The sequence below is a fragment of the Salmo salar genome, chromosome 24 (genome assembly GCF_965601325.2).
Source record: "Salmo salar chromosome 24, fSalSal1, whole genome shotgun sequence".
Classification (NCBI taxonomy): Eukaryota; Metazoa; Chordata; class Actinopteri; order Salmoniformes; family Salmonidae; genus Salmo; species Salmo salar.
In genome coordinates, this window is record NC_138314.1 from 42,489,557 (window position 1) to 42,633,735 (window position 144,179).

At 45.1% G+C, this 144,179-nt stretch overlaps 5 protein-coding genes across 9 annotated transcripts; 3 read left to right on the top strand and 2 right to left on the bottom strand.

The window, feature by feature from the left end:
* Positions 1–27,956: 27,956 nt before the first annotated feature.
* Positions 27,957–64,438, bottom strand: hira (histone cell cycle regulator a). The gene is made up of 25 exons (XM_014172642.3): positions 64,006–64,438; positions 63,385–63,447; positions 63,061–63,171; positions 62,466–62,556; positions 62,085–62,179; positions 61,890–61,985; positions 61,648–61,808; positions 61,041–61,208; positions 60,262–60,375; positions 59,454–59,524; positions 58,987–59,092; positions 58,439–58,648; positions 56,798–56,883; positions 53,787–53,945; positions 53,484–53,663; positions 52,555–52,858; positions 41,638–41,739; positions 41,364–41,512; positions 40,063–40,224; positions 38,740–38,798; positions 32,215–32,320; positions 31,310–31,432; positions 29,975–30,138; positions 29,506–29,594; positions 27,957–28,886 (listed from the first exon to the last, which is right to left on the bottom strand). The coding sequence occupies exons 1-25, from the start codon at positions 64,040–64,042 to the stop codon at positions 28,770–28,772; spliced, it is 3,123 nt and encodes a 1,040-aa protein (XP_014028117.1). The 5' UTR covers positions 64,043–64,438; the 3' UTR covers positions 27,957–28,769.
* A 1,666-nt stretch (positions 64,439–66,104) lies between these two features.
* Positions 66,105–110,354, bottom strand: gak (cyclin G associated kinase). Of its 2 annotated transcripts, XM_014172640.3 has the most exons (29): positions 109,983–110,354; positions 104,316–104,377; positions 103,381–103,440; positions 102,704–102,818; positions 101,970–102,112; positions 100,431–100,556; positions 99,690–99,779; positions 99,288–99,423; positions 98,172–98,284; positions 90,202–90,277; positions 85,740–85,860; positions 81,258–81,275; positions 80,482–80,531; positions 79,973–80,121; positions 79,625–79,747; positions 79,306–79,439; positions 74,977–75,171; positions 74,705–74,822; positions 74,163–74,242; positions 73,532–73,725; positions 73,245–73,409; positions 71,042–71,488; positions 70,775–70,912; positions 70,565–70,693; positions 70,381–70,467; positions 70,015–70,275; positions 69,735–69,886; positions 69,149–69,325; positions 66,105–68,930 (listed from the first exon to the last, which is right to left on the bottom strand). In XM_014172640.3, the coding sequence occupies exons 1-29, from the start codon at positions 110,122–110,124 to the stop codon at positions 68,829–68,831; spliced, it is 3,903 nt and encodes a 1,300-aa protein (XP_014028115.1). In that variant the 5' UTR covers positions 110,125–110,354; the 3' UTR covers positions 66,105–68,828. The 2 variants fall into 2 exon arrangements, with proteins under 2 accessions (XP_014028115.1, XP_014028116.1); XM_014172641.3 differs by lacking the exon at positions 81,258–81,275.
* Positions 110,355–118,710: 8,356 nt separating this feature from the next.
* Positions 118,711–126,161, top strand: wdr31 (WD repeat domain 31). 4 transcript variants are annotated; one of them, XM_014172636.3, is made up of 10 exons: positions 118,711–119,019; positions 119,388–119,548; positions 119,732–119,861; positions 119,953–120,027; positions 120,314–120,458; positions 120,669–120,769; positions 121,409–121,476; positions 121,925–122,066; positions 122,348–122,510; positions 122,636–126,161. In XM_014172636.3, the coding sequence occupies exons 2-10, from the start codon at positions 119,499–119,501 to the stop codon at positions 122,791–122,793; spliced, it is 1,032 nt and encodes a 343-aa protein (XP_014028111.1). In that variant the 5' UTR covers positions 118,711–119,019; positions 119,388–119,498; the 3' UTR covers positions 122,794–126,161. The 4 variants fall into 4 exon arrangements, with proteins under 4 accessions (XP_014028111.1, XP_014028113.1, XP_014028114.1 ...); XM_014172638.3 differs by having other exon boundaries at positions 119,391–119,548; XM_014172639.3 differs by having other exon boundaries at positions 119,460–119,548.
* A 760-nt stretch (positions 126,162–126,921) lies between these two features.
* On the top strand, positions 126,922–130,311 carry LOC106585890 (RING finger protein 223). The gene is made up of 2 exons (XM_014172609.3): positions 126,922–127,136; positions 129,071–130,311. Exon 2 carries the CDS (start codon positions 129,170–129,172, stop codon positions 129,761–129,763), a length of 594 nt encoding a protein of 197 aa, XP_014028084.1. The 5' UTR covers positions 126,922–127,136; positions 129,071–129,169; the 3' UTR covers positions 129,764–130,311.
* A 5,242-nt stretch (positions 130,312–135,553) lies between these two features.
* On the top strand, positions 135,554–140,583 carry tor4ab (torsin family 4, member Ab). Its single transcript, XM_014172608.3, has 3 exons — positions 135,554–135,885; positions 137,142–137,579; positions 138,009–140,583. The coding sequence occupies exons 1-3, from the start codon at positions 135,673–135,675 to the stop codon at positions 138,828–138,830; spliced, it is 1,473 nt and encodes a 490-aa protein (XP_014028083.2). The 5' UTR covers positions 135,554–135,672; the 3' UTR covers positions 138,831–140,583.
* Positions 140,584–144,179: the final 3,596 nt, after the last annotated feature.

Here is a 144,179-nt window from a genome sequence, read left to right on the forward strand (position 1 = left end):
ATGGGAGCAGTAAGGACATCTGGGGAGAAGAGATGTATGGGAGCAGTAAGGACATCTGGGGAGGAGAGAGATGTATGGGAGCAGTAAGGACATCTGGGGAGGAGAGAGATGTATGGGAGCAGTAAGGACATCTGGGGAGGAGAGAGATGTATGGGAGCAGTAAGGACATCTGGGGAGGAGAGAGATGTATGGGAGCAGTAAGGACATCTGGGGAGAAGAGAGATGTATGGGAGCAGTAAGGACATCTGGGGAGAAGAGAGATGTATGGGAGCAGTAAGGACATCTGGGGAGAAGAGATGTATGGGAGCAGTAAGGACATCTGGGGAGGAGAGAGATGTATGGGAGTATTAAGGACATCTGGGGAGGAGAGAGATGTATGGGAGCAGTAAGGACATCTGGGGAGGAGAGAGATGTATGGGAGCAGTAAGGACATCTGGGGAGGAGAGAGATGTATGGGAGCAGTAAGGACATCTGGGGAGAAGAGAGATGTATGGGAGCAGTAAGGACATCTGGGGAGAAGAGAGATGTATGGGAGCAGTAAGGACATCTGGGGAGGAGAGAAATGTATGGGAGCAGTAAGGACATCTGGGGAGGAGAGAAATGTATGGGAGCAGTAAGGACATCTGGGGAGGAGAGAAATGTATGGGAGCAGTAAGGACATCTGGGGAGAAGAGATGTATGGGAGTATTAAGGACATCTGGGGAGGAGAGAGATGTATGGGAGCAGTAAGGACATCTGGGGAGCAGAGAGATGTATGGGAGCAGTAAGGACATCTGGGGAGGAGAGACATGTATGGGAGCAGTAAGGACATCTGGGGAGAAGAGAGATGTATGGGAGCAGTAAGGACATCTGGGGAGAAGAGATGTATGGGAGCAGTAAGGACATCTGGGGAGGAGAGAGATGTATGGGAGCAGTAAGGACATCTGGGGAGAAGAGAGATGTATGGGAGTATTAAGGACATCTGGGGAGAAGAGAGATGTATGGGAGCAGTAAGGACATCTGGGGAGGAGAGAAATGTATGGGAGCAGTAAGGACATCTGGGGAGGAGAGAAATGTATGGGAGCAGTAAGGACATCTGGGGAGGAGAGAAATGTATGGGAGCAGTGCAGGGAGATGGTGGAACAGAGGAGAGAAGCTGCTTGCTTGGCTCTGAAGGATTCAGTGGCTCCGCCCAGACCTTCTGTTGCCGTCACACAAGGCCACGGTTCAGGGAGTCACATCTGGGACCTGGGGAAGAGCTGTGATATGCTTCCTGTCTCTGTGGTTTAGATAAAGGCCATGTTTATCCTGGCACGGTGTGAGCAAAACTTGTCAAATGCAAACCTGGTTTTCTGTGGCCTCTTGTTTTCAACACAGGCAAACCATCCACTGGCCACAGACGTCAATTCAAAGTCTATTCCACCTTGGTTTAACGAAATTTCATTGAAATGACATTGATTCAACCAGTGTGTGCCCAGTGGGCAGTTACTTTAGACATCGCACACTTTGCTTGTAATATTGGAAAAGTTTGACTTTATATGAGGTGTTGCTATATTCTGAAGTAAGCACTCTGAATTGCATGTACAGTAGTAGTAGTATTAACATTTCCATCAGTGATGATGAAAGAAGCAGGGCCAACGTCTGGTTTCTAGTAGCCTGGCTGACATGAACACTTCAACAGCTGCTGTCGGCCATCCAGACTAGACTTCTAGCCCTTTGGTTATAAAAAAGCATTTTGTGTAATGCAGAGAGGGTGAGTTTTTGTCCAATGAAGGATGTTGTGTTTTGTCATAAATATAGAAGCTTTGCATTTTGAAAATAGTATCCGCTGAGTCGATATTCATGATAAAAATAAGGAATTCCCATCGACCACACCCACAAATTGAGGAAAACAAACGTTATTTCCCATTGACCCCCATTGTAAAAGATCTGACTTTGTCATCGATTCTTTTGTTATACGAAATAACAAAACATACCGAAAAGCTGCTGTGTTTTCAATGTACATGTAACCAGGTAAAAAAAAGACCTATGGTTCACAATGCTCCCACATAGGGAAATAGAAGCTGTGAGAAGAGCGCTGTGGCTTCAGGCTTTTAGGCTTTGGAAATGTGGGGACCTGGTGTCCAAGTGTGTGGAAAACACTTCATCACAGTTAAGACATTTAACTTGTTTAGTATAGTCCGTTTGTAACTCCACTCACTACTTGGAGCTGTTTGTTTGTGCTGTTGGTCTTGACTAGCTTAATGTTCCGGTCAGTAGCTAGCTAGCACTTACTAACTCACGTGGCTGCTAGCAACATCATGACATTTTCCTAAGTAGTGAGAACGCTCTGGAGAAGGCAATGTTGAAAAGTAATTTTAGACATGTTGTACTTTTCTTAAATGTCGTTCTGTAACTGACTAAAACAAGCAGACAACAAGAAAATTGCATTTGAAAAAGGTCAGTTTGTGCTGTGAGCTAATAGAGTAACCTAGGTAACCACAGGTTGTTTTCCCCACAGCCAGGCAGGGTATCAATGTTCTATCTAATACCGACTGGGACTATAACAGCGAAATCCCTTTATTCTGTTAAAATTGTTCGGATCATGGGGATTTTGTGATCTCTGATATGGTAATGTCACGGTTTTACCCCTAGATAATAATAATAATCCCTCATAATAACAGTATACCACCGTGTAGAAAAATGCAACAGCTCTCTACCGCCCTCTAGTGTTTATACAATATCAAAGCTCATCACAACTGTTCTGTTGTCTCTTACATAACCATTCGCTGTTGTTTGGAGGAAAGTGTGGACAGGTTGGGTGGGGTTGTTCTCTCATGCAGAAAGGCTCTCTTAATACAGAGGTGTGCTTTTGTTCATGGTGGCTCCTATTTGACTAAGAGATTAGCGAGAGAGCCTCATGCAACCAGACCCCCCCCCCCCAAAAAAAAAAAGCTTTGGATTGTAGCACTGTGACGAGCCAGTGAGCTGGAACTGATTTCACACCTCTCTCCTGTTGTTTACTCTCTCCATGACCTTTCTACCTCTGTCATACAGAAAAATAAAAGCAAGAAGTGCTCCTGTTGAGGATTTGCATGTAAGAGTTAATTAGGATGAAATAATAAAGAAAACAAAGGGTGTCTGAGAATAAAGTGGGTAGATTAGAATATGAAATACACAATTAACTAATCCAACCTGATGACACCCAGCCCGAAACTGATGGCACCATTGGGAAGCCACTTCCTATGCAGTAGTGGTGGATGGGTAAAATCACTGGCCACAAGACAGAAAAAAAGCCATACTACAACTTATGTGTTGTGATAGAGTGACAAAAAAAATTCAACAACACCTTTGTTTCATCACAAAACCAGAGAACAACATCTGTCCAGTGAAGTCCACAAAGCATATTGCATGTATCGAACAGTTACATGACCTACAGCATGGTCAAGCAAGTTCATGTTCCCTACATTTTCAGACTACTAAACAACGATTTATTTAGAATCACAGAGAGTTACCGCAAGTCACACAGAAAACAGGAGCTGCCTCCATCACCATTTCAACTTCAACATCATCTAATCACCTATGCTCAGTCTAATACAGTGACAACTAAAACATACCAAAACAACTTAGTCCAATCAACGTAAGCTAAATATGATTTGGCTGTCCATGGTTCTAATTTCTGTGTGTGTGTATGTGTGTATGTGTGTGTGCATGCAAGTAGAAAAACATTTTGACTCACTCTACTTGTAGAGAAACGGCAATGCCATCCTCCTCTCTTTCATGTTGCCTAAACGGTCTATCACTCTGTCATACAGTACACTTTTAGTTTTTGTTGTCATACGCTATCTGGCTAAAATGCTTGATCGCTAGAATAACTTCCTTTCATGGACAACGATGAACCAGCTAGTTAACATTAGCCTTCTACATCTAGCTACATGTTGAACTTCCATCCTCTCAGGCCAGGGGCACAACAATGTATGAATTAATGGTTGGATCAGAATCACCGTTGTATTAATTGGACAGTACTGACAATTAAGTAAAACCACAAGTCCAACTCCCTATCTCCATCCATGGCTAATTTAGGAATGGGCCAATTTTAGCTAGCAAGTCACCGGAGGACAACAACACAACGAGATGCAACAATTAAAGTTTTTTCTGTCAATTACGTTTTGCTCTCGATATGATGTGATTGGTGTGAAGCCAAATCCAAACTGGATTACATTGCCATTTTTTTTCTGGTGCAACAGGGCCATTCACAGTTGAGCTCACCATTCACAGTTGAGCGCACATCTGCTGATGTAAAAAGGGCTTTATAAATACATTTGTTTTACTTTAGCTCAACACTCAATGGTTATTATTTTTTACCTTATTTATTTGCCTCCCTGGCATTCAATGCTACGGGAGGCAAAAATGTCATACTCTTTTTGACCAGACATCATCAGATAGATGGGCTACACATACAGAGGCAGAGGGGCGCTGTTTCACTCACTTTCTCCGATGAAAAACAGTACATGCGAATTGAAGGAAAATTATGAAACACAGAGAGACGAAAGACACACTAAAAGTTTGTGGGCACCTGCTTGTCAAACATCTCATTCCAAAATCATGGGCATTAATATGGAGTTGGTCCCCCTTTTGCTGATATAATAGCTTCCACTCTTCTGGGAAGGCTTTCCACTAGACGTTGGAACATTGCTGCGGGGACTTGCTTCCATTCAGCCACAAGAGCATTAGTGAGGTCAGGCACTGATGTTGGGCAATTAGGCCTGGCTCGCAGTCGGCGTTACAATTCTTCCCAAAGGTTCTCCATGGGGTTGAGGTCAGGGCTCTGTGCAGGCCAGTCAAGTTCTTCCACAATGATCTCGACAAACCATTTCTGTATGGACCTGGCTTGATGCATGGGGGCATTGTCATGCTGAAACAGGAAAGGGCCTTCCCAAACTGTTGCCACAAAGTTGGAAGCACAGAATCATCTAGAATGTCACCATCACCACCCCCTACACCCCCACCATCACCACCCCCTACACCCCCCTCACCACCCCCTACACCCTCACCATCACCACCTCCTACACCCCCACCATCACCACCTCTACACCCCCACCATCACCACCACCTACACCCTCACCATCACCAGCCCCTACACCCTCACCATCACCACCCCCTACTCCTCCACCCCCACCATCACCATCCCCTACACCCCCACCATCACCACCCCCTACACCCTCACCATCACCACCCCTACACCCCCACCATCAACACCCCCTACACCCTCTCCATCACCACCCACTACACCCCCACCATCACCACCCCCTACACCCCCACCATCACCACCCCCTACACCCCCATCATCACCACCCCCTACACCCTCACCATCACCACCCCCTACACCCCCACCATCACCACCCCCTACACCCCCATCATCACCACCCCCTACACCCTCACCATCACCACCCCTACACCCCCACCATCAACACCTCCTACACCCCCACCATCACCACCTCTACACCCCCACCATCACCACCACCTACACCCTCACCATCACCAGCCCCTACACCCTCACCATCACCACCCCCTACTCCTCCACCCCCACCATCACCATCCCCTACACCCCCACCATCACCACCCCCTACACCCTCACCATCACCACCCCTACACCCCCACCATCACCATCCCCCAAAACCCTCTCCATCACCACCCCCTACACCCCCACCATCACCACCCCCTACACACCCACCATCACCACCCCCTACACACCCACCATCACCACCCCCTACACACCCACCATCACCACCCCCTACACCCCCACCATCAACGCCCCCTACCCCACCATCACCACCTCCTAAACCCCTACACACCCACCATCACCACCCCTACACCACCCCCACCATTACCACCCCCTACCTCACCATCACCACCTCCTAAACCCCCTAAACCCCTCCCCCTACACCCCCACCGCCACCCCCACCATCACCATCTCCTAAACCCCCACCACCACCCCCTACACTATTACCAGCACCACCACCACCCCCTACACCACCCCCTACACTATTACCAGCACCAGCACCACACCCATCACCATCACCACCCCCTACACCACCTCCTACACCATCACCAGCACCACCAACCCTACACCCTTAGCACAGGCCCAGTAAGCCCCCCACAGCCTCAGATTAAAGCCTAAAAGGTTTTACGCAACAGCACTTATATAGATTACAGCCATATATTCTCTCAGACCATTGCTGGGAGGAGAATCTTGCATTCAATTACAGAAAACGTGTTTTATTGATTTTTTCGTCTGTCTGTGTGTGTGTGTGTGTGTGTGTGTGTGTGTGTGTGTGTGTGTGTGTGTGTGACTCTCCCTGACCTTGAGAGAAGAATGGAGGGTGACTTGACTTCCTTTAACACTCTTGTGTTCAACTGTTCTGTAATTTACTCCATGCCTGTTGTACACCCCTACCCCCCATCGGTCCCATCCCCTGAAGACACCTTTTCATCGACTTTCATTGAAAATGGAAAGGAACAGCTGCCTAAGGTTATGGAACTCTTCAGCACCACTGCCATTATCTGCCGACGCCATTTTGCACCTTCTCGCTACAGCCTGTTTCAAATAATCCACAACAGATTTCAGGCTATGTTATGTTGGATAATTTGGACGTTTGATATGTAGACTTCAGGTTATGTTGGATAATTTGGATGTTTGTTATGTAGATTTCAGGTTATGTTGGATAATTTGGATGTTTGTTATGTAGATTTCAGGTTATGTTGGATAATTTGGATGTTTGTTATGTAGATTTCAGGTTATGTTGGATAATTTGGATGTTTGTTATGCATATTTCAGGTTATGTTGGATAATTTGGATGTTTGTTATGTAGATTTCAGGTTATGTTGGATAATTTGGATGTTTGTTATGCATATTTCAGGTTATGTTGGATAATTTGGATGTTTGTTATGCATATTTCAGGTTATGTTATGCTGGATCATTTGGATGTTTGTTTGATAGTGCTTGTTGTATGTCACCCATCATAATAAAATGAATCCCTGTCTTCCACAGAAAAGTGACAATTTCCTGCCCTCTTCACGGCCTATTTTGACCAAGGAATTGAAGTTAAATACATAATCACAAATAATGTGCCACAGAATGCAGTGGCACATGTTGTTGCCATGGAAATCCAGCATGCAGTGAATTATTTTTAAAAAAATTTAAAAGTACATATAATAATGCAATGTAACCAGCTTTGCTATCAGGCTGCTATTATACATAATTGGGATATGGCGGGACCTTCCGGAGAATGAGATGATTTGAAATATGGTTTGTTAAAATGTTTCAGGTCTGTCCACCAAGTAAATTGGAATGGTCACCCATTCCCCCCCACCCCAGTGCGGTACGGTACTGTATTTTACACAAACACCGCTTCCACCTGCCCCCTGGTGGCAATTGTACATTTTTATTCCGACACTCCAAAATGCAAATTGTAGAATTTGCATTCAAATGGAGGCCATCCGTTCCCTAGTGGAACATGATGGCACATTCAAATCCTTGTGCTGAAGGATTAATTGCCTCCTGTGACAAAAGGGGTCACATTAGGATACCACAGTTGTATGTTATGGAAAGTACTTTATCCGGTAAGTACTATGTCATGGAAAGTACTTTATCCGGTAAGTACTATGTCATGGAAAGTACTCTATCCGGTAAGTACTATGTCATGGAAAGTACTCTATCCGGTAAGTACTATGCCATGGAAAGTACTCTATCCGGTAAGTACTATGTCATGGAAAGTACTCTATCCGGTAAGTACTATGTCATGGAAAGTACTCTATCCGGTAAGTACTATGTCATGGAAAGTACTCTATCCGGTAGCCAGTCTGATATCCAGTGAAAATGTGTTCCGCTGCTTTGAGTTGGAATTGGTCATCGTAACACAAACATTGTTTGGACTTGAATAAAGTTTTGCCTGGGATGAAAATGTGAAAAGTATCTTACAAATAAATAAAAATACAAGTGGATATTTCCACCAGACCTGGGTTCAAATACTAGAACAAATATTTTGTAATACTTTTAGAGTTTGCTTGAGTCTGCCTGGAGTGCCAGATGTGTAGGGTTTGCAGTTTTGAGATGTTTCTACAGGTTTGTTTAAGGGATACTTTGGGATTTTGGCATGAATCCCTTTATCTATTCGAGTCAGATGAACTCACGGATACCATGTTTATGTCTCTAAGATAGACACATCCGTCCCAATACTTTTCTTTTGTGATGTGTTTATTCCACATGGATACGTCCCGTGGTCTAAGACAAGGAAAAGAGCACCTTTTGTTTATTATTACTACAGCCTCCACGCTGTAGTTACCTGCAGTCTTTCTGAACACATGGAGTGTGAACAATTGACAAAGTGAAGTAGAACTGAAATGAGGTGGAGTGGAGTGCAGTGAGGAGATCTATTTAGAAGTCAAGAACCATTTAAAACACATGTATAGTACCTAGCGTTACTATATGACTCTGTCTGAACACTAGCCCCCTGCTTGGCAAATAGAGAAAGTACAGTGCCAACCACAGGTGTGGTTTGTGAAAGATAACTCCAACTATTATGAATTAACTCCAGCTATTATAAATTATCCTTGTACCATTTGGTGCCCTTTATATGACATTTTCTACTAAATCATGAAACAGGTCTTTATAAAGGGTTAATTGAGCCATCATAACATATACTTTGTTTAAAGTGTGACCCAGCGTGTTTAAAGTGTGACCCAGCTTGTTTAACGTGTGACCCAGCATGTTTAAAGTGTGACCCAGCTTGTTTAACGTGTGACCCAGCGTGTTTAAAGTGTGACCCAGCTTGTTTAACGTGTGACCCAGCTTGTTTAACGTGTGACCCAGCTTGTTTAAAGTGTGACCCAGCTTGTTTAAAGTGTGATCCAGTTTGTTTAATGTGTGATCCAGCGTGTTTAAAGTGTGACCCAGCTTGTTTAAAGTGTGATCCAGTTTGTTTTACGTGTGACCCAGCTTGTTTAAAGTGTGATCCAGTTTGTTTAACGTGTGACTCAGCTTGGATAGACTTTGCTATTCCAGATCAGCAGTATGTCTCCGGGATCAGGGTGACAGGAAGCATGTGTTACTGGCAGAGAAAATCAGCTTGAATAGGGTAGAGAACATTAAGTCAATGTCGTTGACAACAGTTTATCAAAACGACCTATAAATGGATGTCCTCTTGACCGTTTCAATCAATAACAGTAATGACCCACAAAAACCTTATTACAAACCACAGCAATGAGTGAATATTGTATAGATGACTCATCTGTGAGAAAATGTTCTCTCTGCCTTAATGGCTAACCATAGAAGTGGAATGTAGAACTTGAATAGAATGACAACTTCTATTGGGGCTGACACCTTCAACATGACTGCAGCTTGCAATGCTCAACATCTCAACATAATGGGAGTCAAGAGAACAGAAAACGACAAAGACCACGGAGAGAAAAACATCTCAAGGTCCCTCCTACAATTCTATTGTTCCAGGGCTTTTACATTTACATTTACATTTTAGTCATTTAGCAGACGCTCTTATCCAGAGCGACTTACAGTAGTGAATGCATACATTTTTTTTTGTACTGGCCCCCCGTGGGAATCGAACCCACAACCCTGGCGTTGCAAACACCATGCTCTACCAACTGAGCCACAAGGAAGGCCTTTTCTCAGAACTAGGTCATTTTGCTTTCTACCCTCTTCACTGCCTGGCCATTTTTCTCCTCACTGCCTGGCGGTTCTTCTCCTCCCTGCTTGGCTGTTCTTCTCCTCCCTGCTTGGCCGTTCTTCTCCTCCCTGCCTGGCCGTTCTTCTCCTCACTGCCTGGCCGTTCTTCTCCTCCCTGCTTGGTCATTCTTCTCCTCCCTGCTTGGCCGTTCTCCTCGCTGCCTGGCCGTTCCTCTCCTCCCTGCTTGGCCGTTCTTCTCCTCCCTGCTTGGCCGTTCTTCTCCTCCCAGCTTGGCCGTTCTTCTCCTCGCTGCCTGGCCGTTCTTCTCCTCGCTGCCTGGCCGTTCTTCTCCTCGCTGCCTGGCCGTTCTTCTCCTCGCTGCCTGGCCGTTCTTCTCCTCGCTGCCTGGCCGTTCTTCTCTTCACTTAAGCATCAAATAATCTGGAGAACAGGAGAACACACATTTGTGCAGTAGTTAATAATTATAATAAAAGTTATATACCACTGCACAATTGCTTGTGAATGAAGCATTAATTTCTAGCATGCTTGTTGTCACCGTTACACACAGATAATTTCTGTCCCAATAAAGAATGATGACCTGCTTGATAACGGCCACCGAGCCTCGTACATGATGACCTGCTTGATAACGGCCACCGAGCCTCGTACATGATGACCTGCTTGATAATGGCCACCGAGCCTTGTACATGATGACCTGCTTGATAACGGCCACCGAGCCTCGTACATGATGACCTGCTTGATAACGGCCACCGAGCCTCGTACATGATGACCTGCTTGATAACGGCCACCGAGCCTCGTACATGATGACCTGCTTGATAACGGCCACCGAGCCTCGTACATGATGACCTGCTTGATAACGGCCAGCAAGCCTCGTACATGATGACCTGCTTGATAACGGCCACCGAGCCTCGTACATGATGACCTGCTTGATAACGGCCACCGAGCCTCGTACATGATGACCTGCTTGATAACGGCCACCGAGCCTCGTACATGATGACCTGCTTGATAACGGCCAGCAAGCCTCATACATGATGACCTGCTTGATAACGGCCACTGAGCCTCGTACATGATGACCTGCTTGATAACGGCCACAGAGCCTCGTACATGATGACCTGCTTGATAACGGCCACCGAGCCTTGTACATGATGACCTGCTTGATAACGGCCACCGATCCTCGTACATGATGACCTGCTTGATAACGGCCAGCAAGCCTCATACATGATGACCTGCTTGATAACGGCCACCGAGCCTCGTACATGATGACCTGCTTGATAACGGCCACCGAGCCTCGTACATGATGACCTGCTTGATAAAGGCCACCGAGCCTCGTACATGATGACCTGCTTGATAACGGCCGCAAGCCTCGTACATGATGACCTGCTTGATAACGGCCACCGAGCCTCGTACATGATGACCTGCTTGATAACGGCCACCAAGCCTCGTACATGATGACCTGCTTGATAGCGGCTAGTGAACCTTGTACATGATGACATGTGCATTGTACAGTATGCATATTAGTACAAGCCTTGGTCTTGTGTTAGGTCTCATTGTCAGTGCTACTGGACGTGTAATTGCCACACCTTTCCCCACACAACGCATATTCTGACAAAAGATCAGTGAAATCCTACACTGAATAAAATTAATCCTTTATTTATTTTTTTACTTTGGGAGCGACGAAAGAAGAGCGCTCTTTCTCTGCAGCTTAGTTCCTGGAATAAACAAGACTTTGATCACCTGGGCTCAGAACATCAGGCTTATCATTCCTGTCAGCCTTAAAGAATAAATACCACAGGGGGACCCACCTGTTGTACCATTCACTTTCATGTGTTGACAGCAAAGTCAATTAAATTATGTTGCCTGTGCTTCTTCATTTGGGTTTTGCCGGTCAAACTATGGGAAAAGTAAACCAGCTGCAGCTCGTGCATGCTGTATATCATTATATCCTGCCTGTTTGGCTCTGTCCGGGAGTATCGTCGGACAGGGCGATAGTGTCTCCTGACCCCTCCTGTCTCAGCCTCCAGTATTTATGCTGCAATAGTTTATGTGTCGGGGGGGGCTAGGGTCAGTCTGTTATATCTGGAGTATTTCTCATGTCTTATCTGGTGTCCTGTGTGAATTTAAGTATGCCCCCTCTAATACTCTCTCTCTTTTTCTCTCTCTTCTCTCGGAGGACCTGAGTCCGAAGACCATGCCTCAGGACTACCTAGCCTGATGACTCCTTGCTGTCCCCAGTCCACCTGGTCATGCTGCTGCTCCAGTTTCAACTGTTCTGCCTGTGACTATGGAACCCTGACCTGTTCACTGGACGTGCTACCTTGTCCCGGACCTGCTGTTTAGAACTCTCTCTCTACCACACCTGCTGTCTCTAACTCTGAATGATCGGCTATGAAAAGCCAACTGACATTTACTCCTGAGGTGCTCCTGTTGCTCCTGTTGCACCCTCTACAACCACTGTGATTATTATTATTTGACCCTGCTGATCATCTATGAACATTTGAACATCTTGGCCATGTTCTGTTATAATCTCCACCCGGCACAGCCAGAAGAGGACTGGACACCCCTCAGAGCCTGGTTCCTCTCTAGGTTTCTTCCTATGTCCTGGTTTTTGTAGGGAGTTTTTCCTAGCCACTGTGCTTCTACATCTGCATTGCTTACTGTTTTGGGTTTTAGACTAGGTTTCTGTACAGCACTTTGTGACATTGGCTGATGTAAAAAGGGATTCATAAATACACTGCTCAAAAAAATAAAGGGAACACTTAAACAACACAATGTAACTCCAAGTCAATCACACTTCTGTGAAATCAAACTGTCCACTTAGGAAGCAACACTGATTGAGAATAAAAAAGGGATTCATAAATACACTGCTCAAAAAAATAAAGGGAACACTTAAACAACACAATGTAACTCCAAATCAATCACACTTCTGTGAAATCAAACTGTCCACTTAGGAAGCAACACTGATTGACAATAAATTTCACATGCTGTTGTAAAAATGGAATAGACAACAGGTGGAAATTATAGGCAATTAGCAAGACACCCCCAATAAAGGAGTGGTTTGGCAGGTGGTGACCACAGACCACTTCTCAGATCTTATGCTTCCTGGCTGATGTTTTGGTCACTTTTGAATGCTGGCGGTGCTTTCACTCTAGTGGTAGCATGAGACGGAGTCTACAACCCACACAAGTGGCTCAGGTAGTGCAGCTCATCCAGGATGGCACATCAATGCGAGCTGTGGCAAGAAGGTTTGCTGTGTCTGTCAGCGTAGTGTCCAGAGCATGGAGGCGCTACCAGGAGACAGGCCAGTACATCAGGAGACGTGGAGGAGGCCGTAGGAGGGCAACAACCCAGCAGCTGGACCGCTACCTCCGCCTTTGTGCAAGGAGGAGCAGGAGGAGCACTGCCAGAGCCCTGCAAAATGACCTCCAGCAGGCCACAAATGTGCATGTGTCTGCTCAAACGGTCAGAAACAGACTCCATGAGGGTGGTATGAGGGCCCGACGTCCACAGGTGGGGGTTGTGCTTACAGCCCAACACCGTGCAGGACGTTTGGCATTTGCCAGAGAACACCAAGATTGGCAAATTCGCCACTGGCGCCCTGTGCTCTTCACAGATGAAGCAGGTTCACACTGAGCACATGTGACAGACGTGACAGAGTCTGGAGACGCCGTGGAGAACGTTCTGCTGCCTGCAACATCCTCCAGCATGACCGGTTTGGCGGTGGGTCAGTCATGGTGTGGGGTGGCATTTCTTTGGGGGGCCACACAGCCCTCCATGTGCTCGCCAGAGGTAGCCTGACTGCCATTAGGTACCGAGATGAGATCCTCAGACCCCTTGTGAGACCATATGCTGGTGCGGTTGGCCCTGGGTTCCTCCTAATGCAAGACAATGTTAGACCTCATGTGGCTGGAGTGTGTCAGCAGTTCCTGCAAGAGGAAGGCATTGATGCTATGGACTGGCCCGCCCGTTCCCCAGACCTGAATCCAATTGAGCACATCTGGGACATCATGTCTCGCTCCATCCACCAATGCCACATTGCACCACAGACTGTCCAGGAGTTGGCGGATGCTTTAGTCCAGGTCTGGGAGGAGATCCCTCAGGAGACCATCCGCCACCTCATCAGGAGCATGCCCAGGCGTTGTAGGGAGGTCATACAGGCATGTGGAGGCCACACACACTACTGAGCCTCATTTTGACTTGTTTTAAGGACATTACATCAAAGTTGGATCAGCCTGTAGTGTGGTTTTCCACTTTAATTTTGAGTGTGACTCCAAATCCAGACCTCCATGGGTTGATAAATTGGACTTCCATTCATTATTTTCGTGTGATTTTGTTGTCAGCACATTCAACTATGTAAAGAAAAAAGTATTTAATAAGATTATTTCATTCATTCAGATCTAGGATGTGTTATTTTAGTGTTTTCTTAATTTTTTTGAGCAGTATACATTTGATTGATTGTGCAAACCCAATCTCCCCTGGGACCTGGGAAACCAACTGTTTTTACTTCCCAGGTTGAGCCCTGCTCTTGATCGTCTGACGGACAGAATTTGGTAAAATGTAAAAGTTGACGTTTTACGGTAATCTTTAGTAAAAATGACACTGCATATCTCCATCAGAATACCAAAGCCCTTTCAGTTGTATAATAGGGAAAGAATAGAGAGATCTGTTGGATCCCAGCACCTTGGTACCTTAGTTCTAGATTTACAAAATGTAATGAAAATCAGTTAGGAGTGGTCTTAGACGTGACTGGTGTTGATACCAAGGCTACCCTCAGTTATCTCCCTCTATTAGTGTGGCCCTGCTGTCAAAAGTGGCCAGGGCGAAGAGAGTGATCCATTTCCTGCCACAGCCAAGGACCGGCAGGGTCGAAAGAGCCCCAGCACCAACACCAGGCCCACAACCACCAGGCCCAGCACCACCACCAGGTCCAGCACCTCCACCAGGCCCAGCACCTCCACCAGGCCCATCACCATCACAAGGCCCAGCACCAACACCAGGCCCACCTCCACAAGGCCCAGCACCTCCACCAGGCCCAGCACCATCACCAGGCCCAGCACCAACACCAGGCCCACCTCCACAAGGTCCAGGACCTCCACAAGGTCCAGGACCTCCACCAGGCCCAGCACCTCCACCAGGCCCATCACCATCACAAGGCCCAGCACCAACACCAGGCCCACCTCCACAAGGCCCAGCACCATCACCAGGCCCAGCACCAACACCAGGCCCACCTCCACAAGGTCCAGGACCTCCACAAGGTCCAGGACCTCCACAAGGCCCAGCACCATCACCAGGCCCAGCACCAACACCAGGCCCACAACCACCACCAGGCCCAGCACCTCCACCAGGCCCAGCACCTCCACCAGGCCCAGCCCCTCCACCAGGCCCAGCCCCTCCACCAGGCCCAGCACCACCACCAGGCCCATCACCATCACAAGGCCCAGCACCAACACCAGGCCCACCTCCACAAGGCCCAGCACCATCACCAGGCCCAGCACCAACACCAGGCCCACCTCCACAAGGTCCAGCACCTCCACCAGGCCCAGCACCATCACAAGGTCCAGCCCCACCACCAGACCCATCACCACCACCAGGCCCAGCACCTCCACCAGGCCCATCACCACCACCAGGTCCAGCACCACCACCAGGTCCAGCACCACCACCAGGCCCAGCACCACCACCAGGCCCAGCACCTCCACCAGGCCCATCACCACCACCAGGTCCAGCACCACCACCAGGTCCAGCACCACCACCAGGCCCAGCACCACCACCAGGCCCAGCACCTCCACCAGGCCCATCCCCACCACCAGGCCCAGCACCTCCACCAGGCCCAGCACCTCCACCAGGCCCATCCCCACCACCAGGCCCATCCCCACCACCAGGCCCAGCACCTCCACCAGGCCCAGCACCTCCACCAGGCCCAGCACCACCACCAGGCCCAGCACCTCCACCAGGCCCATCCCCACCACCAGGCCCAGCACCTCCACCAGGCCCAGCACCTCCACCAGGCCCATCCCCACCACCAGGCCCATCCCCACCACCAGGCCCAGCACCTCCACCAGGCCCAGCACCTCCACCAGGCCCAGCCCCACCACCAGGCCCAGCACCACCACCAGGTCCAGCACCACCTGTTGTTTTATCCATGAGGTGGAAAACAGAGGCTAATGGCCCACTAATGATTTATTCCACAGAACGAGCAGTATTGCACATGATGACACTGAAGAAGAAGAAGAAGAAATTATTATATAGCCACCTAACAATAAAACTATGACAATGGTTTCTGTGTTGGATTGGAGCTCAGTAGATGTGTTGAAGTTAGTGGACAGAGGATGGACCCATTCACCCATCATCCCTTTATCCTCATCCCTGAGCAAAGTGGAGAGTGGAGCTAGGAGAAGTACATTAACACCTCTCCCTGTGGCTCAATCAGGAGGCAACTTGAACGGAAGCTCCATTACCTTGCACAGTATACGGTGTCTACACTCATTACGGAACAAATGAGATACTCATTCAGAGGGGAACAAGTGCAGGAAAGTAGAAACATATCTAAGCACTGGTTTCAGATCAGCTATCCCTGCCACACTATTTTGACCCCCCCCCCCCCCTCCTCCCCCAACCATACAGAAATAAAACAAAGACAAACGCTCATTCTCAAACAGAGTGAGGGTGGGAAATGTATGGATGAAACAGCCCCATAGGGAGCGATGTAAAACAGGTGGGAGGCAGGGAGCAAGAGAAGATCAAAGCTTGATTATTCTCCCTGCACATCCAGAAGCTAATAGAGCAATTAGGCTCAACATCTGCTAAAAGGCCCAGCGAGGCTGCATTGAGAGAATGCTGAATGTGCCTGCTAGTAGAGGCACAAGCTTAAAAAGACAACGTTAGTTCAGGTGACTACTAAACCGCTGGGATTCGTTGAGGTGAGCAGGTACATTATACTGTAAGATAGTCTGTTGGCAGAATCTTTGAATCCTGGTTGAGTGAATCAGGTGCTACTGTGTTGTCCTATAGCTGGATCTATTAAGTCAACTACCATCATGGGGGTGGTGGTTATCCATCCATTCCCCAGTGGTGGAAAAAGTACTCAATTCTCATACTGGAGTAAAAGTAAAGATACCTTCATAGAACATTACTGAAGTACATTTACATTTACATTTACGTCATTTAGCAGACGCTCTTATCCAGAGCGACTTACAAATTGGTGCATTCACCTTATGATATCCGCAGTCACCCAGTAAAATAATACTTGAGTTAAAAAGTTAAAAAGTATTTGTTTTTAAATATACTTAGTGAACTAAAAGTAAAAGTTGACAAAAATATAAAATAGGAAAGTAAAGATACTAAAAAAAAAAAGACTTAAGTAGTACTTTAAAGTATTTTTCCTTAAGTACTTTACACCACTGCCATCCCCTCCCATGAGACAGAGGCCTGCATCCTAAATGGCACCATAGACCCTATACAGTAGCCCATAGGGCTCTGGTAAAAAAGTAGTGCACTATTTTATGTAGGGAATAGGGTGCCATTTGAGATGTGACCAATGATCCTGCATGTTGATTACAGACAGGGTGTCACGGTGTCTGGGAGCTGAATTCTCCCATGGCAGGCTGCAGACTTTGTCAGACTGATGCTGTTTGTTTGTTGTGGGCTGCCAGTGTCGATGGCTCATCAGCAAGTCCCTGCAAACCCGGCGCTGCGCATAATTACGTGTGATTGCATTTGGATACCAAGTCCGCTTAATGTCGTTACTTATTATTAACTACAGAAGATAAGAAGCAGGAAGTCAATAAATGCCAGTAACTGTACCCATTTCTTTCTCTGTAAAACAATACTTGTTAGATTTCGTGTGTATTTATTTGGCTTAGAGTTCATGTTAATAAATCGTATTTGCATTGCTTCTGTTCTCTTGCACAATAACAAATCCCTCCATTGTGATCAATTCAGAAAGCTTTCAGTTCTGAACTGGGGCATGTCGATTATGATTCCAGTCACACAAGAATGTGAATGATTTCTAAATATTTCTTGAATGCAAATTGGATAAAAGGAGATTTGGCAGCCGTAATGGAACCCGGGGAATGGCTGGTCGTTAGGAATATTGCATATGTGATTAGATGCACTTTCCACTGTTTTAACATCCATTCATTGTTATATTTTATGTAGTGCTGTGTTATGTGTAACTGTATTCTGCTCTTTTGGCCAGGGCCCACTTGAACAAGAGATGTAAATCTCAAAGTGATTTCTCTGGTTAAATAAAGGATGAATACAATTTTAAACGATTAACTCCAAATGGATTGTAAGCTCGCCTAAATAGGCCTTATGCAAGGGGCCGAAAAGCATGGCAAAAAGAGTGGTTGGACAATCTCCTGAAGATTCTGCATATGATCAGGTAAATAAAACAACACCTAATGTAATCTGTAATATCCTGTTCTAATAGCGAAAGAAAACCTAAAGTCATGTTTGCAAGGCAGACAAGAGTAAAGCCTTCATCTCATAATCTCTGGCTGCATCTGAAATGGTTCCCTATATAGTGCACTACAGCCCTATGGGCCCTCATCACAAGTAGTGCACTACAGCCCTATGGGCCCCCGTCAAAAGTAGCGCACTACAGCCCTATGGGCCCCCGTCAAAAGTAGCGCACTACAGCCCTATGGGCCCTCGACAAAAGTAGTACAGTACATAGGGAACCATTTCAGACACAGCCTCTCACTTGCTGCTGGCACATGGAGAGATGAGTCCCAGCAGGGGGTGACCTATCAAGACAAAATGCTTCTGGCACATTTTTTGGCAACTCATAATATGTATTTTGGTGAGTATGTGTCATTTCTTGTATTTATACCAATTGGCTTCTCACATGGACATTGCACAACACGTGAACAAATTATTATCCTTAATTGCTTGAGGACGTTCTCCCCTGCCAGGCACTCTTGCCTGTCCAGCAAGACAGATCATTACTAAATAACAATAATACATTTAATTTGTAGCCTAGGTAGGTAGCCTAGCGGTTAGAGCGTTGGGCCAGTAACTGTTGCTTGTTTGAATACCTGAGTCATCAAGGTGGAACATCTGTCTGTGTTCTTGAGCAAGGAACTTAACACTAACTTGCTGCATGGGCGCTGTACTAATATGACTGACCCTGTAAAACAACACATTACACTGTACCTATCATACTACTATGACTGACCCTGTAAAACAACACATTACACTGTACCTATCATACTACTATGACTGACCCTGTAAAACAACACCTATCATACTACTATGACTGACCCTGTAAAACAACACCAATCATATTACTATGACTGACCCTGTAAAACAACACCTATCATACTACTATGGCTGACCCTGTAAAACAACACCTATCATACTACTATGACTGACCCTGTAAAACAACACCTATCATACTACTATGACTGACCCTGTAAAACAACACCTATCATACTACTATGACTGACCCTGTAAAACAACACCTATCATACTACTATGACTGACCCTGTAAAACAACACATTACACTGCACCTATCTGGTGTAAGTGACAGAAATCCTATCTAGTTATTCTGAAGCTCTACTTAGGCAACAAAAAAATGAACATTTATAATCAAGGCAGATAAAATAACTAGGTGCTGACATTAGTTTTCAGACTAGGGCTATGAAAAAGAGGAGCTCTAGTGTATGGAGCAGCTGTCAGATGGTCAGCGAGAGCATACCATAGACGAGGGGCAATAGAAGGCTCCAACAGTTTGGAGACATGTCTTGTCATAGGAGACATATCGAAGACATAGTATCTTAGAAAAATGGGTTCCGGAAGGGTTCTTCGTATGTCCACATAGGAGAATCCTTTTTGGTTTCAGGTAGAACTGTTTTGGGTTCCATTGTAGAACCCTCTGTGGAAAGGGTTCTACATGGAACCCAAAACTGTTCTACCTGGAACCAAAAAGGGTTCTTCAAAGGGGACAGCCAAAGAACCTTTTTATGTTCCAGACGGGCAAAACAAATTATAAGAGTGCAGGAGGGAGGAGGGACTCTGAACCTGTGAACATGTGAATGACAGGATTCTGCTAAACTGAGGCCAGCATGTTGATGTTGCCATATCCAGAAATAAACTTAGCTGGTGAACTGATAGCAACAGATTGTCGCATGCAAGGATGGGAGATTTGGCTTGATTCTGACAGACAGGCTAACAGACGGGCTTGCCGTGGTGCGTGCCATTCTGTATTTATACCCACAAGTCTGTTGAGATTGTGCATGCCCACCACAGCCACCCCCACTCCCTGTACCCAGCCTCCACCCACTGCCAGAACTAGGGCTTTGGTGTGCTGCTCTGTTCTGTTGTGTTCTAGAAAATAGATTTTAGTGCCTGTGTCGCCAAATCTACATCACAATGAAAGTAAACAGGAGATAGAACTGTTCAGCCTTGGCAGTCGGATTCAAGTTGAGGTACTGAGCCAACAAGTGCCATTCAGATCTCTTAAATACAAGATCTACAACAAACAAACATCTCTCCAAATAATTTGCGGCTGAAAAGAGTATTGGCTCAATTCTTTCTCAACAACAACATCCACACTGCACTCTTAATCATCTGAAATGAAATAATCCCATTTTGTTGTGTTCCTTTGCCATGTTGTTCAATCAGAGAGCGAGAGGACACGCTTGGTGGGCGATAGCATCGTCTCTGGCAGGCAAGGGGACAGGGTCTGTCATCTATCTTACCATAAGTCTTGTCCCTGGGTGAATTTACACAGTCGGTGACAATACAGGGGCCTTCGCAGGCATCAACCTTGAGAGGGATGTCATTGCATCCTACAAGCCTAGCGAGCTGTGAAAAGAATGGCATGTATATAACAGCCCATTTCAGAACTGTGGCTTGACTGACATCCAGTAGGCCATAGTTTTAACCCTGATTCATCGCCTTGTGTCACAGGCATTATGGGAAAAATGTGCTTCAGTGTACTTTGCAATCTTCCAGGCATTGAAGACACCATACTGTTGCTGTAAACCCACAGACAACAAGTGCAGCGTGTAGAAGAAGATTGTGCTGATTTTGGGCAGTGTATCTCCAAGCTTGAAGATCACAGTGAAGGAAGGAAGTGGTAGGAGGACAGAAAGATGTAGAGAGTAAAGAGAGGAGGGGATAAAGAGATTTACTGAGTAAAGCACTGAATCTTCATGAGGCGAATTATGTTATGAGTGGTTGCTGTTCTGTGGCATCATGTTGCCTGCGGCCTCAATACCCTGGCTGTTCTGTGTCACCATGTTGCCTACGCCCTCAATACCCTGGCTGTCCTGTGTCATCATGTTGCCTACACCCTCAGTACCCTGGCTGTTCTGTGTCATCATGTTGCCTTCGCCCTCAATACCCTGGCTGTCCTGTGTCACCATGTTGCCTACGCCCTCAATACCCTGGCTGTCCTGTGTCATCATGTTGCCTACGCCCTCAATACCCTGGCTGTCCTGTGTCACCATGTTGCCTTCGCCCTCAATACCCTGGCTGTCCTGTGTCATCATGTTGCCTACTCCCTCAATACCCTGGCTGTTCTGTGTCATCATGTTGCCTTCGCCCTCAATACCCTGGCTGTCCTGTGTCATCATGTTGCCTACGCCCTCAATACCCTGGCTGTTCTGTGTCATCATGTTGCCTTCGCCCTCAATACCCTGGCTGTCCTGTGTCATCATGTTGCCTTCGCCCTCAATACCCTGGCTGTCCTGTGTCACCATGTTGCCTTCGCCCTCAATACCCTGGCTGTCCTGTGTCACCATGTTGCCTACGCCCTCAATACCCTGGCTGTCCTGTGTCATCATGTTGCCTTCGCCCTCAATACCCTGGCTGTCCTGTGTCACCATGTTGCCTACGCCCTCAATACCCTGGCTGTCCTGTGTCATCATGTTGCCTACTCCCTCAATACCCTGGCTGTCCTGTGTCACCATGTTGCCTACGCCCTCAATACCCTGGCTGTTCTGTGTCATCATGTTGCCTACGCCCTCAATACCCTGGCTGTTCTGTGTCATCATGTTGCCTACTCCCTCAATACCCTGGCTGTTCTGTGTCATCATGTTGCCTACGCCCTCAATACCCTGGCTGTTCTGTGTCATCATGTTGCCTACTCCCTCAATACCCTGGCTGTTCTGTGTCATCATGTTGCCTTCGCCCTCAATACCCTGGCTGTTCTGTGTCATCATGTTGCCTACTCCCTCAACACGCTGGCTGAATTCAAGACAAAACCAGGACACAGTTTGCCTCACAACAGGATGAGCAAATGGACATCAGGGCCTGTATCACAAAGAGTCTCAGAATAGGAGTGCTGATCTGGGATGACCACCGTCCTCCGTCCCATCCATACTCTTATTCATTATGATCAAAAAGGCTAAACTGGTTATTAAAGTATGAAATGAGAGTACAGGGGTACGATAAGGCAGTTGAAGCTAGCAGTGTTTTGAGAGAACTTTTTAAATGGAGGAGGTATTCCAGTATCTTCACTTTGAACATAAAACATGTCTGCTCCTTATTGTGCTACTGCCTACTGTTTTCTTTCTGTTTGGAGCGCGTTTTGGAATGTTCACAGAAGTGACTGTTAACTGGCGCCATGTTGTTTGCAAATTCTGCATCCTGGTTAAACATAAGAGGTTGTTTTTGTAGAAGATGCAATGCCAGCTGGTGACCTTGCTAACTGCACTGGCATTACTGGTAAACTTGCTAACTGCACTGGCATTACTGGTAAACTTGCTAACTGCACTGGCATTACTGGTAAAATTGCTAACTGCACTGGCATTACTGGTAAACTTGCTAACTGCACTGGCGTTACTGGTAAACTTGCTAACTGCACTGGGGTTACCGGTGACCTTGGTAACGGCACCGGCGTTACCGGTGACCTTGGTAACGGCATTGGGGTTACTGGTGACCTTGGTAACGGCATTGGGGTTACTGGTGACCTTGGTAACGGCACTGGCGTTACTGGTGACCTTGGAAACGGCATTGGCGTTACCGGTGACCTTGGTAACGGCACTGGCGTTACCGGTGACCTTGGTAACGGCACTGGCGTTACCGGTGACCTTGGTAACGGCACTGGCGTTACTGGTGACCTTGGTAACTGCACTGGTGTTACTGGTGACACTACGACCAAAAGGCAAAGAATAACTGAAAATTGAAAAATAGAAAGGGAGAAAACAAATGAAGGAGTCAAAACACAATAAGACAAAATAATAGAGTAATGGGCAAGACAGGACAGGAACATACAAGAGAGAACGGGAAAATACAAGAAAGACAAGACAGGACTAGAAAGTCCAAGACAGGACTAGAATGTACAAGACAGGACAGGACTGGAAAGTCCATGACAGGACAAGATAGGACTGGAAAGTACAAGACTAATATTTAAGCCGGTTACCATAGAGCTGTGAATTAGGAGGAGGTGACATATTAAATGTTGTCTGGGGTTGCTTAGGGGCAATGCAAGATAGGAATGGTTTCCAAATGTCATTATAATCTTTCAGTTTGTTATTTAGTTTGACGGTATATCTCTCCAGGGAGGCCAAGTCAGACAATAAATTAACCAGTATAGCACTGAATCTTTGGACCCCTTGTGTCTCCAAACTTTCACTCCTTTGCTTTGCAATTGTATAGTGATGCTGAAGGGGGGGGGGGGCTGCTATCAAAACCAAACAAATAAAGTGCATTCGGAAAGTATTCACTTCCATTTCTTAAAGATTTTGTTACGTTATAGCCTTATTTTAAAATTGATACAATTGTTTTTTTCCCTCGTCAATCTATACACAATACCCCATAATGACATCACAATAATGTCCCCATAATGTCAAAGCGAAAACATGTTCAGACATTTTAGCAAATGTATCAAAAATAAAAAACAGAAATACCTTATTTATATAACTCTGAATAGTTATATAAATAAGGTATTTCTGTTCTTTATTTTTGTTATGAGACTCGAAATTGAGCTCAGGTGCATTTTGTTTCCATTGATCATCCTTGAGACCATCATCCTCCATCAGTCTTAAATGGAAGAAGTTTGGAACCACCAAGACACTTACTAGAGCTGGCTGCCCGGCCAAACTGAGTAATCGGGGGAGAATGGCCTTGGTCAGGGAGTCGACTAAGCACACAATGGTCACTCTGACAGAGCTCCAGAGCTCCTCTGTGGAAATGGGAGAAAATTCCAGAAGGACAACCATCTCTGCAGCACTCCACCAATCAGGCCTTTATGGTACAGTGGCCAGACGGAAACCACACCTCAGTAAAAGGCACATGACATCACGCTTGGAGTTTGCCAAAAGGCACCTGAAGTCTCTCAGACCATGAGAAACAAGATTCTCTGGTCTGATGAAACCAAGATTAAACTCTATGGCCTGACTGCCAAGTGTCACGTCTGGAGGAAACCTGGCACCATCCCTACAGTGAAGCATGGTGGTGGCTGTATCATGTTGTGGGGATGTTTTCAGCTGCAGGGATCGAGGGAAAGATCCTAGTCAGGATCGAGGAAAAGATGAACTGAGCAAAGTACAGAGAGATCCTTGATGAAAACCTTCTCCAGAGCGCTCAGGACGTCAGACTGGGGTGAAGGTTCACCCCAGACAACGACCCTAAACACACAGCCAAGACAACGCAGGACTGGCTTCGGGACAAGTCTCTGAATGTCCTTGAGTGGCCCAGCCAGAGCCCGGACTTGAACCCAATCGAACATCTATGAAGAAACCTGAAAATAGCTGTGCAGTGACGCTCCTCATCCAACCTGAAATACCTTGACAGGGTTTGCAGAGAAGAATGGGAGAAACTCCCCAAATACAGGTGTGCCAAGCTTGAAAGCGTCATAGCTTGAAAGCGTCAAAGCTTCCAAAGGTGCTTCAACAAAGTACTGAGTAAAGGGTCTGAAATGTATTCATTTTTTTAACCTTTGCTAACATTTCTAAAAACCTGTTTTTGCTTTGTCATTATGGGGTATTGTGTGTAGATTGATGATGAAAAAAATTAATTTCATCCATTTTAGAATAAGGCTGTAGCGTAACAAAATGTGGAAAAAGTCAAGGGGTCTGAATACTTTCCGAATGAACTGTAAGTCAAAATGTTGTTCCCTGTCAACCTAGAGGAGGTGTAAGGATGACAGTGTTTGGCTCACTCTCTGTGTACTGTGTTGCAGATCTTTGTGAGAGAGGCACAGTGGGGTTTGTGTATATTCCTATGCATCGTAGCATCACAAGTGTTCTGTAACTCAGGAGTAATTAAGCAGCCAGGTAAAGTAAGACTCACTCCTCGTCTCAAAGACGTCTGAGCTGACATCAAACCGAATACATTTCATTTACTATGAATTGCAAATGCATTGCATTGACATTCCATAATGCCAACAGCTTTAATATTCCCCTTTGAGTCAGTGTGTGTGTGTGTGTGTGTTTGACCCGCTTAACATCCCATATATATCACTCAACGTGATTTTTTGCCCGACTGAGGGTCAAAGGCCCCAATAAGAAATGTGGCCCACAGTGAGCCATGAACAAACTGCTTCTTTAGGAAGAGGAAGCAGGGCTGGTTATTAAAGTAAAAAGGACAGAGTACATGGGTATGAAGTAAACTCTCTGTGCCGAAGGCAGTTGAAGATAACAAGCAGTGTGATAGCTCACACTCAACACGAGGAAAATCAGTCCACATTATTCCCCAGTAATCTATAGCCTCCAGTATCCGCCCCTGCATATTAAAACGGAGGGAGACAGTTCTATTGGATCTACCAGCGGGCCAGTGGGGTACAGCAAGTATCTTGTTCCAATAGTGAGAAATGCCAAGATACTGTACATATTTGAACAACACACAGTCAGTAAAACTAAGCCAATTTGCTCCCTCAGTGTAGCTGCCATAATTCTACTGATTTCATCTCCTTTGCTTCTTGATTCCACATCCGTAGGCTATGCACCACAACTTGCCCCCTTGACATAAGTCGATCAAGGACTTCAACAACTTCAGTTTGGGAAAACACAAAAATTCAGCATGTACATATTTTTTTTTTTTAAGTGTGTGAAAGTGGCTCCGGGAGAGATCTCAGGTGTGTGAATGTTCTGCTCTGCAAAAAGCCTTGGGACATCCCACATGGCACCCTAGCAGGGGTACCACTCCGTTCCCTTTTCTCCAGTCCTTACAGTACTTTGAAGAGTTCTCTACGGCCTCTTTCAAACTGCCATTCACTCCGCTCGCTCTAAAATGTGTGTCTATAGACAGACACGGTTGTTAATGGTCCTGTGTTAGCCCATCAGTGCTGAAAGAACATCTCAGTGAGACTTGTATCCCAAATGGCACCCTATTCCCTTTACAATGCACTACTTTTCCTCAACCCCTTGGTCTAAAGTAGTGCACTACATAGGGAATAGGGTGCTATTTGGGACAAAGTTGTCTAAACACCCTCGGTACATAATGAGGTGAAACCCACTGTGTGGAGGGAACTATTCAGACGGTAAAACATTGAAGCGTCCTCAGTGGAGGGGAATGTTATTGGGAGAAAGAGGCGTCATCTGGATGCCTGAGGCTGTCTTTCTAAAACTTCTGATTCAATCATTCAAGTGAATAGGATTCAGAAGGTAGACTAGGTGAGTGTGTATGTCCAGGGGGCCTTAAATCTACTGGCTGGATGATTCTCAGGTGTTAGTCCTGTGGTGCTGGGAACGAAGGAACGCGTTTACTGTTTACTTTGAGCCAACTGTTCCTGATATGACCATCCCACGACGGAGGAAGGAATTAAAGGAAGGGCCACTGTCACCAACCGAGACAAGGATAAAATACTAAAGGGGTGTATTGACTAGGAACCAAACTTAAGCAAACAGGCCACAATGGCCCAATAAGAAATGCTGATTTCCATTGCAAAACATTTTACAATCACCACTAACCCTGTGGCAGGAAGGGGAAACCCTTTTGCCTGCATTTAATCAGCATTAGAGATTAGCATTCTCTCTATTCCGGCTGTTTGATTGCTTCTGTGTCCCAAATGGGATCCTTTTCCTTATATAGTGCACTACCCCATAGGGCTCTGGTCAAAAGTAGTGCACTATGTAGGGAATAGGGTGCCATTTGGAGCACATATGGAGCACATACTGTGTGTCATTGATATTCCTCGGGGAAAGCAGTATTTGGCTAATTTCTGCAGACGGCTATTTTGGGCATGTTTCAGTGAATGGCATGAATTATTTACAGAATGCCAGTCACAAACAGCATGCTGTCCACACACTGAACATATTGGACAGGTGCTGACTGACCTTGTCATGGAGACCTTCCCTTTGTGGTGCCTGGCAACGCTCTGAACCGTGTACTGTGGGTCTCTACTACAACCCTCTGAACCGTATACTGTGGGTCTCTACTACAACGCTCTGAACCGTGTACTGTGGGTCTCTACTACACTCTGAACCGTGTACTGTGGGTCTCTACAACGCTCTGAACCGTGTACTGTGGGTCTCTACTACACTCTGAACCGTGTACTGTGGGTCTCTACTACACTCTGAACCGTGTACTGTGGGTCTCTACAACACTCTGAACCGTGTACTGTGGGTCTCTACAACACTCTGAACCGTATATTGTGGGTCTCTACTACACTCTGAACCGTGTACTGTGGGTCTCTACTACAACGCTCTGAACCGTGTACTGCGGGTCTCTACTACACTCTGAACCGTGTACTGTGGGTCTCTACAACACTCTGAACCGTGTACTGTGGGTCTCTACAACACTCTGAACCGTGTACTGTGGGTCTCTACAACAACACCCTGAACCGTGTACTGTGGGTCTCTACAACAACACCCTGAACCGTGTACTGTGGGTCTCTACAACACTCTGAATCGTGTACTGTGGGTCTCTACAACACTCTGAATCGTGTACTGTGGGTCTCTACTACCCCCCTGTGGTATACTATGAAACAAAGGCCAAGTCCTCATTTCCCCCCCAATAATATTCCCTGCCTCATTCTTTATCTCCCACAAATCTAAAGTCATTGGATTGGTGAAGGCACAGGCTAGGGGGAGTTTCCACCACATCACTTATTTCCATTCTAATCCATGAAAAGGAAGTGATCAAGTACACATATTAGGAGAGTTTATTGGCACACACCCTCACTGAACAGAGTGAGGATGCTAACTAGCTTATTGAAAGAAAAACAACCATGTCATCCTGAATAGATCAGCATTCATTTCTCCAGACAGGCCAGGCCCGAGGCTCCAGACAGGCCCGAGGCTCCAGACAGGCCCGAGGCTCCAGACAGGCCCGAGGCTCCAGACAGGCCCGAGGCTCCAGACAGGCCCGAGACAGAAACAACCGTGGACAAGAAGATGAACCAAAACAGCATTTGTTGATTGTTTTATTTCATTTCAAAACACAAGTGTTGCCTGTTTGTATTATTTTTCTCTCCTTTTTTTTTTTTTTTTTTAGAAAATGGAAAAGAAGTTGCCTTGTACAAACATTTAAAAATGACTAACAGAAAAGAGTCTGTACACATTCTGTAAAGATAGGAGGGGTTAAGCTCAGAAGAGGGTGATTCATGGTAGAACATAGCTCCTCTATCCTACTGTAGCTTTAGTTTATTTCATTACATTGACCCTTAAGCATGTGACCCCAGATGACCCTGTATAGTTGCACCCCAGGGCAGGAGAGGACAGGACAGGGCTGGGACGACCCATAGCCAGGCTTGGTTGGCAGCAGCCACACATAGCAGTGGTCCGGTGAGGGAGTCAGTGGAGGTTCAGGAGGACTGTTGTGCTTCTAGTGACCCATCCAAAACCAGGTATACGCTTTTCTCCGTCTTCCCAGAAAGAGAATCCTTCTGACAGTTCTAGCAGGGCTCGGGATTTCCTTCGCCATAACAGTTCAACATAATTATCATTGTCGTTATCAACATAATTAATCGATCAATTATTAATGGATACTTGGTGACAATGCATAATCAGTCATTATTCAGTGCTGTTTTCAGCATTCTACAACCCGGGTGCCAGTGGTTCTCCACCCAGGGACAGAGTGCTTCCTTCAGGCTGGGTTAGACGGAGCAGAGCGGAGGGAGGCCTGGAAAGAGCCAGAGCTGGGGGAGGGAATGTCTGTCAGCAGCCAGGGTGGAGCTGGGCTGGATAGGATAGTGGGTTAGTAAGTGAGTTACTTGAGAAGTGCTATTTGTTGCCGAGCAGCTCCAGCTGGTCCTGGTACTCTGTGAAGAGCCTCTGGAAACGCAAGTTCTGTCCTATGACAGGCAGCAGCTCTCTCAACAGGTCCCTCTTCCGCAGGCCCTGGGGACAGACAGACAGAGGTCAAAGGACAAGACCACATGATAATTTCACTGTTTGGATTGGGCCACATTACTGGAACTCCTATTCTAATTGACTCGCGACCTCCCATCCCGAGTAGTGTTCCTGTAACCAATGCTGTTTGGGACCCTCTCTGGGATTGACCCAATCCCATAATCACTGCTCTCTCAATCATCATTGCTATTTCATTTGGAATTAGGGATGGGTATTTGAAATGATTTCACTGTTCGAGTACTCTCATTAAATCATTTCAGAGTACTCGCAGGAAGATTTAAAAACAGCTGAAGGAGGCTGTCTCTTGCCTTTTAGCCACACCCGTTTTAAGTCCAATTCTGTTGCTAAGTATTTCCAGAATCTTTGCTTGTGTTTTCACAGGAAGCCCAATTCTGTTCTTTTGCCCAATTATTGGTAAAAGAGCTGACCTGATTGGTCAAAAAGACCAATTAGTCAAAATAAATTCTAAAAAATAATAATAATACTTAATTGGGCAGCTTGTGTAAACGCAGGCTAAATGCTGTAGCAATTGAGCCTGGGGACAAGATTCATTCGGCCGTAGCCGTGCTGCCTTGTAGGTACCGCGTGCTGCCTTGTAGGCACCTACCAGGGTTGTAGGCTCCCAGGCACTGCTGGCAGACTTGTGCACTGGTCCCAGTAAGTCTTTACAGAGCTCCCGTAGCCGATAATCAGAGCCTGCCGGACAGAACACACAAAGGTTAGACAGCAAGAAAAAAATGTAAAGTAAAAGGAAAGTTCAGGATATTACAACTTAGATGGTTCCTCATCCTGAAATGAGTCTATGGGCCATGAGAACCTATAATCCATGGTTCCTTTTACAGCTACTACGATCTGTAACTTACTTTGGCCACCACAAGCTAACAATCAATGGAAGTGGATGGAACACGTGTGCAGGTTAAAAAATGAACTGCCAAATCACATTACCAAATAGGGAGTTGATTTCAGTTCATTTTGTCACACATGCCCCATTCACTTGCATTCCATCCACTTCCTCTATGGGCCCTGCTCAAAAATAGAAGGGCATAGGTTGTCATGTGGGACACAGTCTGGCTCACCCTCAGTGACCAGGAAGCGTGCATAGATGAGCAGCCAGTAGTGGTACTCTGTGCTGGAGCGCAGGGTGAGGGCCGACGCCAGCTGGTTCTCCAGGAAAACCAGGGTCATGCCATGCTGCAGGTGGTGGGGGGTGGACGACAGTCTGGAGGCCAGGCGACCCGCACTGGGAGAGAAAACAACCACATTAAACAACATCGGTAAAATAGGGAAAAGGTTAGCAAAGTTTTCTGGATTAATGTAGTTTCATCATTTTTGGATAGAAAGTTTATGCCACAGTCTACTTGTACATTTACGGTGTAAAATCACTAAAACCAAGTAACGACTGTGTCTGTGCATTAACAGTCACCTTGACGACACTAACTAGCTACTTCCCTCGTTGGAACGTTAACAGAACTGCTGGATAGCAGTGCTCGGCAGGCGGGGGTCCAAGGTCACAGTGTAGCTGCGTTGTGAAACACCAAACTTGCCATGCATGCTCTCTCCACTGAGTAGACTGTATCCCGTGACTTCCAAATAGTGACCAACATAATATTTGTCATGAACACCGCTAAACCTTGGAGGAAAACATCTGGCCATGTTAAATACCACTGGAGACAACGTGACACAGCTGCCCAGTGGGAAACACCTCCATACAGTAACACTAGCTAACTGACATGGTGATCAATATTACAGGTTACTTCTCGATTGCCCATTGAAATAAACAGCACTTTTTAACTAGAGTGGCCGGTATTTAATATCTGTTTAAATGTCTGGAAGCCGAAAACATCTTCCCACATCTCACCTCGCATCTCACCTCCACGGCAGAGCGGGCGCAGCATGCAGCCTCCACGGCAGAGTGGGCGCAGCATGCAGCCTCCACGGCAGAGCGGGCGCAGCATGCAGCCTCCACGGCAGAGTGGGCGCAGCATGCAGCGAGGCAATGCTAATGATCGTTTTGTGTGATACCGTTCCTGCAGTAACTGCAGTCTACAGATAGACATTATTATCAATATGACACACCATGTGAAAATGTTTGAAAACGTTTTGAGACAGAAAAGGAAAACGAGCCTTTTCTTATTGGACGAGTTCGGAGAGTACCTCCCCTGTTTTAGTTTTGTTTCTGAACACGACCCTGCTGTTCACCATTAACATGACATATACATCTGAACTTCTCAGCTCTTAAACCAGAGACCTTCAGCCCTGGTCTAATAATGAGTAAATGTGGTGAGTGTGTAACAGTCTGTGTAGGATGACGTTTCCCTACACTCTGATCTTAGGTCAGTTTAGCATTTTCCCCACTAATGGATAAGGTTATGATAAGTTGATCCTAGACCATCGTTAACAGTCAGACTCACTTGAGGTTGTGTCCCTGTGTGAGAGCCAGGGGTCCCTGTGACACAAGTGCATCCTGGGAGGAGATGCAGTTCTTGAAGTCAGCACACTGCACCAGGGAGTCCTGTTTATCCGCTATTAGGTTCCTGACACACCACACACACACACACACACACACACACACACACACACACACACACACACACACACACACACACACACGAGAGCATTAGTGGACATGAGTGTTTTTGTTTGCACACCTAGATGTCTGTGGATGGCATACACCCCCAATCACGCAGGTTTAATAACTCAACACTACTTGTCTGCTTGTTGACTGTCTGCTTGTTGACTGTCTGCTTGTTGACTGTCTGCTTGTTGACTGTCTGCTTGTTGACTGTCTGCTTGTTGACTGTACAGAGAAGGAGTCCCTGGCTACATTCAAACTCGGGACAATTTTTTCTTGAGCGGATAGTTGGGGGGCCGGAACATAACTATAAATCATTTGGAGACTGCAAATTGATCACAAGAAACCAAAACGGATAACATTTGACTAAAATATAATCATTTCAACTGTTGATTACAGATGTGTCTATTTACTCGACTTACTGAGGAACAAATTTCCTACATTACAGTCACTCTGAGCTGATTTCCTGGTGATTTTCCATTATTTTTACCTGTTAAAGTGTCCTGTTACAACAGTCAGTAGAACAGTTGGCAAGGTGCTAACTAATAAACACTCTACAGTATATACTTCTAATGATGGCATGGATTGATTGGCCAGACATTTGTACCGCCTTCACCGGTCAACACCGTGCCGAAACATTGGTTCAATCAATTAATTTGATAATTTTGGGGGGGGGTGTATATAAAATGTGTGACACTTATGATTTCTCTAAGGTAAGTGTGTGTGTGTGTGTGTGTATCTTACCATGTCTCCAGGGAGGAGTTGAAGCAGTAAGACTTCCCATTGGAGAGGCCAATGACTGGGACCCCCTGCTGTGTCAGTAAAGACTGGGACACAGTGCATTCTGTGCCTAGGAGAGGAGATGAAGAGAGGATGAATAGAAGGAGGAAAAACAGGAGAGGAGAGAGGATGAATACAGGGAAGAGAAACAGGAGAGGATGAATACAGGGAAGAGAAACAGGAGAGGATGAATACAGGGAAGAGAAACAGGAGAGGAGAGAGGATGAATACAGGGAAGAGAAACAGGAGAGGATGAATACAGGGAAGAGAAACAGGAGAGGAGAGAGGATGAATACAGGAAAGAGAAACAGGAGAGGATGAATACAGGGAAGAGAAACAGGAGAGGATGAATACAGGAAAGAGAAACAGGAGAGGATGAATACAGGAAAGAGAAACAGGAGAGGATGAATACAGGAAAGAGAAACAGGAGAGGATGAATACAGGGAAGAGAAACAGGAGAGGATGAATACAGGAAAGAGAAACAGGAGAGGATGAATACAGGAAAGAGAAACAGGAGAGGATGAATACAGGAAAGAGAAACAGGAGAGGATGAATACAGGGAGGAAAAACTAAGCTTTTAAAATATTTCAGACCATCAGTACGGTTGAAAGTATAGATTATATCCCACGCGCTCTGCACAGGTTGAGTATTAATAACAAAGTCAAGCAGGTGACATGACAGCGTGGGAGGAGGTGCCCCCCTGCGGTTCATATTTAAAAGTATGTCAAGACCACGCACTGTCTCAGAAAATCTTCTCGCCCCAAAACATTGAGTGACAGGATAGTTCTGACAGTCTTCCAGGTATTCATAGAAGCATAGTTATAAAGTAGAACAGAAGTTACGAATGTACCTTTCAGACCGTCAGTACAGTTGAAGGTATGGACGACTTATACCAACAAGGTCACGAGGAGTAGCACTAACCTCTGATTAATGCACCAGTGCCACTGGAAGAATGGTAGAGCCCATGGTGTGGCAGGATGCGACGTTGACCTTGTAAAATCTTGAGAACGCGCAGGGTGACAACCCAAGCAGCTGTGTATCTCTCATTTCAGGGGGACGCCTCTCAGCCCAGCCCAGAATGTGGTGACACTTCTGGTCGAGTGGCATATCACACCTTCTGGGACAGGGAGCCCTACTCCCTTGTAGGCCTGAGTGATGACATCCACAAGGCAGTGTGAAAGCCTCTGCTTGTACAATGCAAGGCCTTTTGACTTCCCACTGAAGCACAGAAACAGCTGATCTGACTTCCTGTAGTGCTCCGAGGCTTGCATATAGCATTTGAGGGAAAGGACTGGACACAGGAGATTAGCTCACTCTTCCTCTGCATTCTGGAAAGGATGGGGGCAGTAGGCCACCAATTCAATGGCTTGATTGATGTGAAGGGGTGATAAACCCTTAGGTAAAAAGGCTGGATTGGGCCATAAGGTCACGCCTAGGTCGTCTGCCTTCCATCGTAGGCAGACCAGGCTCATAAAGAGCTCACTCACACGTTTCGCTGATGAAATAGCTAAGAGGAAAGCTCCTCTGTATGCTCGAAAGGAAGTTTTGTCCGATAATAGCAGGATCGCAGCTGATCAGTAGAGGGTCGGGCTCTCCAGAGGCCACACCCATAGTTGTAGTTGGTCTGAACTGGGATACCATAACCTGTATTCCAACTGAATGCAGCTCCTATCTGTGGGTACTGCATTGGCTCTCCCTCCAGAAGAATGAGGGTTGGAAACCAGGGTTTCACTGGCCATCTGGGGGGGCTACAAGCAGTAGCCTGTGCTGAGACAGAGACCCTGTACAGCGTTGCTAAGATCAGGTGGGGCTAAGGCATCCATGCCCAGGGGGATCTTGAACTCTGCCAGAGAGAACCAGAAGGCGCAGTGGGATGTTTGCTATGAAGCGAACAGGTTCTCGTGCTGCTCCAAACCGCTGCCATTCTCCCGCGACAAGAAGTCTGCCACCTTGTTCACCTTGCCTGGGAGATGAATGGCTCATAGTGAGGCCAGACGTGGTAAGGCCCATATCAAGAGTTGTTGGGCCACCTGTAGGGACCATACAGACCTCGTTCCCCCTTGATGGTTGATGTGGAACACTGTCCATGTATTGTCTGATCATCAGGACAGGAAGTGATTCAGGGCTAGGTAAACTGTCTGAAGTTCTAGCACATTGATGTGATCTTTCCTTCGCACACTCGCGAGAGAAGAGGCGCAGATGAGCCAGTCGTCGAGGTAAGGAAGGATCTCGATCCGTTGTAGATGGAAGGAGCTCAGGGCTGCGCTCACGCATCTTGTGAAGACTCGAGGTGCCAGGGAGAGACCAAAGGGTAATAACGCAAACCAGTAAGCCTGGCCCTGAAAGGCGAAACGCAGAAATCGCCTGTGTTCCAGTAACACAGGAACGTGAACGTAAGCATCCTTTAAGTCCAGGGACGTGAATCATTCCTCTCTGGCTACAATCTGGAGAACGTTGACCGTCCGCAACATTTGAAAGGGGAGAACTTTTAGGAAAAAACATTGAACCGTTTTAAATCCAGAACTGGACAGAAGCCTCTGTCTTTCTTCGGAAACAGAACATAGGTTGAGTAAAAGCCATCTTGCTGTTCTGATGCTTTTACTCGTGATCGCACCCTTCTCCAGGTTGAGGGTGCAATCTTTCAGGGTTTCTGTGAATGAAGTCATTCTGATCCCTGAGAATGGTGGGGGCTGGTGTCAGAAGTGCAACCTGTACCCTTGTGAGAGGGTCATCAACACCCATGGGTCTGTTTTCTATGTATGATGGCCCGCTAAGCCGCAGGCCAAAGAGCAGTCTGCCTAGCTCTCTGTTCATGAACGCAAACGGTTGAAGAGATGCGTCATTCAGGTAGCAGAAGTCCGGGTCTGCGCGCTCCGGCTAGAGCATCCTGTTCTGTGCGAGTACTGAGGACTGGGGCAGAGGTCACATATTTCAGGCCTTCATCTGGAGAGAGCATTAGCTCTGCTATGCATTCATCCACCTTAGGCATATGGTCCAGCCCATGTTGTTTTGCGTCGCCAATGGCAGATAGCGTCCTACTGTTCTTGCCGTGGTGGGCAAGGGCCCGCGGGTTGGACCAGCATCTCTGAATCTCCGTAAGAAAAGACAGGTGAAGGTGGCAGACTGAACGGTGTCGCTGCCTGGCCTTCTTAAAGAATGGGTTAGCTGCAGGGGCTGTGGCTTGAGGGTCATCAAGCTCCAGCCTAGCTAAGGCAGCACGCAGGACTGTGCATAGTGAGGCAGAGCTTCCTTATGACTTCTCTGACCCTTTAGCATTGAGACTGAATAGATCCACAACAGTGGTTGGCACCTCCCTCACCATGTTGGACGTGTCATTATCCTGGTCTCTACGGTGCTGGTTGGATGCCCGAGTGGACAGCAGATCATCATCTCAGCGATCTGAGTCCTCTGTTGCGTCCCCCGTACGGCAGTGTGCTAGAGGGGGCCTGACTCGTCCCCCGTACGGCAGTGTGCTAGAGGGGGCCTGACTCGTCCCCCGTACGGCAGTGTGCTAGAGGGGGCCTGACTCGTCCCCCGTACGGCAGTGTGCTAGAGGGGGCCTGACTCGGGGTCCTGAAGGAGCGCGAAAGTGTTTTTAGTTGCTCTATCTTAGAAGAGAAGGAATCGGCCTTCCGTGTGAGGCTCTTATTTTTGAACCATCGTTTTTGGTGGCCCTGGGTGGGTCCTGGCGAACAACACTTGTAAATTATTTGTGAAAACCAGGCCCTCTTCGCTTCCCTCACCTTCACAGGCAGGATGGCGCAGTTAACGCAGGGGTCAGGCAGGTGGCCAACGGGTCATGACCATCTTTTACCTGTAGTTCAGCTCCACAAGAGGAGCAGCCATGCAATACCTAGCATAATGGTGATGCGGTGTTCTCGGAGTTAAGAATGTGAACAAAATAAATCATAAAATATAAATATTTCTCATGCAATACACTGATTCATCAAATTAACTATTATAATAGTAACCGAAGACTGTATACAACAGCTACCACAATACACAGTAAGGGTAGAGAGCTACAATAATCTGGCGGGAGATGTAAACATGGCTGGAATAGGAGCTGTAACATATTTAAATGTATGCTTATTTATGCGAAATACGTACGAATGGCAGTCGTTTGGTAAGGCAAGCTGACAACACACAGTGGCAGCTAGTTTAATAAACTGGCAAGCTAGCTTGTGATACCAGGCGTGTGCAGCTAGCGTGTGATACCAGGGGAGAGGGATGCCTAGGGGAGGCAAACTGAATCGCATGTCATATAGCTGGCTAGGCTAAGAAACTTCCTAGATGTGGTTATCTAGGAAAGTGACCCGTTCAAGTTTTATATACAGTCGTGGCCAAAAGTTGAGAATGACACAAATATGAATTTTCACAAAGTCTGCTGCCTCAGTTTGTATGATGGCAATTTGCATATAGTCCAGAATGTTATGAAGAGTGATCAGATGAATTGCAATTAATTGCAAAGTCCCTCTTTGCCATGCAAATGAACTGAATCCCCCAAAAACATTTCCACTGCATTTCAGCCCTGCCACAAAAGGACCAGCTGACATCATGTCAGTGATACTCTTGTTAACACAAGTGTGAGCGTTGACGAGGACAAGGCTGGAGATCACCCTGTCATGCTGATTGAGTTTGAATAACAGACTGGAAGCTTCAAAAGGAAGGTGGTGCTTGGAATCATTGTTCTTCCTCTGTCAAACATGGTTACCTGCAAGGAAACACGTGCCGTCATCATTGCTTTGCACAAAAAGGGCTTCCCAGGCAAGCATACCGCGGCCAGTAAGATTGCACCTAAATCAACTATTTATCGGCTCATCAAGAGCTTCAAGGAGAGCGGTTCAATTGTTGTGAAGAAGGCTTCAGGGCGCCCAAGAAAGTCCAGCAAGCGCCAGGACCATCTCCTAAAGTTGATTCAGCTGCGGGATCGGGGCACCACCAGTACAGAGCTTGCTCAGGAATGGCAGCAGGCAAGTGTGAGTGCATCTGCACGCACAGTGAGGTGAAGACTTTTGGAGGATGGCCTGGTGTCAAGAAGGGCAGCAAAGAAGCCACTTCTCTCCAGGAAAAACATCAGGGACAGACTGATATTTTGCAAAAGGTACAGGGATTGGACTGCTGAGGACTGGGGTAAAGTCATTTTCTCTGATGAAATCCCCTTTCCGATTGAGGCATTCGGAAAAAAGCTTGTCCGGAGAAGACAAGGTGAGCGCTACCATCAGTCCTGTGTCATGCCAACAGTAAAGCATCCTGAGACCATTCATGTGTGGGGTTGCTTTTCAGCCAAGGGAGTGGGCTCACTCACAATTTTGCCTAAGAACACAGCCATGAATAAAGAATGGTACCAACACATCCTCCAAGAGCAACTTCTCCCAACCATCCAGGAACAGTTTGGTGATGAACAATGCCTTTTCTAGCATGATGGAGCACCTTGCCATAAGGCAAAAGTGATAACTAAGTGGCTTGGGGAACAAAACATCGATATTCTGGGTCCATGGCCAGGAAACTCTCCAGAACTTAATCCCATTGAGAACTTGTGGTCAATCCTCAAGAGGCGGGTGGACAAACAAAAACCCACACATTCTGACAAACTCCAAACATTCTTATTATTATTCTTATTATTTATGATTATGTTTATTATGATTATGCAAGAATGGGCTGCCATCAGTCAGGATGTGGCCCAGAAGTTAATTGACAGCATGCCAGGGCGGATTGCAGAGGTCTTGAAAAAGGGTCAACACTGCAAATATTGACTCTTTGAATCAACTTCATGTAATTGTCAATAAAAGCCTTTCACACTTATGAAATGCTTGTAATTATACTTCAGTATTCCATAGTAACATCTGACAAAAATATCTAAAGACACTGAAGCAGCAAACTTTGCGGAAATTAATATTTGTGTCATTCTCCAAACTTTTGGCTACGACTGTAATTGAAGGATGACTAACGTTAGTGCCCGGTGGCCTTGATAAGGAGCACAGCAGTGGAGGATATCTTGACAAGATTAGCACCGGAGTATGATGGCCAACACACACACACACACTAGCTGGTGGGCTAAATCAACACAAGACAAGGAAGCCCGATATCCTCAGATAAAAGGGATAGGTAGGGGAGAGCTGTCACACAGCCTTGGAGGGCGAATTTCACGCTCTGACCCACAGGTCTCAGGCTGTTGATCACAGACTGACAGTAAACACAACTCACAGAGTTTAGCTGACCATACTGGGACCTGGGAAGATGCAAAGTGAAAAAAACGGGAGCAGCGGAGCAGTCCATTTGCGTGATATGCTATGCTAACTTTGTGAGAAGTAATAAGAGATAGTGTTCTGATGTACGGTTGGATATGAACCGCGGGCACCTCCTCCCACGCCGTCACGTCACCGGCAGGACTTTGTTGTTATTACTCGAGCTGCGCTCAGCGCGTGGGATATAATCCATACTTTCAACCGTACTGACGGTCTGAAAGGTTTGAAGTAGAACTCCACTCACCTGATAGAATGGTCTGCAAAGATTCATTCTTCACTACAGCACTCTGTTTTTGGACATCCCTGTAGAGAAGAACAAGGTGGAGAAGACAGAACACATCTCAATGTTTTATTTATTTAACTAGGCAAGTCAGTTAAGAACAAATTCTTATTTACAATGACGTACGGCCCTGTCCAGAAACAAACAACCCCTAGCCTCTGAACCCCTAGACACTTGAGATCTGACAGGATTTGATAGGTGTAAGCAATGTGTCATTCTTCCTAGCCTATCAGAGAGCAAGTCTGAGATATCACCATACCGGTGCGGTAGGTAGCCTAGCAGTTAAGAGCGTTGAGCCAGTAACCGAAAGGTAGCTGGTTTGAATCCCTGAGCAGACTAGGTGACAACTGTGTCGATGTGCCCTTGAGCGATGTACTTTACCATAATTGCTCCAGTAAGTCGCTGTGGATAAGAGTGCCTGCTAAATTACTAAAAATGTCACATGTTTACACCTATCAAATGAAGTGTCAAGGGACTAGGTGTTGTCTCTAGTCTAAAATACAAGGTGTGGCGAGTCAGGAGTGATCACCGTCTCTAGTGCACCCCAGACTACGTGAGCTGTGTTAAGCAGTCGGAAATCCCACACTCATCGCTCACCTAGGTGATAGGCTATGTGGCCACTGCGTTAAAACAAACAGCTTTTTCTCTAATCCATTGATGACCAGATGCTTTAATTATAACTGTGGCTCTGTTGTGTTCACATCTTAACAGTTCTTTTTTAAACAGCCTTTTTAGAAACCAGAACGTCTCTGATGATGCTGCATGGGCTCATTGGTTGTCTTGTCATCAATTACACAGGCAGTGACCTATTTCTTGTTTGACTCATATCAACATCTCTGCGCATTAGTGGTGGGGTAGGCTAAATAAATAGGTCTAATTAAATAGGTCTAATTAAAAGAACAGTGATGAAGGAAATGAAAAATGCTGGCCAGAGCTCGTGGCTGAGTTGGTACCAGAGCGAAATTGCCGTCGCTCTATTTTTTAAAATCCACTCCACACTCCAGCAATATTCTGCATGCTCCGCTCCTCGCTCGACTCACACCCTCTGGTGCACACTAGGTGTAGGGTGAAATTGGACCAGTTTTGCATTTCCCCACTAATGGTTAAAATTAGGATAGGGGAAGCTGATCCTAGGTCTGTACCTAGGGGAAACTTCCCATCAGAGCAGCAGCCTAGATGGTGCATCTCAATAGGTTTTGTCACGTCAATACGGGGGGGTGTGTGTGTGTGTGTGTGTGTGTGTGTGTGTGTGTGTGTGTGTGTGTCTGTCACGGGGCTCTCTCTCACCAGACAGACAGGGTGGCGCAGGCGGTCAAGGCCATGACGTAGAAGCCTGAGCAGTGCAGGGCGGACATGGGCGCGGGCAGCAGGATGGCGGGTAGTAGGCGGCGGCCACACGCCGAAAACACAGACAACATGCGGTCTGCGCACGCCACTGCCACAACATCACTGGGGGAGGAAAGGAGGAGAGAGAGACAACTTATTTACTACTGTGTAAATAAAGTTTTAACATTTGTTCATTACGACAGTTGGAATGGAAGCTAAATCCTTGCCCCCTATAAAAACAGCACAGTCAACTCCAAAGACATTAAAGCTGAGATATAAAACAGCACAGTCAACTCCAAAGACGTTAAACCTGAGATCCGCATTAGCGGAAGCAGCACCACTGGCAGCCCCAGGCATATTGTTATGGTTTACTTTATTAACCCATTACAGTCGAAGCCCTGTCTAAAGGAAGTCTGTTCTCAAGTGCCTCTCCTATATCTGAGATTAAAAAAATCCATATAGCTTAAGAAGTTCATACCAAGGATCATGTTGCTATTTGATTTAGAATTTTAAGACCCCTTGAAGGATAACAATAACAAACAAAAAATGATTTGAAGAAAATGTTTATTTAGTTTCTTTGGCCTTACTGATATTAGCCCATACAAACACATTGAATAACAGATTCACTACATGGAACAATAGATAGTCCCCCCAAAAATCTAAAGGAAGTTTGTTCTGAAGTGTAGGTCCTATATTGTACAAAATCAGCAGGTGATCAAATACTTTTTTCCCCTCACTGTATAGTTGAAGATTGTTCTTTGAGTCATAAAAGTGCATTGAAATGACTTAGGACCTGTGCACACTTTGGAGAGGTGTGTGGCCACTTAGAGAGACCAGTTAGTCCTCTCACTCAAACACTGGTCATTTTTTGTCTTGAGTTGCACCTACCCCAATATTATTATCATGATACTGAATGTATCCAGATTATTTTCAGATTTTATAATAAACAAATGCGGCGAAAAGTACAGTAAATGTAAAATACACATAAAATCAGCAGTGTAATGTTTGGATTCAGTCGTGTCAGGTGAACTGTTATGTCCTCAACTTTGGTCTAATGCTTTTCTCAATCTTCAAACTGTTCCCTTTCAATTGCTACTATGGTTATGTTTATGCTTTTCATATTTCTTCTGGAAGAAACATTTCAATTTAGCTCAACCCATATTAGGCCAATTCCTACAAGTGTAAAGTATTAAGACAACAGATAACTGCCATTAACACTACTGGACTAGACATGTGGAACCTCTCTCCCCCCTACTGCTTACCTGCTGCCCGCTGCAGTGATGACTCGGCTGGGCAGCAACGTGTCCCACTCCCTGCCCTCCCTGGAACAGCGGAGCTGGCTGAGTTTGGCTCCGGACACTGCAGAGACCTCATTCTCCACCTCCAGGTACACCGGGGGCTCCATACTGACCTACAAACATACACAATATGGCAGAAAGAGAGCACAACCGACTAGCATCCATTGTACTTATCATGACTCTGCCGATGACCATGTGGGTTGTTTAGCCACAACTGAAGAGTGATATAATAATATACCTGAAGAGTAAATGCTTTCTGCGGTGTGGGAGTGGGCAGTTTGAGGACAGCCACGGGGACAGCAGCGACGCAACAAGGCTCCTTCTCTGATGAAGGGGTAGCCTGCAAGTGTGTAGTTGGAGAAAGAAAATAAAAAATGCATAAATGTCCCTGGTCAAAAGTCCCCACATTATAATTGGAAGAGGAAGAGTAAACTCTAACATAGCTTATAAGATAGAAAGGTGACTCCAAACACATTAACTAATAGCAGCTGTTTAAACAAAAGGTTGGCAAAAATGTATGTCCAAGTCAAGAAAGCGTACCAGCAGCTAGCAGTACTAAACTGGTACTAAACAATGTATTTTCAAAGCCTGTTAGATACTATGTAAGCGTAATTAGCACCAATGAGTGCAAATGGGGAGTTCACACGCTATCAGAGTTATCAAATGGGGAGTTCACACGCTAATCGGAGTTATCAAATGGGGAGTTCACACGCTATCGGAGTTATCAAATGGGGAGTTCACACGCTATCGGAGTTATCAAATGGGGAGTTCACACGCTATCAGAGTTATCAAACGGGGAGTTCACACGCTATCAGAGTTATCAAATGGGGAGTTCACACGCTATCGGAGTTATCAAATGGGGAGTTCACACGCTATCAGAGTTATCAAATGGGGAGTTCACACGCTATCAGAGTTATCAAATGGGGAGTTCACACGCTATCAGAGTTATCAAATGGGGAGTTCACACGCTATCGGAGTTATCAAATGGGGAGTTCACACGCTATCGGAGTTATCAAATGGGGAGTTCACACGCTATCAGAGTTATCAAATGGGGAGTTCTCACGCTATCGGAGTTATCAAATGGGGAGTTCACACGCTATCAGAGTTATCAAATGGGGAGTTCACACGCTATCAGAGTCATCAAATGGGGAGTTCACACGCTATCGGAGTTATCAAATGGGGAGTTCACACGCTATCAGAGTTATCAAATGGGGAGTTCACACGCTATCAGAGTTATCAAATGGGGAGTTCACACGCTATCGGAGTTATCAAATGGGGAGTTCACACGCTATCAGAGTTATCAAATGGGGAGTTCTCACGCTATCGGAGTTATCAAATGGGGAGTTCACATGCTATCAGAGTTATCAAATGGGGAGTTCTCACGCTATCGGAGTTATCAGAAGTTCTGAGTTCTGAGTGGGAACTTTCACTTCAATAGCTAGGTTTCCTTCAAATTTGCATTAAAAAAAGGCACATTTTCCCACCAGAGGTTTCCATCAAACTGACTCGTGTATACAAGGCAGTGCCTGATGACGTAATGCACATAAAAAAAAAAAAACTTTTGCGCTTAAGTTCTTATGTACCAACAACAACAAAAATACACAAATTGAATGTGTTTTGGCTCATGCTCTCAAGACCATAGCTGGCTGATGAAGTGGACAGGTTCAGTTATTATACTGAACAAAAATATAAAAACGCAACATGCAACAATTTCAATGATTTTACAGAGTTACAGTTCATACGAGGAAATGAGGCAATTCAAATGGATTAATGAGGCCCTAATCTAAGGATTTCAGATGACTGGGCCTCACAGCGGGCCTCAGGATCTCGTCATGGTATTTTTGTGCATTCAAATTGTCAATGATAAAATGCAATTGTGTTCGTAGTCCGTAGCTTATGCCTGCCCATACCATCAGCCCACCACATTTACATTTAAGTCATTTAGCAGACGCTCTTATCCAGAGCGACTTACAAATTGGTGCATTCACCTTATGATATCCAGTGGAACAACCACTTTACAATAGTGCATCTAAATATTTTTGGAAGGGGGGGTTAGAAGGATTACTTCATCCTATCCCAGGTATTCCTTAAAGAGGTGGGGTTTCAGGTGTCTACGGAAGGTGGTGATTGACTCCGCTGTCCTGGCGTCGTGAGGGAGCTTGTTCCACCATTGGGGTGCCAGAGCAGCGAACAGTTTTGACTGGGCTGAGCGGGAACTGTGCTTCCTCAGAGGTAGGGGGGCCAGCAGGCCAGAGGTGGATGAGCGCAGTGCCCTCGTTTGGGTGTAGGGACTGATCAGAGCCTGAAGGTACGGAGGTGCCGTTCCCCTCACGGCTCCGTAGGCAAGCACCATGGTCTTGTAGTGGATGCGAGCTTCAACTGGAAGCCAGTGGAGAGAGCGGAGGAGCGGGGTGACGTGAGAGAACTTGGGAAGGTTGAACACCAGACGGGCTGCGGCGTTCTGGATGAGTTGTAGGGGTTTAATGGCACAGGCAGGGAGCCCAGCCAACAGCGAGTTGCAGTAATCCAGACGGGAGATGACAAGTGCCTGGATTAGGACCTGCGCCGCTTCCTGTGTGAGGCAGGGTCATACTCTGCGAATGTTATTTTTGTGTCTGTAAAATGTGGTATGTGACAAATTGCAGTGGAAATGATTTCTTGCACAATTTTTTTCAAGAATATCCATGTCGAGGTAAATTTGCAGTAACGAAATGCTATGTTCTCTTGGCCTCCCACTACAACTTGAAAATGTATGCAGAGTTTATTTAAGCAATAATGCACAAGGGGGTGTGGTATATGGCCAATATACCATGGCTAAGGGCTGTTCTTATGCACAACGCGGAGTGCCTAGATACACCACCATGGGGCACTCTGTTCACAACGTTGACATCAGCTAACCGCGCTCCCACACAATGCCATACACGTGGTCTGCGGTTGAGGCCAGTTGGACGTACTGCCAAATTCTCTAAAACGACATTGGAGGCGGCTTATGGTAGAGAAATGAACATTCACTTATCTGGCAACAGCTTCGGTGGACATTGTGGCCTTTTATTGCCCCCATGCACAAGGTGCACCTGTGTAATGAGCATGCTGTTTAATCTGCTTCTTGATATGCCACACAAGTCAGGTGGATGGATTGTAAGCAAATTTGTGAACAAAATTTTAGAGAATTAAGCTTTTTGTGCGTATGGAACTTTTATTTCAGCTAATGGAACATGGGACCAACACTTTACATGTTACCTTTTATATTTTTGTTCAGTGTATGATGAAATGGATAATAGCAAAATCATTTTTATTTGTTCATTGGCAGCTAAGCACCGATCGTCATAGCATAACTTAAGACCCTCAATATTTATTGGAAAGGAGAATCAAGCTCATCACCGTGCACTTTCACCTCATTACAACTTATAGCCTATTATAAACTGGGTGGTTCGAGCCCTGAATGCTGATTGGCTGACAGCCATATACCACGGGTATGACAAAACATTTATTTTTACTGCGCTAATTACGTTGGTAACCAGTTTATAATAGCAATAAGGGACCTCGGGGGTTTGTGGCATATGGCTAAGGGCTGTATCTAGGCACTCCGCGTTGTGCATAAGAACAGCCCTTAGCCATGGTATATTGGCCATATACCACACCCCCTTGTGCATTATTGCTTAAATAAACTCTGCATACATTTTCAAGTTGTAGTGGGAGGCCCAGAGAACATAGCATTTCGTTACTGCAAATTTACCTCGACATGGTTATTCTAGAAAAAAATTGTGCAAGATATCATTTCCACTGCAATTTGTCACATACCACATTTTACAGACACAAAAATATCCCACCAAGTCTAATAAACAAACCGTCTGTCAACATTTCTAAAATACTAAACGACACTTCCTGTTTCCATCACAGCTGTCGTGATTTATTCTTCTACGAAATGACTTTACTTGCAAAAATGTGGATGGAAACGTGGTTAATCATCCAACTCATAATTACAAATGGGAATCTAGGATACATTTTTGTTACCCGAGCTGCGACATTTTACCTCTGACCTTTCACCTTTTTAACCAAAAGTTGCTAACATTAGTTATTGACAATTATAAACTCATCAATGTGGATAATATAGGTAGTCTAACCATATTGTCAAAGTTAAGCAAGCTAGCCAACTTCATTAGTAGCAATATTAGCAAGCTTATCAAGCTAGCTAAAGTCTTATTGGTTAAATAATAAGAATTGGTCTGACTTCAAAACCACGTGCAAACATGTGTTTATTCGGTTGTTGCTAGAGATATTCATTAATACATTGAAATACAGTACCAGTTAAATGTTTGGACACACCTACTCATTCAAGGGTTGTAGAATAATAGTGAATACATCAAAACTATGAAATAACACACATGGAATCATGTTGTAACCATAAAAAGTGTTAAATATAAAATATATTTTGATTTGTTTAAGATTCTTCAAAGTAGCCACCCTTTGCCTTGATGACAGCTTTGCACACATTTGGCATTCTCTCAAACTGCTTCATGAAGTAGTCAACTGGAATGCATTTCAATTAATAGGTGTGTCTTGTTAAAAGTTAATTTGTGGAATTTATTTTACTTAATGCGTTTGAGCCAATCAGTTGTGTTGTGACAAGGTAGGGGTGGTATACAGAAGATAGCCCTATTTGGTCAAAGACGGTGATGCAATGGGCAGACCGCACCACCCTCTAATGAACCCTGCGGTTGCGGGCAGTGCAGTTTCGAACCAGGCAGTGATACAGCATGACAGGACGCTGCGGGCAGTGCAGTTTCGAACCAGGCAGTGATACAGCATGACAGGACGCTCTCAATTATGCATCTGTAAAAGTTTGTGCGGGTCTTAGGGGGCCAAGCCAAATTTCTTCAGCCTCCTGAGGTTGAAGAGACACTGTTGCACCTTCTTCACCACACTGTCTGTGTGGGTGGACCATTTCAGATCGTCGGTGATGTGTACACAGAGGAACTTGAATCTTGTTATCTTCTCCATTGCGGTCCCGTTGATGTGGATAGGGGCGTGCTCACACTGCTGTTTCCTGAAGTCCACGATCAGCTCCTTCATTTTGTTGACATTGAGAAGTTATTTTCCTGGCACCACTCCACCAGGGCCCTCACCTCCACCCTGTAGGCTGTCTCGTCATTGTTGATAATCAGGCCTACAACTGTGTTGTCGTCAAACTTGATGACTGAGTTGGAGGTACGCGTGGCCACGCAGTCATGGGTGAACAGGGAGTACAGGAGGGTGCTGAGCACACACCCTTGTGGGGCCCCTGTGTTGAGGATCAGCGAAGTAGAGGTTTTTTCCTGCCTTCACCACCTGGGGGCGGCTCGTCAGGAAGTCCAGGACCCAGTTGCACAGGGCGGGGTTCAGACCCAGGGCCTCGAGCTTAATGATGAGCTTGGAGGGTACTATGGTGTTGAAGGCTGAACTATAGTCAATGAACAGCATTCTTACATGGGTATTCCTCTTCTCCAGATGGGATAGGGCAGTGTGCACTGCGACGGCGATTGCATCTTCTGTGGATCTATTGGGGAGGTAAGCAAACTGAAGTGGGTCCAGGGTGTCAAGTAAGGTAGAGGTGATATGATCCTTAGCTTGCCTCTCAAAGCACTTCATGCTGACAGAAGTGAGTGCTACGGGGTGCTAGTCATTTAGTTCAGTTACTTTTTCTTTCTTGGGTACAGGAACAATTGTGGACATCTTGAAGCAAGTGGGGACAGCAGACTGGGATAGGGAGAGATTGAATATGTCTGTAAACACTTCAGCCAGCTGGTCTGCGCATGCTCTGAGGGCGTGGCTAGGGATGCCGTCTGGGCTGGCTGCCCTGCGAGGATTAACACGTTTAAATGTCTTACTCACATCGGCCATGGAGAACAAGAGCCCACAGTCCTTGGGAGCAGGCTGTGCCGGTGGCACTGTGTTATCCTCAAAGCGGGCGAAGAAGATGTTTAGCTTGTTCGGGAGCAAGAAGTCTGTGCCTGCGACGTGGCTGTTTTTCCCTTTGTAATCTAAGATTGTCTGTAGACCCTGCCACATACGTCGTGTCTGAGCCACTGAATTGTGACTCCACTTTGTCTATGTATGTCCGTTTTGCCTGTTTGATTTCCTTACGGAGGGAATAACTACACTGTTTGTATTCTACCATATTCCCGGTGGTTTGTGCGAATGCTGCCATCTATTCACGGTTTCTGATTTGGATAGGTTTTAATAGTCACAGTGGGAACAACATCCGCTATATACTTCTTGATGAACTCAGTCACCATATACGTCAATGTTATTCTCAGAGGCTACCCAGAACATATCCCAGTCTGCGTGATCAAAACAATCTCGAAGCATCGATTCCAATTGGTCAGACCAGCGTTGAATAGACCTTAGCATGGGTACTTGCTATTTGAGTTTCTGCCTACAGGAAAGAGAGGCAAAACAGAGTCATGATCTGATTTTCTGAAGGGAGGGCGGGGGAGGGCCTTGTTGGCATCCCAGAAGTTGGAGTAGCAGTGGTCAAGTGTTTTAGCAGCACAAGTACTACAGTCAATGTGTTGACAGACCTTCGGTAGCGTTTTCCTCAAATTTGCTTTGATAAAATCCCCAGCTACAATAAATGCAGCTTTAGGATATGTGGTTTCCAGTTTGCACAAAGTCCAGTGTAGCTCCTTGAGGGCCAATGTTGTATCGGCTTGAGTGGGAATATACACGGCTGTGAATATAATCGAAGAGAATTCTCTTGGGACGTAATACGTCGGCATTTGATCGTGAGGTATTCTAGGTCGGGTGAACAAAAGGACTTGAGTTTCTGTATGTTTTCACAATCACACCAGGAGTCATTCAACATACACCCCTGCCTTTCTTCTTCCCGGAGAGTTCTTTATGCCTGTCTGCACGATGAACTGAGAACCCAGCTGGCTGTATGGACGGGGACAGTATATCTAGAGAGAGCCATGATTCTGTAATACAGAGTATGTTACAGTCCCTGATGTCTCTCTGGAAGGAGATCCTCTCCCTGAACTCGTCTACTTTATTGTCCAGAGACTGAACATTAATAAGTAATATACTCGGAAGGGGTGGATGTTGTGCCCGTCTCTTGAGTCGGACTAGAAGTCCACTCCCGAAAACCTCTTCTCCAGCAGCGTCTTGGAGCAGCCTCTGGGGTAAGTTCAATTGCCCTTGGAGGTACGAACAAAGGATCCAATTCGGGAAAGTCGTATTCCTGGTCTTAATGCTGGTAAGTTACCGCCGCTCTGATATCCAAAAGTTATTTCCGGCTGTATGTAATAACACAAAAAAAAACATTCTGGGCTAATAAAGCAAGAAATAACACATAAAAAAATAAAAAATTACGTAATTTCCGGACTATAAGCCAAAACTTTTTTCCCACGCTTTGAACCTCGCGACTTAAACAATGACGTGGCTAATATGGATTTTTCCCGCTTTCAATTTTTTTCTTCCCAAAAAAACCCATTCTGTGACATGCTCAGTTTTTTGGCGGCATGAGGCTTTCATTAGACCAATGAAATTGCCGAACGGGTTAAGGTCAAACAACTTTTTGGTTTACAGTTTAGATTAAATCGAGCGCTCTCAAACTTCCCATCATTCTGATTACGGTAGTCATTTTGTCACCCTCATCATGGCAAAGACACAGAGAAATGCATATGATGCAGCTTTCAAGTTGAAGGCGATTGATCTGGCTGTTGGAAAAGGAAATAGAGCTGCTGCACGGGAGCTTGGTCTTAATGAGTCGATGATAAGACGTTGGAAACAGCAGCGTGAGGAATTGACTCAGTGCAAAAAGACAACTAAAGCTTACTGCTAATTTTTTATTTTTTGTTACAAGCCGTGTTTCGTTAAAGCCTATTTATTTTTGTTACAAGCCGTGTTTCGTTAAAGCCTGTTAAAGTTCATTTGTTTCAATGTACTGGTAGGCACCTGCGGCTTATAGACATGTGCGGCTTATTTATGTTCAAAATAATACTTTTTTTTTAATTCAGTGGGTGCGGCTTATATTCAGGTGCGCTCAATAGTCCGGAAATTAGGGTACTGCAAAGTTGCTTAGGAGCTAGAAGCAGAGCTGCCACATCTGTCGGCACCATTCATGGTCGAATTGCTGCAAAGAAACCACTACTAAAGGCCACCAATAAGAAGAGACTTGCTTGGGCCAAGAAACACGAGCAATGGACATTAGACCGGTGGAAATCTGTCCTTTGGTCTGATGAGTCCAAATTGTAAAATGTTGGTTCCAACCGCTGTGGCTTTGTGAGACGCAGAGTAGGTGAACGGATGATCTCCGCATGTGTGGTTCCCACCGGGAAGCATGGAGGAGGTGTGATGGTATGGGGTTTCTTTGCTAGTGACATTGTGATTTATTTAGAATTGAAGGCACACTTAACCAGCATGGCTACCACAGCATTCTGCACCATCCCAATCTGGTTTGCGCTTAGTGGGACTATCATTTGTTTTTCAACAGGACAATGGCCCAACACACCTCCAGGCTGTGTAAGGGCTATTTGACCAAGACAGAGAGTAATGGAGCGCTGCATCAGATGACCTGGCCTCCACAATCACCCGACGTCAACCCAATTGAGATGGTTTGGGATGAGTTGGACCCCAGAGCGAAGAAAAAGCAGCCAACAAGTGCTCAGCATATGTGGGAACTCCAAGAGTGTTGGAAAAGCATTCCTCATGAAGCTGGTTAAGAAAACGCCAAAAGCTGTCATCAAGGCAAAGGCTGGATACTTTGAAGCGTCTAAAATATATTTTGATTTCTTTAAAACTTTTGACGTCTTCACTACTATTCTACAATGTAGAAAAACCCTTGAATGAGTAGGTGTGTCCAAACTTTCGACTGGTGCTGTAGATCTTCATTGTAAAGGGTTTAAACACTGTTTCCCATGCTTGTTCAATGAACCATAAACAATTAATGAACATGCACCTGTGGAATGGTCATTAAGACACTAACAGCTTACAGACAGTAGACAATTAAGGTCACAGTTATGAAAACTTAGGACACTAAAGAGGCATTTCTACTGACTCTGAAAAACACCAAAAGAAAGATGCCCAGGGTCCCTGCTCATCTGCGTGAACGTGCCTTACGCATGCTGCAAGGAGGCAATGAGGACTGCAGATGTGGCCAGGGCAATAAATTGCAATGTTCATACCGTGAGATGCCTAAGACAGTGCTGCAGGGAGACAGGACGGACAGCTGATCGTCCTCGCAGTGGCAGACCACGTGTAACAACACCTGCACAGGATCGGTACATCTGAACATCACACCTGCGGGTCAGGTACAGGATGGCAACAACAACTGCCCGAGTTACACCAGGAATGCACAATCCCTCCATCAGTGCTCAGACTGTCCGCAATAGGCTGAGAGAGGCTGGACTAAGGGCTTGTAGGCCTGTTGTAAGGCAGGTCCTCACCAGACATCACCGGCAACAACGTCACCTATGGGCACAAACCCACCATCGCTGGACCAGACAGGACTGGAAAAAAGTACTCTTCACTGACGAGTCACGGTTTTGTCTCACCAGGGGTGATGGTCGGATTCGCGTTTATCATCGAAGGAATGAGCGTTACACCGAGGCCTGTACTCTGGAGCGGAATCGATTTGGAGGTGGAGGGTCCGTCATGGTCTGGGGCAGTGTGTCACAGCATCATCGGACTGAGCTTGTCATTGAAGGAAATCTCAACGTGTGTGTTACAGGGAAGACATCCTCCTCCCTCATGTGGTACCCTTCCTGCAGGCTCATCCTGACATGACCCTCCAGCATGAAAATGCCACCAGCTATACTGCTCGTTCTGTGTGTGATTTCCTGCAAGACAGGAATGGCAGTGTTCTGCCATGGCCAGCAAAGAGCCCGGATCTCAATCCCATGGAGCACATCTGCGACCTATTGGATCGAAGGGTGAGAGCTAGGGCCATTCCCCCCCGAAATGTCCGGGAACTTGCCGGAGCCTTGGTGGAAAAGTGGGGTAACATCTCACAGCAAGAACTGGCTAATCTGGTACATGTATGTATGTATGTATGTATGTATGTATGTATGTATGTATGTATGTATGTATGTATGTATGTATACACTACCGTTCAAAAGTTTGGGGTCACTTAGAAATGTTCTTGTTGATTAAAATAACATCAAATTGATCAGAAATACAGTGACATTTTTAATGTTGTAAATGACTAATCGTAACTGGAAACGGCAGATTTTTTATATAGCCGTACAGAGGCCCATTATCAGCAACCATCACTCCTGTGTTCCAATGGCACGTTGTGTTAGCTAATCCAAGTTTACCACTTTAAAAGGCTAATTGTTCATTAGAAAACCCTTTTGCAATTATGTTAGCACAGCTGAAAACTGTTGTCCTGATTAAAGAAGCAATAAAACTGGCCTTCTTTAGACTAGTTGAGTATCTGGATCATCAGCATTTGCAGGTTTGATTACAGGCTCAAAATGGCCAGAAACAAAGATCTTTCTTCTGAAACTCGTCAGTCTATTCTTGTTCTGAGAAATGAAGGCTATTCCATGCAAGAAATTGCCAAGAAACTGAAGATCTCGTACAACGCTGTGTACTCCCTTCATAAAACTGCTCAAACTGGCTCAAACCAGAATAGAAAGAGTGGGAGGTCCAGGTGCACAACTGAGCAAGAGGACAATTACATTAGTGTGTCTAGTTTGAGAAACAGACAACTCACAAGTCCTCAACTGGTACCTTCTTTAAATAGTACCTGCAAAACACCAGTCTCAACGTCAACAGTGAAGAGGCGACTCCGGGATGCTGGCCTTCTAGGCAGAGTTTCTCTTTCAAGTGTCTGTGTTCTTTTGCCCATCTTAATCTTTTATTTTTATTGGCCAGTCTGAGATATGGCTTTTTCTTTGCAACTTTCGCCTAGAAGGCCAGCATCCCTAAGTTGCCTCTTCGCTGTTGACCCCTGCCGTACCACAGCGGACCCATAGGTGACCCTCGGTTGAATATTCCTTGACTATAGGAATATAGGTGTCATTTCGTACGCAGCCAATCAGTTTGTTGATCCCATATCCAATCAAGACCATTACATTCAAAGACAAGGATATCTTGAATATTATCATGTCATCTATCAGAAAAAATGTGTAAAGTCATGAGATTACGTGAAATTAACTAGCACTGGTCTTACCTGCTGGAAGGGTTGGTGGGACACGGGCGTCATCATTTTCGCGTCCATTTTCCTGGGCCGTCCCTTTTTCCTCTTCTCTACCTGGTTGTCCCCTCCGTCCACGTCTAAGGCCTTCCGCTTCTCCACCTGGTTGTCCCCTCCGTCCACGTCTAGGGCCTTCCTCTTCTCCAACTGGTTGTCCCCTCCGTCCACGTCTAGGGCCTTCCTCTTGGTGAAGGAGGGGGACTTCACCACAGCCATCTTGTCCTCGCTGTCGCTGCTCGTCTCATCCTTGAGCTCCTTTAAAGTGCTGCTGTCTTTAACTCTACAACAGGAGGACAACAACCACAGAAATAGACTCACCATTTGTTCCATTAACCCATACCCAATCGCCTTAGTAGTGTTTCCCCATATATGATCATAGGCGAAACCATGCTTGGTAATATTGAATTTTCATAAACCTTTCTGTAAGGGGGGGTTGAGATGTGTGTTGAGCCCAATTTGAATGATGTACTTCCTACCCTATTTCCAGGTTAACAGGGACACTTCCTGCACTACTTCCTGTTTAATGGGGACATTTCCAGCTGTACTTCCTGTTCACTGGTCCACCCATTATGGCCTCATTGACTTGAATGAAGATGCCCTTTCTAGTAATTATATTTCTAAGAGAGACAACCTCCAAGTCCCAGTCAACAAGGAAACAACAAAAACTGAAAAATCTAGTTCAGTGAATTAAAAAAAAACTGGTCATCACTTAACATCTATTCTAAGAAGAAGTGTCAATCAAAGGTGGATTGCTCTGTTAAAAACAAGGCTAGCATTCAACCTGTTGTTTTTTTGTGTTCATAGGAACATGTGTACGTCCCAAACTGATTTATTTTTTCCATGTTCAGATAACAAGAATCTCAGATGTGGACTATTGGATAAGCTTGATGGTTCTGTTCCCTTACCTGTCTAGCGGGGTGAGTCCTGCCATGGAGATGGTGACCCCGGGCATGACCTTTGACCTCTCTGTGAACCTGGAGTCAAGGGCTTTCATTGGCTCCATCTTGGTGGAGGTGGTTAGGAGCAGGTTGGACTTCATGGCTGTGGTGTTAAGAGACGAGGCCTGAGCCATGGCACCGGAAACACTGTCAATGATGGAAAGAGAGGGAGAGCAAAATACTAAATTAACAGGCCGGTAAGGGGGGTGGAAGCAGAGCAGGAGAGATGGAGAGCAGAGGATGGCAGAGAAGACTAGACAGACAACTGACCTGTCTTTGGCGTCATCTGGGGCCTTGCCCCCCAGTGGGGTGGATAGGGGGTCCAAATTGGAGGTGGCCGTGTTGGAGTCTGAGGAAAGCTGGGAGGTGAGCTGGCTGGCCGACCCAGGGAGGATGGGTACGCTGTTGAAGAGGGCTGGGGAGAAATCCCTGAGGATTCAAACAGAAACAGTGAGAGCTCAAACTAACAGACATAAGAATATCCCTGTGGTAATGTAATATATTGACAATTATTTGTAAAAATGTGTAACAGGTTTAGTTTATCTATTTCGAGGTAGTGCGTTAGCAAGTAGGGAGCATCGATTGGTGTCACCTCGTTAGTAACCGTTACACCTGTAATGGCTTGTCCATCTTGTTAGTCGGAAGGTGTTTCACCCGTGTTAGCCTAGGTGATATTGAAGACTGGCTGGGCCAGCGCTCCAGTTGAGCGTGAGACATGTTGGGAGCTACACGTCACGTCAGCTGAGGTGTGATTTTTGAGCTCAACCTTTTAAGTTTGAAAGAAGCCTGATTTGTAATGGTTTCCCCTGTTTGTTTTGCGCCATATTATTTTTACTCCCTATCCTAACATTTTTTATTTATTTTTTTAATTCTGAGGCAAACCTAGTCCATGGTGGGTCTTTTATAACCCCTTACTAGTTGCTTTGCCAATTTTCAGTTTGCACCCACATGGGTACCTTTCAGAACCCCTTTGTTTTGTTTATCAGTGATTTTCTTTGTTAGTTCCATTTGTTGTGAGCAACATTTTGAGTTTGTCTTGTGGGAACATAACAAAATGGTGGCTTGTCCGGGATCCTGTTTGTCATGAGTATGGTAGTCACCTACTCTGAAGCTCTGTGGGGTCCAGATATTTTAGTGTTTAAAATACACTTTTGTGGTAGAGTTTGTGTCACCGGAATCCACCCTGAGGGGGTTATAAGATTGGCGGAATAATTTAGAAAGTTGCATAAACACAGGTTTATAAAAATAAAGCCACAGACTAAGTCTGTTTGCGGAAAACCCTACATGGGAGATGCTATCTAAATGTACGAAGGAGAATCTGCTCGTCATCGCAAAGCATTATGACATCAGAGTTGCACATGCAGACTCAAAAGCAGTAGTCAAAAAGTCTATACCGCTTTAGTGGAGGAGGAAATCCTCCCGGAGAGGGAGGATGATGAAAAGGGTCTTACGGGTGGTAGAATACACCCCATTGAGGTAGGACGGTGAAAATGTATTTCCTTATTTACCCCATAGACGTACAATTGAGAGAGATAGAACTAAAGGCAACATGGTAACAACAGAAATTAGAGTTGGAGGACAAGGAAAGACAAGATGAGCGTGCAGCCAAACACTAAGAATGCACAGCCAGACTAGAACCAGAAGAAAGTGCGCATGCCATTTGATTGAAAGAGATGGATCTGGAAGTACTCCCAATCCATTCAGGCCATCCTACACCCTCAACAGAGTTTGATCTAGGGCTGAACAACCGACTTGTACCGCTTTTCAACGAAAAGGAGGTGGATGTATATTTGACTGTGTTTGAGTGGATTGCTACATCCCTAAAATGGCCGCAAGGTATTTGGTCACTGCTCCTCCAAAGTGTTCTTGTGGGAAAGGCTCAAAGGTCGTGCTAAATCCTGTCGTTTGAAAGTAACCCAGACTAGAGGAACCTGATTAGATTATCAGAAAAGTACCCTAGAATATTCCCAGCGTGTTCCGTTACATGTGCTATGTCTAAAAATGTCACTGGGTGCAAGTCTAGTGTTGAGGAGGACGTCAGCAATCCCACTATATTTAATCTGTCCCAGACATTTATAGGTGATCCTGATTTCACTAAACCTCCTGAATTGACCTCTCCTTTGAAAACCCCAAAAGGTGAGCGAGAGCGTAGGACTGCTAAAGGAAGAGAGGGTCCCCTACAGTTGACACTTTGATGTCTAGGAAGCAGCAGCTGATTGCGGAATAGTAAAGATGTTTCCCTCTCCCCTCTTTTTGCTGAGATATGTCCAGAGGAGTTTGATGAAGTTTGTGTGGGTTACTTTGACAGAGATCAAGGATCAAATTTCATGAAGGATCAAATTTCATGTCAAAGGTCTTCCAGCAAATGCTACAACACTTGTGTTTAACACATTGCCCCTCTAGTGCCTACCACCCAGAGTATCAAGGTGCTCTTGAGAGATTTCATCAGACTTTGAAGTCTATGTTGAGAGCTTACTGAGCAAGCTTGTCCAACAAAAATATAGGATATATTTGTGTTAAGGGGGAAGGTGTTACAGGCTTTGTTTTTTTCATTTATGTTTTGAGGTTAGACTTTAGCACGTATAGCTCATTAGCGCGTAAGGCACGACGATTGGTGTCACCTCATTAGTCAGTATGGGTTACAATTGTGCTGGTTTCCATCCCGTTAGAGGGAAGGTGTTTCACCGGTGCTGGCCAAGGTGCTATTTAAGTGTGGCTGGTCCAGTTCTTCCGTTGTCTTGATGATGTGGAGGGTTAACACCTTTAGTTGGCTCTCCCTAGTTGATTTCTAGAAAAACATTCCTTAGTCTGATTTTGTTTTGCGCCACCTTTTAGAGGTTTGCTTCCTGTCTTTATGTGGGTTTTTCTTTTGTTTGCCTCTTCTTGGGCAAATTTAGTGGGTGCCTTTTAGGTCCCAGTTGTTGTTGCTAGTCAACTTTCTGTGGACACCCCCATAGTGTCTTTCACAACCCCTCCTAAAACCCCACCTGTTTTGTTGATTGTCAGTGACTGTTCGAGCGACATTATTTGCTTTTCTAGCTGGGGAACGTAACAAATGTATGAAATTGTATGTCATTTGCCTTAACAAAATGTATATGCATGTTTTTAACATTGGAGAAAAAAAATGAATCCCCAAATAAACTTATTAAAACCAAAATAGAATGAAGCTGTCTTTTTAAAATGAGTTCTACAGTATAACTGCTTTGTTTGATGGAGGAAGGGCTCATTGTAATTTCTGGAATAGAATAAATGGAAAGGTGTATCAGAGGTGTATGAGTTACCCTGTGTCGAGCTGGGCGATGCAGAGAGGAGTAATCCTCCTCCTGCCGTCCGCGGTCCTCGTCTCAACCTGTTTCTTCAACAGGTTCTAGGAGAAGAAAAGAAATATCCACGGAAAGAGATCATTCAAGACCATGTGCAAGGCCACAGAATACATGACAACATAATACCAACTCATCTCAACTGACTTCAACTCTTATGTCCATTTGTCTTTCTAACAAATGAGAGCTGTTTTCATATTTTACAGTTCCTTCAGTCTTTTTTTCCCCTTCTACATTTTTTTCCCCACACGTTTTATTCCTTCAGTTATATCTGATCTGGGTCCGTATTTACAAATCAGAAGTGCTGATCTAGTATCATTAAAATCAAAAAAGGACAAAAGTGATCCTAGATATTGTGCCGTGTGTATCAAGTGCCTAAAAGCAGGAGTGCTGATTTAGGATCAGTTTATACTTTTAGATCACAATGAATACGACTATAAGGACCGATAATATAAACGTCTGAGATGTTTAAAGGGACAGTTCAGCATGAAATTTGATACATGCTAAGAGGGAGATTGACTTACATGGGAAATGTATCCGCAAATGTTCCTAATCCTTGTCCATAGACAGCTTTCAAAGTAAGGAAACTAATATCTAAATATATGTCAAATTACTGGAATATTTCTAACGAATACGGGCCCTGATATCTGCCTTTCAGGGAGAGCAAGTCTGTCGAGACAATACATGGACAAAGGTGGCAAAGCAAAATAAAGACAGAACTAGGGTTGCAAAATTCCCTAGTTTTTCAGAAATTTCGATTGGAGGAAATCTCAGATTTCCTCATAATTCCAGGAATCTTGCAACCAGGATTTCTTTAAAACCGGTTTTGGGAATGTTTCCGGAACTTTCCAACCCTAAACAGAACCATACAGGGAGCTGTGGGTCAATGTTATGCATTGGTGTTATGGTTTACATCAATATGTTTATTGATTTCCTACATGCCTATCATTTCATTACATCCCCTCAATGAAGCCAATGGATTCAAAATGTAGGGATATGACAAAAATACTGGACTGACCAGAACCATACTGTTCTGGCTTGGATATTTTCTTTTCACATTCATGTTCCGTTCCAGCAACTACGTAAGATGCATAACCAGGCCAGTCCTTTACAGCTTGGTTCGGCTTGCCTGGGTCAGCTTTTATAGTGTTAATCAGACTGTAGTGCTGTACTGGTCCTGCTTTGAGGTGCATTGTTGCCGTGCAGAGTAGGGTGAGGTTGCCCCGAGACGCGATCTAGGGTCCATTTAGCAGATTCCCCACTAATGGGTAAGGTTAGTTTTGGGGAGGGTAAGCTGATCCTAGATCTGTACTTATCAGGGTTGGGGTCAATTCCATTTAAATTCCAGTCAATTCCAAAAGTAAACCAAATTCCAATTCCAAATGTTCCTCGTTAAAAGCATTGAAGAGAATTGTAATTTCAGTCTATTTGAATTTTCTCGAATTGACCCAAACCCTCATACCAGCCTGTCCTACCTTGCGGATGTCACCCCTGCCCTAGATGCTGATCTTGGGTCAGTTTTGCAGATTCCCCACTCATAGTTAGGATTGTGGGAGCTGATCCTAGATCTGTACATAGGGGAAACTAGCTGGCCCATCCTACCTTGCGGATGTCCTCCAGGGACTCTCCGTTGACCACGCTGGTGAGTTTGTGGGCCTGGGCCTCGTGGGTCATCCTGTGGTTGGCCTGCTCTGCACGCTGCCTCTCCTGCTGGTACTTGAGCATCTCCGGGTTCTCGATGATGGTGGTGGAGAGTTGGGCCTCGGTGGTGATGGCCAGGCTCTTACCATAGATGTTCTGGTGGATGGCGTTCTGGATGGAGGAGTGTTAGCTAGCTAGAAGATCATCTCATAGTCCACTAGACAAATATCTTCTAGATCTGGGGGGAGTTTCTTGAAAGCTAACGTGACGGCCCAGTGCCACAGCAGGGGGAGAAAAAGTATATGTGAACTGAAATTTGCTAAACTAAGCACTTTTCTGTTCTAGAAGTGTTCTGGGCTGTTGTGAGAAATATAATTGCCACCTTCGCTGTAAAGCTTTTGGGGGAAACTTTATATTTACAGAGAATGTACAGAAAGAGAGAATTGAAGTTGTGGTATTGACCTCAACACTGGTTGGGTCACGTCAAAGGACATTAGCAATTGGCTGACCTTCTCGTCCTCGTTGAGGGGGTCCCCGAGCTCGTCCTGAGAGAAGTTGAGGTATGCCACTGTACCGTCCATGGAGCACACCAAGATACCCAGCCCATTCAGGGTCCTAAGTGGAACAGGAAGCAAAACGCCACCACACACTGTAACTAACAGCGTTCCCACCCGTTTCTCCCTAGACTTTGGAGAAAACTAATATCATCAAACCCAGGCTAAGAAAGAGACTAGCACGCCGGCTGAGAAACAGACTGGCACGCCGGCTAAGAAACAGACTGGCACGCCGGCTAAGAAACAGACTGGCACGCCGGCTAAGAAACAGACTGGCACGCCGGCTAAGAAACAGACTGGCACGCCGGCTAAGAAACAGACTGGCACGCCGGCTAAGAAACAGACTATCAGTCTCTAAAGACATGTATTATATGTCAAAGTAGATTCATTCTGTGAGGGTTGTGGGGGGGGGGTGCTCTCACCATGAGATGTCCATGATGGATTTATCAAACAGGTCGTGGATCACCACTAGAGGGCGCTTCAGAGACGTCAGCTGAAAATGGAGAGGTACGCCCACACACAAAACAGAGTTGGTACAGTTCATTATAGATCTGTCAAATATGTTGTTGGGGATTTTACAGAGACCTCCACATGTACACATACTGCTGTCAAGACACATTGATGGAGGGTGGGTCTCACTATCGGTCTAAAATGTGTGAATAGATTAAATGCAATTAAAACAATCAATACAACAAAAACCATTTTTTTGCTAGTGGATATGTCCGTTTGAATGAGGTATGAAGGATAATCATCTGACAGATCCTGTACACAGACCAGGCCCCCCAGTGTCCAGTCTAGAGCGTGAAGTCACTAGCGTAGCAACCTAGCGCTGCCAAAAGCCCTGCTTTGCTCTAGACAGCCTATGTAAATTATGATCGCAAGAAGGGCCAAACCAAATAAATGTAGGGCCCCTGTTTTGGGCTCTAAAAGGAACTGATTATGATCAAGTTCGATCCCCACGTGAATTATTTTAAAGTTGGCTACGAATCAAGATATTTAATTAAGTAGCGATCTATTCTGTCATCACACAGGACTACATACTGACACAGACCAGCAGGCTACGAGGAGGCTCCTGGTTGATGAAAATGACTACGTCGACCATGATCCTTGCACTTCAAATTCAAATACTTCAGGCGCCATCGGGAGTTTTACGTAGGAATACGTGGATGACATCAAAGCTATCACTATATACTGGTTGTAATGTCTATGACATAGAACGACGGTTCTTACCCAAACGGAGAGGGAGCGGTCTTTGCTTCCCACAGCACAGCAGCAGTAGGGACAGCTGGGCTTGGGAGAACTCCCATTCCTCTGTTTCTTTTTGAAGATTTTGGGGTTGAATTTCTGAGAGAGAGACAGAGAGAGGAGGTGATTGGGAGCCTGACGGATGAGAGTGATTCTAGAGCTGAAATGCCATCCCAATTGTGCCCTCTCTAAGCTTATGTCAGCGTCTGCAAGCTTGTGGAAGGATCTTTCCTCCAAACGTGTTTAATAATAGCATGTTGCTGTGACAACACGCTTTGGAAAGTGTTTGCACATATAGCAGTATTACTCAGATTCCTAGACAATATCCACTATCACCATTATAAGAATAAGAGTGTTTACCAGAAAGCCTAACATGTAAGTTCTCAGGGCAATGTACAAAAATACAAAATCAATAATATGTTGTAAGGGATTCCAGGTGGAGTCCAAAAGAAAGAACCCATTAACATTATTCAGAGTCCACAGAAGAGGACTGGCCACTCCTCTGAGCCTGGTTCCTCTCTAGGTTTCTGCCTCTGGCCACTCCTCTGAGCCTGGTTCCTCTCTAGGTTTCTGCCTCTGGCCACTCCTCTGAGCCTGGTTCCTCTAAGTTCCTGCCTTCCAGGGAGTGTTTTCCTAGCCACTGTGCTCTGCATTGCTTGCTGATTGTGGTTTTAAGCTGGATATCTGTAAAGCACTTTGTGACAAGCGCTAATGTAAAAAGGACGTTATAAAATACATTTAATTGATTGATCACTGGCCCTCACCACAACAGTGACAGCCTTGCGGTGGCCCACAAAGTCCATGTTGGTCTTCCAGCCGTCCCTCTCAATGATCTGAGCGGTGGGCCCGGAGTTGTTCATAGCGTGGGCTGACACCAGGTACTGTCCGTCGGGAGACCAGCTGAGGCGCAGTACGTGGGTGGTCCCCCCACACTGGTCAACAACACAGAGAGGAGCAGAGAACAGGGAGTTAGTGGTCAATGAGTTGGGGCAACAGAAATGACAAACATCAAACCTGAGAAGGGAGTGAGAGCTGGGATCTCCTCAATAGGAACTAAATACAAGCCATGGTGGGTGCTTACATTTGTCCTATTTCACACATGTACAAGTGTGTATTATACATGTGTGGATTTGACATTTGTTTTTTGCATATCCCACTCCCCCCGAGACAACCTCGGAAAGCGGGGTCACGGCCAGGGATCAGCCAATATTGACGGCGACCGTTATGTTGACAGTCGTGCGCCTGTGGGCACATCTCATTTTTTGTTGCAAAACATTTACCATTGCAAAGTGACTTGCTACAGTTGGCACTGATGAATACAGCCTAACTGTGTTGTGTGGAGGGTTGTCAGCTTGGCAGAGTGGAGCTCACCTCGTTGAAGGGCTTGGTGATGTTGGTCTCCTGCTGCCAGTCCATGGTCCTCCACACCTTCAGGCTGTGGTCGTCAGCCTGGGAGGCGATGTACTTCCCTACAGGGTCCCACGTCAGCCCCTTCACCAGGCCTGTGTGGCCCTTCAGCGACGCCACTATCTCTGGAGGGAAGATGAACAAGGTTGTGTGAGAAATAACTCACAAATACAACAAAAAAACAATGGTTCTCGTTTGGCTCGCACCTGGGAATTTGCGAGCATTCCAGATCACAATGGTGTTGTCCACACTGCAGGAGGCTAACCACACGTCGTGAGGGGACCACGCCACATCCATGACATCTGAAAACACAGACGGGATGTGCCCAAAGGCAAACGACTGTCAATGTAATGCAGAGCATTATGTGAGCTGTCCATCTTTCCATAGAGCAGACAACTTACCCCCTGTGTGGTTTCTCAGTATGGTGACACAGCGCCACTGTTCCACGTTGGCCAATTTACTGCTGGACCCAAATACAGTACTCGGTCCAATGAAGCTGTTCAAGTGAACACACAAAATCAAAGAACACTTACATCAGGGGTGTCAAACTCATTCCATGGAGGGCCTAGTGACGGCTGTTTTTTGGTTTTTCCTTTCCTTACTAACAAGTGACCTTAATTCGTTAAGCAAGTACAAGAGAGGAGCGAAAACCCGCAGACACCCGCCTCTCTAGGGGAATGAGTTTGATGCGAGTGACTTACATGGTGAGTTGCAATGGCACAATATTACAGGAAAATATCAACCAAACACAGCATGTGATTAGGTGGGTGTGTGTTACATACGCAGCTCTCTTCCACACCATGACCAGCTTGTCATCTCCTCCGGAGGCCAGGTAAAGCCCGGTGTTTGACCAGCGGACACAGTTCACACAGGCTAAAACAAAGAAATCAACAAAACACCTGTTTTAGTTCACACAGAAGTGATCCACCGCTTGTGGTGTTGAGTGAATTTGCCCCTAGACACTGATCTTGAGACAGTTGTGCATTTCCCCCACTAATGGTTAAGGTTAGGATTGAGAGAGGCTGAAACTTCACCCCCAGAGAACCTCTTGTATGCAGTTTTTTTTGTCAGATTAAAAACATGCCGACATATGGTTTGTCTCTATTGTCAGTCAGATCTGAGCAGCAGACATATGGTTCGTCTCTCTATTGTCAGTCAGATCTGAGCAGCAGACATATGGTTCGTCTCTCTATTGTCAGTCAGATCTGAGCAGCAGACATATGGTTCGTCTCTCTATTGTCAGTGAGTTCTGAGCAGCAGACATATGGTTCGTCTGTCTATTGTCAGTCAGATCTGAGCAGCAGACATATGGTTCGTCTCTCTATTGTCAGTCAGTTCTGAGCAGCAGACACCAAACATCAGTGAGAGAAGAAGCACCTAAGTGATTGTCCATCTGGCAGAGCATCTTGGGGATGTTCACGTTCTTCTCGTCCTCCTCTCGGAGCACTGGAGCCATGTTCCATATGACAACCTTCCCAGAGTCCTCTCCTGCAACACATGGCACACAAACACAACTCAGTACCATTGAACTGATCTCCTTATTAAAGTGTAAAACAAAGGTGCATAGTGTATTGATTATTATTGTATGCTTGAGAAAATGGTCAAACAGTACTTTACGCTTGTACTGTTTAGTGAGGTGTATTGTTTAAATGTAACCCTAACAGTTATACCGTTATAAGGCTTAGTAATGAAGGACCTTACCCTGGCCACCCGTGGCAAACTTTGTTCCATCAGGATGGATGTCAACAGAAAATATTGGTTTCCCTGAGAAGCAGACGTGATTTCAATTGTATTAACAAGCATGTCATCAAAATGCTGTAGATGGCTAACATGCCTGATTCAGAACACCAGGGGGTGTATTCATTACGCAGATTCTGTTGCACGTTGATAAGTGTCTGGAATAAACGGTTTCTGTTGCAAAACGTTTTGCAACAGAATCCGAGTAATAAATACAACCCAGCTGTTGACACGGTCTATAATGAATACTGGCAGCCTGCATTTGGGTGTTTTGAAACAACTGCTATCTACTTACTGCTTTGTGGAATATGCTTACAGGCTAAACTTAATAACAAATAAAAACAGATGGCTAACTAGCTAACATTAGCGCCTTAGCGCATGGCTCATTCAAGAGAGCGTTGTGCCTTGCCCTTTGTAGCTATAGTTTACAAAGGAATGAGTAACGTCAGCTAGCTAGCTAGCTAGCTACCCCCCCCCCCCCCCCCCCAAAAAAAAATAACAACAACAGAAGCGCAACTTGTCTTGGGTCAAGATTCAGTCAACAACTATTATTCATTCCAGCACAACCGTGATTCAAATGCTTACCATTGTGACTGACCCAACTTGGTTTCAATAGCTTCATTTCAAGTGCGTTGGCTTTGAATTAAAATATTTTGAGCTAATCGTGATTTCTCCCCGTCTCTTGCGTTTAGTTAGATATCCTTGTATCTGAAGTACCCCTTCCTTTTGTGTCAAAGTGTCCGTCCGTTACTTTAATTAAACTCCATTTCTCTTGCTACCCTCTGGCACATCTCCCCAATCTCCAAGCAGTTCAGCGTCTCGTCGGCAACACCAAAAAAAGTACTTCCGGGTCACGGACATTTTCTAAATAAAAGTCTCCCACGTAATTGTAGAAAAGTGTCCTGAACAATGACGTATGAATCTAAACATGAACAATTCATCATATTTAAGTGACATTCGCATTACATTTGGGTTTTTAAAACATATTCCAAAGCAAATTACTTCATTACAATTCATTACATAAAACACGATTTTTCTAGTGGTAGATCAGTAGGGTCTGTAGAATATTATTAAATAGAGAAATCATCACAGAAATAATTTTGGGTTGAATTTTGCTTTAAGCTCCAGCTATTTCTCAATGTGCTCCACCTTATAATATTATTTATCTTATATAAATGTCATTTAAAAAAAAAGAAAGATCATCCCATTTCCCGCAGGAGGCCTTTTGCCAGGCCGTCATTGTAAATACGAATTTGTTTCTTAACTGACTTGCCTAGTTAAATAAAGGTTAAATAAAAAAATAAGGCAGTCATTCTCTTTTTTTCAGATGTAGTTATAATTTTGTAACATCGTTTTTAAATGATGTACTTTGCAAAGCTACAAACATTATTGATTTTATGTCATATGCACAGCGTTTTACGGCAGAGTTTTATTTTTAAGGCAAACCATACAACCGGGACCGTAACGCTGCTGTCGTGATGCGAAATAAGAAACAGACACAAAAAAGCAGCGGCAGCAACAAAGGAAGTGTTCCACCTTTCCAGCAGATCGTCTGGAAACATGTCCCGCAAGACGTAAATTCCGCAGATTCATCCCACTGGATGTGCATTTCATTACTCATTTGAAAAGAGAAAGCTACTGCCTATTGTGAAATAGCACATACAGATTAAGACCGTGATATGGAAAAGGAAAGTAGCGCTAAAGGAAATAACTACCTAATAGCTTTCCCAAGTAGCTAGTGTAAAATATTGTAAAAGTGTGCCGCGCGGTCTTTTATTTTGAAAAACCATGGCAAACCAAACAAAGGGTTTGTCTGCAGAACCTCTTAACTAAAGTATCACTTATTTTCTTTTTAGGATCGGAATATAACCACGGAAATTATAAATAAAAAAGTGACTCGAGAGGTTTTTCAGCTGTTGCACTTTGTATGGGTAGATGTATAGCCTATGGCTATGTAGCCCAGAAAATGTGTAAGGAAGCAAGCTATTAGCTAGGTATTGATTGGCCAGAGCCTTCTATTTACAGCTAACTAAATGTCGATATTATACACATTTTTGTTAATGGTGTACTAGCTAGCTAGGTTAATATTAGACTGTTTTAGGAAGTAGGCTATGTTAGAGTTGTAGCAGCTGTGGGCAAACCCACTACGCATCTTCGATGGTTATCTTTGATTATCTGAGACGACATAATCAGTTGCCAAGCCTAGTATTATCAAAGCTATAACTAACATAATAATGGATACTATACATTCAATTAGATTTCATTGTTTCTGCAAGGAATGGGCCCATTGATAAATGACAAGTGTGTGTGCCGTAGGCCATAGGTTTTCAAACTCGGGTACTGCTGGCGATCTGCATTTTTATTTTCTAGGGGAAAAAAACTAAAATATTTTTTGTATGTAAAACAAATATCACTAGCTGCAACAGAATACCTTCGTGGTTAGCATTTTTATGTTTCTTTGTGCAGTATGAAGGAAGTTAGAGGTAGTTTCACGAGGCAATGCTAACTGTAGCGGTTTCTGGTTCATCCGACTCTGGGGAAGTAGATAAAAATGGCTTCATTGCCAAAATCTCAAACTATCCCTTTGATATGAACGAAATTATTACTGTCAATTACAATTTACCAGATGATAGGACAATACCTGATTTTCCTGGGAAATCACAGAGAATAATGCAAGACGACACTTTTTCATGATTGTGTTTTAATGGTCATAAATGTCATTCCAGAAACAGAAGGGAAGAAAAAATATTGGAAATGTAACTGTCAACAGGAAGGAACCTCCGTTTTAGAATGGTGGTGGTCCAGAGTCCATGTGGAATTAAATTTACGGCCTAACATATGTGGGTTATGTTTATTACCTGGATATGTTAACAAATTGGGAAGTTTGATGGTTCATCGATCACACTGGTCAGTTGCATTCAGCAGCTGATGCTTGTAATCAGAAAAAAATTGAGATTTTTTACTTATTTGTCTTACTCATGGGTAAACATTTCTACTGAAGCTTTTCACTGATGCACACATCACGGGAGTCAACATTCTCTCAAAATCAGTGCACCATATTCAATGTCAATCATTCTGTAATACCAACATGTGACTTTAATAATAAAGAAGCTCAATGGTTAGCAACAAATGGGGATGATCAGATGTATTTTTCTATAAAAGGCTCACAGCACTATCTGAATGTATAATCAATATCCCTCTTAGTCTGCATTAAAGGACAAACATGATAAGCAAAACCATTTAAAGGCTTTACAACCATTAGTAAAATGGCCATTGATTTTGTAACAATTATTTTCACAACTTGTCTCAAGAATACTCCATGGTAATCAAAACCACATTTCTTTCACCGCAATTTTCAGAAACCCCATCATAATATTGTCACTTTGAAATACCTTGATCTTTGAAAACTCAGTTAATATCAATGGCCAGCTCTTCACATAACATGAACCCTTTCTCATCCATCTCCTCATATCGAAATACCATCCACTTCAGTCTTTTCATGCCTCTGATCAAAACCTTTTTATTTCTCTACTGAAATCTACATTCATATTTTAATTTGGTTGAGTAGGATTTCTTTCTCCTTATAGTGTACTAACATGATACTGTCAAAATTAGGTCTATTCAAAATGGTAGCCTTACAATCAAGTATACCCTTATAGGCTGCATTTACACAGGCAGCCCAATTCTGATCTTTATCCACTAATTGGTCTTTCGACCAATCAGATCTGCCCATTTGCAAATAATTGGACAAAATATCTGAATTGGATTGACTGTAAACACAGCCATAGTGTTACTGGAATCCCAAAATAAGGTTTCAATAGGTGGGGAATGAACAGAATCAATGATCCCGGTCATGGGATGGGTGGCAGGTAGCCTAGCCGTTAAGAGAGTTGGGCCAGTAACTGGAAAGTTGCTAGTTTGAATCCCAGAGACGAATAAGTGAGAGAAAAAAAACTGGTCGGGCCAGTAACTGGAAAGTTGCTGGTTTGAATCCCAGAGACTGTCGATGTGCCCTAGAGCAACCCTAACCCTAAGTTAGGCAACCCTAACCCTAAGTGCTCATGTAAATTGCTCTGGATAAGAGCTAAATAACTCAAACGTAGAAATAGGGAGGGGAAAAAAGTGAGGATCCCACTGTCAAATAAAAACAAAAGTTACACAGAAGGAAGCAAGACTAAAACAGAAGCTACATATAAAAACACATTCACGTTAAGACGCCTCGGAATGATTTCAGCTCGGCAAAACAACTGTCATGAGACCACCTATAAATGCCCATTCCCTCCATCGCATTCAAGACATTCAATTCATATATTATTTTTTATTTATTAAGTTCTGCAATTAAATGTCATGGATACTTATGATACCCCACAACAATAAGAAAATAGGTGTTTTAAATCGGTCCATGAGGTAAAATGTAAAAAAAAAAAAATATTACACAAAAAGCTTCAGGAGGCTATCAGGAGGTCATTTTAAAGTAAAGAGAAAAACAACAGCTATGAAACACAAAATGGAGGGTTGCAATGAAAACTCCCTGTAAACCTTTTGTGTAATAAGTGGAATTAACACAAGACCATTGGAAAAGAAAGGCATGATGATCTACTGGTAGAGAGAGCGAGGTGGTGAGCTACCGTCCTTAAGCAACAAACACACCTCTGTGTTTCGGCCTCTCACCATCTACCTAAAGAACCACATCATTGACAAAATATTTACACTTAAGTGAGGACTATCATTGACGGAGAAAACAAAAAAGACCAAACATATTGCACAATTCCACATGGCAAATAGCAACCAGATGAAATCCCTATATTCTCTATTTGTCTCCTATGTTGCCGGGGGGGGGGGGGGGGGGGGGGGGGGGGGGGGGGGTGGGGGGTGGAGTTATGAGCAAGCGTAATTTTTTTGCCATCCGCAGAGCAAGGCGCTTACGGTAGAGGGCTTGTGGAGGAAGGAGGAGTCTGTTAGTGGGACAATGGTTCTGTCAAGAAGCAACAACAGCATGAACTCTTGGTCTCTCGGAAAGAAAGAACGATGCAGAAAGGTCTGTCCAAGGAGTGTAAAGGAATAGAGCCGTGTCCACAGCAACAAAGTCTAAGGGGTCCAGTGGCCATACAGTCCCCACATTTCCGAATGGATGGAGCCTGGTTGGTGATCATCTGGTCTTCTCAGTGATTGTGTCTGTCGTCATATCCATCCCTCCGATCTTCCAAGCTTCTGAACCACTGGTCTTCCACCCATGCCACCCTTTGCATGTGGTGGCAGTGTCTTTTAAATGGGCAATGATGTTGAACTGCAGATGAGAATTAAAGTAAGGTGCCTTTTTCTCAACGGCAGGAGGGTTGGCAGACCTCTCTAAGGTGGGGGGGGGGGGCAACCCTCAAGGACCCAATATGGGCCCCATCCAGTGAGTCTTAGAAGAGGGCTTTGCTGCCTTGGTTCTCAAACTCGGACCAGGCGTCGTTGAGCTCCATGAAGATCAGTGTAGCGTAATCTTCGTAGGGCTTTCCGGCGGCCTGCAATGAACGAGTTTCAAGTGCGGTTAGCGTTCAGAGATAAAGAAATTGACATTGCTTTCAAGCCCACGATACTAAACTTTAATCCCAGCCATTCATCTACAGCAATCAGTCTTCAGCCGTACACAAAGAGCATGCATTCACCACAGGGTGAGTTGAGGCAATTGTGACTAACCGATAGACCTATTTAATTGTGTGTAAAATCACATTGATGTTACCTTATCAGGGTGCACCACCAGCGCAGCTTTCCTGTAGTACCTCTTCACCTGGTCTGGAGTGACTAGGTCTGCAATGTTTACGGGCTTCCAGCGCGTCTCGCCCTCCCACAGGACTGTATGAAGCGTGGAGAGGAGGGCCCGAATGTTCCGCTCCTTCCCCTCAATCCAATCCAGGATCTTGGTTGGAACAAGGATCACAAACCAGAATCCCTCAGAACAGGTTCAAAGATTTAAAACTCAACTAGAAATATACACGCATAGAATTAACCATCTCCCAGTGTAGAGATACATACACCAAGGGACAGTTTCCCGGACGAGGACTGAGCCTACTCCTGGGGTGTATTCATTAGTGCACTCTGTAGCAAAGCACTGTGAAATGGAAAACTTGTTCAATTAAATCAATCAAATATTATTGGACAAATGTAGGTAGGTCCCTCCACGTCTTGTTTACTTCCGTTTACTTCCTAGTGAATACACCCTTGGACTGAAAAGCATTAGAAATGGAGAATCTCAGTCCTGGCCAAGGTAATCTGTGTCCAAGAAGGAGGCCCTTCTGTATATTTGGGAGGGGGCATGCTGGTGCTACCTGCAGTTTGAGGGGGTCCATGTTCTTTGAGAGCTCCTGTTTCCTCATCTCTGCGATGGTCCTGGGCCCACTCTTGTCAGATAGCTTGGAGGCAAAACCCTGAGTGGAGAGCAGGTCTTCAAAGTCATCCTCTTTGACTTTGGGTTTTGGACCTGGAACATATAGTCACAGTGCAAAGACCCTCAATTAGATGGGGAAAGAAAGAGGGAGACCGGGTTTTCTACACAGAGGCTGTCACTAATTAGACATGCTCAGATAGTGACGTGATTGGTTGTCTCACCAAATCCTGGGCCCCTGACGCCTCTCTCCTCTCGGCCCCCGATCACACTGAAGTTAAGGTTGTAGTTGGGTTTGGCTGGCTGGGGAGCAGGCTTGGGTGGCTGGGCTTTGGGGGCGGAGGCACTGGGGGCCATCCAGGGCTTGCTTTGCCCAGCGGCGGGCCGGCCAGACTGCTGCCACGGCTGCCCAGCACTCTTTGAGGAGGCCCCACTCTTAGGGTTGAAGCCTGGGCCTGAGAAACTGCCACTGGAGGAACCTGGAACTAAAAGATTTATATACATGATGATAACTGATTTACAGAACATGGATAGTAAAGCCCACTGTCTAAGTGTAACATGGTACCAGGAGTCACTGGGGTCTGTTTTACCTGGCAGCGTAGGACCCAGTTTTCCCAAGTCTGCAAACGGGTCGAAGCTCTGAGACTTTGCTTTGGAGAAGGAAGACACTCCGGGAGCTGGAAATCCAAGAGGAAAAAAAAAACTCAGTGCATATCTGCTACAGTTGTTACGGTGTTAAATCCTAGACTAACAGCCCCAGGACCTACGACCTACCTGGGAAGGCTGGCTTATGGGAGGAGGCGGCGGCCATGCTCCCACTCGATGCCCAGCTGTCCCACCCTCCAAGCAGGTCTGGTTGGCTGGCGGACGAAGTCATCTTAGGGGGATTGTTGGTCAGCTTGTCTGTCGAGAGACAACGTTAAATGAATGGAAGTGGACATGGGAGTTGTAGTTCTATTCTTATACATATTACTGGTGTCTTACTGAGGTTGAAAAGGCTGGAGTTGGAGGTGGGCGGGGGGTTAGTGTTGGTGTCGGAGCTCAGCAGGTCCCCAAACAGGTCGGGTCCGGACTGACTGGACGAAGATCCCATCCCGAACAGGTCAAACAGGTCATTCATTGCTGTGGGACAAAAATAGCCAGAAATGCGTGTCAGAGGGGATCGGCTGCATGAAAACGATGGAAAGAGTAATATGCTACAACTTCTACTGACACCAAGGCAGAAAGGGGACACATCGTTAAGACGCTTACGTTTGGGGGTGGCCGAGTCTTGTGGTGCAGCAGGGTTACTGAAGAAGAGGTCCTCCTGGGCACCTCCGTCCCCAACCAGGTTGTTGGAGCTGCCCTGCCGAGCGTTGCTGCTGGGCGTGGGGGCAAACAGGTCGTTGAGAAGGTCACTGTTACTAGACGAAGCCTTCATGCCGCCTGCTGCCGTGGCGGGTTGTGGGGGGGCGGTGGAGCTGAGGTCAGAGGTGAGGCCCAGCAGGTCAGCCGTGTCACTGGGCCCCGGGGACTCCTGGGGTGTGGGGGCAGCCTGGAACTCAGCGTTGAACAGGGACTCGCTAGGCTCCCTGGAGAGGGGTTCGCCAGCCAGGCCGGAGAAAGACTCCTCGTCCACGGAGGCGTCACTGAGCTCGTCCTGGTCGTCAATGGTGCCTCCCAGGCTGTCCGAAGCGTCCGCTCCATGTCCACTCCCATCTACGTGACATAGACTCGTCAAAAAAGGCTTAGGGCAGGAGTATTATAATCTGGACCCGGAACCTTCCACTGCTGATTGTCATTCTCCTCATATCAAGGACTGATTTAGACATGGGAGACCAGGTGGGCACAAATAATTATCATTATTCAATACAATCAACCAGCTAACATGCAGATGGCCCTTGCAAAGAGAATCAAAATAACTACACTGCTCAAAAAAATAAAGGGAACACTTAAACAACACAATGTAACTCCAAGTCAATCACACTTCTGTGAAATCAAACTGTCCACTTGGGAAGCAACACTGATTGACAATAAATTTCACATGCTGTTGTGCAAATGGAATAGACAACAGGTGGAAATGATAAGCAATTAGCAAGACACCCCCAATAAAGGAGTGGTTCTGCAGGCGGTGACCACAGACCACTTCTCAGTTCCTATGCTTCCTGGCTGATGTTTTGGTCACTTTGAATGCTGGCGGTGCTTTCACTCTAATGGAAGCATGAGACGGAGTCTACAACCCACACAAGTGGCTCAGGTAGTGCAGCTCATCCAGGATGGCACATCAATGCGAGCTGTGGCAAGAAGGTTTGCTGTGTCTGTCAGCGTAGTGTCCAGAGCATGGAGGCGCTACCAGGAGACAGGCCAGTACATCAGGAGCAGGAGGAGCACTGCCAGAGCCCTGCAAAATGACCTCCAGCAGGCCACAAATGTGCATGTGTCTGCTCAAACGGTCAGAAACAGACTCCATGACGGTGGTATGAGGGCCCGACGTCCACAGGTGGGGGTTGTGCTTACAGCCCAACACCGTGCAGGACGTTTGGCATTTGCCAGAGAACACCAAGATTGGCAAATTCGCCACTGGCGCCCTGTGCTCTTCACAGATAAAAGCAGGTTCACACTGAGCACATGTGACAGACGTGACAGAGTCTGGAGACGCCGTGGAGAACGTTCTGCTGCCTGCAACATCCTCCAGCATGACCGGTTTGGCGGTGGGTCAGTCATGGTGTAGGGTGGCATTTCTTTGGGGGGCCGCACAGCCCTCCATGTGCTCGCCAGAGGTAGCCTTACTGCCATTAGGTACCGAGATGAGATCCTCAGACCCCTTGTGAGACCATATGCTGGTGCGGTTGGCCCTGGGTTCCTCCTAATGCAAGACAATACTAGACCTCATGTGGCTGCAGTGTGTCAGCAGTTCCTGCAAGAGGAAGGCATTGATGCTATGGACTGGCCCGCCCGTTCCCCAGACCTGAATCCAATTGAGCACATCTGGGACATCATGTCTCGCTCCATCCACCAACGCCACGTTGCACCACACTGTCCAGGAGTTGGCGGATGCTTTAGTCCAGGTCTGGGAGGAGATCCCTCAGGAGACCATCCGCCACCTCATCAGGAGCATGCCCAGGCGTTGTAGGGAGGTCATACAGGCACGTGGAGGCCACACACACTACTGAGCCTCATTTTGACTTGTTTTAAGGACAATACATCAAAGTTGGATCAGCCTGTAGTGTGGTTTTCCACTTTAATTTTGAGTGTGACTCCAAATCCAGACCTCCATGGGTTGATCAATTGGATTTCCATTCATTATTTTTGTGTGATTTTGTTGTCAGCACATTCAACTATGTAAAAAAAAAAAGTATTTAATAAGATTATTTCATAGGACGTGTTATTTTAGTGTTCCCTTTATTTTTTGGAGCAGTGTATTTTTAGCAATTGTTTATGCACTAGAAAGTGTGCCCGTTGACAGGAGACATACCATCCCAATCCAGAGTCTGGAAGAAGTTGTTGGCATTGGTATCGGTGCTCTGGTGAGATTCTGCTTCCATGGTGGAGCTATCAGGTGTCTGTTCCAACGGAGGCGACGCGGTGTCGTAGAAAGAACCGGAGAAAGAGCCTGGTTGCCGGGGAAGCTCTGGTTTGCCTATGGGAGAGGGAGGGAAGGAGTGGGACAGAACATGAGTTATAGGTACCTCGAGGGCCACATCGGGACTTCAAAATTCAACAGATTCTTTTTTGGACTGACAAGACAGCCGTGAAACCCACCAAACTTGGTGAGGATCTCCTGCTGCTCGTCCCGGCTGGAGAAAAGGATCTTGGGGTTGAGGCCCTTAGTGGCAAAGTTGTCCCAGGGTGGAGTCTTGTTGCTCGGCCTGTCGCAGGGATCCACCTCCATATCCAGGTGGACCTGGAAGAGGTCCGGGTATTTCTCCTGGATGTCAGTGGCGTCCAGGTCATACCTGTTGGAGGAAGACCGACGACGACGGACAGTTATCTAGTCAATGTAACAAATGCGGCAGCTTGCTCAGGTTAGAGGTAGTTAGCTGCGTTCACCTCGAACCTTTCTACAGGAGTGTGAACTCGTACACTCCCACCCCCTCCCCCTCATCATCAATTTAAAACAGAAGGACAGGTGTGAGCAACATGGTGGAAACCCCCTCCAGTCATGCTTGCACCAATGCAATGCATTCAAGTGCATGAGGGGGAGTGAATGAGTGCACACTTCTGGAGAAGGGCAGAGAACTCAGGCAGTGTTTGTAGATAAGTCAATTAGAGGTCAAGTCAATTAGAGGTCAAGTCAATTGATTTAAAAGTGTCCTGGGCTATCATCACACACATACATGCACCTGCCTGGACTGAGGGTAGTGGCTTAGATTGTATGGATGGTGGTACCTACTTTGCAAACTTGACCGTGGTGGCGTTCTGGGGCACAAACCCTGTGTGAAACTGAACCTGGAACATCTTCATGGAAGCCATCTAGTCAACATACACACAGCAAGACACCCACGTGACTTCATAGTAGCAGAGAAACACCCCTTTGGTCGGGTTCCAGGCTGACTACACGGCAGACGCGTGCCAGATCTCACAACACCTGGATAGGTGTTTAACATATCAGCTAACCGCATCGTATGATAAAGCAACCTGATGCTTGGATGGCGCAGTCCAGGATGTGGCACACCATTGTTCGATAGAATGCAACATCCGCAATGTAGTGGGCCTGGAACGCAACCTTTATCTCTTGAGCAACTCAAGTACAACAGGCCTCATTGGATAAGCTCGTTTCAATACATTACAAAAAGTCTGATTAGGGCATTCATTTAACTATGATGTATGGATGCATGTCCTTTGGACTGTCACTGAATTTAACCGAATTGCACGAACAAACTTCACTGAATGTAAACTAACTCTGGGTCCGTCCCTGACTGCTGTGGCCCCTACCTTGGCCTGAAGGCGGCCCCCCAGGGTTGAGCGGGCATGGTAGATGACCACCAGCACATCCCCCTGCACCGTCACGTTCAAGGGGATCTCAGCCCTTCCGTCCTCCAGCTTAAAGTCCCTGCCGAGTGTAGGGGCGAGAGAGAGAGAAGGGGCGAGAGAGAGAGAGAAATGTCTATAACACACTACGGACTCTGGTTGAAAGTAGGTCACTAAATAGGGAATAGGGTGTAATTTGGGACCAATCAACTTAAGTCCTGCATCATGTGACCTACTTCATCTTGTCGTACTCCCCGGAGGTGGTGGCCACGCGCTCCTCTCCCACGTACACCTCGCAGAAGGGCCGGCAGCCACTCTTCTGCTTGTTGAAGAGAGGCACGGGCGTCATGGTGATGGAGCGGATGAGGATGGGTCTGCTGTGTGGGGTGATGGGCTCGTCAGCCATCATGTCACACATGTACTCCATGTACCTGCAGCAAGGGGCAATCAACAGTCAGCAGCAGTGTGTCAACAGGAGCCAATCAAACAATCCTTCACCAGCCCGACGACCAATCAAAAGCGTGCACTCGTCTGCACTGAACATCTCAACACATTTGAACCCTGAACTGGGCGTCACAGAATCTCTGCCCGACTCAAGTTCATAGTAAATAAAATAAAAAGTAGCCTTGTTTGAGTCAGAATGGCCCATAGGGCAGGAGACAATATTCTGTAAAGCATCCGCATACCGAGGCTCAGTTTGCTCCTAGCAGAACTGGGCTAGGTAAAGTGAAAGTCTGTGTTTACGCCGCTGCTACTCTCTGTTATTATCTATGCATAGGCACTTTAATAACTCTACCTACATGTATATATTACCTCAATTACCTGGACTAACTGGTGCCCCCGCATCGGTACCCCCTGTATTTAGTCTCGCTATTGTTATTTTACTGCTGCTCTTTAATGACTTGTTCCTTTTATTTCTTATTCTTATTTTTTAAACTGCATTGTTGGTTAAGGGCTTGTAAGGAAGCATTTTACTAAGGTCTACACCTGTTATATTCAGCATTTCACTAAGGTCTACCTACACCTGTTATATTCAGCATTTCACTAAGGTCTACCTACACCTGTTATATTCAGCATTTCACTAAGGTCTACCTACACCTGTTATATTCAGCATTTTACTAAGGTCTACACCTGTTATATTCAGCATTTCACTAAGGTCTACCTACACCTGTTATATTCAGCATTTTACTAAGGTCTACACCTGTTATATTCAGCATTTCACTAAGGTCTACCTACACCTGTTATATTCAGCATTTCACTAAGGTCTACCTACACCTGTTATATTCAGCATTTCACTAAGGTCTACCTACACCTGTTATATTCAGCATTTCACTAAGGTCTACCTACACCTGTTATATTCAGCATTTCACTAAGGTCTACCTACACCTGTTATATTCAGCATTTCACTAAGGTCTACCTACACCTGTTATATTCAGCATTTCACTAAGGTCTACCTACACCTGTTATATTCAGCATTTCACTAAGGTCTACCTACACCTGTTATATTCAGCATTTCACTAAGGTCTACCTACACCTGTTATATTCAGCATTTCACTAAGGTCTACTACACCTGTTATATTCAGCATTTCACTAAGGTCTACCTACACCTGTTATATTCAGCATTTCACTAAGGTCTACCTACACCTGTTATATTCGGAGCATGTAACTAATAACATTTGATTTGTCTCTCATACCGCCTAAAGAGCTTTGCTTCGAAAACAAGAAAGCGGTAATATTACTGTTGTTTGTCTCTCTTGAGCCACCATAGCAACATAGCCAGAAGCACTTCCTCAAAATAGTCTGAATTCATCAAATCAAAATTCTAATTTGTCACATGCGCCAAATACAACACCTTACAGTGAAATGCTTACTTTACAAGCCCTTAAACAACAATGCTTTAAGAAGTTAAGAAAAATAAAAAAATATTTTAAATGACAGCCTAGGAACAGTGGGTTAACTGCCTTGTTCAAGGGCAGAACGACAGATTTTTACCATGTCAGCTCGGGGATTTGATCTTGCAACCTATAGGAGACCCCCAACCCTGTCCTGTCCATTACAGGACACCCCCAACCCTGTCCACTACAGGACACCCCCAACCCTGTCCTGTCCACTACAGGACACCCCCAACCCTGTCCACTACAGAAGACCCCCAACCCTGTCCTGTCCATTACAGGAGACCCCCAACCCTGTCCACTACAGTCACTACAGGAGACCCCCAACCCTGTCCACTACAGGAGACCCCCCAACCCTGTCCACTACAGGAGACCCCCCAACCCTGTCCACTACAGGAGACCCCCCAACCCTGTCCACTACAGGAGACCCCCCAACCCTGTCCACTACAGGAGACCCCCCAACCCTGTCCACTACAGGAGACCCCCCAACCCTGTCCACTACAGGAGACCCCCAACCCTGTCCACTACAGGACACCCCCAACCCTGTCCACTACAGGACACCCCCAACCCTGTCCACTACAGGACACCCCCAACCCTGTCCACTACAGGACACCCCCAACCCTGTCCACTACAGGAGCCTCTGAACATGGAAGTCAGACATGAATGCAAGCAGAGGTGTAGGGTGAAGTTTCCTCACTAATGGATAAGGGAAGGGAAAGGGGGACACCTGGTCAGTTGGATAAGGGAAGGGAAAGGGGGACACCTGGTCAGTTGGATAAGGGAAGGGAAAGGGGGACACCTGGTCAGTTGGATAAGGGAAGGGAAAGGGGGACACCGGGTCAGTTGGATAAGGGAAGGGAAAGGAGGACACCGGGTCAGTTGGATAAGGGAAGGGAAAGGGGGACACCTGGTCAGTTGGATAAGGGAAGGGAAAGGGGGACACCGGGTCAGTTGGATAAGGGAAGGGAAAGGGGGACACCTGGTCAGTTGGGGAAGGGAAGGGGGGACACCGGGTCAGTTGGATAAGGGAAGGGAAAGGGGGACACCGGGTCAGTTGGATAAGGGAAGGGAAGGGGGGACACCTGGTCAGTTGGATAAGGGAAGGGAAGGGGGGACACCGGGTCAGTTGGATAAGGGAAGGGAAAGGGGGACACCGGGTCAGTTGGATAAGGGAAGGGAAAGGGGGACACCAGGTCAGTTGGATAAGGGAAGGGAAAGGGGGACACCAGGTCAGTTGGGGAAGGGAAGGGGGGACACCGGGTCAGTTGGATAAGGGAAGGGAAAGGGGGACACCGGGTCAGTTGGATAAGGGAAGGGAAAGGGGGACACCAGGTCAGTTGGATAAGGGAAGGGAAGGGGGGACACCTGGTCAGTTGGATAAGGGAAGGGAAAGGGGGACACCTGGTCAGTTGGATAAGGGAAGGGAAAGGGGGACACCAGGTCAGTTGGGGAAGGGAAGGGAAAGGGGGACACCTGGTCAGTTGGATAAGGGAAGGGAAGGGGGGACACCTGGTCAGTTGGATAAGGGAAGGGAAGGGGGGACACCGGGTCAGTTGGATAAGGGAAGGGAAAGGGGGACACCTGGTCAGTTGGATAAGGGAAGGGAAAGGGGGACACCAGGTCAGTTGGATAAGGGAAGGGAAAGGGGGACACCGGGTCAGTTGGATAAGGGAAGGGAAAGGGGGACACCGGGTCAGTTGGATAAGGGAAGGGAAAGGGGGACACCGGGTCAGTTGGGGAAGGGAAGGGGGGACACCAGGTCAGTTGGATAAGGGAAGGGAAAGGGGGACACCGGGTCAGTTGGATAAGGGAAGGGAAAGGGGGACACCGGGTCAGTTGGATAAGGGAAGGGAAGGGGGGACACCGGGTCAGTTGGATAAGGGAAGGGAAAGGGGGACACCTGGTCAGTTGGAAAAGGGAAGGGAAAGGGGGACACCTGGTCAGTTGGAAAAGGGAAGGGAAAGGGGGACACCGGGTCAGTTGGATAAGGGAAGGGAAAGGGGGACACCTGGTCAGTTGGATAAGGGAAGGGAAGGGGGGACACCAGGTCAGTTGGATAAGGGAAGGGAAAGGGGGACACCTGGTCAGTTGGATAAGGGAAGGGAAAGGGGGACACCAGGTCAGTTGGATAAGGGAAGGGAAAGGGGGACACCGGGTCAGTTGAACAACTGAATGCATTCAACTGAAATGTGTCTTCCTCATTTAACCTCATCCCTCTGAATCAGAGAGGTGCGGGGGGCTCCCTTAATCCACGTCATCGGCGCCCGGGGAACAGTTGTTTTTGGGGCTTAACTGCATTGCTCAAGGGAAGAACGGCAGATTCTTCCACCTTGCCGGCTCTGGGATTCGAACCAGCAACCTTTCGGTTACTGGCCCAAAGTTCTTAAAACACTAGGATACCTACATGCCGGATAAGGTTAGGATTGGGGAGGGGAAGCTGATCCTAGATCTGTACCCAGGAGAAACTTAAGGCTGGATGACTTGACCAGGAGCACCTACCTCTTGTGGGAAGGGGAGATCCCCGGGGGACAGCGCTTCATACTGAACATGTATACAGCCGCCTCGGCCGTGGTGAAGAGCACCTACCTCTTGTGGGAAGGGGAGATCCCCGGGGGACAGCGCTTCATACTGAACATGTATACAGCCGCCTCGGCCGTGGTGAAGAGCACCTACCTCTTGTGGGAAGGGGAGATCCCCGGTGGACAGCGCTTCATACTGAACATGTATACAGCCGCCTCGGCCGTGGTGAAGAGGCGGCAGAAACACAGGAAGGAGCACACCGCCACAGCCGAGGCCGCCCGGCCGTCCTACAAGCACACAAGACAAGGGGGATCATGGGTCAACATGGGGGACTAAGAGTACAAGTTCTCAGGTTGGTCTGCATTTCAGACAGACTACCAATTATGGGAGGAAAAGGTGATTAAAAAGATATATAATGAGTACTTGGTGTCCCCCAGTGCGAGTGAGTGAGTGTAGGGCTGGCTGTGCTCACCAGGCAGTGGACTACGGCGATGTTCCTCTGGTCCTGTTTCAGCCACAGGTGCATGTTCTTACAGAGGCTGTAGAGGCTCCTCAGGTTGGGTGCCCGCCGGGCCTGCCAGCCACACTCCGACACCTACGGCAGGTCAGGAAGAGCTTTTAGGAAGTCTATTTTCAAATAGGTGTCTGTCTAATGACTATACCTAATACTGAACTTTAACTTTGACACAGATTGCAAAATTCCCTCAAATAATCAGGGACGCATAAACCAGCGCACCAGTAGAATTGTTCCTCAAAACCCTCCTTTCTTTACCTAATAGTAAATATTGGTCATATTCTGTCTGGTGGTGGGCTGCCTTACCCTGTTGTGGAAGCGGGTGGGTCTGTAAGAGCGCTTGGTCAGGTTGTAGACGGCGTAGTGTCCTGCATGACGGCCATCCAGGAAGAGACGCACATCCTCCATGTTGTTCTTAATGGCAGACTCCACTCCCTCCGCTGGGAAGGACATGACTGAGCGCACACACACACACACACACACACACACACACGAGAACCGAGTAAACCATCACATTATTTCACTTAGCCTTTTTGAAAACACTCTACAGATGGATGAGCTTCAATTCTGCTCAGAGACATAAAAAATAATGCTGAAATGGTTCTATGTCATATTTTTATTATGTCATATTCAAGGACAAGCCACAAAGCAACACAGTTTAGAAGGTGGTCAAAGACAACAACAACAAAAAATCCATAATAGTGTACAATGAGTAGCCTGGTCCCAGATCTGTTTGGGCCATCATGTCAACTCCTTGTCATACCAAACAAGAACACAAAACTGATCTAGGACAAGGCTAGAATGAGGGTACATACCTGCTATTCTAGAGGTGATGTAGGAGATATCCAGGTCTCCCTTTGTATAACTGTGAGAAGAAACAAACAATGGGTACAATTCAGATCTGTTGTCACAAACGAAGAGGACACTTGTTTCCCGGACAATACTGAACAAAGGCCAGGAACAAAAAAAACTGACAATCTAGTTGCCAAATTTCAAAGGGGCATTCTGGTTGTATCCCAATATCTCCTCCTTCCTCCTGTAGTGTGCACTCGTTGACTACTTCCCATAAATGTAAAAAGTGTTGGATTGGCATAGGGAGTTTGCATACATCAGTCATTTACCTGTGAACAAGTGCACACTTCAAGAGAGAGGAGAGACTATTGGGACACCCACCAACTATAATCAGTTGTGTGTAGAAGCATTTCACAGCAATGACACATTTTCTATCACTATCATCGCACATTGTCAATGATAGAGACTTAAAAAAAAGAGATTTAAATACAGTACTTTTTCCACCACAAATCTACAGTCTAAACTGAAGAAAACTAGTTGGATCTATGGGATTAAAAAGAACAGCCACAGATGTAGGCGAGTTAGGAAAATGAACGTTGGTGAGATGTTGGTTTTTAGTAGGCGGTGGAGGATTAGAATTCAAACCATGTTTCAACGCAAACCCCATGTTCACTTTGTGCTGATAACATGGGATTATGGACACAGCAGTGTGAATCATTTTGCAGACTACAGCCACACGCACACAAACACACAGGAAATGAGGCGGGTACAAAGAGGGCGTGTAGTATCCCATATTTACCTGGGGCTACAGGAAGGACTTTATAGGACCATGAGTTGTGGTAGAGGCAGAGTTCATAAAACAAAATCAGAAAAACACAAAACAGAACTAAAATGGGCAAACCAATGAATCAAAACAGGATGAGTGGACAAGGGTGGAGTGAGTTATCAGATCCTAGAGAGAATGGTGTGTGTGGGTGTGTGGAGCTTGCATGGGCAGAGATATTTGCGATAATGCAGAAAGGGAGACAGTCTTTCTGAGCAGTGTGTGTGTGTGTGTGTGTGTCAGGTTTTCAGTTTCGGAAATGTGGCGCCGGACATTTGACCGGCAGCATTTTAATTTACCAGATATTTGAGAAATTTAACAGACCCATATGCATTGGGTGCATAACCTGATTAGGGTGTTCATCCACGGTTCTCAGAATGACAGAAATCACATTTTCATTATGGTAATTCATATTAACAGAACATGCAAGTCGACAACGTGCAGTCCCCTTCTCACCTAATTGCAACGTGCAGTCCCCTTCTCACCTAATTGCAACGTGCAGTCCTTCTCACCTAATTGCAACGTGCAGTCCTTCTCACCTAATTGCAACGTGCAGTCCTTCTCACCTAATTGCAACGTGCAGTCCTTCTCACCTAATTGCAACGTGCAGTCCTTCTCACCTAATTGCAACGTGCAGTCCTTCTCACCTAATTGCAACGTGCAGTCCTTCTCACCTAATTGCAACGTGCAGTCCTTCTCACCTAATTGCAACGTGCAGTCCCCTTCTCACCTAATTGCAACGTGCAGTCCCCTTCTCACCTAATTGCAACGTGCAGTCCCCTTCTCACCTAATTGCAACGTGCAGTCCCCTTCTCACCTAATTGCAACGTGCAGTCCCCTTCTCACCTAATTGCAACATGCAGTCCCCTTCTCACCTAATTGCAACGTGCAGTCCCCTTCTCACCTAATTGCAACGTGCAGTCCCCTTCTCACCTAATTGCAACGTGCAGTCCCCTTCTCACCTAATTACAATGTGCACTTTGAAGATGTTAGAATAACGCTCCACATTTACTTTTCCTCAGACAAGACGAGTAACGAACAGCTGAATCACTATCCCCCCCAACTTTCAAAAGCAAATGAGTCTGATGCAACAGATCAGAACAGTTCGCTTAAAATGTTGATAAACTATTATTTCTTCATAATATAAGCCGAGCAATGCCCACAAGGTAGTAGGCTACACGCAAATGTTTGTTCAATAATACAATTAACTGGTGAGAGGTTTCATGTGACCGAAATGAGGGGAGATCTTAACATGTAACAGCTAGCATGGGTTGCTAATATGACCTAGGATTGTGTCTTTGGCTACCAGACAATGAGAAGAAAAAAAAGTTGATATAAAAGAATTGCCTCCACAGCTGTGGTCTGATTTTGGCTAGGCTACTTTGAAGCAAGCTAAGACATGCCTCATGTAGTAAAACATTCAGGTTTCATACAATTAAGTACCTTGCCTACCTGGTTAAAAAAGGTGAAAAATAAATAAATAAAAAAGTAGCTATACGTTTTCAAAATGGACACTGCCTCCAGCTCATTGCAAAGTGGTATGACGCTGATAAACCCTGCCTTCTATTGCCTATGCATTTACTGTTTGAGATGCTGTAGCAGCAGCTCTCGCGCTGTCTGATAGATTTTCCACTCAAACGCTTTGTATCTTTATGATAAATAAGATACATAATGAATATTGTACATAGGCGCAACTGTAATTTCACAAAATTATGCGAATTAACCTATAGACCGATAAGCATGACCAGTCAAAATGTATTTCCATCGACTGGTATTTAGAGGCTAAAAAGCATTATTTCACAATGGGATTTTTTCTTCTTCTGGACAATTGGCCAGTGCCACTTCAATTTTAATTTAAAAAATGTATCGGCCAAAAGCTGGCTATTACCGGCTAATGGAAACATATGAGAAAAATTTAACAAATTAACTTTTAACAAGGCACACCTGTTAATTGAAATGTATTCCAGGTGACTACTTCATGAAGCTAGTTGAGAGAATGCCAAGAGTGTGCAAAACTGACATCAAGGCAAAGGGTGGATACTTTGAAGAATCTAAAATAAAAAATATATTTCGATTTTTTAAACACTTTTTTGGTTACTACATGATTCCCCATGTGTTATTTAATAGTGTTGTCTTCTCTATTATTCTATAATGTAGAAAATAGTAAAATAACGAAAAAACCCTGGAATGAGTAGGTGTGTCCAAACTTTTGACTGGTACTGTAAGAATTCAGACCCTTTTCTATGAGACTCAAAATTGAGCTCAGGTGCATCCTGTTTCCATTGATCATCCTTGAGATGTTTTTACAAGTTGATTAGAGTCTGTGGTAAATTTAATTGATTGGACATGATTTGGAAAGGCACACACCTGTCTATATAAGATCCCACAGTGCATGTCAGAGCAAAAACCAAGCCATGAGGTCAAAGGAATTGTCCATAGAGCTCCAAGACAGGATTGTGTCGAGGCACATCTAGGGAAGGGTACCAACAAATTTCTGCAGGATTGAAGGTCCCCAAGAACACAGTGGCCTCCATCATCCTTAAATGGAAGAAGTTTGGAATCAACAAGACCCTTCCTGGAGCTGGCCGCCCGGCCAAACTGAGCAATCGAGGGAGAAGGGCCTTGGTCAGGGAGGTGACCAAGAACCCAATGGTCACTCTGACAGAGCTCTGTGGAGACAGGAGAACCATCTCTGCAGCACTCCACCAATCAGGCCTTTATGGTAGAGTGGCTAGACAGAAGCCACTCCTCAGTAAACGGCACATGACAGCCCGTTTACTGAGTTTGTCAAAAGGCACCTAAAAAAAAACTGTCTGGTCTGATGAAATCAAGATTGAACTCTTTTGCCTGAATGCCAAGTGCCACATCTGGAGGAAACCTGGCACCATCCCTACGGTGAAGCATGGTGGTGGCAGCATTATGCGGTGGGGATGTTTTTCAGCGGCAGGGACTGGGAGACTAGTCAGGATCGAGGCAAAGATGAACGGAGCAAAGTACAGAGCGCTCAAGAACTCAGACTGGGGGCGAAGGTTCACCTTCCAACAGGACAACGACCCCAAGCACACAGCCAAGACAACGCAGGAGTGGCTTTGCAACAAGTGTCTGAATGTCCTTGAGTGGCCCAGCCAGGGCACGGTCGAACATCTCTGGAGACTTGAAAATAGCAATGCATCGACGCTCCCCATCCAACCTGAAAGCGCTTTAGAGGATTTGCAGAGAAGAATGGGACAAACTCCACAAATACAGGTGTGCCAAGCTTGTAGCGTCATACCCAAGAAGAATCAATGCTGTAAATCACTGCCAAAGGTGCTTCAACAAAGTACCTGAGTAAAGGGTCTGAATACTTATGTAAATGTAATATAGATAGAGATGTATGTATGGATAGATGTATAGATAGATGTATGGATAGATGTATGGATAGATGTATGGATAGATGGATAGATAGATGGATAGATGATGGATAGAGTATGGATAGATGTATGGATAGATGTATGGATAGATGTATGGATAGATGTATGGATAGATGTATGGATAGATGTATGGATAGATGGATAGATGGATAGATGGATAGATGGATAGATGGATAGATGGATAGATGGATAGATGGATAGATGGATAGATGGATAGATGGATAGATAGGTGTGTGTGTATATATATATATATATATATATATATATATATATATTTTAAAATAGCAATCATTACTGAATTATTTAATTTTTTTGCTTTGTCATTATGGGATATTGTTTGTAGATTAATGAGTAAATAAAACAATTTAATCCATTTTACAGTAAGGCTGCAATGTATCAAATTGTGGCAAAAGTCAAGGTGTCTGAATAATTTCCAAATGCACTGTATATTGTGATGTTTCTCAGTATAATGTATTGTGATGTTTCTCAGTATAATGTATTGTGATGTTTCTCAGTATAATGCATTGTGATGTTTCTCAGTATAATGTATTGCGATGTTTCTCAGTATAATGCATTGTGATGTTTCTCAGTATAATGCATTGCGATGTTTCTCAGTATAATGTATTGCGATGTTTCTCAGTATAATGTATTGCGATGTTTCTCAGTATAATGCATTGTGATATTTCTCAGTATAATGTATTGCGATATTTCTCAGTATAATGTATCTGCCGATGTTTCTCAGTATAATGTATTGTGATGTTTCTCAGTATAATGTATTGTGATGTTTCTCAGTATAATGTATTGTGATGTTTCTCAGTATAATGTATTGCGATGTTTCTCAGTATAATGTATTGTGATGTTTCTCAGTATAATGTATTGCGATGTTTCTCAGTATAATGTATTGTGATGTTTCTCAGTATAATGCATTGCGATGTTTCTCAGTATAATGCATTGCGATGTTTCTCAGAATAATGTATTGTGATATTTCTCAGTATAATGTATTCTCAGTTCTAAAGTATTGCAGGTGTTTCTGAACCAACTGTCTCACCTGGCCACAGACTGGATGACTTTAGAGGAGGTGTCTTTGATGTTGGTCAGAAAGCGTTCGGTTCCTCCCTTCAGGATGTCGAGAAAGCCCCCGCCCTGGTCCGGGTCCGCACCGTACACCCCTGAAACACACAGGAAGGAGACAAAGTCATGGGTCAGCGTACAAAAGTGGTTCACACATTAAGCATCTGGAAATAAACATTTTCATTAGCTAATCATCAATTTACATTTGTGATCCACACAATTTATCAATGACGGGTGTCAAACATCCGGGATGCAGGTGGTTTGAGTAGAAAATAAATAATAATAAACACAAATACATTCCTGGAGAGGCGTCAAGCACAATATACTTTAAAATGACTAAAGTCTAATCTAAACTGTGGTTAAATGATAATGGACCTAAATTCATTCAGTTTCTTGACTGTGTCCAGCTTCTAATAATCTTCTAAATAAAAGGCTAGAGTCAGGGAGGTTGAAATGATTAATAATAACAACAACATAGATAGAGGACTACTTATTGCACATTTTGACTGCGAGGAAATACAACCAATTTTCAATCTGGCCTTCCGGACCTCATTGAAGACCGAATGCGGCACCCGGGCCAAAATTTGTTTGACACCCCTGAAATCTGTTCCCAAGTATTCCCCGCATAATAGAGAGACGTGATCGTATACAAATGTAAGCAAGGTTTGAAATGATTATGTTTTAGTCAAGCATATCGGTTTGGGCTTCATCTGGTGAATTTGCAGTCCACCCGACCATCCACTCAAGAAAAGAAAATTGGCCAGTGGCTGAATCTAGTTGATGAACCCTGGACTTGACAATAGGGTTTGACATGAGTGTACAACTCATTGAATTGGGTCCTTTGTCTTTTCTCCATGTTTTTTTAGAGGGATGACGTAACCCTACCACCGTAGGTGATGAACCAGTTTAGTGGATGGGTCTACTTTCTAGTACCCAAACGGAAGCTAACATGACAAAATGGGGAGGAACCTGAATTTATCCAATTAAAACATATTTATACTGCGAAACATTTTGCTACAGTGTGCACTACTGAATACACGCCAGGCAGTGCTTAATTTGTAATATGGGACGTGCTGGAACAAAAAATGAGCAACGGTGTGGAGCCGCTTGCAGAAGTTGCACACATGGAGTACATTTTTTGTAGCCTGGAGTCCTGGAAAAATGTGGGCTTTTATAAATATATTTCATGCAATTCTACATGACTGGAGACTTGCGCAAAATCTTTAATACCTCACAAATTAATCGAAATGACAGGCTACTTTGACACTGACAAACTGATCAATAAAAACAACATTATCTTGAATCCATCAATAGCCTAGGTGTGCGTAGAAACACATTACTGTAGGCTACAATACGAGGAGTAAATTAGTCCAAAACATCTTCCCAGTTTCACTGACTCACTCAATGATGTGCAGCTCACTCAGCAGCCAAAAGCTCATCTCTCTCTTGCTTTACTTTGTAAAACTATGCTGTTCACTCAATAGGCCTATTTGGAAGTTAAAAACTTGGTAAATTAACAGATTAGTATTTTACTTTCAGGCGGATTCATTTGCTTTCCAAACTGTGTTTTCCAGCGATTGTATTTGAAATATTGCGAAAGGTCTGTTTTGGCTGCATGCTATTCACTGACAGATCTGACACGCTTTACCGACAGTAGGCATGCCTAGGCAATTTTTTTCAAATTAGCTATGGATCCTCAGTGGCTAAATTATAGGTGTACTCTTGATGTAGTATTGGGAATTATTTCATTTCTTTCTTAACAGACTGCAAAGTGCTGCATCACCTCCAGCACACTTCCAGCAGCTATTATTCCATTAGGAAATAAATTATGATGTGCAATGCTGAAGAGATGAGAGTTGCCGGCTCATGTCTATCAGAGCACAGAGAGGGAGAGAGATCATAAAAACAGAATCTCATTTTAGTTCTTTGAGAGATACAGGCGTGCTTCTCTCGCACCACAGAAATGGTCTATATAGGTTAAAATATTGCCATAAACCCGGGCCAGCCCAACATGTATCAGTTCTTACAATAACCAGGCACATTTTCACATTACGTTTTTTCTTTTTTCTTTTTTTCTTTTTAAATGGGGCATGACAATTACAGAGGAAGCCAAAATGTAACTACTCTGATTGCTTTTATTATGATTTTTACATTGCAAACAGTGAAAATAATTGTTCATGCCACAAGAGGTAGGCTATCTGATCCTGGCAAATGGGCTCCGTGAACGAAAGAGAACAAAAGAGAGGTGCCGGATCCTGTTCCGGCAGGATCCGGCTCAAATGAAGCACTGACGCCAGGTGTGAATGAGTGCAGGAAGCATCTCATCACAGGGAGCCCCCAGTCTGTTCACCAGATGGCTGACTGCCAAAAGAGCAATCCTCTTAACAGCCGAATACATAGCACCAGATCAACAGTAGTAGCCGTAGTAGTAGTAGCAGCAGTAGTAGTAGTAGTAGCAGTAGTAGTAGCAGCAGCAGTAGTAGCAGTAGCAGTAGTAGCAGTAGTAGTAGCAGTAGTAGCACCAGCAGTAGTAATAGTAGTATTAGCACCAGTAGTAGCACCAGCAGTAGTAGTAGTAGTAGTAGTAGTACCAGTAGTAGCACCAGCAGTAGTAGTAGTAGTAGTAGTACCAGTAGTAGTACCAGCAGTAGTAGTAGTACCAGCAGTAGTAGTACCAGCAGTAGTAGTAGTACCAGCAGTAGTAGTAGTACCAGTAGTAGCAGTAGCACCAGCAGTAGCAGTACCAGCAATAGTAGTAGTAGCAGTGGTAGTAGCAGCAGTAGTAGTAGTAGTAGTAGTACCAGTAGTAGCAGCAGTACCAGTAATAGCAGCAGTACCAGTAGTAGTAGTAGTAGTAGTAGTAGTAGTAGCACCAGTAGTAGTAGTAGCACCACCAGTAGTAGTAGTAGTAGCACCACCAGTAGTAGTAGTAGCACCAGTAGTAGTAGTAGCACCAGCAGTAGTAGTTGTGTCCACTCCATAAGCACTCTTCCTTAAAAAAGTTACATTTCCAAGTATGATAGATTCAAACAAAAGTATTACAGCCAAGATTATAATAGATTATAATAAAGTGTTCCTAGATGTTTGCAGTGCTAATTCTGAAAAGAGTCAGTGTAAATATATATCCACAGGGAAAAGCACATGCAAGATATGAAAGTTTTATGCTTAGTATTTTCATTAATTTAGTGCCAGTAAAAATTTTCAAATACTAAGCATATAAACTTACAAATCCTGCCTGTGCTTTTCCCTGTGGATATATATTTTTTTTTCATATTATATATGAAATATTGACACGCCAGTCCCTTCCTGAATGAGCTGTAAGCCATGTTCCAGCATTTAAAATCTATGTATCCGTAGGTTATTATTAGGGTTTTTTAAAACGCACTGAGTGCAAACATCAGGCGACAAGTGGACCACACCATGCATCTCCTAAGAAGACAAACACAGCAGCTGGTGGGTTGTGAGAGTGTGACCATCTGGCCTTCAGGTGAAGGGAAAGTCTGATCAGGGGTCATATGTTTCAAACATTTCAGAGTAGGAGTGCTGATCTAGGATCTGTCCATAGAATGTTATTCCTTATAAATATAAAAAGGCAAAACTGTTCCTCGAACAGCATTCCTATTCTGAAATGCTTGGTAAATATGGACCCAGCCTGCCTTCATCAACTCAGATCCAAACCAATTTACACTGCAGCCATACTTGTTCTTTCCTACCCTGGGATCAGGAGGGAGGGAAGGCGCCAAGAGCCAGCAGCATAACCTGATTACAGGCATGGTGAGCTCATCGCCAGTTACCCTCCAAGTTAGCCTCCAGACCGCAATCAATTGTGATTAGTGTCCCCAGGCAGGGGTAGTGATCTAGGGCAGATAGTGTGATCTATGGCTAGAGCTACTGGTGTCCCGTTATGAAGAGAACATGGCGGGGAACGTTCCAGTAGACAGGCTCAATTGTGGCTGAAATGCATCTTATTGAGTAACTAACAATGATAACCCTACACACACACACACACACACCTGTCGTTCTGCCCCTGAACAAGGCAGTTAACCCACTAGGCCGTCGTTGAAAATAAGAATTTGTTCTTAACTGACTTGCCTAGTTAAATAAAAGGTATAAAAAAAAAATGTAAAAATAAAAACGCACGCACACACGCGAGACACGCACGCACACACTACTACACACTACTACTGGTACTGCTACTACACACACGAGACACACACACACACACACACACACACACACACACACACACACGAGACACACACACACACACACACGAGACACACACGACACAGACACACACTGCCGCCACACACGACACACACACACACTGCCGCCACACACGACACACACGACACACTGCCGCCACACACGACACACACGACACACACACACTGCCGCCACACACGACACACACACACACACACAGCGTTTGAACTCACCTGCGTTGTGGATGTTGTGGATCTGGGTTGGGGGCTGTGCGCCGTTGTTGCCAAAGCCTCCGTTCTGCTCCAGCAGCTGCAGAGATTCATAGCCATCGTAAGCAGGCCTCAAACAGTAATCTGGCCTCAACAGACTCATGGGGCGACCAAGCACCAAAAACAAACAGTTGACAAGTGAAGAGAAGGACGAAAACAAGTCCCAAGAGAAGGCAGTCAGTCGTTGGATTCAGTCAGAACAGAAGTATCTCCCCTGGACTAGAGTGTAGGTATCTCTGGGTGTGTCAGTGAGGGTCAAACCGTCACCAGTCTTGGCTGTGCCTCCTCTCCGGAGGGGGTAAGCTCCTTAACCCCACAGAGAAACCCCCGCTTAACACAGATCATCCCAGTCTAATTCTGCCCTCAGACACAGGGGAGCAGTTGTGTCTATCCCTTACTACCGCCACTACTACTACCGCCACTACTACTACCGCCACCACCACTACTACCACTACCGCTACTACTAATACTACCGCTACTACCACCGCCACCACCACTACTACTACCGCCACCACCACCGCCGCCACCACTACCACCACCACCACCACCACTACCACCACCGCCACCACTACTACTACCACCGCCACCACTACTACTACCACCGCCACCACTACTACTACCACCGCCACCACTACTACTACCACCGCCACCACCAACACCACTACTACCGCCACCACTACTACCGCCACCGCTACTACCGCCACTACTACTACCGCCACTAACCGCCACTACGGCCAATACCGCCACTACTACTACTACTACTACCGCCGCCGCCACTACTACTACTACCGCCGCCGCCACTACTACTACTACTGCCGCCACAACTACTACTGCCGCCACAACTACTACTGCCGCCACAACTACTGTCACTACTACCGCCGCCACTACGACTACTACCGCCGCCACTACGACTACTACCGCCGCCACTACGACTACTACCGCCGCCACTACGACTACTACCGCCGCCACTACTACTACTACTGCCGCCACAACTACTACTACTGTCACTACTACCACCACCACCACCACCACCGCCACTACCACCACTACTACTACCACCACCGCCACCACTACTACTACTGCCACCACTACTACTACCACCGCCACTACTACTGCCACCACTACCACTGCCACCACTACCACTGCCACCACTACCACTGCCACCACTACCGCTGCCACCACTACCGCCGCCACCACTACCGCCACCACTACTACCGCCACCACTACTACCGCCACCACTACTACTGCCACCACCACTACTACCGCCACCACCACTACTACCGCCACCACTACTACCGCCACTAACCGCCACTACGGCCAATACCGCCACTACGGCCAATACCGCCACTACGGCCAATACCGCCACTATCGCCACTACTACTACTACTACTACAACCGCAACCACTACTACCGCCACTACGACTACTACCACCACCACCGCCACTACTACTACCGCCGCCACTACTACTGCCGCCACAACTACTACTACTGTCACTACTACCGCCACCACTACTACCACCACCACTACCACTACCGCCACTACTACTACTGCCACTACTACTACCGACACTACCACTACCACCACCACTACTACTACCACCACTACTACTACTGCCACCACCACCACTACCACCGCCACTACCACCACTACTACTACTGCCACCACTACCATCACCACCACTACTGCCACCGCCGCCACTACTACTGCCACCGCCGCCACTACTACTGCCACCGCCGCCACTACTACTGCCACCGCCGCCACTACTACTGCCACCGCCGCCACTACTACTGCCACCGCCGCCACTACTACTGCCACCGCCACCACCACTACTACTACTACCGCCACTACTACTACTGCCACTACTACTACCGACACTACCACTACCGCCACTACTACCACCACAACTACCGCAACTACAACCACCGCCACAACTACTACTACTACCGCAACTACAACCACCACCACAACTACTACTACTACCGCCGCCACCACAACTACTACTACTACCGCCGCCACAACAACTACTACTACTCCCGCCGTCACTACAACTACTGCCGCCACTACAACTACTGCCGCCACTACTACTACTGCCGCCACTACTACTACTGCTGCCGCCACTACTACTACTGCTGCCGCCACTACTACTACTACTACTGCCGCCGCCACTACTGCTACCGCCGCCACTACTACTACCGCCGCCACTACTACTACCGCCGCCACTACTACTACTACTGCCACTACTACTACTACTGCCACTACTACTACTACTACTACCGCCACTACTACTACTACTGCTGCTACCGCCACTACTACTACTACTGCTGCTACCGCCACTACTACTACTACTGCTGCTACCGCCACTACTACTACTACTACTGCTACCGCCACTACTACTACTGCTACCGCCGCCACTACTACTACTGCTACCGCCGCCACTACTACTACCGCCGCCGCCACTACTACTACCGCCGCCGCCACTACTACTACCGCCGCCGCTACTACTACTACCGCCGCCACTACTACTACTACCGCCGCCACTACTACTACTACCGCCGCCACTACTACTACTACCGCCGCCACTACTACTACTACCGCCGCCACTACTACTACCGCCGCCACTACTACTACTACTACCGCCGCCACTACTACTACTACTGCCGCCACTACTACAACTACCAACACCGCCACCACTACAAATACTACTACCGCCACTACAAATACTACTACCGCCACCACAACTACCGCCACCACAACTACCGCCACCACAACTACCGCCACCACAACTACCATCGCCACAACTACCATCGCCACTACTACTATTACTACTACCACCACTACCGCCGCCACTAATACTTCTACCACCGCCACTACTACTACTACTGTCACTACTAACGCCACTACTACTACCACCACTAGTACTACCACCACAACTACTACTACTACTACCGCCACAACTACTACTACTACCGCCACAACTATTACCGCCACAACTACTACTACTACCGCCACAACTACTACTACTACCGCCACAACTACTACCGCCACCACTAATACCGCCACCACTACCACCGCCACTACTACTACTACCACCACTACCACCACTACTACTACCACCACTACTACAACTACAACCACTACTACTACTGCCGCCACTACTGCTACCGCCACTACGACTACTACTACTGCCACCATCACCACCACCGCCACTACTACTACTACCGCCGCCGCTACTAATACTACCACCGCCGCCGCTACTAATACTACCACCGCCGCCGCTACTAATACTACCACCGCCGCCGCTACTAATACTACCACCGCCGCCGCTACTAATACTACCACCACCGCCACTACTAATACTACCACCACCGCCACTACTAATACTACCACCACCGCCACTAATACTACTACCGCCGCCACTAATACTACTACCGCCGCCACTAATACCGCCACCACCACCGCCACTAATACCGCCACCACCACCGCCACTAATACCGCCACCACCACCGCCACTAATACCGCCACCACCACCGCCACTAATACCGCCACCACCACCGCCACTAATACCGCCACTACTACTTATACTGCCACTACTACTTATACTGCCACCACCAACACCACAGCCACTACTACCACCACCACAGCCACTACTACAACTACCACCACAACCGCCACTACTACCGCCGCCACCACTACCGCCGCCACAACTACTACTACTGCCGCCGCCACTACTACTACTACTGCCGCCGCCGCCACTACTACCACCACTACTACCACTTTTACTACTACCACCGCCAGCACCACCACCTCCACTACTACCACCACCACAGCCAGCACCACCTCCACTACCGCCAGCACCACCTCTACTACCGCCAGCACCACCTCTACTACCGCCAGCACCACCTCTAACTCTGCTACTACCACCACCACCTCCTCTACCACCACTGCTACTGATGCTGCTGCTACTACTACTACTGCTGCTGCTGATGCTACTGCTGCTGCTGATGCTACTGCTGCTGCTGATGCTACTGCTGCTGCTGATGCTACTGCTGCTGATGCTGTTGCTGCTGCTGATGCTGCTGCTGCTGATGCTGATGCTGCTGATGCTGATGCTGCTGATGCTGCTGCTGCTGATGATACTGCTGCTGCTGCTGATACTACTGCTGCTGCTGCTGATACTACTGCTGCTGCTGCTGATACTACTGCTGCTGCTGCTGATACTACTGCTGCTGCTGCTGATACTACTGCTGCTGCTGCTGATACTACTGCTGCTGCTGCTGATACTACTGCTGCTGCTGATACTACTGCTGCTGCTGATACTACTGCTGCTGCTGATACTACTGCTGCTGCTGATACTACTGCTGCTGATACTGCTTAAGACGGCGCTGCTCACCAACAGCAAAAGATTAGCCTTATGACCGTGACGCTTTTACCACTAGTAAACTATTAACACCCCCCATTTACTTCCAAACAATAGAGCCAATAGAAGTCCATCCCTGCCATGCCAACCGTTCCAAGAAAAAAGGTCAACCTAACTCTTACACCACCCCCCTATCAATTTCACAACATGCCAAGTCCCACAGTAGGCCAAGCATACGGTTCCCACAACATGCCAAGTCCCACAGTAGGCCAAGCATATGGTTCCCACAACATGCCAAGTCCCACAGTAGGCCAAGCATACGGTTCCCACAACATGCCAAGTCCCACAGTAGGCCAAGTCCCACAGTAGGCCAAGCATATGGTTCCCACAACATGCCAAGTCCCACAGTAGGCCAAGCATACGGTTCCCACAACATGCCAAGTCCCACAGTAGGCCAAGTCCCACAGTAGGCCAAGTATTGGGTTCCCACAACAGGCCAAGTCCCACAGTAGGCCAAGTCCCACAGTAGGCCAAGTCCCACAGTAGGCCAAGTATTGGGTTCCCACAACAGGCCAAGTCCCACAGTAGGCCAAGTATTGGGTTCCCACAACAGGCCAAGTCCCACAGTAGGCCAAGTCCCACAATAGGCCAAGCATACGGTTCCCACAACATGCCAAGTCCCACAGTAGGCCAAGCATATGGTTCCCACAACATGCCAAGTCCCACAGTAGGCCAAGCATACGGTTCCCACAACATGCCAAGTCCCACAGTAGGCCAAGCATACGGTTCCCACAACATGCCATGTCCCACAGTAGGCCAAGTCCCACAGTAGGCCAAGCATACAGTTCCCACAACAAGCCAAGTCCCAAGTCCCGCAGTAGGCCAAGTATTGGGTTCCCACAACATGCCAAGTCCCACAGTAGGCCAAGTCCCACAGTAGGCCAAGTCCCACAGTAGGCCAAGTATTGGGTTCCCACAACAGGCCAAGTCCCACAGTAGGCCAAGTCCCACAATAGGCCAAGCATACGGTTCCCACAACATGCCAAGTCCCACAGTAGGCCAAGCATACGGTTCCCATAACATGTCAAGTCCCAAAGTAGGCCAAGTCCCACAGTAGGCCAAGCATATGGTTCCTACAACATGTCAAGTCCCAAAGTAGGCCAAGTATACCGTCCCCACAACATGCCAAGTCCCACAGTAGGCCAAGTAAACGGTTCCACAACATACCAAGTCCCTCCCACAGTAGGCCAAGTATACGGTTCCCACAACATGCCAAGTCCCACAGTAGGCCAAGTAAACGGTTCCACAACATACCAAGTCCCTCCCACAGTAGGCCAAGTATACCGTCCCCACAACATGCCAAGTCCCACAGTAAGCCAAGTATACCGTCCCCACAACATGCCAAGTCCCACAGTAGGCCAAGTATACCGTCCCCACAACATGCCAAGTCCCACAGTAAGCCAAGTATACCGTCCCCACAACATGCCAAGTCCCACAGTAGGCCAAGTAAACGGTTCCACAACATACCAAGTCCCTCCCACAGTAGGCCAAGTATACCGTCCCCACAACATGCCAAGTCCCACAGTAAGCCAAGTATACCGTCCCCACAACATGCCAAGTCCCACAGTAGGCCAAGTATACCGTCCCCACAACATGCCAAGTCCCACAGTAAGCCAAGTATACGGTTCCCACAACATGCCAAGTCCCACAGTAGGCCAAGTATACCGTCCCCACAACATGCCAAGTCCCACAGTAGGCCAAGTAAACGGTTCCACAACATACCAAGTCCCTCCCACAGTAGGCCAAGTATACCGTCCCCACAACATGCCAAGTCCCACAGTAAGCCAAGTATACGGTTCCCACAACATGCCAAGTCCCACAGTAGGCCAAGTAAACGGTTCCACAACATACCAAGTCCCTCCCACAGTAAGCCAAGTATACCGTCCCCACAACATGCCAAGTCCCACAGTAGGCCAAGTATACCGTCCCCACAACATGCCAAGTCCCACAGTAAGCCAAGTATACGGTTCCCACAACATGCCAAGTCCCACAGTAGGCCAAGTATACCGTCCCCACAACATGCCAAGTCCCACAGTAGGCCAAGTAAACGGTTCCACAACATACCAAGTCCCTCCCACAGTAGGCCAAGTATACGGTTCCCACAACATGCCAAGTCCCACAGTAAGCCAAGTATACCGTCCCCACAACATGCCAAGTCCCACAGTAGGCCAAGTATACGGTTCCCACAACATGCCAAGTCCCACAGTAGGCCAAGTATACCGTTCCCACAACATGCCAAGTCCCACAGTAAGCCAAGTATACGGTTCCCACAACATGCCAAGTCCCACAGTAAGCCAAGTATACGGTTCCCACAACATGCCAAGTCCCACAGTAAGCCAAGTATACGGTTCCCACAACATGCCAAGTCCCACAGTAGGCCAAGTATACCGTCCCCACAACATGCCAAGTCCCACAGTAGGCCAAGTCCCACAACATGCCAAGTCCCACAGTAGGCCAAGTCCCACAACATGCCAAGTCCCACAGTAGGCCAAGTATACCGTCCCCACAACATGCCAAGTCCCACAGTAAGCCAAGTATACCGTCCCCACAACATGCCAAGTCCCACAGTAGGCCAAGTATTGCTCTCTCCCTCCTTCCCTTTTGTGTCTTTCTTTTTCCATCTCCTATGTGTCCTTCTCTCTCCATCACGTGACATCACTTTCCATTAAGACTGAAACGCCTGTAGTGTGTGAATATGGCTGGGATGAGACACTCCTTTGTGACTGATGGTGGCAGGGGCAGGTGGAGGGGGCGGGTGGAGGGGGCAGGTGGAGGGGGTTGAGGCAGAAGCAGGGAGGGGAGCAGGCACTCTCTCAATAGCTCTTCAGAGAGTTGGTGGCACTACTGGAGAACTGACTTCCTTTGTACCCCAAGAACTGACTTGTTTGCCGTAAAGGAGTAGGAGGGGGGGGGGGACTGGGCTACACAGTCCCAATTCAATTCCTACATAGCCCTTGGTCCTAACTCATCAACGTTTGCAGATGTTTAAGGTGGAAGCTTTAACAATACACTGGTTATACCAAACCTGGAGGAGTTAGGTCCAAGAACAAGGGGGAGGGAGAGGGAATCTCTAAACCTCATGGTCACACAAGGAGGGAAAGGTGACCTGACCTATCGTGTGACCTTAAGCAGGGGGCATTACCCTGAGTAGCCAACCAAGAATATATCCTCCTCTCTCAGAACGGAAGATAGACAACCCACAACTACTCACCCCTCTCCACAGACACTCTGATACAGCTAATGCTAGGACAATGCCCCAAACTGAGAAATAAGTAGGTCATTGTGTGAGCAACTAAACAGATTTTTATTTTTAACTGGCAACATGGGGTGTTTGGCTGACATCATTACACATCCTGTGACGTTCATTTGGTATTTGGTAGTAATAGTCTATGTCAAGACCCCTCATGCAAAAGGCTCTAGAAAGGAGACATGAGTTGGGTTGCAATGCTTGTAAGGTCAGACAAGCAGAAGGGGTTCAGAGGTCAAGGGTCAGGGGGTCGAAGGTCAGTCGGTTACCTCTGTGATGGGAGACTTGGGGTTGACATTGCGCGCCGCAGCGATCTCCTGCAGTTGGTTGACCAGCTCCGTGATGGACAGCCTCTCCTCTGGGTTGATCTTCAGCATGGATCCTGAGGAGAGGAATGGCCCAAACAGAACCTCTTAGCACATTTTAAAGCCCTTTTTACATCAGCAGTTGTCACAAAGGGCTTAACAGATAACCAGCCTAAAACCCTAACAGCAAGCAATGCAGTGGCAGAAGCACAGTGGCTAGAAAAAAACTCCAGAAGGCCAGAACCTAGGAAGAAACCTAGAGAGGAACCAGGCTCCAAGGGGTGGCCAGAGGCAGGAACCCAGGAAGAAACCTAGAGAGGAACCAGGCTCCGAGGGGTGGCCAGAGGCAGGAACCCAGGAAGAAACCTAGAGAGGAACCAGGCACTGAGGGGTGGCCAGAGGCAGGAACCCAGGAAGAAACCTAGAGAGGAACCAGGCTCCGAGGGGTGGCCAGAGGCAGGAACCCAGGAAGAAACCTAGAGAGGAACCAGGCTCCGAGGGGTGGCCAGAGGCAGGAACCCAGGAAGAAACCTAGAGAGGAACCAGGCACTGAGGGGTGGCCAGAGGCAGGAACCCAGGAAGAAACCTAGAGAGGAACCAGGCTCCGAGGGGTGGCCAGAGGCAGGAACCTAGGAAGAAACCTAGAGAGGAACCAGGCACTGAGGGGTGGCCAGAGGCAGGAACCCAGGAAAAAACATAGAAGAAACAGGCACGGAGGAGCGGCCAGAGGCAGGAACCTAAGGAAGAAACCAGGCCCAGAGGTAGAAACCCAGGAAGGAACCTAGAGAGGAACCAGGCTCCGAGGGCTGGCCAGTCCTCTTCTGGCAGATCTCACATCATAATCTCAAAGTCGGTCGACCATATTTTTTCAGTGTGCGTTTTGTTACTCGTCTTTTAAATACTAGTCGTTCCTGGCAAAAACAGCAACTAGACCGAGATGGACTGCTTTGTACATGGATTCTCTTTATTTTTAAATCAGATATTCAACTATTCATTTATTTTTACAACCACAGGCCGCATTTACTAAGACAACCACCAATTTCAGAGCCCTGATCTGATGAATGTACAGAGGTTCCTTACTGATGAGCTCGTGGTAAACAGTGTACTTGATGTCATTCTGGGGGATGGCGTACTTCCCGTTGACTATCTGCAGCTTAGCGCCCTCCTCGAAGGGGTGCTGCTTAAAACACAACAAGTAGAGGATACAACCCAATGCCTGGAGAGAGAGAGACATACACCACACACACACACACACACACACAGAGAAAAATGATCAACAGGCTATAGAGATGTGGTTTAAAGGGGCAATTTAAAAAAAATAATAATAATAACACCCTATTCCCTTTATAGTGCACTACTTTTGACCAGGGCACAAAGGGCTCACCGTAGCAGGTGACATAGCAACCAATACAGCAGCAAACGAAAACAAAAAAACAAAAAACAAATAGACAGACTAAATAATGTTGCTATGACAAGACTTACCCAGATGTCCTGCTTCTCGTTAATGGGGAAGTTGGAGTACAGGTCAATCATCTCAGGTGTCCTGTAGGCCGGAGTAGTGTTTCTGGTGATCTGGATACAGTGGAAGGTGACCAGAGATGGTAACTTTAGTTTACCAGTAGCTCACAGAACTAGAATGAGCAGAACGGGCCTCCCCATTTAAGTCAATGATGCCATAATGGGTCGTCTGGCAGCCATTTTGAGTGCACCCATGAGTTTACCTATTGAAGGTTCCAAGTCCTAGGCATTCTATTTCTAAGGTTTAGCTATCTTCCTCACATTCAAATCCAGAAAATATCTAACCTTTTACTTTTCCCAGGAAATTGTGGGGATTAACAGCCTGTTTCCAAGAAAATCTTATGCATGAGTGATTCTTCTAGCCAATAATTAGCTTTCTGTATCAATGCTAGTTTCCTGTAGCGCACCATTAAACTGGAGGAAAATAGACTGGCGTTACAGGGTTTGAGGAAAGCCAGTGTGTTCTGATTTGATTAACCAACGTTGGTGCAGGAACAAAGTATAATTTTGTGTAATTATATCAATAGGGGATGGTTTCCCCAGACACTAATTAAGCCTAATTCTGGACTAAAAAGTATTTAAGGAAATGATCCATTCAAGTAGATTTATAGTCCAGGACTAGGCCTCCTCTCCCCTGGGAGTTTTCAGCAGCGATAGTGGGAAGAGTACTAGAACATGGTCACAGACAGGGGTTTCCAAAATCACCTCATCCTCCACCATGGACCTCTTCTGGGCAGACCAGCTGTAGTCAGGGTAGTGGGCTATTGTGGTGGAACTGCCAAAGTCACACAGCTTGATGGTGCCTTGGTGACTGATCAGCAAGTTCTCAATCTGGAGGAGGCAGACAAAAAAGGACAGTAGCCCATTACGCGATTGCAGTTTGTGTGTACATTTGTTTTTCTATATTCGGTCTGGGAATGTTGTTTGTTGTAAGGCGATGTCAGCACCATTTCACCAGATCAAATTCCTGTAAGACGTAAATGTATTTGGATTCTGATAAACATCAATAAAGCAAGGACAAGAGTCAGCAACACCTTTATTTTCTAGGGCGCTTTAGAAGAGGGGTGATTTATTTTAACGCCGCTTTAGAAGAGGGGTGATTTATTTTAACGGTGCTTTAGAAGCAGTACCAACAACAAAAAAAAATGCATGAAATGAAAATGTATGGAATGTATGCATTCACTACTGTAAGTCGCTCTGGATAAGAGCGTCTGATAAATGACTAAAATGTAAAATAAAATGTAAGCAGGGCGATTTATTTTAACGCCGCTTTCGAAGCAGAGTGATTTATTTTAACGCCGCTTTCGAAGCGGGGTGATTTATTTTCTAGGGCGCTTTCGAAGCGGGTGATTTATTTTAACGTCGCTTTAGAAGCAGGGTGATTTATTTTCTAGGGCGCTTTAGAAGCAGGGTGATTTATTTTAACGCTGCTTTAGAAGCAGGGCGATTTATTTTCTAGGGCGCTTTAGAAGCAGGGTGATTTATTTTAACGCCGCTTTAGAAGCAGGGTGATTTATTTTAACGCCGCTTTAGAAGCAGGGTGATATATTTTAACGCTGCTTTAGAAGCAGGTGATTTATTTTAACGTCGCTTTAGAAGCAGGGCGATTTATTTTAACGTCGCTTTAGAAGCAGGGTGATTTATTTTGTAGGGCGCTTTAGAAGCAGGGCGATTTATTGCAGAGGCAACTCCGCTCCTCAAACATTTGTTGACCCATTCACAAAACGCATAGCCTCTGGTTTGACCTGGTTCTCAGTTGCCATTCCAAAAACACTTAAACAATCCCTGAGTCCGCTAGAAAGTCAGGAAACAGAGTGTGAGGGCCACGCGAGGGTGGAGGGGTTCCAGAGAACACAGAGGCCTACATCAGCATTCTGTAGCAAGCACATCACCAGGGTATTTTGTCACTGATCAAATAAAAATAAAAAATCTGACAAACAAGTGGCTGAAAGTTAAGTGTGGCAGAGCAGGGAGGGAGGGAAGTCTTACCGGAAGAGAATGGTTATGTCTAGATAGCATACAGATGGTAGCAGGTATAGTATGGTGTAGTAAAGGAGGAAGAGGTATTGGCCATGGCAGGAGTTGAGAGGGGAAGTAGGGTGATGTTGCAGCAAATATGCTGATCTTGGGTCAGTTTTGCATTTCCCCCACTAATGGTTAAGGTTAGGATTGGGAAAGGGACACTGATCCTAGAGCTGTACCTTGGGGAAATTATGAGGGCGAGTTGGGCTTTGAACTGCTCACCTTAAGATCCCGGTGGATGATAGGAGGCTTCTGTTTGTGCATGTGCTGCACGGCGCGACACGACTGGTAGAAGATCTTCAGCACTGTGTCACATGACATGGGTCCCTTCTGCTCCACCCGCTTGATGAAGTCCACCAGTTGACCTGAGGGAGGCAGACAGGAAGACAGGAAGTGCCTGATCAGCAACATGAAGAGTACTAGTCAAAGCAATTGCTAAATCACTGGCTAAACATTATGAGGCAGTTTCCCTGATACAGATTAAGTTTAGTCCTGGACAAAACATATTTTTCAATGGAGAATCTTAGTCTCTATTGAGAATGCTTTTTAGTTCCGAACTAGAGTCAATCTGTGCATGGGAAACCAGCCATTAAGGTATTGCTAATTAGTAGAAGACTATAGCGCATACATTTTGCTTGATAAAATCAGGCATATTCACAGAAGTATAAACTGTATTACAGGCTTGTGAAGATCCCGCTCCAAAATAGGCCTCTAGAAGATGTCTCTACATCCACATTACGTTCAAGGAGGAAGAGAAAATGTTAGGCTTCGATTTCAGCCCTTAGCGCTGCGCACAGCAAAACGGAAAACGTAGTGCGGACGTAGCTTAGGTGGGATTTATATTCCACTTGAAGTACACCAACAGCTTTATGACTTCACTGTGTGCCACAGAGGGGGCCCGGGCCCCACACAGAGGGGGACCGGCCCCAAAGCGGATAAAGTGGAGTCTACAGTACCTTTACAGAGCTCTGTGAGAATGAGGAACTCAGCCTGGCCCGTGTCCGACTCCTCCTTGGCAATGGACGCTGCAGAGCTGAACTGCACCACGTTGGGGTGACCAGAGAGCTTTTTCTATACAACACTCAGGTCAAAGAAAAGGAACTGATTGTCTGTATATCAAACTGGGTTGTTTCTTAAGCCCAGTTTCCATTAGTGCTTTACTTTTTTTTTTTTTTTTCCTTTATTTAAACTAGGCAAGTAAGTTAAGAACTAATTCTTATTTACAATGACGGCCTACCCCGGTCAAACCCAAAACCGGACGACGCTGAGCCAATTGTGCGCCGCCTTATGGGACTCCCAATCACGGCCGGTTGTGATACGGCCTGGAAAATCCAGGCCACATTCGACCCTAAATGCCAATGGAAATAAAGTTTTAGTGAATTAGACTTTTAATAATGTTAGGGTCAGAGGTTAGGGTCATGAATGTGGATGTACGAGGTGCCAAATCCCTATTGCCATTTGACTCCTACACCAGAATTGTTAAAGAATATTGTCTACTTTATTCAGATTGGTCTATTTTATCAAAAATGATTATGACGTCAGACACATCAGGTGTTCCTTGACTAAAGGATGTTGTCTAGGAGGAAGGTTCAGTGTTTGATGTTCAATGAGCATAGACCACTCAAAAAGATACCATGAAGCAGACCTCCTGGATGATTTCTTTGTTCTTCTCCTCCTCGTGGGACAGGAGCCTCTGTGTGCACACACACACACACACACAAACTTTACAATTTAACAAATACAGAACAATGTATGCGTCCCAAATGGCATGCTATTGGAGCTGGTCAAACGTAGTGCACTATATAAGGGAACAGGGCACTATATAAAGGAACAGGGCACTATATAAAGGAACAGGGCACTATATAAAGGAACAGGGCACTATATAAAGGAACAGGGCACTATATAAGGGAACAGGGCACTATATAAAGGAACAGGGCACTATATAAAGGAACAGGGCACTATATAAAGGAACAGGGCACTATATAAGGGAACAGGGCACTATATAAGGGAACAGGGCACTATATAAAGGAACAGGGCACTATATAAAGGAACAGGGCACTATATAAGGGAACAGGGCACTATATAAGGGAACAGGGCACTATATAAGGGAATAGGGCACTGTATAAAGGAACAGGGCACTGTATAAAGGAACAGGGCACTATATAAGGGAACAGGGCACTATATAAGGGAACAGGGCACTATATAAAGGAACAGGGCACTATATAAAGGAACAGGGCACTATATAAAGGAACAGGGCACTATATAAGGGAACAGGGCACTATATAAGGGAACAGGGCACTATATAAGGGAACAGGGCACTATATATAAAGGAATAGGGCACTGTATAAAGGAACAGGGTACTATATAAAGGAACAGGGCACTATATAAGGGAATAGGGCACTATATAAAGGAATAGGGCACTGTATAAGGGAACAGGGCACTATATAAAGGAATAGGACACTATATAAAGGAACAGGACACTATATGTGACGTCTGTCTAAACTAGCATTCGTTAGCAAGGTGTGTGCAGAAAGGGATAATGTGTGTGAAGGAAATCAAAACGCTTACCTTGAGAGCATAGTCTTTACTGCTGCCTATGTCCTGGGCTTCATACACAAACGCAAAACCACCTGCAGAGGGAAAGACAAGGAGGGATCAACGGCCCGGATGAGAACGCAAGCACAACAATACCTGCCGTAGTGCCAATCAGGGCCTGTATTCATAAAGTGTCTTGGAGTAGCAGTGCTGATCTAGGATCAGGTTCCCCCCCCGTCCAGGTAATGTTATACATTATGGTATAAAACACCAAACTGACCCTAGGTCAGCACTCCCACTTTGAGATGCTTTATGAGCATGGGCGCTGGTGTTGTTAATGCGAATACCTTTCATTTAAGAGACATTATATCTAATAGTGATTGCTGTCAGAAGTCAACATAAGGTTTCCTCCACCTATTGCACTTCACTACATTGTCACAACGGACAAATAATGCTTTAGAACTATCTCATTGAAACAGAGGTGGACTACTGAACACTAATCTGGAGACCACACCCATATTCCAGGGAGCTTTTAGTCACTACTGTTGCTGCTAAAATCATTGACGTTGCAAGACGGTCCGTCATGTCAACAGAGCAGTTCTCTTTTTCACAGACAACGTTATTGCAGCATCAGTTTTGCTGTAGTTTTCAAGAATAGACACAACACACTGTCTGATGACTCACTTGTAACAATTCTGTTGTAAGTTCACCTTCAAATGAAAAAGGGGTGCTCTCTGCAGTCTGCTCAAACAAGACCACCACTCAGCCTGAATGTGTCTCAGAGCAGATCTGCACATTCCAACATTGTGCCTGCATTTGGGGAGTATTAGAATTGTGTTGAAAGACATTTTTCTCATTATTTGTTGTACTTGCTAAACACCTAACATGTAGGATACCTCTGTGTGCACTGGGCAGGCATCTCAAGTGAATACTAATTCACTATTCATTTTGCATACGCCCTTTCAAGTCAATGAGGATTTGCTTCAATTCCTTAACGACAAACAGAGGCCACTGAAATTAGAGAGCAGTCTGTTCTCTGTGAAACATGAAACACTGCAGGCAGGGCCTCCTCACTCTTTATTGGACAAGGATGTAAAGGTGCCCTGTTTCTGGCACAACGCCATTGACATTCCATGCCTGAGGTATGTTACGGCCCTGGTATCTCAGTAATCAAATAAAGCCCTGCTCAAACGCCAACACTCTCCTGCTCTCAAACCTGTAAGCCAGGACAGAGGGACAAAGGTTGGAGGGCTGTAGAGTGGAGACACTCCCAACTCAGGTGTCAAAAGGCTAGTGTAATAAGGTAGAGAGAGAGAGAGAGAACGAGCAAGAGAGAGAAAAGGAAAGAGAAAGAGAGAGCGAGCGAACGTTCGTGTTAGACGTGCTGCAAATAGTTGTTAGTGGGCCCCTCTTTGGGCCCTGGTGTATAGAGCATCTTTACTTGGGCCGGGACGACACCAGCATCTTTACTTGGGCCGGGACGACACCAGCATCTTTACTAGGGCCGGGACGACACCAGCATCTTTACTAGGGCCGGGACGACACCAGCATCTTTACTAGGGCCGGGACGACACCAGCATCTTTACTTGGGCCGGGACGACACCAGCATCTTTACTTGGGCCGGGACGACACCAGCATCTTTACTAGGGCCGGGACGACACCAGCATCTTTACTAGGGCCGGGACGACACCAGCATCTTTACTAGGGCCGGGACGACACCAGCATCTTTACTAGGGCCGGGACGACACCAGCATCTTTACTAGGGCCGGGACGACACCAGCATCTTTACTTGGGCCGGGACGACACCAGCATCGTTACTAGGGCCGGGACGACACCAGCATCGTTACTTGGGCCGGGACGACACCAGCATCGTTACTTGGGCCGGGACGACACCAGCATCGTTACTTGGGCCGGGACGATACCAGTATTACAATATTTATTCCATGGTAAAAATGAAAACACGAAGCACACCAAACTCTATGGTCCTTTAAAAACCTGCTGTATGTAAAAATATTGTGTGCTATAGCTTGGGAAATAAATACATGTGAATCGAGATGACAACATAATGATGTTTGGTCACAATATTAGGGCTGTTTTCCTAAAGAAGTTACTAGAATATTTTTTTTTTTTTAAATTGGTGCTAATGTTGGGTTTTTGAGCTAGCACCCAGTAGACTCACATTCACTCCTTGTCCAAGAATTACCCAGAATACACAGAGCGGGCAATTGACATAGCAAAGGCAAAGTTTTCCATCTCCTCAAAAGTATAAAGTGCATTCGGAAATTATACAGAACCCTTGACCTTTTCCACACTCTTGCGTTACAGCCTTATTCTAAAATGGATTGAATGTATTTTTTTCTTAATCAATCTACACACAATACCACACAATGACAAATCGAAGAGTTTTTTTAAATGCAATTTTAAAATAAAAAAACAGAAATACCTTATTTACATAAGTATTCAGACCCTTTGCTATGAGACTCGAAATTGAGCTCAGGTGCATAGTGTCCACATTTGAGTCATTTGGGAAATTCAATTGATTGGACATGATTTGGAAAGGCACACACCTGTCTATATAAGGTCCCACAGTTGACAGTGCATGTCAGAGCAAAAACCAAGCCATGAGGTCGAAGGAATTGTCCGTAGAGCTCCAAGACAGGATTGTGTCGAGAAACAGATCGACAAAAGTCTGCAGCATTGAAGGTCCCCAAGAACACAGTGGCCTCCATTATTAAATGGAAGAAGTTTGGAACCACCAAGACTTATCCTAGAGCTAGCCACCTGGCTAAACTGAGCAATCGGGGGAGAAGGGCCTTGGTCAGGGAGGTGACCAAGAACTAGATGGTCTAGAGTTCCTCTGTGGAGATGGAAGTACCTTCCAGAAGAACATCTCTACAACACTCCACCAATCAGGCCTTTATGGTTGAGAGGCCAGATGGAACACACTTCCTAGTAAAAGGCACATGACAGTCCGTGTGGGGTTTGCCAAAAGGCACCTAAAGGCTCTCCAACCATGAGAAACAAGATTCTCTGGTCTGATGAAACCAAGATTGAACACTTTGGCCTGAATGCCAAGCGTCACGTCTGGAGATAACCTGGCACCATCCCTACGGTGAAGCATGGTGGTGGCAGCATCATGCTGTGGGGATGTTTTTCAGCGGCAGGGACTGGGAGACTAGTTAGGATCGAGGCAAAGATGAACAGAGTGAAGTACAGAGAGATCCTTGATGAAAACCTGCCACTGAGCGCTCATGTTCACCTTCCAACAGGACAACAACCCTAAGCACACAGCCAAGACAACGCAGGAGTGGCTTCAGGACAAGTCTCTAAATGTCCTTGAGTGGCCCAGCCAGTACCTGGACTTGAACCCAATCAAACAACTCTGAAGAGACCTGAAAAAAACTGTGCAGCGACGCTCCCAATCCAACCTCACCAAGCTTGAGAAGAATGGGAGAAACTCCACAAATACAGGTGTGCCAAGCTTGCAGCTTCATACACAAGAAGACGCAAGGCTGTAAACACTGCTAAAGGGTCTGAATACTTATGTAAATGTAATGAGATTTTTTTTATTGTGTACTAAATTTGCAAAAAAATATGAAAACCTGCTTTTGCCTTGTCATTATGGGGTATTGTGTGTAGATTGAAGGGGGGAAAAAAAACAATTTAATCAATTTTAGAATAAGGCTGTAACGTAACAAAATGTGGAAAAAATTAAGAGGTCTGAATACTTTCTGAATGCACTGTATCTGCCATTGCGAAAGCCAGACTCCACTGAGGCACATCGATCTGCAGGTTGAACATGGTGAGACTGTAGACGCCTAAATTGACAGCGGTAAAATCTTTGGTATTATTGTGTGTAGCTATGTTTGCTTGCAAGCTAGCCAGCCCACAGAGAGAGCATTGCGGAGTTTGTAGCTCAAGTCGACTACAACAGACAGCAAAATTAAACATTTGTTCACAAAAAATATTCTTCTCACAGTGTTATTTAACACTGCAAATTGAAGAAAGAAGTGGTTTTGGGTGGATTTTTCTTTTAATTTCTAACGCATATTTTAATCTCTGTCGCATGAAATCCCTTGTGCTTGTGGGGCTCTTTTGATTGTTTTTTCCCCCGCTATTGCATTTTGGAACATTCACACGGACCCTACAGCCATGTGGGCATTTGTTGAGCTAATAATATGAATAAATAAAACATTTCAGATTTTTTATTTATATGCAGTGGTTGTATGAATTTTGGATCTGTCATCCCAGAGTCTGTTTTGAACCGAAGAAAATGATTTAATAAAGATAAGTATTTGGTTGTAATGTTATGATATTTTATAGGCTACCAAGGGAGGCCAACAATCCTCCATGAGAGCCTTAAAGGGGCAGTGCTGTATTTTGAGAGGCTTGAATATGCAAAGAAGCCAATATGCTGCGTGTAAACAACATTTCTGTCTGATTCTCTATAGTAAATAAGATAGTAATGCATTTTTGTTGTGATTCCTTGCATCATATAATGATGTAAAAATTGTTACAAGTGACTTGAGCTTTTGGACAAGTAAAAACTATCTGTCCTACTTGTCCTAAGGACATTGATGACAGCTAGGGGACAAGGCAATGTAGCCTATGGCAATGCAAAGGTCCTAATTAAATCAGGACCAAATCAGAGAGGTGCAGAGATCCTGCAATCATTTGAAAGTCAGTCTTAAAACAATCCTTTATTGCCAACTATCTTTAATGTTTAATCAATGAAAGGAAGTGTATCAGATGAGAACACAGTGCTCCTGTTTAGTTAATTGTAAATTCTGAAGGTCTTCGTCATCAGGCCTTTGTGCGGGCATTTCTATTCCTTTCATGACCGTTTTTGTACCTTGCCTGCATCTAAAATTGTTGGATGTCCATACACTCCTTTTAAACTGACAACACTACAATAAACCTGATCACAAGAACAAATATTTTCCTTAATAAGGAAATAGAAAACATTGCTTGAGAGTGAGACGAGAAAGTGTGTGATTAAAGGGAAATTGGTTCTCCATTTTGATGGCATGAAGCACTACAGGTCTCGGAGTCCTCTCTGTAAACTTCCACATGAACAATACTGCACAACTTTACTTTGAAGATTGTCAGAAGAGGTAATACTACCAACGGAACATAAGCACTTTCTCTTTTCCTGCTCCAATACTCCCCAGATTCCTCAAAATGTCAGCTGTCTGTTTCAAGGGTAAGCAAGAACCTGTCCCACGCAGGTTGTGTACTGAGGGCAGAATATAGTAAGTAGGTACTAGGTAGTTCGATTATAGACTGTTTGTGTACATAGATATTATTCATGACAAATTTCTAAACAAAGTTATCTAATAATTATTTGTTACATGGACAGCACAGCTAAAGTACCAGTATGTATACTAACGTGTTTATATTAACAACCCTTGTTACAGTATATCATCATGTAATTTGTTGACACCTGCCGATAATGTCAATAAAGCCGTCTTAACAGTTGGCCGTAAATAAAAACATAAAACACTATAATATCTAGTATGTCTTGTTAAAATCATTTTCTAGCTAGCTGATAAAGTATGCTAACAATAAACCAGATATCTAGCTAGCTAATGTTAGCCGGTATGGCTAGCTTGCTAGCTAGTTAACGTTAACTAACATTAGCAAGCCTAGTGTCATGTAAATATGACGTATGCGGATTATCAACCTTGACACATAACTCACCTTCAGCTATAACCCTTTTGATTCTCAGTTTCATGTCACCAAGCTCCACAATTTGCCCAACAAAATCATTTTGGTCTCGACTTGCGCCTCCAGTGCCACCGGGCCCTGCCAGGAAATCAAGTGCCGACTGGAAGAGGGACATTTTGTCCTGCGTCCCCGGTGTAGCTCAGCGAGCTCTTTCCAGGCCTTACAGAGATAATATGCTGTAGGCAAAGGTTTAAAAAAAAAAAGAAAAAAATCTATCAGTGACGTTGTTAAGTTAATTATGAACGTTAATGTCTAGTTATTTGATTCCTTCGCTACACAAACATTATCATCCTACTCATCTAGAGTGGCCATCACTGCACTTCCGTGAGATGGTGACGCTTATCGTGACGTCACAAACATTCTTCTTCTATGGTATAATGGAGGTCCACAAATTAACGTTTAAGGTACATGCCGCCACCTACTGTGCTGGAGTATGCGTTCAATAACGGTTTGCCTAATTCTGTACTAATAAGACAAAAAAACGAATAAATCCCTACTAACAAACCCTCACCAAAACCCTTCCAACCCCCTAGTAGAAGCACCAGTGCTTGGGCTCCCGAGTGGCACAGCTGTCTAAGGTACTGCATCTCAGTGCTAGAGGTGTCACTATAGACCCTGGTTCAATTCCAGGCTGTATCACAACTGGCTGTGATTGAGAGTTCCATAGGGTGGTGCACAATTGGCCCGGTGTTGTTAGGGATTGGCCATCATTGTAAATAATAATTTGTTCTTAACTGACTTGCCTAGTTCAATTAATAAAAAAAAATTCTGACAGTATGTCCACTTACTAAGGGAGCAGCCATGGTAGCTCCATCCGTCCGCCTAGTAGTTCCACCAATCTGTTTTACAGCCTCTGTGTAACAGTTGTCCAGCGAAGACAAGAATATTGGTCTCGACACCAGTGTAATAGATATGATTGTACATTGTAACTCTCTTACGTTTTGTTTTTAAAGGACTCTCCAGCCAGTGATCCCAGTTGATCTGTAGTTTATTCTTACAAAAATAGTACAAAATACTATAAATGTAAGTACCTGACGATAGACACAAGGAAGAACCTTAGATGTGCAGGACAACAGTATGTTAATGGCGGTAGATTCGTGATTTGTTTGTTAGCATGGAAATAACTGAATTAGCAGGGAGCTCCAACATAGGATTTTGCCTGTGCTTAGCTGGATTCTGTTTCTTTTTATCCCCAAAAACTCCCTAGTCCTTGCTGATGACAAGCATACCCATAACATAATGGAGCCACCGCCATGCTTGAAAATATGAAGAGTCGTACTCAGTGACGTGTTGTGTTATATTTGCCCCAAGCATAACTCTTTGCATTTATTTGTAACAGCTGTCCAGCGAACACAAGAACACTGGTCTCAACACCAGTGTAACAGATGTGATCGTACTTGGCTGTAGATGTGTGATTTGTCTGTTAGCCGGAAAATAACTGTGAATTAGCAAGAAGCTAATGGAAACCATTACAATTAGAGCAGCTGCCCCCTCAGCCCCTAGCGCAGCTGCACTCCTCTACAGCAATAGCATCCTATAAGAGCATGCTAGCTAACTCACTCTTACAGCAATAACATCCAAAAGCACATCCCAGGAAGCCCCCAATATCTAACAGGTACCGTACACACACACACACACACACACACACACACACACACACGCACGCACGCACGCACACACACACACACACACACACACACGTATATATACACACATCATTTTTACACATCTACCAATCGGTGCCCTTCTTTGCGAGGCATTGAAAAACCTCCTTGGTCTTTGTGGTTGAATCTGTGCTTGAAATTCACTACTCGATTCAGTGACCTTATATAGCTAATTGTATGTGTGGGGTACAGAGATGAGGTAGTCATTCAAAAATCATGCTAACGACTATTATTGAACACAGAGTTCATGCAACTTATTGTGTGAATTGGTATGCACATGTTTACTCATGAATTTACTTAGGCTTGCCATAACAAAGGGGTTGAATAATTATTCACTCAAGACATTTCAGCTTTACATTTTTTACGAATTTCAAACATTTTCTAGTAACATCATTTCACTTAAACATTATGGGGTAGATCAGGACATGTCCATAGTGAACTCGTACACATTGTAAATATGAAAATACAATACAGTATTTCAGAACGTGACCTACATCAATATCAGACTGGGAAGAATTTATGTTGGCGATCTCCCCCTATCTTCAAGTATGACCAATGGCACAACACCTTATTGATATGTAAACTCAACCAATCAATAGGAATACATAAACATTGAATATACATTTCTGCAGTGTCAAGTGGAAACATAACCAGCCCTGTTACATATGCATAAGAGACATTGTGAGTGATTCTAGATCTCTGGGCCTCTCTAGCTTCTCTGCACCTGGTATCCACCAAATGCTGAACTGTGTTCCCCCGACAATTAAAACATTTAGCTTTCACATTCACAGTAATCATGTTCCCCTCCACACTTGGCACATCTTTTCTTTCCTTTAAATTGAGAAGCTACATATCCCATTCTTTGGCATTTAAAACACCACCATTTGGATGGTACAAATTCTTGGACATTGAAACTAAGGAATCCCATCTGTAGCAGTCAAAACCTTCTCAAACCTCAGCAGCACTGAGAAGCTTTCATTTATTTGACCCTCTTTCCTACTGATCATCCTTTTGGCCTCAATCACTTAATCTATGGACATAGAAACAAGCATCATTTCCACCGATTTCCACAGTTCTTCTTGGTTTATTGGCAGACTACGCCCAAAAAGGTGTATTGCCGCCACCTACTGTGCGGGATGAAAACAAAGATCCCAAAAAAGGAACATTGTGGGGGTGGGAAAATATCCATACGCCTAAAGACTGTCATCTTCCATTGCCGATACCCCTTTGGATTTTCCGTTGTAAAGTCCTGAAGTCCCAGATACTTTTCAATTGCAGCAACAACGATGTCCAAAGTCTTTCAAATTTCTTTGATACATTCCGTACAGTTGGTAACATTTACAAATAAACGCTACAAAATCCACCTTTTTAAAACACACAGAGTATCCTGTTGTCTTGCTTGGCACACATTCACTGTGGTGCATCTGCGGCCATATCTTCAACATTGTCACGTGCTTCTTTTCGTTGCCTAGGAGATTCACCATTTTTGATTAAAAAAAGTAACCTTTATTTAATTAGGCAAGTCAGTTAAGAACAAATTATTATTTACAATGACGGCCTACCATGGCAAAACCCGGACGACGCTGGGCCAACTGTGCGCCGCCCTACGGGACTCCCAATCACGGCCGGATCTGATACAGACTTATAAGACACTCCAATAACTGGATCATGATCTCCACCACAACTGCAGCACTTATCTTCTTCTCTCCGATCTTAAGAATACAGCTTCCTCACACACCTTAACTAGCCTAGCTTTAAACTGTGTAGGGAGGTGTTCATTGTCAGAAAAACAAAAAGAACTGACAGACTCTCCATTCACCATTCTGGTCAGGCGACGGGCACTAACCGCACCTGTTCTTCTCTTCCTTAGGTATCTAAACCTCAAGTTTCATCGACACCCCGGAGATGACTCCCTTAACAGGCCACCTGCTCCGAAGTTCATACTTCGGATGTCAAGATTCTTGTTGTTATTCTCTCTCTCTTTCTCTCTCTCATATTTCCCAGATATTCATCCTAAAAACACATCCTTGTCTGCGGGATATAGGAGAGGATATATTAAAGCATTTTGGAAATATAGACTTGTAAATACACAGATAGAATAGCTGGAAATATCAACTTTTCATATTCATGATGAATGTCACTTTTTGCTGATCAATAGACAACTTTCCAAGTAAAAAGCGCATACAGTTACGTTTTTATTTTATTTGTTGTGGCTATTGTAATCAGCAAATAAAAATCAATTCAAATTGTATTTGTCACATGTGCCAAATATAACAGTGAAATGCTTACTTAAGAGCCCTTCACAACAATGCAGAGTCTAAAAATATAAATATAACAGTAACACTAATAATAAAATACCCAAGAATGGAGCTACAGTATATACAGGAAGTACCAGATCAATGTGGAGCAATATACAGGAAGTACCAGTACCAGACAATGTGGAGCTATCTACAGGGAGTACCAGTACCAGATCAATGTGGAGCTATATACTGGGAGTACCAGATCAATGTGGTGCTACAGTTGAAGTCAGAAGTTTACATACACCTTAGCCAAATACATTTAAACTCCATATTTCACAATTCCTGACATTTAATGCTAGTAAAAATTCCCTGTTTTAGGTGAGTTAGGATTACCACTTTATTTTAAGAATGTGAAATGTCAGAATAATAGTAGCGAGAATCATTTATTTCAGATTTTGTTTCTTTCATCACTTTTCCAGTGGGTGAGAGGTTTACATACACTCAATTCGTATTTGGTAGCAATGCCTTTGATTTGTTTAACTTGGGTCAAAGGTTTTGGGTAGCCTTCCACAATAAGTTGGGTGAATTTTGGCTCCTTCCCCCTGACAGAGCTGGTGTAACTGAGTCAGGTTTGTAGGCCTCCTTGCTCGCACACACTTTTTCAGTTCTGCCAACAAATTCTCTACCGGATTGAGGTCAGGGCTTTGTGATGGCCACTCCAATACCTTGACTTTGTTGTCCTTAAGCCATTTTGCCACATCTTTGGAAGTATTCTTGGGGTCACTGTCCATTTGGAAGACCCAAGCTTTATCTTCCTGACTGATGTTTTGAGATGTTGCTTCAATATATCCACATCATTTTCCGACCTCATGATGCCATCTATTTTGTGAAGTGCACCAGTCCCTCCTGCAGCAAAGCACCCCCACAACATGATGCTGCCACCCCCATGCTTCACGGTTGGGATGGTGTTCTTTGGCTTGCAAGCCTCCCCCTTTTTCCTCCAAACATAACGATGGCCATTATGGCCAAACAGTTAAATTTTTGTTTCATCAGACCAGAGGACATTTCTCCAAAAAGTACGATCTTTGTCCCCATGTGCAGTTGCAAACCATAGTCTGGCTTTTTTATGGCGGTTTTGGAGCAGTGGCTTCTTCCTTGCTGAGTGGCCTTTCAGGCTGTCAATATAGAACTCGTTTTACTGATAATATAGATATTTTTTTACCTTTTTCCTCCAGCATCTTCACAAGGTCCTTTGCTCTTGTTCTGGGATTGATTTGCACTTTTCACATCAAAGTACATTAATCTCTAGGAGACAGAACGCATCTCCTTCCTGAGCAGTATGATGGCTGCATGGTCCCATGGTGTTTATATTTGCGTACTATTGTTTGTACAGATGAACATGGTACCTTCAGGCATTTGGAAATTGCTCCCAAGGATGAACCAGACTTGTGGAGGTCTACATTTTTTTTCCTTCTGAGGTCTTGGCTGATTTCTTTTGATTTTCCCATTATGTCAAGCAAAGAAGCACCAAGTTTGAAGGTAGGCCTTGAAATACATCCACAGGTACACCTCCAATTGACTCAAATTATGTCAATTAGCTTATCAGAAGCTTCTAAAGCCATGACATCATTTTCTGGAATTTTCCAAGCTGTTTAAAGGCACAGTCATCTTAGTGTTTGTAAACTTCTGACCCACTGGAATTGTGATACAGTGAATTATAAGTGAAATAATCTGACTGTAAACAATTGTTGGAAAAATTACTTGTGTCATGCACAAAGTATATGTCCTAACCGACTTGCCAAAACTATATGTTTTGGCCATAAGTGTCTTCCCTGTGGCTCAGTTGGTAGAGCATGGTGTGTGCAATGCTAAGGTTGTGGGTTCGATTCCCACGGGGGGCCAGTACAAAAAAAAAATGCATGAAATGTATGCATTCACTACTGTAAGTTGCTCTGGATAAGAGTGTCTGCTTAATGACTAAAATGTAAATAGTTTGTTAACAATAATTTTGTGGAGTGGTTGAACAATGAGTTTTAATGACTCCAACCTCAGTGTATGTAAAAATTCACCCAACTTATTGTGGGAAGCTTGTGGAAGGCTACCCCAAACGGTTGACCCAAGTTAAACAATTTAAAGGCAACGCTACCAAATACTAATTGAGTGTATGTAAACTTCTGACCCACTGGGAATGTGATGAAGGAAATTAAAGCTGAAATAAATCATTCTCTCTACTATTATTCTGACATTTCACATACTTAAAATAAAGTGGTGATCCTAACTGACCTAAGACAGGACATTTTTACTAGGATTAAATGTCAGGAATTGTTTAAAACTGAGTTTAAATGTATTTGGGTAAGGTGTATGTAAACTTCCGACTTCAACTGTATGTACATGAAGGCAGGGTAAATATAGCAATTTCACAACAAATACCTAATACACACAAATCTAAGTAAAGGAACGGAATTAATAATATAGAAATGTATGGGGGTGGCCCGTCAGGAAGTCCAGGATCCAGTTGAAGAGGGAGGGGTTTAGTCTCAGAGTCCCTAGCTTGCAGTGGTGTAAAGTAATTAAGTAAAAAAAATACTTGAAAGTACTACTTAAGTCGTTTTTTGGGGTATCTGTACTTTACTATTTATATTTGTGACAACTTTTACTTTTACTTCACTACATTCCTAATGAAAATGATGAACTTTTTACTTCATACATTTTCCGACACCCAAAAGTACTCATTACATTTTGAATGCTTAGCAGGACAGAAAAATGGTACAATGCACACACTTATCAAGAGAACATCCCTGGTCATCTCTACTGCCTCTGATCTGGCGGACTCACTAAACACATGCTTCGTTTGTAAGTGATGTCTGAGTGTTGGAGTGTACCCCTGGCTATCCGTAAATTAAATAAACAAGAAAATGGTGCCTTCTGGTTTGCTTAATATAGGGAATTTTAAATGTACTTTTGATACTTAAATATATATAAAACCAAATACTTTTACACTTTTACTCAAGTAGTATTTTAGTGGGTGACTCTCACTTTTACTTGAGTCATTTTCTATTAAGGCATCTTTACTTTTACTCAAGTATGACAATTGGGTACTTTTTCCACCACTGGTAGAGACCAGGGCAGACAGGTTGAGACAGTACAATCTCTGTCTACTCATGGGAAACTGTTGAGTGTGAAAAACCCAGCAGGTTTGAAGTTCTTGTCACAAACTGGTGTGCCTAGAATCTACAACCATACCCTGTTCAAATGCAGTTAAATCTTTTGTCTTGCCCATTCACCCTCTGAATGGCACACATACACAATTCATATCTCAGTTGTCTCAAGGCTTAAAAATCCTTCTTTAACCGGTCTCCTCCCCTTCATCTATACTGATTGAAGTGGATTTAATTTTGAAGTGGATTTAATTAACAAGCGACATCAATAAGGGATCATAGACTGACCAGGTGAAAGCTATGTCATGGAAAGAGCAGATGTTCTTAATGTTTTGTACACTCAGTGTTCATACAGATAGCATTTGGATTACTGTTGCAGTGCTATTTGAGTTGTTAATTGGATCATTTTTGTAATTTTAACTCTTTTTCTCCCCAATTTCTTGATATCCAATTACGATCTTGTCTCACCGCTGCAACTCCGGAGAAGCAAAGATCGAGTCACACGTCCTCCGAAACATGACCCGCCAAACCACGCGTCTTAGCACCGGATCGCTTAACCCGAGCCAGTTGTGACACAGGCTGTAGTGACGCCACAACAATGCGGCATGCCGTAGACCGCTGGGAGGCCTCTTTCTTGTTACATTTTTGATTATTTGTGTACTTGCTTTACATGTTACTGCATTTTTAGGAGCTAGTAAACATAAGCATTTCGCTGCGCCCGCTATAACATCAGCTAAACAGTGTACGCGACAATTAACTTTTATTTGAAAGGAAAGAGAATCCGACCTAGGACTCTGACACCCTCTCACTAGGTCTACAATTTGCCCCTCAAACTTGCCCCTTAAGTCACCTGATCATTTAGAAGTGAACTTTGATTCATTGCTAGTCCAATATGACCTTCCGTTGGCTCACTGCATTTGTGATGCATATTGGGATGTTCCAGTGTACTCTTATCCTGTGGTGTCCACCATCCTGGCTGTCTGCCCTGGAATTGCCATGTTGGCGTGGTGATAGTTATGGTGTATGGAGAGGATGGAACCACATATAACAAGCGCACAAAGCAGGTGTTCACTACAAGGAACCAACACAACCTGACACTCATTGACTAGAAATGCCAATGTGAATGCCATTCTGAATCTCCCATAAATGTCCTTGAGAGGCCCACTCCACCATTAGCCATCCCCTAAGGCAGTTACTAGACCATGGAATTGGACTGCCACATGACTGGTACTCAGACTAGATTACAATAGCTACAACATTTAAAAAAAATACTAATAAATGTTACTGTATGTATTTTTTATCAGGTAGGACCATACAGCACTAAATGAGAGCTTGTAAACTAAAGTTTACAATCATCAAAAATATGAATAGTTGATATTTCTTACTTTTGTATCTGTGTTTACAGGTCTATATTTCCAAAATGCTTTAATATATCCTAATGTTTGTTTCTTTATGTAGGGAAAATAGTTTAAGCAACATAAGAGCTTGCAATATTGGGTTACATCATCTTACGGGGCCTTGCCACGCCACTAGCTTAATTGCAGAAAATCACAGAAAATGAGAGCACGGACTTTTATTTGGTAGTAGACTATTAGAAAGCTATTGTGTGAACGTTGCTCCTCCCTCTGTGTCAGGTGACCTCAGTTCGCCTGGTAACAGAGAAAGCGTCGCTAGGAAGTGAATAGTGCGATGAGTTCGCGGCAAAAAAAAGAAGCTTTTTTTGAGGAAATCTACGGCGAAAGTTTACGAATTCCGGAACGGGAGTACAGTTTATCTGCGAGAAGGGAGTAAAGTTGTCTAATTTATCACAATTATGCTTCGTCGCGTGCTAGCTAGCTCATTCACATCTCGTGGCATGAGAGATAAAACAAGATTAAGTTAGCAAGCTAGCTAGCCAGCAGCTAGCTAGCTTAGTAGTCATAGTCAATTACGCACCCCAGCTGGGCAGGTAAGCAAAAATCGATCTGGCTTGCCACCACCTGTTTTAGCTCGACAAGTCGCTGTAAAAAAAAAATATATATTTTATCTGTTTACCATTGAAAGTATCGTTAACCTGGTATGTGTGTCCGAATAACACTGCTACAGCTATGGAAGTTGTGTCGTCGTCGGTTGGGTTAATGCGATGTGGCAGTAATCATAATAGGATTTCACCCTCCTTTCTGAATAAAGCTTCCTTCTGTCTGTCGCCCGGTTTATTTATTTAGCTCATGGAGTGTTTACATCATCACACAGTTGAATAGGTAGACTACTGTAATGGTGTCAAGTGACATAGTGGGTGCACGTTGCATTAATCTGTGTATTGGGTTGATATTTCAGCAGAAGGTGGTTGACAGTTGAAGAATAACACTACCCTAATCTGCTCATATGGGTTGGGGACCTGGGTGGTAGCCCTGCTTGCTTCCACAGCCAGGTTGTGCTGACACAAAAATGGGGAAACTTCAGAGCAAGTTCCGACGGTCGCGCTCTGAACTGTACAGGTAAGACAGCCAGCAACATCAACACAGGCTGAGTGACCCCATACCTAAACCTGTTTAAGACAGACTCCTGATGTTTTATTGATCAGATAATCTGTGAGGTGCTTGGTTCACATTGTAACAATCCCATGACATACCTCAAATAGGTCTAATAGATCATTGTGCAATTGTACTGTGCCTCTGCAGGGCGACCAAAGGTGATGGCGAGGATGCTGCTGTTAGTCAGGTGATACAGTATGAACCCGCCCACCGTGACGCCGTCAACTGTGTCACCAACCTGACCTCAGACCTCTGTGTGTCTGGAGGAGGTGACATGGTGAGTAAATTGACTAGGTTTTATGCATGTGTTTTACGAGTGACAATATAGTACAGGAAACTGACTGCTAATCTGTCTCATCTCTCCCCAGGCAGTGGTTGTGTATGACTGGAGAGGAGGGAAGTTATGTCAGTCATTCCAAGGTCACAACAGAGAGGTTACCAAGGTAAACAGCCAGTGCACTCTGAGGTAGTTGAAGAAAGAGGGTGCAATGTGGCTGTGGCTATTGAATGGATGCCTGCCGTTGTTTTATTAGTGTGTTTGTAGTCTTTAGAATAGATATCAATTGTGGTGCTGGGAGTAACAGTAGAAAAATACATCTTCCACACACGATTTTACCTCTGCACATTTGTTGTCGTCGACGTTTCGCTACAATACCTTTTTTTGTGTGTGTTTTGTAGATATTCTGTATCTAATTATCGAGTCTCCTCCCCCCTCTCTCTCTCTCCCAGGTGGAGTGTTTTCCTGGCAGCACCTGGATCTTCAGTGCGTCTCGAGACAAGAGTGTTATGATGTGGGACCTCAACCAGGGGGACGAGCCCATCCAGGAGTTCTGTGGCCATGAGCTGGTGGTCAACGGGCTGGCCGTCAGTCCAGGTAGAAACAGGGTGAAGTTTCCCCTAGGTGCAGATCTAGAATCAGATTTCCCTCCTCACCCAATCTTAACCTTTAACTATTAGTGGGGAAAATTCAAGATCAGCGTCTAGGGACAACTTCCCCCTTCACCCCTCAAACACTTGCATTAACACCTTATCAAACACCATAATAAATACCTGTGTGTGTAAACCATACTTGTATTTTCGTTAGATGGGTCGAGGCTGTGCACTGGTTCCCGTGACAACTCCATGTGCCTCTGGGACATTGAGTCTGGCGAGCGTGTGCATAAGAACACAGTCTCCAGAAACCTGGTAAGTGACTCTTCTGTCCCTTGATTTGAGGGTACTATAAAAAGGGTTTATAAAGGTAGGATGATATCTCATACCCTGTGTCCAAATTATCATACTTCATACTGTTTACTATAAGTATTTACTAGGCACTAACAGTACTGCATACTATTTAGAAACACGGTTTAGTAAAAAGTTATACTAGTACAAATGATGAACATACTACAGCTCCATACTGAGGAAGTGTCGTCTGTTGCACCGTCATAATGGAAAGGCAATTTAATTCATGAATATGTTAAAGTGAAATCACAAAGTTTGGTGATGCGTTTTGCATACTTTGCACCATCTCACTTTTTAATTTGTACTGAAAGTGCCCTATCTTAAATGTTACTGCTGACATGCAACATTTTTAGGATCATATCAACAATGGACTAATAAACTATATATATATATTTATTTATTTATTTATTTTGAAGTAAAATATCCCTTTAAGGAATTCACACTATATGAAAAGGGGAAATGAGTATGACATCCTGGCATTTAAAGCATACAAAATGTAGATGCATCTTGCACACTACTAAACGTTATATTATTACATACACAAAAAAGTATTGTAAATATTATTCCGTATGATCATTCGTATAGAGCCTGACTCTTTTTCAGGTTACTCATGTGTGCTGGGTACCTGAGAGCAGCTCCATCGTTCAGACATCCGAGGATAAAACCATCAGGTAAGTTGTTATAGCCTGGTCCCAAATCTGTCGGTGCTTTTACCTACTTCATTGTCAAGCCAAACATGTTTTGAATACCAATTCCATAATGAGTTTGCAAGAGAACAGTAACAGACTGGCCCCCAGGCTATAGGACGACAGACTGGCCCCCAGGCTATAGGACGACAGACTGGCCCCCAGGCTATATGCTGTTGGTAGTCCCTCAGGGTATGATCACTAACAGTGTTACTGTGTGTAATGCAGTCAGAGGAGGCTAGTGGGAGGAGCTATAGGAGGACGGGCTCATTGTATAGGCTGGAATGGAATGAATGTTCCATATGTTTAATGTGTTTGATAACGTTCCATTTAATCCATTCCAGCCATTACAATGAGCCTGTCCTCCTATAGCTCCTCCCACCAGCCTCTGAATGCAGTGCTCCAGGTTGATACATGCATTTTGAATGTGCAGGGTGTGGGACAGTCGTACCTGGCAGGTCACTAACACGTTCCCAGCCAAGCAATACATCCAGACACACTGTGACATCAGCGCCAACGGTAACCACCTCCTGTCCAGCAGCAATGGCTTCGGAGGCCAAGGCTGTGAGGCTACGGTGAGTCCCCTTCAACCCTGTCTGGGTTTCCAATTCTCTATCCTTTTCCAGAACTGTGCACTTGTTCACCCCCCCCCCAATGAAAGGCATTGGTTTGGTGCAAGAATGACTGAAGGAAGTTTCTACCATGTTGCTCACACCTGTCCATCCCTTTTAAATTGATGAGGGGGAAGTGTACAAGTTCACACTCCTGTAGAGAATTGAAATGAAGCCCGTCCCTCCGGAGTATTGTTACTGTGTGAAACCCACATCACTCATGTGTTTTCTGTGTGTGTTTGTAGCTTTGGGACCTCAGGCAGCCTGGCTGTAAGGTGGTGGAGTACCGGGGCCACCGTGAGACCACCGCTTGCTGTGTGTTCCTGCCCTCCAGCCCCGGGGGCCCTGCGCTCGTAGCGTCCTCGTCTCACGACTGCTCAGTCAAAATCTGGGATCAAAACACTGCAGGTAACACTGCCCTACACTACCCTACGATGCCCTACCCTAGTGAGCTAAATGGCCTCTCTCTTCTCATCATGTTTATTCTTCTTGGTTCTTTCCTATTTTCCTTGTCACTCTTTCTCTCTCCGAAGCCTGTCTGACCACTCTGACCCTGGATGGATCAGGTCCTTTGGTGTCTTTGGCCCCAAGTGACTCCAGCAGTCTGCTGTGTGCCAGCTTTAACACAGGGCTCCACATACTCCACCATCACAAGGATGGGCTGGACCTAAAGGAGGTGGCGCGCTTCTGATGAGGGCACAGGACCGGTGCCGGCACGGTAACCCGAAACCCCAAATCCCCTACACTGTGGGCCACACAGACCTCCAAGCCAGCGGGGCCCTTTAAGTCAGATGGACCTGATCAGGAGACACCATCCCTGGGTCAACTGATGGGAGAAGACCCCTGCGAGTCATTCTAAATCAGGGAGAGCCCTAGACATTGTACTCAGAGCATCAGGCGAGGCCCAACTGCTTTGGAATGTCTTGGTACAACAGAAATGTTTTGGATGTTTGGAGACTAAGTGGATAGTGATAGCTTTAGCACGTACAATTAGCCAAATTGCTAACTGTAAGTAGACAATTGTTGAATCGTTAATCAGATAGTTTAGGAAAAAGTGTAACCACTATAAAAATAGAGCGGACAAATAAATCATGAATCGTTTAGAGCAGGGGTGTATTCACTAGGAACCAAACGGGCCCGAAATGTGGAGGGACTAAACTGAACTTGTCCAATAAGCGCAAATGTTCATTGCAAAATATTCAGTTGCAAAATGCATTTTGCTACGTTGTACACTAATGAATACACCCCAGTCGTGTCCCACTCTAATAAAGTGTCTACTTCAGACCGGACTAGGGTGAAACTTCACAGGAGGAGATTGACACTTACGTTCTTACGACAGTTTATTTGAAATGGCTTCACGACCCCATTTTAATAATATAATAACAAATTTATGCTACATTTTATCAGACGCTTTTATCCAAAGTGATGACTTAGTCATGCGTGCATATATAATTTTTTTTACGTATGACTGGTGCCGGGAATCGAACCCACTATCCTGGTGTGGCAAGCGCCATACTCTACCAACTGAGCTACAGCGCAACTCGGCAGTGCTAATGTCGACCCGGGTTGTAATATTCGACTTCTGTGACATACTCCGTTATTACGTTGGCAAAAATGTAACTTATGGAATGCAATGTATTTGTATTAAACTGACTGAGATACTGCCACACCAAGGGGCTTTCAGCGTTTGCCAAACTAGGGGTCGCGACCCCTTTTGGGCTCACAAGTTTTGAAAATAGGGGTCTCGAGAGAAACTCTGAAATAAAATGTTAAATTTGCGCTTGGTTAATAGAAGCGGGATTACATCAGTAACCTCCGGTAGTCGCTAGATATGGTTGTAATAAACAGAGCGGTTCTGTTTTCTTCCTACAAATGTGGCTCCATCTTTCGAATGGTTTAAGCTACAAAATATTATGACCCCCCCCCCAATCACTGAATGATAAGACTCTCAGGAACACATGTGTGTCTTCCCTTCTGCAATGCCCACAAGCAGGACTCATTTAGAACAGAATGGACAAGTCCGACAAGCAGAACTCATTAGAACAGCGTGGACAAGACCAAGCACTAAATCAGACTGGGGGGAAAATAACATCAATGACGATGTCATTTTCTTCACAGAAAATGATACAGTATAAAATGATTGGCTGATGATCTTCTGAACTTCCCGATGCATTTCAGTCATTTCAAAACATATGTCCTTCAGATTGAAATACTGCCAAAAGTACTGTCAAACTGATTTGTAATAGACTGTCATAGCCCAAATTTTACAAGTTAACATTGGCTGTTGATTACGTCACTTTTTTATTTATTTTTTTCAAATGGTGGGGTCGCGAAAACATTTTTCATATCAAAGTGGGGTTGCGGGTCAAAACAGTTTGGGAATCCCTGCTGTAGATAGTTACCTCTGAGGAATTGGATCGGCACGGAGAGACACTATACCAACACATCATGAAAGGGCTTTAGCTACAGGAGTTAACTGGCCAGTTACATGGCTAACACATTCTGATGGGAACACATCCCATACAGTTTCAAGTTTTAATGTCATGTGCACAAGTACAGTGAAATGCCTTTTCTTGCGAGCTCCAAATGTAGCACAAAAAAAAGAACACAAGGTAGAACAAAAATAAGAAGAACGCAAAGTAAGAAGCTATATACAGGGTCAGTTCCAATACCATATTAACAATGTGCAGGGATACTGGAGTGATAAGAGGCAGATATGTATAGGGGTAAGGTGACTAGGCATCGGGATATATGATAAACAGCGTAGCAGCAGCGTAAATTATGATTGTATGCGAGTGTGTGTGTGTACGTGACTAGAGTCCTGTGAGTGTGCATGGAGACAGTGCAAAAAATAAAATACACGGGTCAACTCAGAAAGCCCATGTAGCCATTTTGTTAGCTATTTAGCAGTCTTACGGCTTAGGGATAGAAGCTGTTCAGGAGCCTGTTGGTGTCATACAAACATACACCGAATGAAAAAATATAAAGAGCAACATGTAAAGTGGTGGGCCCATGTTTTCATGAGCTGAAATAAAAAGATCCCAGAAATGTTCCATATGAACAAAATGCTTATTTCTCAAAAATGTTGTGCATAAATTTTTTTTTTTTGTCCCTGTTAGTGAATATTTGATCCTTTTGTCAAGATAATCCATCCACCTGACAGGTGTGGCATATCAAGAAGTTGATTTAAACCACACGATTATTACACAGCTGCACCTTGTGCTGGGGACAATAAAAGGCCACTCTAAAATGTGCAGTTTAGTAACACAATGCTACAGATATCAAGTGTGCAATTGGCATGCTGACTGCAGGAATGTCCACCAGAGCTGTTGCCAGAGAATTGAATGTCAATTTCTCTACCATAAGCCACATCCAACGTCGGTTTAGAGAATTTGGCAGTATGTCTAACCGGCCTCACAACTTCAGACCATGTGTAACCACGACCTCCACACCCAGCTTCTTCACCTGCGGGAGTATTTCTGTCTGTAATAAAGCCTTTTTGTGGGGGAAAACTCATCAAACTGATCGGCTGGTCCTGGCTCCCAAGTGGGTGGGCCTATGCCCTCCCAGGCCCACCCATGGCTGCACCACTGCCCAGTCATGTGAAATCCATAGATTAGAACCTAAGGAATTTATTTCAATTGACTGATTTCCTTATATGAACTGTAACTCAGCAAAATTGTTGCGTTTATATTTTTGTTTAGTATGCATACAAAAATTGCATCAGTGTCAACCATGAGTGGCATGGTGAGGAGCCACAAGCATGAGATGCCACTGTTTTGTGTAATAATCAATGATGCTCTTGGTTGGAATCTAACCGTCCCATTGTCTCCTTTAGTTACGTCACAAATGGGACCCTATACCCTATTTGGTGCACTACTTTGGACCAGAGCCCTATGGGTCTTGTTCAAAAGTAGTGCACTAAACAGGGAATAGGGTGTAATTTGGGATGCAAACCATATTTGAATAGAATAAGAGAAGGGGTGTGTGGGTCCCGTTGTGTTAGCTCTGTCTGTGTTGGTCTTTATGTTTGATCTAATAAATCTGATTGTTACTGTTTGTCAGTCTTTTGTTTTACCAATGCCAACACATTCACTAATCTCACCAATGGAATGACAATGCTTCAATCTCTGAGTCCTTAGTGGACACCCTCAAAACGATGGAGGGGGGGGGGGGGGGGTGACAGAGACAGGTCTCATTTGTCTTTACCTACAGCTCCAGGTTGAATTTTCCCCTATGTTCAGATCTAGGATTAGATTGACCTCCTCCCCCAACCCTACTCCTTACATTTCTCCTGTCAGTACATTTGTCCTGTCCTTACATTTCTCCTGTCAGTACATTTGTCCTGTCCTTACATTTCTCCTGTCAGTACATTTGTCCTGTCAGTACATTTGTCCTGTCCTTACATTTGTCCTGTCCTTACATTTCTACCAATAAAAATATTCAAAAACATGAACAGCCACCTAAGCTTTTTTTAGATAGGCCTACTACTCACATTTTACAATAATTATCCTCATCAAATGTCTTCGCCAAGCAAGGTTTTTCGGACATCCAATTATTTATATAAAATCCTGTACTGCCACGTAACTTCATACGATAGGGCCTATCTATCTACAGCCTTTGTATCAGCCATGACACTTTTCATTTTCTTTCCATACTAATGAGTAGTCTGTGTTATGTGGACTTTGTGGGTCGACTCGCTCATCTCCATAAAGTCGCTACAGGTGCAACGACGCCAATATAAGATTTGTGCATTTCCAAATGACTACCCACGTCCGCTCACAGAGCCAAGTATGTTTACACAGGTAGGCCTAATATTTCCGAGTCGCTCATTTGACTAGCTACCCCGTACATGTTTCCTCATATTGTAACAGTATTCAAATACTGGGAGCTGAGTTGAAGGAGCTGAGTTGAAGCGAAATTGTATCACAACCAAAAGATCAACAGTTTGGTTGCCCTTGCTCCAGGGGATCTGCCTGCGCTCGTCCTTCACCGGCAACATCACGCTTTAACACCGACTATATGAGAGACATGGTAACTACTTCCACTGTAGTTTTTCATTCCATATTTCATAACAATGATTTCGTTTTTAAGTTGGACTCGGGGTTAAAACTTTCAGACGTGAAAACGGCAGGCTTGTATTTCTTCTGGCCACCTCTGCTGCTTTCAGGGCAAAATGCCCATCAGACGTCACTCCTCCTTACAACTGTCAAATAAGGATGTAGTCTAATATTTCCTCTTGTAGGTCGGATTACATACTGTCAAATTATCCACATTCACCTATTTTACCAGTAAGTAGGTCTGTTTCTTGGGGGTTTATGGAAATTGAATATTGGTGTATGTTGCCTTGCCTGATCTGTAAGAAATAAGAACTTGAAAGTGTTTCTCACTCAGGTGATGTAGCCTACACATGATATCAGTCCTTTCTGTATGTATTTGTCTAAATTGATAGACTAGTTCATACTGAATGTCAGCTAGTAGCCTATATTAGTGTAGTGGTAGTTGGCGGAACTAAAGTTGTCCTTCTCTTTTGCATACAATAAATGTGTTGCTATGACTACTTTATTTGACCCATAAATGTGAGAGAGGGGTATGCTTTACATGAAACCACCAAAAACAGGTTTACCTTACATGCATTTTAAGAAAAATCAAGGAAACTGCAGCAAGGTCTGCAGTTAGATTGGTGAGCCATATTACAATACCTATTGACACAGCTCAGTATTAGACTAAAGGAACCTAATGTTAGTCCTTATAGTCCAGGGACCTTACACGTTCTGTTTAAAGGGTGAATTGGCTCTGGAAGCCAATTGATTCTAAGTTGTGGTACGGTTCTAGAAACAAAGTCCTCTACTTTCATATCACATCAAAATTATTTCACAAATGCAAAATACACACTTACTGTACACTGTTTTAACACAGTTGCAGCTGACTTATTTTCAGTGACAACATGTTTACACACAGGTGTTCAGAGATACAGATGGCTAATTAGCACATGTAGGCCACTCTGTTTTCCGTAAACAAGCGCTGTAACATGGAGATCTGGCCATGTGGAAACCCTAACCCTATAAAGTTGTGTATCTATTTAACCTTTTTTAGTTTTTGAAATGATTTCTCACCGATATGAAATATGACGTCCTTATGCTTCTAAAACCGCACTGCAAGCGATGTGTGTTAATGTTCAGACCGAGCAACACGGCTCCTAACAAAACTCTTAACAAAACTTAGAAAATGCTCCGTTAAATTAAAGAAATGTTTTTCTCCATGAAGCACTTTAACATTTGAGGAATTGTTACCTCTATAATGTGTATTTTAATGTGAATATGGATGTTTAGTTTAATGTGTATCCTGTATTTTGATGTATATTGTGGCGCTAAACAGGGCTCATCTGGAAAAGAGACCTTGGTCTCAGCTTTGACTCCCTGTCAACATAAAGATTAAATAGAAATGATACTCCCCATTTTCTACATGGCTCCCTCAATAAAACAGTCTGGTCAATGGAACGGTCTGCATTCCATTCACCCCCCCCCCCCCCCCCCCCCCCCCTCCCACTGGATTTATGGTCTAGTGGGAGTTTCCACCACATTTCATATACCAGTCATTTCCTTTCAAATCAGTGAAGGGAAGTGCACATTTTCTGAGGAAGGCGAGATAATTGGGACATACCCAGTGTGTGACCAACACATTGTTCTGTAGGTAATTGATGACTGATCAGTTGCTCTTGTGTAACACAGCCTCCTATCTACAGATAGAATAGGAGATGTTTCCTTCATTATCATAGCATTTCTATGTTGACGTTACCTTACTTCCCTGGGGTGTATTCACTAGGAACCAAACGGGACTAACCTGAACTTGTCCAATAACAAATGCAATGTTTTCATTGCAAAACGCATGCACTGATGAATACACCCCTGGGTAAGAGGTGCCATGTCACAGGTGCATCATCACCTCAATGTTGTTTTCCTCCTCAGGTTCCCAGCGGTCTCATGTCCGTGGCAGTTGACCTCCTACATTCCTGTTGATTCCCGAGAGCTCCTCTGAACTCCCACTGCTGCCCACCGGTCCCAGGCATGGACCCCTACCAGGAGCCTCAACTCGGTTTCCAGCCCCCGCGTGACGAGGGCGCCCCAGACCTGGAATGTGCCATCTGCTTCAGCCAGTTCAACAATGTCTTCCGCACTCCCAAGATGCTCCAGTGCAATCACACCTTCTGCCTGGAGTGCCTGGCCCGTATGAATGTCAAGTCAGCCAAGCCGGACTCCATCCAGTGCCCGTTGTGCCGGGGCCACACACCGCTACCCGACCTGGGGTTGCCCAAGCTGACCACGGACCGAGCCGTGATTTCTTACCTCCCCACGACCATGCAGCGCGTCTACAGCATCCGCTTCAACCGCGACAAGGGCAAGCTGCAGGTGAAGAGGACCACCGACGCACCCCCCCCCTTGAACTCACTGCGTTCTATTAGTCACTCTCTGGACGTGGGGCTGCCTAGCCCTCCAGGAGGCAGCGGGGACGTAGAGGGGGGGCAGAGGCGAAGGCTCGGGGCACTGCTGAGACTGTGTCATAGACCAGGATGCAGAGCCTCCCTCCTTGTGTCAGTGGTGATGATGATGGTGGTGCTTACTTGCGTCATCATCTTCCTCCTCGCATATAAACAGCTATAACAATATCATCAGAATGGAGCTAAGAAAGTGGACGCTCACTACAGTGCACCTGATGGACGTCGGAGAGAGGACCTGATGGACGTCGGAGAGAGGACCTGATGGACGTCGGAGAGAGGACCTGATGGATGTCGGAGAGAGACGTTATTGTTACCCGGCTTCTACTATCTACTGTAGCAGTTTTCAGTACCTTTTTTTTTTAAATTTTTATTTTTATAATTTTTTTAAAAGTGTATCTATTTCTTAGCAGTTGTTGTGCATCTGTATGCTGAATTTGTGTACAACTATGATGCATGTCGTACAAGAGAACCACATTTCCCTCTGTGGTTTTTTGTTTGTAGACAGACGGTAATGTGATACATGTCATAATATAATAGCCCTGCTGTCCTCTCCAGGTTTCCATCCACAGTAAACACACTCCACGTACTTCAATGCAAATCAATAGCGACTGGCTATGCAAGTACACAGTTACCTTTTTGAGTAAGACACTGCGGTATCACTGTGTGAAACAGTTAGGGCTAGGAGATTAGAGATAATCTTGAGGTCACGTTTGGGGGGGGGGGGGGGGGGGGGGGGATATCAACGTAGCAAGAGGTTGAAGATTGAAATGTGGAATTATTATGTTTGCTTATACCACTACACTTTTTCTTTTTTTCTCTTTTTTTTTCAAGGAAAAAAGCCATTTTGGTTGCATGGATATTATCCAGCTGATAGAGACATAGAATCAAACAGTCAGAATAACAAATACCGTCTGCTCACAATTGTCACATTTTCTACAGTTTACGCTTTCACACATATCAGGGTTTTAGGATTGTCTTGTTTTATATTGAAAATAAACAATATTTTACATACTTTGGCTATACATTATTTGTCAAATGTTGCTCTGGCAAATTATTTGCATTTCCTAAACTTGAAATAAAGTCAACATGGAGTACATATGTGAAGTTTCGTTGATGTTAGATTGGCTTAGATGTGTCAGGGAGATTTGGTTGTATAATATCATATTTAAATTCAAAGTGAATATTCAGTTACATTACACTGTGATAACAATGAAGTAGCACTTCTAATAAGGGATGCTAATGACCGAGGTTCAGATTTGTCTTTCTCTGTGGTCTACACCAGATGGCGTCACAGCATTGACCAGTGGACTGATGCGCTCCACTCTAGCGGATGCATGTCACGCATGTGTCATGGAAAAGTACAGGGCTTCAAACAAAGTTGTGCTCATCTGGCTACTGACTGACCAGTTCACCGGCTGACGAAGGGTCAAGTAAGGTCAATGAAAATAATGACATAAACTGCTGCTGCGTGATAGTAAGATTTGTAATGGGAACCTAAGAGATTGAGAAATATCTGGGGGAGGGAGGGGTCAGAGGAAGCATGACAGAGCAGGAAGTGTAAAGCAGTGGATTTGGGTTTTTGTAATACAGGAAGTTGGCCCTCGCATGGGAATATCCAGTTATCAATCGACCCAAGTAAAAGGAAAAAAAGAACTCGAGACTTCCTTCTATTCTTCAATGAATAGAAAAAGAGCAAAGTCAGCACTGTCTTTGCAGTGAAATAAAGGAAACTATATTCCATCTGACAGATGTTCCTCCTTTTATTCCATCTGACAGATGTTCCTCCTTTTATTCCATCTGACCGTTAGCTGTTCCTCCTTTTATTCCATCTGATGGTTAGATGTTCCTCCCTTATTCCATCTGACCGTTAATGTTCCTCCTTTATTCCATCTGACCGTTAGATGTTCCTCCCTTATTCCATCTGACCGTTAATGTTCCTCCTTTATTCCATCTGACCGTTAATGTTCCTACTTTTATTCCATCTGACCGTTAATGTTCCTCCTTTTATTCCATCTGATGGTTAGATGTTCCTCCTTTATTCCATCTGACCGTTAATGTTCCTCCTTTATTCCATCTGACAGTTAGATGTTCCTCCTTTTATTCCATCTGACCGTTAATGTTCCTCCTTTTATTCCATCTGACCGTTAATGTTCCTCCTTTTATTCCATCTGACCGTTAATGCTCCTCCTTTTATTCCATCTGATGGTTAGATGTTCCTCCTTTTATTCCATCAGACCGTTAGATGTTCCTCCTCTTATTCCATCTGATGGTTAGATGTTCCTCCTTTTATTCCATCTGACCGTTAGATGTTCCTAATTTATTTCACTGCAGATACTGAGTGCTGACCTTGCTATTTTTTCTATTCATAACAGATTACTTTTTGCTCTACGCACCACAAACCTAAGAATCTATAATTAGACCTGTGGACGGTTTCTCCTTTTTCCTCTAATATTCTTCACTGACAATTCTTTCTTCCTCTTTCTTCCTCTAGTGACCTCTGAAATGTGGTACAACCAGAAAAATGTCCACAAAATAACGTTGGTTCCTTTGAAATGAATGAGACCAGTCAAGTTACTCTGTTTAGTCATCATAGCATATACCCAATGTTTTACACGGCACTTTAGTCATCATAGCATATACCCAATGTTTTACACGGCACCTGCAGTCATCATAGCATATACCCAATGTTTTACACGGCACCTGCAGTAACAGAGTAATACATGGGATTCCGGTTCAAGTTCTAGGTGGATGCCAGTCAAGAATGTAGCCAGCAGAGGTGCGATGAACACAAGATAATGTTCCCATGAGATCCGTGTTTTAGAGATGTTAACAATGAGCAAATTGGAAAAAGAGTCCTGCACACAGTATTCCTGCCAGTGGTACGTTTACATTAACGTTTTAGTAATTTAGCAAACGTTCTTATCCACAGTGACTTACAGGAGCAAATAGGGTTAAGTACTTTGCTCAAGGGCACGTTGACATATCTTTCACCTAGTCATCTCAGGGATTCGAACCAGCGACCGTTACTGGCCCAACGATATTCTCTTTGCTTTTGTACATTGATTTATTTGACATGATCAGTAAAAAAAAATGTGTATGACATATTGCCTTTTAAACCATTGTCATTACATGCACTAATCACATGCACTAATCACATGCACTTTTAGATCACACATTCCCCCGACAAAGGGAGGTTGGGATTTTCAACTACTGATGAGCAAAGTTAGCTGTGGTTTGTAGTGACTGATTGAAGATAACTGAACCATGGATTCCAGGTCATTCTGACACAGACTGGTAGTTTCAGGGTGAGGAAACCTGAACCTGTAATAATATCAAGTAAATTAATTAATTTATTTCTGTGTCGTGAGCAGTACAGTTGTGTCGTCATTTCAGCTTCTGATAGGACGGGGAAGGAGGGGGAGGAATCTAGTGGTTTCCTTTGTGTGTGAGTGCCTGGGGACGGGGTTGTGCACGGGGTACTCCCTTCGCATGTGTGTGTGTGGGGGGGTGTGCAGGGGGTGGGTTGTGGGTGTTTGTGTAGTGTGGTGTGCTTTGAGTGGGGAGCTGAGCCACAATGAATGGTCCTGCTGTCCTACGTTCTGACATTCTGTCCACCATGGGAATTTGGCAAAAAATGTGAGATTTGAAAGTACCAATGAGGATCTTCTCTTTTGCACTTCAATAAGAGGCTTTGTATGGTTTCAACAAATGACAAAAAAAGCAAAACAGTGGGCCTTGAAACAGTGGTTCTTGGTGTGGGTGATGGGGACTGAGTGTCGCTCCATGTCCTGTCTTCTCTGGCAAAAACACTGTACCCGAAAGAGGTCACTGCACTCACAAAACCTCCGCATAATTCTCTTCCTCCAACGTTCTAAACCCCAATCACAAACAAGACTCATCAGCACGCCCACGCAGTTTGTGTGTGTGTGTGTACATGTGTGTGTGTGTACACCTACTGTGTGTGTGTGTGTGTGTGTGCCGGGACTCAGTGCTGCCACACTAAGGGGGACAATGGTGAGCATCAAAACATAGCTTGAATAAACAAAAGGGGCTCTGTTTTGAAATCTAAACCACTGAAAGTAAAGATAATGAGCAGACAAACGGTCTCCAGACCGCTCTCTCTCTCTGGACAAGGGACAGGCAGTCAACACCTGCTTTAGTTGGTTAGCTATATTAACGCTTACATTGGATTAAAATCAAAGCCACATAAAAACAGAGACATATCACATGCTCACTGAGGGGTTTATTACAAAATTGAATTACAGAAAGTGACACTGTCTGTCTGTTCACCTGTCTGTCCGCCTGTCTGTCCGTCCGTCTGTCTGTCTGTCTGTCTGTCTGTCTGTCTGTCTGTCTGTCTATCCACCTGTCTGTTCACCCGTCTATCCGCCTGTCTATCCACCTGTCTGTCCGTCCGTCTGTCTGTCTGTCTGTCTGTCTGTCTGTCTGTCTGTCTGTCTGTCCACTTGTCTGTATCGGTCTGTCTGTCCACCTGTCTATCCACCTGTCTGTTCACCCGTCTATCCGCCTGTCTATCCACCTGTCTGTATCTGTCTACCTGTCTGTCCACCTGTCTGTCTGTCCACCTGTTTGTATCTGTCTGTCTGTCCGCCTGTCTGTCCGCTTGTCTGTGTTTGTCTATCTGTCTGTCTGCCTGTCTGTCTGCCTGCCTGCCTGCCTGCCTGCCTGCCTGCCTGCCTGCCTGCCTGCCTGCCTGCCTGCCTGCCTGCGTGTGTGGTCACGTGAGCATGCAGCAGTGTGATTAGTTTGATGTATTTATTAAAGTATTAGTATAAAGTGGAACTACACGAGTCGCTGTTGTGTCACCCATTGTGTTTGTGAAAGGTGGTGCAGTTTTCAATCAGCATTAATAACTAGCCATTACCAGCTCCATGGATACACACACAGCATGTTTAAATGCCAGCTCCGTTACCAAGGTGGGGCCGATGCATACACACACGCCCACCCAACATGCTTACACTATGATATATAGCACGGAGACAGACTACCACTCACATTTATCTGTCAGTCATACAGGGAGGGACACACCAACATTGAAAAAGAAAAATACTGTTCTGTTACATTTGTTTATCTCTGCTGTTGCATGGAAATGAAGGTCGTAGCTGATACAATTGTAATGAGAATTATCTCACATGAAGATAAAGGGCAGATATCCAAACCAACACAGATCAGTTAGGATTGATTTGGTTGTTAAGTCAACATACCTGACTGATGAGAAAGCATTCTGTATCCCCTGGCTAGACCTGGCTAAACCTGGCTAGACCTGGCTAGATTCACCACACAGTTCCACCAAAGTGTGTCACACTCAACTGTAGATGGGAATAGCATGGAATTGTATGATACACAACATCAAACATTCCCTAGCCCACAGATATGCATGCTCCCCCCAAAATGAATACACACGCACACAGAGAGAGACATGTACAGGCAAGTAAACAAATCCCCAGTACAAGGACATCCCTCTCGGACTCCTCAACCTCAAGCCCATACCCTCTAAGCAGTTAATCAGAAAGGATGGGGATAGGTTTAGACAATATGGTAGTTGTTTACACCTGTCTAACCTCGTTTCTGTGCTAATTGTATAGAGCACATAAAGGCCTGGAACCAACAATACAAATCTGGCCTGTGTGGGAGTGAACTAGTTGGGAGTGAAAGTACTTGTCATTATTTGATCTTAGTGAATCACATGACTGTGAGGCGTGGCTCGGAAGCAGAGACATATGGTGGACTTGGAGACTGTGTTCGGAGGGAGCCATCCCCAAGACAGAAACACAATCATTACTCAATCTCTTAGACACACACACACACACACACACACACACACACACACACACACACAGACAGACAGACAGACAGACAGACAGACAGACAGACAGACAGACAGACAGACAGACAGACAGACAGACAGACAGACAGACAGACAGAGTTTCCCTTTTCATAATGATCCATTTGGAAATGATTATGTAGGCAATGAGCAGTGCATGATGGGATGTTGTTTATTTAAAACTGTCAGTGACCAATGGTTTGGTCACTGGAAAAGAAGAGGCTTGGATGAGAGAGGAGGGGAAGAACGAGAAGAGGGGGAGGAGTGAGAGCAGGGGTGGGAGAATGAGCGAGCCTCACTGGACACAGGTGCAGCCCCTGCGTGTGTTACCGTTTCGGACGAGCGCATTTGTGTTTGCCATCCTTATTCACACTCTGTGGGTCGAGACTTTTGCCCTCTTCGGTTGTCACCACGGTAAGACGAACACCACGGTCACCACGGTAAGACGAACACCAACAGCCCTTCTCATCCTTCCCTCCTCTCTTGATACATGCAATCTATCTCTCACTCTCTTTTTTTTACTCTGTCAATCGCGTTCCCTCTTTCTCCTATTTTGTGATAATATCCCTTTCTGCATTGTGGTAAATATCTCTCCCATAAAGCTTAAGGTTTAACAATGAAATATTTATATCTCTATTTCTGTCTCTTCGACATCACACTATTTTTTCCCCTCTCTCTCTTCCTCCACTTGATGAATAATATTTGCATACTTAGACGGTTCTGTATCATGTGTAAAACATTAAATCTCTAAAGTTTGCATTCCTTTCTGGGGCGCACACAGACACACGCAGACATTATCCCACCCATCCATCCACACATGCAATTCTTCATGTATTTTATGTTTCAAACTTTACATTCCACCCAGATTAAAGCATTGGGACATTTCCCAGACATTTCACTTCCTCTTTGTGCAACCTAGTCCAATGCAAAGTTATTAGTCCATAAATAGCACTATGCAAAAGGCTTATGGCCTCATTTTCTAAATGGGATAATGTAACTTGTTCATCTGGCCAAACTTCAATTGCAAGGCAGTATGTTTTCAATAAAGTATTGGGGTTATTTTGGGGTCATGAGGTGGTTGTTTTCAGCCGTGTCAACATTGTCTGCACCAGGTGACAGGCAGTTCACCGATTAAGAACTTGACTTTAATGTAGGGTCGTTGTGGGGTCAAAGTGTGGTGTGCGAGATTAAGAATCTGTAAACACTTGTCTTACCTGAGGAGTAGACACACAAACCATCCTGTATAAATACACAGACGCCCTCATGTGCCAAAACCAAATCTTAATGATTAATGACCTAATTACTCCTCCAAACCTCAGGAGTCACGCAAATCCTGCCTCCTCACTTGTTAAAGGGATTCATAGACACACAACTAATATCAAATAGGTGTATATTTTAAGTTTAAAATAGTGCACTGAATGAGACATAATAGCCACAAGTGCAAAGTTTATCTGTCATTGAGCAGACACTATGAACTAGCACAGAGTGTGAAACATATTCACCTTCAGACAAACGTTGCTTCTTACATGTTGATTGTCCTTTGTGTGAACATAGCAGCTTACTGGACCCCCAGGAAGAGTAGTTGCTGCCTTGGCAGGAACTAATGGGGTTTCCTTAATAAATACAAATACCACACCATGCTGTGTCCGCACTCCTGTCCCTCTGTCCTATGCATCTCTGTCTTGTTGTTGGACAGATGGGAGATAAGGAGGACAACACAGGGAGCTTCTCAGAGGAGGCCAAGACAGAGGAGCAGAAGGCCAAGCCTATCCACCCAAGGCCGTCGCTGATATCCCCTGAGCTGAAAGCCATGATCCGCATCAGGACTAAGTACCAGGCTCTGAAGAGACGTCGGCTAGACTCAGCCACTGGGCTCTTCGCCTCAGGTAGACCCTCCACGGGCCCCGACCCCAGCTTACCCACCGCCCCAGGTAGGCCTTCCATGGGCCCCGGCCCACCCACCGCCCCAGAGATCTTCACCTCCAATGTCAAGCAGCCCACCCACAGGAGGAGGAGGAGGAAGGGGTCTCGTGTGCTCTTCCCTAACAACTGTTGCAAGGTCGTCCCCAGTGACAAGGACCGGAGCCGGGCCAAACCTTTCTTTGTCCTCTTCGGTATCATCGTATGCCTTCAGGTCACCTCTAAACTTGTCTTTTTACTGTGCTTAGAACATTTCCACTCCTTTTTTCCACTCTAACTCTGTCCCTAGTTACCCAACTACAGATATCATTATCCCCTAGGGTTAATGTACAGGCACAGCCACATGATTTGCCTAGTACTGTATATCCCACGGTTGCCATCATAGCAATAGGATACATAGCTTGTTTTTACCACTAATGGTATTGAATTATACTCAAAACAGCTGAAGGGCTTTGAAAATGGCAATTATGCTTCAGGTTCATTGTGGATACAGTGGAGTTGTTTTCCAGTTATGCGATTTGTAAAATGTGTTCCACTGCTCAACTGTCCTCCTACTAATGGTACTGAACAGAATAAACAGAATGGAATGTTATTCCAGTCAATAACACTTACAAAAATGACTTCCCTTCCTGTCCTCTTGCAGGTTTACAATGCCATCGAGAACCTGGATGACCATGTGACACCGTATGACCTGGAAGGCCTGGACAAGACGCTGCGCAGGGAAGTGTTTGGCCAGCAAGGGGCAATAGAGGAGCTGATGGAGCACCTCCAGGGCTACCTGTCCACCTACGCTCACTCCCAGCCCCTGGCCTTGGCCCTGCATGGACCCAGCGGCGTGGGCAAGAGCCACCTGGGCCGCCTGCTGGTCCGCCATTTCCGCTCGGTGCTGGGAGAAGACCTGGTGGTGCAGTACTTCACCCTACACCACTGCCCCGTACAGGGTGATGTGGACCAGTGCGCCCGAGAGTTGTCCCTCTGGGTGGAGGAGGTAGTGGAGCATGCCGAGGCTCAGGAGAAGATCCCTGTTTTTGTGCTAGACGAGGTGGAGTTGATGACGGCTCCTTTGCTGGACGTGCTGCAAGGCCTGCTTCAGCCCAATCAGACCAACGAGCATCTGAACGTCATCTATGTCCTCCTCAGTAGTCTGGGGCAGGAGGAGATCACCAGACACATACTGCAGAATGTCTCCTGCACTGCGAAGTCAGCCGGAGCTCTTCTGCGGCGTACCCTGGCAGAGCATCACCCTCTGTGGGCAGAGATGGGGCTGGATATTGTGTCCCTGACGCTTCTTGAAAAAAGCCATGTGATGGAGTGTTTGCTGGAGGAAATGACACAGGAGGGGTTTTACCCTGACCACGGTCACATCGAGCGGCTGGCGGAGGAACTGTCCTATTTCACCACCATGGGTCACCAGTACTCACAAAATGGCTGCAAACAAGTGGTGGCTAGAGTTAACCTTTTGTGAGAACATCCACAGAGTGACAATAAACAGTGTCTGATAGACAGTTGGCCAAAACCAATTACATCTAATTTGTACAACTTCATTCTTACTTACTTACCTGCTACTCTGTGAAAGAGTGTCACAATTTTCTCTGTTTGCCCACTTTATCCAAGGATCTGTTTGTGGTTGGATGGCATAACTACCATTTGTTTTAGCTGGCATCCCGTGGATGTCACGTTGGAGTTTCAGCATGCTAGTCTAGCATAGAAGCTTTGGGTTGATGCACGTGCCCAAGTGACAGATTTGGTCTCCAATTCACCTCAGCGGTTGCTCTGGTCCCTCTGAATGATGTTCCAATCAACTCTGGGTACAGCTGCTCTTTTTCTGTGTAGCTAAAAGAAAACATCAGGGTGGGGAAGAGTATTCCTCGTCTGTTCAAGCTAAAAAAAAAACACACAAAAAAAAACAACTCTCCTTTGATTACTGAATGGCCTTGAGACAAACGCCAGCGAGCCAGACTGAGGCAGTCAGGCAAAGAGAAGAGCCTAATGACGTTGAACTCCATGAACTTGTTTGTGCTCATTGACGAGGCGTCGCGACATTGTTCCAAAACTTGAGGAGCAACTATCTTTTTGTTTTTACTTTTCAAAACCACATGCGCGTCTAGGCACGTCCTTCTATCCACCATATCCAATAATACCCAGATAGATAGATATTGTTTTCTACCATTGAGCTCTCATGAATTCCTACCATCTTGAACGATCTTGGGTTCAAAGCATTCAAACCATATGACATTGTATGCCCTATTCCGTGTGCACTCTTCTTGAAAATAAACCAAAGGTTAATTGTAGTTGAATATTGATGGTTTGCACTGAGTCTCCTTTTAGAGTTAGTGAACTATGAGAATAGGGTCCTACTAATGTGATTATGTATATCTTTAAAGCACTTTTTGGGTCTCAAAACAAAAGTGAACTGCTTGAACTTCAAAGGTGCTCCCCTGGTGTTCATCTCTTCAAAAATATAGTGATAACAAGGACACAGAAAGAAACAAATACAACAAGACAGACAGACAGACAGACAGACAGACAGACAGACAGACAGACAGACAGACAGACAGACAGACAGACAGACAGACAGACAGACAGTGGAGGTGGATTGGTTTAACAGACAGACAGACAGACAGACAGACAGACAGACAGACAGACAGACAGACAGACAGACAGACAGACAGACAGACAGACAGTGGAGGTGGATTGGTTTAACAGACAGACAGACAGACAGACAGACAGACAGACAGACAGACAGACAGACAGACAGACAGACAGACAGACAGACAGACAGACAGACAGACAGACAGACAGACAGACAGACAGACAGACAGTGGAGATGGATCGGCTTGCCTGACAGACAGACAGAAAGACAGACAGTGGAGATGGCTTACCTTAGCTTGACATGGACGCATGGACAGACGAGACGAGACGGCTTACCTTAGCGACGGTCATCGAAATTGTTAAAAGGTTTTTAAAACAATTCTAGTTGGACAATGGATGAAGATACTCCAAACATTTAGAATTGTTATAATCCATCAGATATTGACTGAATTACATAAAACATTTAACTGGCACGGACAAATAATAAATTGAGTTCAGGGATTTTGGTGGGAATTCAAGAATTTCATTTATTGTCAAATTTCAATTTTCTTAGAAAGCACTAATACAGTGCCTTGCGAAAGTATTCGGCCCCCTTGAACTTTTAGACCTTTTGCCACATTTCAGGCTTCAAACATAAAGACATAAAACTGTAATTTTTTGTGAAGAATCAACAAGTGGGACACAATCATGAAGTGGAACGAAATTTATTGGATATTTCAAACTTTTCTAACAAATAAAAAACTGAAAAATTGGGCGTGCAAAATTATTCAGCCCCCTTAAGTTAATACTTTGTAGCGCCACCTTTTGCTGCGATTACAGCTGTAAGTCGCTTGGGGTATGTCTCTATCAGTTTTGCACATCGAGAGACTGAAATTTTTGCCCATCCTCCTTGCAAAACAGCTCGAGCTCAGTGAGGTTGGATGGAGAGCGTTTGTGAACAGCAGTTTTCAGTTCTTTCCACAGATTCTCGATTGGATTCAGGTCTGGACTTTGACTTGGCCATTCTAACACCTGGATATGTTTATTTGTGAACCATTCCATTGTAGATTTTGCTTTATGTTTTGGATCATTGTCTTGTTGGAAGACAAATCTCCGTCCCAGTCTCAGGTCTTTTGCAGACTCCATCAGGTTTTCTTCCAGAATGGTCCTGTATTTGGCTCCATCCATCTTCCCATCAATTTTAACCATCTTCCCTGCCCCTGCTGAAGAAAAGCAGGCCCAAACCATGATGCTGCCACCACCATGTTTGACAGTGGGGATGGTGTGTTCAGGGTGATGAGCTGTGTTGCTTTTACGCCAAACATAACGTTTTGCATTGTTGCCAAAAAGGTCGATTTTGGTTTCATCTGACCAGAGCACCTTCTTCCACATGTTTGGTGTGTCTCCCAGGTCGCTAGTGGCAAACTTTAAACAACACTTTTTATGGATATCTTTAAGAAATGGCTTTCTTCTTGCCACTCTTCCATAAAGGCCAGATTTGTGCAGTATACGACTGATTGTTGTCCTATGGACAGAGTCTCCCACCTCAGCTGTAGATCTCTGCAGTTCATCCAGAGTGATCATGGGCCTCTTGGCTGCATCTCTGATCAGTCTTCTCCTTGTATGAGCTGAAAGTTTAGAGGGACGGCCGGGTCTTCGTAGATTTGCAGTGGTCTGATACTCCTTCCATTTCAATATTATCGCTTGCACAGTGCTCCTTGGGATGTTTAAAGCTTGGGAAATCTTTTTGTATCCAAATCCGGCTTTAAACTTCTCCACAACAGTATCTCGGACCTGCCTGGTGTGTTCCTTGTTCTTCATGATGCTCTCTGCGCTTTAAACGGACCTCTGAGACTATCACAGAGCAGGTGCATTTATACGGAGACTTGATTACACACAGGTGGATTCTATTCATCATCATTAGTCATTTAGGTCAACATTGGATCATTCAGAGATCCTCACTGAACTTCTGGATAGAGTTTGCTGCACTGAAAGTAAAGGGGCTGAATAATTTTGCACGGCCAATTCTTCTGTTTTATATTTGTTAAAAAAGTTTGAAATATCCAAATAATTTCGTTCCACTTCATAATTGTGTCCCACTTGTTGTTGATTCTTCACAAAAAATTACAGTTTTATATCTTTATGTTTGAAGCCTGAAATGTGGCAAAAGGTCGAAAGGTTCAAGGGGGCCGAATACTTTCGCAAGGCACTGTATATACGTTCTTATTGTAGCAGGTATTTTTTGTTTTGTTTTGTGTTAAAACAAAGACAATTATATGTGTCTCATTTTAATAAATACTCCAGTTATATTTGCATATATGAATAAATAAGCATAAAGGGGTGGAACAGGCCTGCAACCATCAAACACTTGCTTTGTCTACCCTACATGCACTCACCTGCCCTGTCTAGACTGCCTAATTAATTACTGTGTGTCAATAGCAGGATACCCTCGGAATAAAAATCAACAGCTTGGCTCTAGATTACACCTCTATACATACTTTACATTGTTTGCCAGATCAGACATAATATCACTATAATCAGTGTTCATTTTTGGAAGTTGCTTTCATTTCACCGCGTCTAATTTGTAAACTATTCAACTGTATTAAATGATTACTTTTTTCAATTCCATAAAAAAAATACACCCATCAAAATAAAGTTACCCTTCTCTTTTTTGTGATGTAAGTGTCCAGACGATGCGTTAAATCACAAACGAAGCTTTAGTGTTCTTATAGATTCAATTGAAAGACAATATAATTCACAGGGTGTGTTTGACAGGTCATTACAAACATTGGTGGTAACATTAACGGGGGGAGGGGGAAAATGACAGGCACAAGCAAGAGTATGAAAGAGTCGCAATCCAGCGAGATTTGCGTGACAAGTGGAATTTGCACCCCTCAAACACATGAAATAGATAGCTGAAAGAGACAGATCCTCAGGTGGGCGGGTCATTCGCGTTGCTACTTGACTTGCATGATGATTTGATTGCGTGCAGTGAACCAAAGCAGACAGTGGGAACACCTTAGGATCAAACAGGGAAAAACATTCCTTAAATCTTTCTGATTATGTGGTCGAAGCCTGCTGAGAATGCCGGTAAAGGTGAAGAGTACACCACTATTATCACAACATCACACTCAGTGGCGGCTCTAGCTTGTATGGTTCCCTGGGCGAACCCACCCTTCAGCACTTTACCATTCTGCACTCAGTGGCAGTTCTAGCTTGTATGGTTCCCTGGGCGAACCCACCCTTCAGCACTTTACCATTCTGCACTCAGTGGCAGTTCTAGCTTGTATGGTTCCCTGGGCGAACCCACCCTTCAGCACTTCACCATTCTGCACTAACTGTCATTTTTATTCAGACAACTGGAACAACACAAATAAATGATCATAACATTTAAAACTATATTAATATCAAAATACATACAAAAATAAGACTCATATATATCAAAAAGAAGTCAAATAGAAACACATTTGTGGTGATTTGGCACTTGAGCATCAATACAGTACCCATCCCCCAACATTGTCAACCAAGACTAAGCCAATTCACCTTGGTGGTGTACAGACTGGTTTTATATTATTCTTAACGATTTTGCACAAACCAGAAAAAAATGCAACAATATGTCTGTGAAACTATATATTCAGAGTAGAATGAATTGTGGTTTATTTGGCAGCATTTCGTAGTGTGACTGATTTAACTAATTGCATTAGTACTGTACAAAGTTAGAGGTGCGCTATTTGATAGATTCCCCCGCTACCCCTTCCTCGGACTTCCAGTGGGGAGACCTGAGGTCAACCTACCCCCCCCCCCCCCCCCCCCCCCATCTCGTACTTCTGAGTGGGAGACCTTCCCAGGTAGTAGCCTGTCTAGCTCACAAACTAGAATCAGGGCACCCACTCCGACAAGGTTAATTGACCCACAGTCCCACACGGTGACATGATATCATTGACGTGACGTGCAAATGAGCGATAGAAAACCGATCACCCAAATGTCACCATTGCGATTTTTTTTGTGTGGGTGCCCATGTTGCCTATACCTAAATCCGCCACTGATCACACCCCATAGTGATTTAATCAGTTTACTATATGCAGTACCAGTCAATAGTTTGGACACACCTACTCATTCAAGGTTTTTTCTTATTTTTTTTTACTATTTTCTACATTGTAGAATAATAGTGAAGACATCAAAACTATGAAATAACACATATGGAATCATGTAGTAACCAAAAAAGTGTTAACAAATCTAAATA

What these genes read in the sequence shown, in the direction of transcription:
- LOC106585890 (XM_014172609.3), top strand. Translation starts at nt 129,170, where the DNA reads ATGGACCCCTACCAGGAGCCTCAACTCGGTTTCCAGCCCCCGCGTGAC.
- tor4ab (XM_014172608.3), top strand. Translation starts at nt 135,673, where the DNA reads ATGAGAGAGGAGGGGAAGAACGAGAAGAGGGGGAGGAGTGAGAGCAGG. An exon ending in CGAACACCACGGTCACCACG is followed by an intron (nt 135,886 to 137,141) that starts GTAAGACGAACA and finishes GTTGTTGGACAG; the next exon opens with ATGGGAGATAAGGAGGACAA. An exon ending in GTATCATCGTATGCCTTCAG is followed by an intron (nt 137,580 to 138,008) that starts GTCACCTCTAAA and finishes GTCCTCTTGCAG; the next exon opens with GTTTACAATGCCATCGAGAA.
- hira (XM_014172642.3), bottom strand. Translation starts at nt 64,042, where the DNA reads ATGAAGCTATTGAAACCAAGTTGGGTCAGTCACAATG. An exon ending in GTTTGCCACGGGTGGCCAGG is followed by an intron (nt 63,172 to 63,384) that starts GTAAGGTCCTTC and finishes CATGTGTTGCAG; the next exon opens with GAGAGGACTCTGGGAAGGTT. An exon ending in GAATGCTCGCAAATTCCCAG is followed by an intron (nt 61,809 to 61,889) that starts GTGCGAGCCAAA and finishes TCTTCCCTCCAG; the next exon opens with AGATAGTGGCGTCGCTGAAG.
- wdr31 (XM_014172636.3), top strand. Translation starts at nt 119,499, where the DNA reads ATGGGGAAACTTCAGAGCAAGTTCCGACGGTCGCGCTCTGAACTGTAC. An exon ending in ACACAGTCTCCAGAAACCTG is followed by an intron (nt 120,770 to 121,408) that starts GTAAGTGACTCT and finishes ACTCTTTTTCAG; the next exon opens with GTTACTCATGTGTGCTGGGT. An exon ending in TCCGAGGATAAAACCATCAG is followed by an intron (nt 121,477 to 121,924) that starts GTAAGTTGTTAT and finishes TTGAATGTGCAG; the next exon opens with GGTGTGGGACAGTCGTACCT.
- gak (XM_014172640.3), bottom strand. Translation starts at nt 110,124, where the DNA reads ATGTCCCTCTTCCAGTCGGCACTTGATTTCCTGGCAGGGCCCGGTGGC. An exon ending in TCATCCACCGGGATCTTAAG is followed by an intron (nt 100,557 to 101,969) that starts GTGAGCAGTTCA and finishes TGCCTCCTCCAG; the next exon opens with ATTGAGAACTTGCTGATCAG. An exon ending in CGTCAGGGGCCCAGGATTTG is followed by an intron (nt 69,887 to 70,014) that starts GTGAGACAACCA and finishes TATATGTTCCAG; the next exon opens with GTCCAAAACCCAAAGTCAAA.